Genomic DNA, 144,179 nt, shown 5'->3' with positions numbered 1-144,179 from the left:
TCCAAGAATAATTCCCAGAACGCCCAAGTATTAAACGACTTTTCTACCCACCTTTTCTCTAAACCCCGCTCTAACAAGCTTAACGCTGCAAAATTCTGGAGTGACATCTCTACACTACAAATGAACCAAACCCAAGACACATATTTAACTAGTCCAATCACTAATCTAGATGTCTCATCCGCTATAGCAGGACTAAAGGCTGGAAAGGCCCCGGGCCCGGATGGTCTTATCACCGATTATTACAAATGATACTAAATGATAAATTGATACCCACCCTCACAGCAGTTTATAGTAATATATTATCCAAAAACACCTCCTCTCCTCAATTCAATCTAGCTACACTCCGAGTTTTGCCCAAACCGGGCAGGGATCTGTCATTGCCAGGGTCCTATAGGCCGATATCTTTACTGCATATCGATTATAAAATCTTAACCAAAATTATGGCAGATAAACTGAAAACAATTCGTCCCCTTAATTGATCCTTATCGACCAGACTGGTTTTGTAATGGGCAGAAATTCTGTTGTCAATATATGACGAGTGTTGGCGGTGGTTGGGGGCTTCCAATGTGCTATGTCGAATGTTCCAAAGGCCATACTCTCATTAGACGCCGAAAAGGCTTTCGACATGGTGCATTGGGACCACCTATATGACACCCTGTGTCGCTTCTCCTTTCCCGAAAATTGTAACATTGGACTGTTACAAACATTGTACAATGGCTCCGCATCTCGCATTATATGTGATGTAACACTTTCAGATCTTTTTCCTATTTCTAGAGGTACGAGGCAGGGATGCCCATTGTCTCCACTTCTGTTCGCCCTGGCTCTGGAGCCACTGGCAATTACTCTGAGAAGTTCCCCATACTTTACTGGCATCATGTTAAGACAAGTTGATATACGTATATCTCTGTCTGCTGATGACATGCTGCTGTTATTGTCCCACCTGCACCATGCCATTCCCTTAGCTCTCAAGGACATCCAACTCTTTGGCAGCTTTTCGGGATATAAGGGGAATATTGATAAATCTGAAATGCTGGTTTTGAAGGGAAATCCCCCAACGTTTGACGCAACGGGAGGTTATAACACCATTAAAGTACAACCTCATCAAATTAAATACCTAGGTGTCCACATCCCTACCGATGTAAACAATCTATACAAAATTAATTACCACCAAATTATAAGTAAAATTACTAAAACACTGGAGGGCTGGAAAGACTTACCCTTATCTATGCTTGGGAGAATAGAGGCATTGAAAACGGTTGTTTTTCCTAGACTGATGTACTCACTTCAAATGTTACCCATTAAATTGAAATCCAAAGATATAACTATCATAACACAGGCCTGCTGTAGATTTATCTGGCAAGGGGAAAAAAAATGTCACTTTCCAAGCTAAAACTCCCAAGGTCCGAGGGGGGGCTGGGGCTTTCTGACGTGGCCAATTACTCTAGATCTCTCTTATCCCGTTACGCCATGGGCTGGCTATTAGAAGATAACACGTACTCTTTATATGAGGTGGACAAGGCGCTATTTTTCCCCTATTCCCCTGGAGCACTATTCCATTCCCCTAAAAAATCCATACCCCCTCATATTTACCATAATTGCTTATTCAGAGATACATATGAAGCATGGACTCACATCACAATGAAGCTAGGAATAGATCATGCAAGCACAGAATGGATTCCCATAAGTGGAAATCTATTATTTCCAGCAGGAGTGAATAACAAAATATTCAACCGAATGAAAGCAAAAGGCCTAAATATGATTACACAGGTGTTTGATCCGGGGGCAAGCCATTTACATTCCAAGTACTCAAAGATAAATATGGCCTTACTGGAAACTGTCTTTTCCCCATAATACAACAGCAACACTATCCACCATCCATCCATCCAAGCTACATCCATAGTATTGGTTCCCCCCAATCCCCAATGCATCAATGGTTGGACAGATTCAGAAAAATCAAGAAAAAGAAAAGAAAACCAATTTTTGTAGACGCACTCGTCCCTCCACAGACAAAGTATAGTTAAAATACAATGCTTTATTGACGTAATTTATTTAAAATATCTCCTTGAGTTTCATTTGTCATATATGTATGATTACTAGATAATAGTCGTTAAAACCCTATACTTCAATTTAATTTTGGAGAAAGTGCCCTTATAGTAGGGCTAATGAAGCGAAATATAATTTAAAAACAATTATATAATAGTTAGAAGAAAAAAAAGAATAAGTGCAGAAATAATCAAGATTAAAACCAATCCCTCTATGCGTGTTGTTACTAGTCTAGTGCCCCTATTCACGGTTTGTAGCACTCGGGTGTGATGTATTGCTGTTAAATTAGTTATTGGTTAGGTTATACTGTGTTGGAAGGTGTGGTCTACCTCCAATCGACAGAAAAATAGGTACTCTTTACTTAGAACGGCGCCCACGATTTTGATCGTGGGCATCGTTAGTAAAAAATCTCGGGCATCTCGGGCATTGAATGCACTAAAAAATCGGGTGCGATCAACCGACGAGATGGCCGCGATTTCCCATAGGGAACAATGTTAAATGTCTTAATTGACCCAATTTTCCTGTTCAATGCCTCAATTGACCCGATTTTTCCATAGGAAACAATGTTAAATGGGCCACAGAGGCCAAATAGGCACCCTGAAGTGTATAATGGCCACCCGAATTGTTAACGCCACCCCACGATCAACGTCAACCCGAAGCGTGGCGAGCGCAGCGAGCCCGCGAGGGGCGGCGGTACGTGTCCTACGACCTTTTCATACCCCCACTATCCACGTCGGCGTGGAGTTGAGAATAGAAAGTGTGGCGAGCGCAGCGAGCCACCGAGCCCGAAGCGTGGCGAGCGCAGCGAGCCCCGCGAGGGTACGCGGACAGCTGTGAAGCCCGCGAGGGGACGCGGATACCTGTGAAGGTATCCGCGTCCCCTCGCGGGGCTCGCTGCGCTCGCCACGCTTCGGGCTCGGTGGCTCGCTGCGCTCGCCACACTTTCTATTCTCAACTCCACGCCGACGTGGATAGTGGGGGTATGAAAAGGGCGTAGGACGCGTACCGTCGCCCCTCGCGGGCTCGCTGCGCTCGCCACGCTGCGCTCGCCACGCTTCGGGTTGACGTTGATCGTGGGGTGGCGTTAACAATTCGGGTGGCCATTATTCACTTCAGGGTGCCTATTTGGCCTCTGTGGCCCATTTAACATGGTTTCCTATGGAAAAATTGGGTCAATTGAGGCATTGAACAGGAAAATCGGGTCAATTGAGACATTTAACATTGTTCCCTATGGGAAATCTCGGGCATCTCGTCGGTCGCATCGCACCCGATTTTTTAGTGCATTCAATGCCCAAGATGGCCATGATGGGCGCCCTTCTAAGTAAAGAGTACCGAAAAATATTTTCCAATTGCTGTATTCCCTACTGAATCCTGCTTGCACACATGTACTGCAATATTAATATTGTCTTGTTAAATAGATGTTAATTATATCAAAATTATTATTGTAAGGGTAAGTACGGTGCTTAAAAGCAGGTTGTTGTTGCTGGTGTCTGTGATCACCAAAAGAAACAAATGTTGCAGTTTATTTATACAAATGTATCAAAGTGCCTTCTGCAGTTATGCCTGATACACACCAGAACCATCCTGATTGTTAGCAGATCTGAGATGGTCGCACGATCTGTTGGAGCACACGATCTGCTAACAATCTGCTAACGATCTGCATCCGATCCGATCTGAGTCTGTAACCAGTTGAATGGAACTTTTAGGCCCCATACACACCAGAAAGATTAATGCAAGATTAGGGTACAATTCGTCGTTCGTAACGACGGTTGTGCATGAATCTTATCACTATCGTTTGTTTTTTACTCACGATTGTGGTCGTTAACGATTGGATGCGCGCTCCCGTCAGCTCGTATGTCGCATTGGCGGTTTTGCCTCCTGCAGCAGAATCAGCCGATCCGCCCGCAGATTGTGTGTTGATCATATGCACATCGTTAGCACATTGAGTGTGCTTCCGTCGTCGCGACCATCCATCCGATCCGTGTTTTCGCGCGAGTTCCTGGACACTCCTACCGCAGCCATATTGCCCCGTGGATGCAGCAGCGAGGGAGCACACTTCTACTGCGCGCACCTGACAGCAGGTAAGCAGGCCACCGCTGACCTCAACACCCCACCTGGGTCCCCGCTGCCCATACCAGGCCACCTCTGACCTCAACACCCCACCTGGGTCCCCGCTGCCCATACCAGGCCACCGCTGACCTCAACACCCCACCTGGGTCCCCGCTGCCCATACCAGGCCACCGCTGACCTCAACACCCCACCTGGGTCCCCGCTGCCCATACCAGGCCACCGCTGACCTCAACACCCCATCTGGGTCCCCGCTGCCCATACCAGGCCACCGCTGACCTCAACACCCCACCTGGGTCCCCGCTGCCCATACCAGGCCACCGCTGACCTCAACACCCCACCTGGGTCCCCGCTGCCCATACCAGGCCACCGCTGACCTCAACACCCCACCTGGGTCCCCGCTGCCCATACCAGGCCACCGCTGACCTCAACACCCCACCTGGGTCCCCGCTGCCCATACCAGGCCACCTCTGACCTCAACACCCCACCTGGGTCCCCGCTGCCCATACCAGGCCACCGCTGACCTCAACACCCCACCTGGGTCCCCGCTGCCCATACCAGGCCACCTCTGACCTCAACACCCCACCTGGGTCCCCGCTGCCCACCAATAAAGGTGCCCAGATGTATTATGCCAGCCCAGCCGCCAATCTTCCCCTGCGGCCTACCTACCAAATATTATGCCACCACCACTAAATGTAATGTAAAGATGATAAATGTATAGAAATATGATTTATTAAAATTTCTTAAATGTATAAAAACAAAACATTTATTTGTATTAATTATATACAGTTTAATGAAACATATAATTTTAACTACTATTTATATTAACCAAACTATTGACATTTGAAAAATATGTACATAGACTATTGTCAACTTTTTTTTTTTTTGGCAGGAATGTCCCAGGCACTGGTCAAAGAACAGGAGTTTGTGGAGGCATTCATAGAGAAATACCGCGAACTTGAATGCCTCTGGAAGACAAAGTCGAAAGACTATAGTAATAAAATCAAAAGAGCTCAAGCGCTGCAAGATCTCCTTGAATTTAGCAAGAGCTACAACCCAGAGGCTGATACGGAATGGGTCCGTAAAAAGATCCAGAATTTGCGGACTGTGTTTCTTAAAGAACATAAAAAAATACAGTCTTCCAAAAGGTCCGGTGCTGGTGCAGGAGAGGTTTATGAGACGTCGCTGTGGTACTACCACTTGCTGACCTTCACACTCAGCCAGGAGGTGCCAAGGCGAGGGCTCTGCATGATGGTGGAAGGCGAGGCGGATGACGTGACAGCGGCCATGGATGAAAGTTTCCAGCCGTTATCAGTAAGTACTGGTCCAATGTGTATATCACCCCTTTGCCCCATTTCTTTCTTTCAATCATTTTTTTGTTCCTTTATCCAAAAAGATTTTAAATGTGGTCTTCCTGCCAGGGGACAGCACCAACACCATTGAAATATGCCTTATATTGGTCCCTGACCTGTTTGGCTCGTGCTGTCCCCCGGTACTGCTGGGCCGGCATCTCCAGGGACACAATTGGGGCAACCTCCCTGGGATCATCTGGGTCCTCCGGCGGTGCTGGTCCTGCCGGGCGATGTGCCCTTTCTTTGCGGCAAAGTAAATTGTGCAGGACGCAGCACGCCATGACGGCCCAGTCAATTTTATCCAGCCGGAGGTTGATGGCTGTGTGGAAAATGCGGAATCTGCTGGCCATTATCCCGAATGCACTTTCCACAAGCCGGCGTGCCCTGGAGAGCCTGTAGTTGAACACCCGTTTGTCGTGGTCCAGTACACGCTTGGCATAGGGCTTCATGATGTGTTCATGAAGCCCAAATGCCTCGTCCGCAACAAATACAAAGTTCAGCCCATGCTTGGTTTGTTGAGCTGTGGGCAAGTGCATGGTGTTGGAGGCGAGCCTGTGGTAGAACTTGGTGTCCTTCAAAGTTCCACCATCTGAGGCCCGACCATTCCTGCCGACATCCACAAAGAGGAACTCGTAGTTCGCATTGACCACAGCCATCAGCACAATACTGAAGTACCCCTTGTAGTTGAAGTAGTACGAACCGCTGTGGGGTGGCTGATTGATCCGGACGTGTTTCCCATCGATGGCTCCTCCACAATTAGGAAAGTTCCACGCCTCATCAAATTCAGCAGCGATGTTTTGCCACTCCTGAACGGTGTTGGGGAACTGAAAAAAAGAGAAGGTGATGTTAACTAATTGTTGTTGTTTTCTTTTCCACAGACAACAAGTACAGAGATAGAGGTGGTCCACACCTCAACCCCTAATCCAACCCCAGAGCCACAAGACTTATCGGGAACAATCTATGGAGTTCCGGAAACCCCCACCCCGCCTCAACTAATTGGCAAAAAGAAAAAACGCAGAACCAAGGCAGTTCCTGAACAAGAAACCGATGATATTCTGGTTCGAGCCGAAGAGGTGCTGCGTAGGCCATCTGATCAGTTTGACACCTTTGGAAAGTACATGGCTGATGGCTTACGGAAGCTACATCCGGACCAACAGATGGCGTTCGAACGCGTCACAAGCGAACTCCTGTTTATGGGCCGACAGGGCCGCCTGTCAATCAAAACCACACTGATGGGGCTTCTTCCATTGCACCAGACGCTGCAACAGATGCCTGCCGTACCCTCACCAGCCATTGCATCATTGCCTTTAAATACCCCGCCCATTAGACAATCCTGTACCCAACCTCAGACCCCACCCCGGTACAGTCACATGTATACAACATTGTTGGGAGACAGCACGAACCTGGATGATACACCGGTTTTGCAAGATTTATGACCGCATCCCATACAATTATTTCGCAGTTGGCATGGAGTAGTATGTAACACGGTGCTTGTGGCGGAGATAATGGCCATGCTGACTTGTTGCATACTTGTAGAACAATGGGGCCGGGACCATTGTATATGCAGTATGCAGCAGGTAATCATGAGTCCCTTTCTTTATCTGCGCTACAAGCGCCGTCTCTCTACTGCTCCATACTGCAAGGCAATGAGGCACTGGTTTGGTTTTAAGTTAAAATAATTTTAGTAGTTATGGCACTTTGCCTATGTTTTATATGCTATGTGTGTTCTTTCTATAGGTCCATGCTTGGAGCAGTATGGCACATGGTGCATGTTGTGCAGACAATGAAAGGACCTTCATGCTACAGTGGCGCAGAGTGCAGAGCAATGGGGCCGGGACCACTACTTCTGCACTATGCGCCATGGATGCATGAGGGTGCTTTTGTTGTCCGCGCTACATGCGTCGTCTGCCATACTGTCCCTTGCCGCACGGCAATGAAGCATTTGAAATGCCTTGTTATTTTTAGGGCAATTTGCCTATGTTTTATATGCTATGTGTGTTCTTTCTATAGGTCCATGCTTGGAGCAGTATGGCACATGGTGCATGTTGTGCAGACAATGGCCCTTATTCTGATTGACGCGTACTTTACCGCATACTTTCGGATCGCGTCTTTACGGCGTCTGCGCATGCGTGGAGAACGCAACGCGCATGTGCCACGCCTTGACTCCGTACCTGTTCGGCCAAATCCCGTCCAAAACTGTTCCCCGCAATCAGTCGGGAAATATGGGCGTATTATGGGCGTCATGCGGAATGACACATGGGCGTAGTTTCAAAGTGGGCAAAACGGGGCGGAAACATGGGCGGACACGGGGGAGTACACTTATGTTGGGGGGCGTACATTCGGATACCACTCCGAATGCACGCGATCAAAAAGGGCAGAAATGTGCGGTGTCCACAAGTGTACTATTGCTTTGCGGACACCACTCGTTCATGCGGTAGGCGAACGGACCGCCTAATGACTACAAGCATTAACACCTGAACCCAATAGAATCTACTCCTTTACTCATTACTCACTAATAGGACGCTTGTCAGTGCTTTAATAGAAACCATTGCACTTCAATTGCTGTAAGGGTTAATGTGTGCAATGCATGTGTTAGGCATGCTTGTAAGGATATATTGGCATCTAATTGATTCCAATTCCAAATAAGAAGTTTTTTATGAGGATAGGTAATTGAATAAGTGGGTCATGTGATGTATTGCAGAATATACATCATAGTGGGTTGTTTGGCGTAAATACTCCGCTTACGGGCGGTAGCACCGCTTGGCTCCCGTTCGGATGCGGTATTCCCGAGCATACTCTGTACTACTCTGTAATACCGTGCAGAATCGGAGTGTTTCTCCCGCACACGCATGGTTTGTATGTCGTCCGTAAACACGCCCTGTTCTTAAAGAGTGAGTCCGTCCGAATGCGGAGGACACGTGGGCGTTTCTACGGACGATGGCCGCACGCGGCAAAACACCGTGGCGTGCGGACCGCTCCGTAAGAATGCGGGAATATCCGCACCGATCAGAATAAGGGCCAATGAAAGGACCTTCATGCTACAGTGGCGCAGAGTGCAGAGCAATGGGGCCGGGACCACTACTTCTGCACTATGCGCCATGGATGCATGAGGGTGCTTTTGTTGTCCGCGCTACATGCGTCGTCTGCCATACTGTCCCTTGCCGCACGGCAATGAAGCATTTGAAATGCCTTGTTATTTTTAGGGCAATTTGCCTATGTTTTATATGCTATGTGTGTTCTTTCTATAGGTCCATGCTTGGAGCAGTATGGCACATGGTGCATGTTGTGCAGACAATGAAAGGACCTTCATGCTACAGTGGCGCAGAGTGCAGAGCAATGGGGCCGGGACCACTACTTCTGCACTATGCGCCATGGATGCATGAGGGTGCTTTTGTTGTCCGCGCTACATGCGTCGTCTGCCATACTGCCCCCTTGCTGCATTCCAGTCAATTAATATAATGTTCTTGCAATATTTCAATAAACAACATTACTATATAAGCATTTAGGATAACAATATTTAAATCAACACAAAGCACTTTTAAAAATTGTGTGTACTCAATGTGCTGTATGACACATGGTACTTGTGGTACAGACAAAGGACATGGCCACGTGGCACATAGTGCATATCAATGGTGCCAGGACTATTGCATCTGCACTATGCATCACGTGAGGTGGAGGGGACATGCATTATCTGCACAAGCACCATGTGTCATACTGAGATCTACCTCATGTCCGAACAAAGACAATACATTTGCTTTATATTTTTGATATTTGCATAACTTTTTTGGCAATTTTTATATTTATACTGTAAAAAAAAAAAAAAAATTATCAGTATTTGTGAAACTCACAGTTACATTATTTAAATAAAAAAGGTTATCTTTTCACTACAAGTGTGTGGTATATTTTTCCTTACCTTGCAATACTGATGCTGCAGGACCTTCACGATGGCTTTACAGGTCTCCGGGATGATGAGTCCCAACGCTTGCGGGGAGATGATGGATCCAAACTTGAGGTCCGCCAGCGATCGTCCTGTAGCCAGGAAACAGAGGCTCACCACCAGCCGGTCCTCAGCAGGGATAGCCATCCGGTACTTGGTATCCTGCTTCTGGATGTGGGGGGTGACCAGACGCAGCAGCTCCTGGAAGGTCTCATCGTCCATGCGAAGGAAATTGCGATAATCCTGGGGATTATTCTCGCGAATCTCCATCAGCAGGGGCATATGAGACCGCGCTTGTCGTCCCAGGAGCCACTGCTTGGTCCAGCAGGATCGAGCCTTCCTACGCTGGGCCCTCATCCTCCTCACCCTGAGCACAATGTAGGAAAGCAGGAAATCTTGCTGGAACGAATCCATAATTCAAAAAAGCAAAATGGGGGAAAAAAACACACTTTGTTCAGCAATGCAAAAACAAAGCAGCCAAAAATAGCAATGTGCAGCGTTCTGCAGGAATGCAAAAACAAAGCAGGCAAAAATAGCAATGTGCAGCGTTCAGCAGGTATACACCAAGCCTCACTAGTCACAAAGCAGAAATGAGGTCCTGCAAAATGGCTCCTAGTCTTGTTACCCTCCTCTGCTAGCCCAGCCCATAATTCTTTGTGTTCTTTTGTCCCCCCCTTGTCTCCCCTCTGGTAGCCCGGCCCTTTATTTACATTCCAAAAACGACCGTGACCAGTGCACTCACGATGCACTCACGATCCGCACATCCGACTGTCGTACGACCATCATGTGCGATGTCGTATCGTGAGTACATCGTTAGTAAATCGCATGGAACATAGAACACGATCGTTAGCACATCGTTAAAAGGCCACGGGAGAGCGCCGCAGGAAAGTGCACACAAAATCGTTAGCCGATCGTTAGACGATCCTGATCTTTCTGGTGTGTATGGGGCCTTACAGATCCTATCTGCAGCAGGTAGGATCTGCAAAACAACCAAGTGACAGCGGGGACGCGCATTGGATTGGAATCGGATCGGAATCGGATCTAAACATGCAAAAACATGCCCAATCTACATACAATCTACATCCAATCGGTCGTAATTGGATCCACATTGATAGGATTGAGCCCCAATCATTCTGGTGTGTACCCTACATAACTGCTGTAACAGATACTCGGGCAGATCAAATGTCATTGCTGTCATATAGTGAGTAGCCAGTGGCCTCACAGTTTTATTCTTTGAAATCATCATCACAGAATAAACTGTGAGACCAAAGGCTACTCACTATATGACAGCAATGACATTTGATCTGCCCGAGTATCTGGAGTTGTAAGCTGTTACAGCAGCTATGGTGGGATGTACTAAGGGGAAAATGCGGTAAAACCACTGTTTTACAGCATTTTCCTATGTACTAACAACCTGCCACCACGTTTCCACATAGTAGGGTATCGCCAGGGTTATTGTTGCTGCCCGCCGCCTCCGCCGCAAACCTGCTGACCCCCCTCTCCCCCTCCCTCTGGCTTACCTTAGTCCAGGTCCTCCTGGAACCGGAAGGCAAACCCTTCCTCCCCCTAGTAACGCAGACGGACGTAGCTTCGGCTGCAGGGGTGAGGAGGAGGCGCCGGGGACAGCCTGCTTAGCTGTCCCCGGCGTGAGGGGAGCAGGAGGCAGCAGGGAGCTGACGTAGACCCCCCACACACCACAGTACAGGTATCGCAGGGGGGGGGGGGGGGCTCCGTCACCGCACTGCGATGCCAGCCGCATGTGTTAGTACATATGTGCTGGCATCGCGGCGAAGGGCGGCAATGTATATTAATACATCCCGCCCTAACTGCAGAAGGCACTTTGATACATTTGTATAAATAAACTGCAACATTTGTTTCTTTTGGTGATCACAGACACCAGCAACAACAGCCTGCTTTTAAGCACCGTACTTACCCTTACAATAATAATTTTGATATAATTAACATCTATTTGACAAACCAATATTAATATTGCAGTACATGTGTGCAAGCAGGATTCAGTAGGGAATACAGCAATTGGAAAATATTTTTCTGTCGATTGGAGGTAGACCACACCTTCCAACACAGTATAACCTAATCAATAACTAATTTAACAGCAAAACATCACACCCGAGTGCTACAAACCGTGAATAGGGGCACTGGACTAGCAACAACATGCATAGAGGGATTGGTTTTAATCTTGATTATTTCAACACTTAATCTTTTTTTCTAACCATTCTATAACTGTTTTTACATTATATTTCGCTCCATTAGCCCTACTATAAGGGCACTTTCTACAAAATAAAATAAAAAGTAAAATAAAGAGTAAAAGTATAGGGTTTGAACACCTATTATCTAGTAATCATATATGACAAATGAAACTCAAGGAGATATTTTAAATAAATTAAAATAATTACGTTAATAAAGCATTATATTTTAAATATACTTTGTCTGTGGAGGGACGAGTGCATCTACAAAAGTTGGTTTTCTTTTCTTTTTTTTATATGACTGTGTATCTCTAAAACCATTGGACGGCACCAATACTAATCACAATAAATCTTATTAACTAAGAAATCTTAATAACTAAAAAAAACTATCATTTCCCTCCAGATTATATTCCAAAATAATTATCTTGGTGCTGGAATCCTTTAACAGATTCAGAAAAAACAGATTCAAATCTGTCATGGTATACAGTGAGCTACAAACCAAAACCTCTGACATTGAACTAGACAAAATTGGTTATCAGACATACCTTTATTAGACAAGACAATAATCCGTACTTGTTTCCTAGCAGGGCGCCACCGATTTTAATTGTATGAAATCGGGTCGGAAAAATCGGGTCCAACGCATCGCATGCGACCAAATCGCATGCGATGTGACCAAATCGACCCGATTTTTAATTGTACAGCCACCCTCAAGGCTGATTACAATGTTAAATGCCCCCACAGACCCGATTTTTAATTGTATACCCACCCTGATGGGAAATTACTATGGGGTCAAATGCCACCCCATTGTTAACGCCATGCCACGATCAACACCAACCTGAAGCATGGCGTGCGCAGCGCGCCCGCGAGGGACGGAGGTACGCGTCCTCCAACCTTTTCATACCCCCACTATCCACATCAGCGTGGAGTTGATTGTATATAGTGTGGAGAATGCAGCCAGCCACCGAGCCTGAAGCGCGGCGAGCGCAGCGAGCCCCGCTAGGGGACGCGCATTACTTCACACGTATTACGCGTCCCCTCGCTTGGGGCTCGGTGGCTCGCTGCGCTCACCACACTATATAAGATCATCTCAACTGCTACATTATGATGGCATGCGATGTGACCAATTTTTTAATTGTACGGGAAACGTCTTTAAAGCATGAAAATCGGGTCGGTCGGGTCCCATCGCATACTGTACCTTAAGTTATGGTATGCGATGGGACCCGACGGGCGCCCTGCTAGGAAACAAGTACCCAATAATCTTTAAATACTACACAGAAACTATTAAAATTATCCAATCATCTATCCTACAAGAAATACATATAAAAACAATTTACAGAGCGTATATGTCCCAGAAGCTGCGCAGTTACTATGACCCGAATGAAACGGGGCAATGCTTAAAATGTGGTTTTCACTCTGCGACATTCTGGAACTAGATGGCTTACTGCTGAAATATATGTATTTTGATAGATACAACTCCATCATCACCTCTCATACGATCACCCCAGATTCTCCCATAGATGGGACCCTTTCATACGATCAAAATCAGAGATAGTGCAATGCCAGATATATAACATACTAGACGTCAGACCACCCATGATAGCGAATACCTAATCTCAGACCAGACTTGTTGAATTGATGGTGTACTAGTGTAGGAATCACCCATATGCAACTGACATGACCAAGCATTTTTTGGACTTGATAAACGGAAGTAACCCATGTACCCCCCCCCCCTTCTTCCCTCCCTCACCTAATCCCATTAGTTAATACCCCCTCCCCCTTCCTTCCATGTTTTGTTGTTCTTAATATTAAACAGATTATGGGGGAAATTTACAAAAAAAAAAAATCGTGAACAAAATTTTTTTGTTTTTAGGTGTATACGTGTTTTTGGCATTTACTATGCCAAAAATACGTATTTTCGTATTCTTAATGATGGGACATTCATATTTGTATTTACAAATACGAATGAATACACAATCGAAAGAATACGCCAGGAATCACCATTCAAAAGAATGGTGGTTCCTGATTTACGAAGCTGCCGTATTGATAATACGGCCGCTAATTAGTGTGAAACGGCCACGAATATACGGCAGAAAAATACACTTTATTTTCCTTTCATATTTGGCAGAAGCCTGCACGGATCTGACTGATCCGTGCAGGCTTCAGTGTTAAAAAATAGAGAAATAAATAAATAAAAACAGCTGTAACCAGCACCAGGCTAAAAGAGCCGGGCCGGTAATAAAAAATCAGGAAACCCGACAAATAGGGGTTCCCCGATTTTTTCAAACCAGCCCCAGGCTCCAGGTCCAGGGCTGGTTCCCAAAATACGAGGGGACAAAAGGAGTAGGGGTTCCCAGTATTTTAAGAACCAGCCTCAGGCCAAACCAGCCAGCAGGGTAATGTCACAGCCGGGGGACACTTATTATATAAGGTCCTGCGGCCAAAACATCACCTACTGACCCCCTCCAGGACTTACCTGACCAGGCTGAAGCCTGGTGCTGTCCTCGGTGACCCTGTGCGGTGGTCCCCGGCTGATTGAAGTGTCAAAAAATAGAATAAAAACTATTGTGTTTTACTGTGGAACTATGATTCTCAGCAAGCCTCCCCCGCAAGATGGGACTTGGAGAACCACAAGTCCCAGCCTGCGAGGCATTAAAGGGCCCGCTGGCACTTGTAGTTCCACAGTTAAAAAAATAGTCAAATAAACACACACTGACACACAATAAAAATAAAACTTTAATACATCCAAAGCCCATACATACTGATACTTACCTATCTTGAGCCCGTAGGTAGGTCCCTGGGTCTTGGTCCGGTGTCCTGTCCTGGTCCGGATCCATGTCGACATTCGGCTCCATGTCGATGTCCAGGTCCATGTTGGCGGCGTCTGTCGGCGTCTGGTCCGGGTCCGAAGAAATCCATGGGGGACCTGTGGAAGGAAATCCAACTCACCCAGGTCCTCCTGTGAAGATCTGTCATCTTGATCCACCATAGTCCTGGTCTTCTGGCATCTTCTGGCACCTGCTGGCGATTCCTGCAGCTCCCCGCATCGGACTGATGAGAGGCGCAGAGATGTTTCATCTTCCGTGCCTCTCCAATGAATGATTCTATTGGCCGCTAGGCGGCCAATCAGGAGCCGACTTTCTCGGCTCTATAGAAAAAACTCTATCAGTCACTGCCACTGACGCGTCTCATGCGCTACTGACCCGGGGGCGGGTGGTACCACTGCTTACCCACCTTCGCTGCCGTGCCGTCGCAGGTGATGACGTCAACCAAGAGCGACCAGCGGGCGGCCACAGACATCTTCAAACTGGTCAAAGCCACGGCCGGCCGCGACCATATTTTCTGTGGGCAGCACAGCCAGGCGGCGGCCCAGGGGGGGAAGAGGCAGCCCGGCCAGCTGGTAATAGCAGCCAAATCTGGTCCGGCCCACCAGGAAATGACTCAGTTTCACGGCGGCCCAATCCGCCCCTGATGCTGACAGTCTATTTCAATAGATAGGATTTTTCCTTATCAACTTATTTGAATATACTTATTTCCATTAGTAACACCACGATCACAAGAGTGTTTATAACGTTTTTTAATTTTTCTCTGTCTATATACAATACCGGAGCGGAATGGGACAAAAGCGATTAAAACTGTGAAGCATTGTAATGCCCTAATATAACATTATTAATGTTCATCGGCATAAGTCAAACTTAACAGTGTGAAAAACTGATACTAATTGTTTCAAAAGTCACAGATTTGTGTATATAGAATCAAGCTTCTGCAAAGGATATTTTTTCTTCTTTTTTTGCAGAATTCTTTCATCAGAATCAGAATCAGCTTTATTGGCCAGGTATACTTACGTATACTAGGAATTTGGTTTGGATTGCTGTGCAACAGCCAGGGTGGGAACACGTAAAAAACACAGTACAGATAAACATAACATAACACGTACAGATATGCACTAGATGTATTCTGATGGGGGACACGGACATGGGGAACATATATTACTGATCTGTACAGCACCCAGGCAGCCATTCAGCTATGGAACCCGACAGGGGTGGTACAGATATGGAACCCGACAGGGGTGGTACAGATATGAAACATGACAGGGGTGACACAGGGTACATATTTGGCTAGCGGCACAGATCCTTGGCAGCCTTCAGTGGTGCCATCTTTATGTTGCTGCTCACAGGGCAGCAGTGGAGGGGCTCAGCAGGCCAGCGTGGGTGGTGGTGGAAAGGGGGGCCGGGGATGAAAGCTCCGGTGGATGGTAGCTTGCATGCGTGCGACTATCCCCGGCCCCACCGGAAGTATTATGTATGTATGTGTCACAGCTACCCGAGGGTAGCTGTTATATCTTAATAAGGAAACTATTAAAAGCTAAGTTTTAAAGTGACCAACCATATCATAAATCTGGGGTAGCCAACTCCAGTCCTCGAGAGCTACCAACAGTTAATGTTTTCCAGATCTCCTCACAGAATCGCAAGTGAAGTAATTAGCGCCACATGTGGATATTTTAAAATGTATTTGTGAGTAATGAGTGCACCTGTGCAGCAGCTAAGTTCACTGGAAAATGTGAACTGTTGGTAGCTCTCGAGGACAGGAGTTGGCTACCACTGTCATAAATCATTAATAACACTTCTTAAACAAAAGTGTGCCCCAAAAAAGGAAATCTCTGTGTAAGTGGAGGTCTGCTCTCTGCCACCCCAAACTTATGCTTTGAGTACTTCATTATTTGATTTATGGGGGCACCCCCTGCACCCATTACACTCAATGATAAGACTAAAATTACTAATATTTCTGGTCCTTCAAATATTCTGTCAATCTGCAAGTGTCTCGTGTGAGATTCACTCCTCTTTGTATACAGTCACCTTAAGAACTCTTCTCCATCCCCCCCTCACAGTACATCAGACGGTGATAGCTAACAAACATGGAATAAATTAGGCCTTCATTTTTTTTCCTCGACTGTCACCTGCATGGCACAATACCCCCCCCCCCCCCCTTCCCCCTGTCCTGGCATCCTAGACTGCAGCCTAATTAGGCTATTGGTTAACCAGGCCCTGTGTGTGTGTCTGTCATTGTGGTAGGGACTATGGTTGTAAGCCTAATGGGGCAGAGAATTATATGATTAATTGATATATGTTCTGTAAGGTGCTGCTGTAGGCATATAACTTATAAATTATGACATGCATATAATAAAGAACCAACCAATAACAAATCCTTCCCCTGAGTCCTTTTGTTACTACATTCTATGCACACTGAAAATGAATTGTAATTATGTAATGAATTACTCATTACACTAATTTCGGTAGCGGTATTGAAGTACTTTACATTTACAGAACATATTTACTCATTCACATCAGTTAACGCCCTATTGAAGTTTACAATATACAGGGATCCAATAAGTTAGTAGACAATTCACATGCCAGTATCATCTTGTGGGAGCAAACTGCAGCACCCAGTAGAAACCCACAATACAATGCCAGACATGCAAGATTGGACATTGCATTACTCATCATGTGTGTGTAGTTTCCTCCCAGTACAGTAAATAGAAGTGTGGCAGGTATATACTACCCTACCGTATAAAGAAAATTGCTAGGACAGGTGGTTCTTGTGTTCCCAGCTGTAACCGTAATGGGCCAGCGGTGGATGTTTGAGAACTGGAACCTAGGAGGTTTAATGTAACGTAGATGCATACACTGGAGAGAAGGAGTTTGACTGAGAGCGGATGAAAACAGAGGGCACATCTAGTACAGAGGAGGTTGGCAGATACCCAGAACAGAGACAAGGAATCTAACCCGCTGTATGTCTTCCCTATATCCACCGCAAGGGTATATGGTTTTCTCTGTGACCGATGGGCAGGTCGCTGCCCTCTCTCTGGGTCTCCTTGTACCTAACTGTGCATCGATGGTATGTATGTACCGGCCTAGGAACCGATGGACTGAGAGTACTGGTCTGGAAATCAATGGTCTTGAGGTAACGGCTTATGCCGATGGTCTTGAAGTATCGGCCCTGGGAACCAATGTTTTTGAGATAACGGTCTGGAAACTGAGGTCTGGATGTATCGGCCTGGTAACTGATAGTCTTGGAATATCGGCCTGGGAACCGATGGTCTGGATGTATCAGCCTGGAAACCGATGGTCTTGGAATATGGGCATGGAAACAGATAGTCTTGGTGTAGCCTGTGCTGCAGAATCCTGAGCTGGGTAACAGTTAACCCTGATGGAATACTGGAAGCTGGAATCACAGTAGCAGAGTATCAGGCAGCAGGTGGAGAAGGCTGGTCAGCAGGTGGAGCAGTGAGGCAAAGGTATACACAGTAGACAGGTAACAGGAACTGAAGCCTGAAGTCTCGAATGCAGTTTCTGGGAAGACTATCTGTCAAATATTTCAAGGCACTGGAGACTTGTGGGAGCTCTCCTTATATACCCAAAAGTGACTGGTGATTGGCTGTCTTGGCACATGTGTGACAGTGCCCCTGTTCGGTGTGGTGCAAGATGGCGTACCTTAATCTGGAGCTGGTGACGGCGGCGGCTTCTGGATTCTTTGCGGCTTCTGCTGGAGAACCTGTGGCAGGGAACGGCACAACCCAAGGGACCCACAAAAGACAACGCTACTTTGGTTAGCAGCGACAAATATTTATTAAAGGAAAACAACTGCACTAGTCGCTGTGATATACTCGTACACATATGCAAACATCAATAAGAAAGATAAAAAAAACACAAAGACAATGACATCAAACAGAGCAATATTAAAGACAATAATATGACATCACTAGAATACTATACCGCACATATAACACAATACTGCACATATAACACTATACTGCACATACAACACTATACTGAACTATAGTCCCTGGTGCAAGGAAAACAGTCAATGAAGAAACGGTCCCACGCAGGAAGATCCTCACAAGTACAAGGGTAGGCCCTACCTTAGTGTGCACACTACTATATAAAGGCCAGAAAATATTAATGGTCCCCTATAGCGGGGTACGGGCGAGTCCCCGTTACCTAGGGCAACTCCCTGCTAGACATACAACACAGGCTGTAGATATAGGCTTGGCAGTGGTGGCAAATCTGGCATGCAGCCAGAGGGGCGTTGCAGGTGTCTCTGGGCTGGTAATGTCGCAGGGTGATCAGCACCCCAATAACAGTTGTCCCCTATGCAGTGGAGAGCCACTTCAATAGCTGGGTAAAGTGGGCCAATGTGGGGTGCAGGCCAGCCTGGGGGTAGGGGAGCTCCTGTACCTTAACTCTCAGCTGCAGATGCCAGCTCCTGCTGGTCATGACTCTTCAGGGTCTCTCACTCCTCTCTGGGTCTCTCACTCCTCTCTGGGTCTCTCACTCTGCCTTGCACCTATCAGCAGCACCTGATCTCCTCTTCAGTGCAGGACAGGGGAACAGCTTCTCCATTCACTGCACACACGCTGCTGGGCTTTCTCCTCTCTCTGCCTGAGCCTCTCCCTGCTCCAAGCATGTCTTCTCACTCTCTCTCTCTGTGCACAATCTCTGCCTTCTCTCCACTGCAGCAAGTTTTTTCTGTCCCGTTCTGCTGGCTGACCCCTGACCTCTCAGCTTCCTGTCTTCACACACTCCAGGGCAGCCAATCAGGGGAATGTCAGGTTCTCTGCACGTGGATGTGAGCTGGGTCTGTTAACCCCTCACATCCCTGCAGTGTCTATGAAGCTGCAGTCTTTCCTAATAGCAGCATTGGCTGCCATTAAGCCTTTTTGAGGGCACAGGGGCACTCAGAGTGGATTGCCACATACCTCCCTGCTGGAAATTTGCCTGTCCGCAGGCAACTTAACCTGGGTCAGTAGATTCCTGCCAAAAACCTCTCAATGTCCATGACAAGACATTTAACGGTGACAAAGAAAACAGGTGAGTACACATACATTCACCACAAATACAAATTACTGCCTCCCTATCACCTGATATCCAATGTGGGCACCCTGAGTCAACCATCCCTCCGCCACAGGACTCCATCCCTCTGCGGGCCAGCTTCTCCACTGCTGTCAACGGATGGCGCCCACTCTCACGACTTGCACTCAGCTTTAGGCATGTCTCGCCTCTCGATCTTGCCTCTTCGATCGCAGAATCGCCTGCTGTATCTGGAAGGCAAATTCTTCCCCGGAGATGGTCGTGTACTCGCCGTCCGTTACAGGCTTCCCATTGATGAAACAGGTCTCAGCCTTTTCAACTCTCTCTGCTGGTTCTATCTTGGCCTTGGGTTCAGGCAACGGTATAGCTGGTTCCACTTCTGATGGCTCCACGGTCTCTGTCACGGCCATATGGACCACAATTTTGGGGTTTCTCTCCGGTTCAGCCATTCTGACATTTCTTGGCCCTAGGTTCGCCGCTCGGTAACCGGCATCATCCATCCTGGGCACATACTCCCGCGTCGGCTCTGGAAGTTGAGGCCTGGTCGCTTCTTGCCAGTTCTGATTGACTGCCTCACTCCGCACGACCGGTTTCTTGCTTGACCTCGTGATGTCAGGTTCTGGTGGGCGGGTCATCTGTCCTGGTCGAGGAGGGTTGCTGTTCACTCTTTCTTTTTCTAGCTTGACCTCTCTCAGTTCAGCTGTACTTCCGGTGTATTGGCGGTATGGTGGAGGCTCTTTACGGTGCGGGTAGTGCCACTGTTGTTCTGGGGCATGTCTGTTGCGTAGCACCGGCGTTCCATTCGGCCCCGTCACTTTTGCAGCCTTGGTGCCTTTTTTTCCGCTTGTTAATTCGAATTCTACAGCCTCACCGTTGCTCAGGCTCCGGAAGCTATTTTGGGGATCGGCATGCTGAATGGCGGTATAGTGCACATACACGCTACGGCCTGTATCTGCGCGTTTAATGAAGCCATACCCGCGTGGTACATCAAACCACAGGACACGACCTGCAATTCTTCTTGGGCTGGCTCGTGGTCTACCCCTCGACGATATCACACCGGATGCTCTTGCCGTGTTCTGAAACACTGCCGGTGGACCTCCTGTCCTGTGTCTTCTCACGGTCTGTGGGCATACATTGGTTCGGTCAGTGGGTAGTTGTCCTGACCTCCATGGGGGATTCCGCTTCTGTCTGCGCCTTCCGCCACATTCACGTCGCTGTCTTTCCTTTTCATCCTCCGCCCATTCCTGACGCATCTCACGGATCATCCTGGTCATTTCGGTCATCGCTCCGATGATGGCCCCAATCGCGTTCTGATTGGCTTGGGCTGGTGGAGTGGCGGTTCTTCGCATCTCCTGCGGTTCTGTGTACTGCGATCGCCACATCTTGCCGTTCACAGGGGTCTTGTGCAATCCTGTTCGTGACGCCAAGTGTGACAGTGCCCCTGTTCGGTGTGGTGCAAGATGGCGTACCTTAATCTGGAGCTGGTGACGGCGGCGGCTTCTGGATTCTTTGCGGCTTCTGCTGGAGAACCTGTGGCAGGGAACGGCACAACCCAAGGGACCCACAAAAGACAACGCTACTTTGGTTAGCAGCGACAAATATTTATTAAAGGAAAACAACTGCACTAGTCGCTGTGATATACTCGTACACATATGCAAACATCAATAAGAAAGATAAAAAAAACACAAAGACAATGACATCAAACAGAGCAATATTAAAGACAATAATATGACATCACTAGAATACTATACCGCACATATAACACAATACTGCACATATAACACTATACTGCACATACAACACTATACTGAACTATAGTCCCTGGTGCAAGGAAAACAGTCAATGAAGAAACGGTCCCACGCAGGAAGATCCTCACAAGTACAAGGGTAGGCCCTACCTTAGTGTGCACACTACTATATAAAGGCCAGAAAATATTAATGGTCCCCTATAGCGGGGTACGGGCGAGTCCCCGTTACCTAGGGCAACTCCCTGCTAGACATACAACACAGGCTGTAGATATAGGCTTGGCAGTGGTGGCAAATCTGGCATGCAGCCAGAGGGGCGTTGCAGGTGTCTCTGGGCTGGTAATGTCGCAGGGTGATCAGCACCCCAATAACAGTTGTCCCCTATGCAGTGGAGAGCCACTTCAATAGCTGGGTAAAGTGGGCCAATGTGGGGTGCAGGCCAGCCTGGGGGTAGGGGAGCTCCTGTACCTTAACTCTCAGCTGCAGATGCCAGCTCCTGCTGGTCATGACTCTTCAGGGTCTCTCACTCCTCTCTGGGTCTCTCACTCCTCTCTGGGTCTCTCACTCTGCCTTGCACCTATCAGCAGCACCTGATCTCCTCTTCAGTGCAGGACAGGGGAACAGCTTCTCCATTCACTGCACACACGCTGCTGGGCTTTCTCCTCTCTCTGCCTGAGCCTCTCCCTGCTCCAAGCATGTCTTCTCACTCTCTCTCTCTGTGCACAATCTCTGCCTTCTCTCCACTGCAGCAAGTTTTTTCTGTCCCGTTCTGCTGGCTGACCCCTGACCTCTCAGCTTCCTGTCTTCACACACTCCAGGGCAGCCAATCAGGGGAATGTCAGGTTCTCTGCACGTGGATGTGAGCTGGGTCTGTTAACCCCTCACATCCCTGCAGTGTCTATGAAGCTGCAGTCTTTCCTAATAGCAGCATTGGCTGCCATTAAGCCTTTTTGAGGGCACAGGGGCACTCAGAGTGGATTGCCACACATGACCAGACCAGGGACCAGGATTGGATCAAGAGATCTGACCTGAATTATGAGACTGCTATTGAAGCTGTGATTGGAGAATCAGCAATCAACTGATCCCTGATGTCATGGCTGTGCCCATACAGCATGGGAGAAATGTAGAACACTGTGGAGCAAATGGGGCAGAACATTCCATGATTAGTGATCTAATAATGCTAACATTTGCAGGCCACTTTGTCCTGCGCATGCTGTATTTAATGTTAGTGTTTCTTTTTACACCGGTTTGTAGATAGTTATTTAGACTCCGCATTACAATGAGTATCTCAGTCAGGGCCATGTAGCATATCTGCAGTCCTGTAATTGATTTCTTTATGCACTTACATTGGGTATGGGTTATAGGGGCGAAAGAACATATTAGGTCATTAGGTCGACCAATATAGGTTGACAGTCACTAGGTTGACCCATGAATAGGTCGACATGCATTAGGTAAACATGGTCATAAGGTCGACACAAGCATCAGATCGACATGAAAAGGGTTGACATGAGTTTTGCATTTTTTTGGTGTCTATGTTGACTTAAGTTGGCATGGACTCTCCCCATGCTTCGGGTGCAATGCCTTCAGGCGCACTTTGCTCTCCATGCTTCGGGCACGAGTAGTAAAGTATAAAAAACCTCTTTTTAAAAAACGAAAACATGAAAAACTCATGTCAACCTTTTCCAAGTTGACCTAATACTTGTGTCGACCTAATGACCATGTCGACCGAAAGCATGTGGACCTATTTCATGTGTCGCCCTAGTCCCCTTACATCTATTAGTTAGCTCAGATCCTGGTAGCCATGTGCTGTTCTGTTCTTTCTCCTGGTCCATCCCTTCCCTTTCCTGCACAATGCCCCATACTAATGCGTACAAGGGAGCAAGGGCATCCTTAAATAGATTACAGTTTATGAGTGTTAATGACCTTTCCTCTGCATATTGGAGCTCAGGAGATTCTCTTATTGTTCTCTAGAACACTGGATGAGCCAATCTGCTGGGTGCAGTTTCCTGCAGAAATGGGAGGATCCTGCAATCATAATAATAATAAAACATAGGGCTTGTTAAAAGGAGAGCCCAGGAATCTTGAGCCAAGCGGCATTAAGTAACTGTACATACAGTAGCACACCCTCCCAAGGTCGTTGTTTACACATTCTTTTTGGGGGGAATTTTCCTACTTGCTTACCTATTGCATGGATTCTGATCTACATTCAGGATCTATTTCACATACACAGAAACTTCCTGTGAAGAACAAGTTCCTCTGCTGTGGTGTCTCCTAATCTTTGGTGCAGTTTGATCTCCCACGGTGTTAAGTTTGCTCACTAATGTCTTTCAGTCCAGTGATATTCAGTGAGTTGGGTGAGGAAGAGGAGGGTGAGGCAACTCCTGATTTAGATTCTGTGAAAGCACTGACAGCCAGACTGAAGCTGCAGACTCGGCGTCCATCCTATCAGGAGTGGACACAGAGAGTACAGGCACGACCATGGGCAAGAAATCAAGGAGCTACCCAAGATAGACTAACTTCTGATTGGGAGGAAGACACCCCAAAAAACAGTGTATGTGGATTCAGCTCCGTAGATGAAGCATTGGAATGGCTTAGGAAAGAGCTGGTAAGTTATCAAAGTGTGTGCGTGCGTGCATGTGTGTGTGTAATTGTCTATCGACTTTAATATAATAATATATGTAGTTCATGGTTTTCAGACTCAATACTCAAGGCACCCTAAAACTGTGTATACACTGGGCATTCTATCATTAACGATATGCACGATACAATATAGGTAATACCTCATCAATGTGTACGCTCAATATCATGAACGATGTGTGCACCCGCGAATCGTTATTGACTCCCCCTGTCTTCTGTACATGCAGCTCAATCTGACAGTATCATCAGTGACTGCGTGTACGAAGCAAAGGTCAGGTGATGTCACCGACCAATATCATGGACAATATCGGTCCGTGTGTGTGCACTATATCATTCTCCCATGGCACTATATCAGTGGCTGCAGGAATCGCTAAGCGTGTACCCAGCATAACAGTCCAGCTTTTAAGAACATCCATGCTTCTGCAAACATGGCACCATCAAATTGCCTGTGGTACTATTTGATTAAGCATGGATATCCTTAAATCCTGCACTGTTTGGGAACCCCGAGGGCCAAGTTTGGGAACATTTTATAAATATGTATGTGTTTTTAATTATCTCCATTGCCAACTATTTCCTTTATTTAGAATTCCTTGAGATATTTATTAAGTTAGCAACACACAACAAGAAGGAATAAAGCTTTGTATACCGTAGCAACTAAAGGCAATGTGACTGTTTTACCTCAGGTTTGATACGATTGTCATGACTGGTGTGGTCATCTCTCAAAATGTTGATAGCATCATTTCAACAAGAGAATGGGGCATCATGTTTAAAGTTATATTGCCAACATTGTTAACATACATTAACATTAGTTACATGTTGGCACTCTCCCATTGACATGATGCTGTCGACATTTTAACTGACAGCATTGGTGCCTTCAGTTTAACTACATCAGTGTTATTGCTGTTGTGCATTCAGCTTCCTTACAATAAGGCCTTACATATTTTTCTGGTTCTATACCAGAAGGGATTTTACTTATGCACAAGGCTTCATGTGTGCCTTATAGTCACAAGCATTACTATGTAATTCTCCTTTATATTCTGTAAACCAGTGGTTACCAAACTTTCTCAAACCAGTAAAACTGTGTTCAGTTATGCAGATGTTCTTCTATTAATTCACCTATGTTCTCGTTGGCAACCATCAGCACTAGTTTTGCTAATATATTGACCATAAATCATTCGATTTGGAACTGGACCACCAGCCAGTGGCACCCCTGAAAATGCACTGCAGCATTCAGGATTGCCACAGCTGTAACGTCATTTCGGTATATATCATTGCGGGACGTTAGTGATGTACTCTGTTGTCTGTACATGCAGCTCAAACCGAAGATATTACCAATGACAACTAAATGTAAGCACTGACATTTTGTGTAATCATGCAGCGTGTTTGCACTATATGGTTTGTCCATGAGTTCAAGGAAAACCATGAGCGACATGGTATAGTTTGCAGTGTCGTCTAATGTGTACCCAGCTTTACTGTGTAGATCCAGACATTCAGGGTGACGTTCTATGGGATGAGAGTTTTTCGCACGTCAGTTTTTCGCACATTATCGCACTTTTTTTAAATCGCATTTGCCTTGGATTCGCATATTTAATGAGGTGTGTGTTCCGGCAAGAAAAGTGCGATAGAGTGCGATAATGGGCGAATTTTCGGCATGAAAATGTGCGATTTTTAGGCATGAAAATGTGCGAATTTGAGCTTATGTGCGATTTTGGGTTTGTATAAAAAAAAAAAAATTGCGTGGGGTCCCCCCTCCTGAGCATAACCAGCCCCGGGCTCATTGAGCTGGACCTGGTTCCAAAAATACGGGGGACAAAAAGCGTAGGGGTCCCCCGTATTTCTGAAACCAGCCCCGGACGCTTGGACCGGTCCTGGTTCCAAAAATAGGAGGGACAAAAAATCTGGGGGTCCCCCGTATTTTGAAACCAGCACCGGGCTCCAACAGCCCGCAGTGTCATGCCACAGCCGGGGGACACTTTTTACATAAGGTCCCCCGGCCGTACCATGAGCACCGTGGCTGGTCAGCCTTGGACGGGGTACCTGGAGGAGTGGGGACCCCCCCAATAAAGGGGTCCCCCCCCAGGCTTCACCCATCCAGGGCTGAAGCCCGGGGCTGTCACCGGCGTCCCTGGCCAGTGGACGCCAGCCTTATAGGGTTAAATCTTTCAATCCTAACATTGCTTTATACAGGAGGACTACAAGTACCAGCAGACCTCCCCCGCAGGCTGTGACTTGGAGAACCACAAGTCCCAGCATGCAGGGCATTAATGGGCCCGCTGGGACTTGTAGTCCACCTGTAAAAAGAATGTTAAAAGAAAACACACACACAGAAAAGTAAAACTTTTGCGCCGGAACTTTAATGGGATGCGATTTTTGCCGTTTTTCGCATCCCATTAAATATGCGAAAACGGGATTTTGGCCGTTTTTTTTGCGCAAATTTCGCCAAAAAACACAAATCTCATCCCATAGAATGTCACCCCCTGTCTTAAGCCCCATACACACTAGATGATATGGGCTACAGTCGAAATAATTAACAATATCTGCTGTGGGTCCCAATTTTTTAGCTCCAAATGCCCTTAAATGCATCTACATGATACTAAAATAATGCAATAATGGTGTGAATACACCCTTGTTTTACATTATTTAAGTAAAATAATATTGATAAATAGGTGCCTGAGTTTGTATATGGAGCAGAACAGAACTTGTATTGGAAAAAAGTTGTGTCTGGTACATTGTAGAACTTTGTATATATTCAGAGACACGCATACAGGGGTTGCACCAAATTAATCGGCACAATTTCCTGGTGCATCCAAGTCATCTCTCATTGTGACTACGATGCATTTCCAGCCAAAAAGATGCTCCAATCTAGAGGAGTTTCACCCAACCTGGCGTGCCCAGGTGGTGTGCCAAGAGGACACACCTTTATTGACACATTTACATTCAGCAGAGTTACAAGAAATTCATAAACGTACATTACACAGAGCATTAAAATATACAGTAGTACCAGAGGAAATGGGGGAAAATGTTCTAAATGTCATATGTTACTTTTTTTTCATAATGTTTAGTAGTATCTGAAAATGCAACGGTTTGGAATATAGTTTTTGTTTAATAGAATTTTTGAGATTCAGTTTATATTAGATGCTGTAATGTTAATATGTTTGTATTAATGCTACAACTCATAAGCATTTCTCACTTGTACTGACTGTAATAGTGACAATAGCAATGAAAGTTTATTCTAAATAAATGGATTTAACGTTCTCCACCTCCTATTGATTATGTTACATCTGCACTCCTATATGTATTGTATTTATGAAGACAAGCTATGATTTCAGACTGGAATTAGGGACAGTAAGATATTTTAGGAAACAGGGACCTTATATTACTAAATATATCTTCTCAGGTACACGTATTAAGGTTTTTTAAAACTACTAATTGGTACGTATACAGTATACCATAAAATGTGAAATTTTTAGATCCAAGGTGTGACACTCCAATGGCCACGGTCTGCACATGCAAACCATAGATGGGTTTATACTTATGGTTTAAAACCATTGCTGGTCAATGGAGGAGCTGTCAATGACCATCATTACTACTTTGATTACACTGCAGAGCTCTGCGACTTGTCAGGATGCAGCACCTAATGGGAGAAGGGAGTGAGTGCTATGTGATTTGCATCCCTCCTTTTCTATAAAGCTCACATGTTTCTAAGGCTGTGCGTCCACTCAAGTGAGGTGAGAGAGTTGTACTGGGTTGCATAGAGTAAGAGGCAGGAATGGCTGACAGGAGATGCGACGGATTGGAGTACAGTCTAGGAGTAGCAGCAGCTTCCCTCAGTCATCAGCCAGGCCTTTGTAAACACCTCATTCTGCTGTGTTATCCCTGCCTCCCCTCTATGCCCCGATCTGTCTACAGAGCTAGTTTTAAATACTAAACCCTCACAGTGTAGGAAGAACTATATAGCTTTCACCTTTGCTACCTCCTACATGTACACCATCATTTCTCTTTATACTCTTTCGCATCCTACTTCTCCGCTTCTGTTCATCAACTATCACTCCCATTTTCAGGACTCCTCCCGTGCCGCCCCATATCTCTAAAAAAATTCTCCCTTCCTTTATCAGTCTGTATATCAACCTTAATTGCTTAAAAGTGGTTCTCAACCTCGGTCTTCAAGGACCCCCAACAGTGAACGTTTTCCAGGTCTTCACACAGAATCACAGGTGAAATAATTAGCTCCACCTGTGATCTTTTAAAATGTGTCAGTGAATAATGAGTGCACCTGTGCACCTGCCAGGAGACCTGGAAAACGTGCACTGTTGGGGTCCTTGAGGTTGTGAACCACTGGCTTAAAACATTTCACCCTACCCTATCTCTGCATGATCTATTCTTTCTCTCCAACACCCTTAAATACCTTGTATTTCCCCAGTACCTGACTTCCCTTTTCCTTATGGAATGTAAGCTTTCATGTGTTGGACCCGCCAACCTCTTATTCCATCCTCTCCCATAAGGTTCCTTAGATAGTCTCCAGATATATGCTGTAACTATGCTACACATGTAATTAATGATGTTATTTTGTTACTCTGTCTACACTGTTTTGGCAATTTGTTCTGTACAGCACCATACAAATTGGTGTCACCATATAAATAAATACTAATAAATAATAAAAGTATATTCATGATCATGTTCTGAAGTGTACCTTTGTTTTCAACAGAGGGAGATGCAGTCCTCTGACCACCTTCTAGCACGGAAGCTCATGCTGTTGCGATCACGGATATCCCAGCTGAAAATAGAGCAGACCTGTGAGAGACACAAGGAGATGCTAGATGATGCTACTTTTGACCTAGAGGACTGTGATGAAGACTCTGACCTGCTCTGTAACATTCCCCCACGAGCAGCCTTCTCTCTATCAACGCCACTCAAACACATTGGAGTCACTCGCATGAACATTAATTCACGACGATTCTCCCTCTGCTAAGGATCAACCAGACATAGGCCCTTATTCAGATTCGAGCGGTACGGCCCGCGTGCGGCCGTACCGCCGATGTTTTCCGTCTGCACATGCGCAGAGGTCACTCTGCGCATGTGCAGGGGAATTCGCCGTGTAAAAAATTTAGACGCCGCAAAGGGGGCGTATAGGGGTGTGAGGGGCTTAATAGCCTCATTACCCTATGTATACGCCCAGCGTTTCATGGGCGTTCCCATGCAAACGCGGGGCGTATGCATGGTAATGAGGCTATGACGCCAGTGATGGGGGCGGAAAGCTGACATCGCCGGATGTCAGCTGCCCGCCCCAATACAAGCTTTCACACGGACGATTGTCCGTGTGCTCTAAGCTTGCGTGAGCGGGGGGAGCGTGCGGCCCTGCCTTCGATGGTCATCGACCATCGAATGCAGGGGGCAGCTCCCAACATGGTGGAGGCGTACGCCCCGCCATTTTCATGCGGATCGGCAGCCGTCCGTGTACGGACGGCCGTGCCGATCCGTCTTGTAGGCGGGGATTCGTCTGGTGCGGTCGGAGCCGCATATGCGGCTCGACCGCACCAACCAGAATAAGGGCCATAATAACAGTCACTGCCTGTCAAATAAACTCACATTCACTACTTCATTTGAATGTATATTAACTAAACTACCAGCCAATATTCGGGGTAAAATATAGTGATTAACTCACATGCTGTGTCCAGTAGCTGTAGTCTGACTCTTTGCTGTGGCTGATATAAAGTATCATTTAAAATTATCTTTGAATTTAGTATCTAAAATTTAAAATAATAAAGGTGTGTTGTTATGTTTGCTGCAGATTTTTGTTATTATGGGGTCTAGTTAGCAATAATCACAGTATCAGCTTAGATATTTTCAGTCAATATCATCACAATCCATTCCTTATTCTCACTGCAGGGAGAGTGGTACAGTTAATATGCTGTCCTGGAGAAGTAGTTCCCTTGGGCAGACTTTTCAGTTTTTTGATAGGCTGTCCTATCTATATCTCAGCTGCTGGCTGGCACTCAATATTCTTTCAAGCAAATAAACACTAAACAAGTGTCAAGTTGTGTCTATAGATATAAAGTCTCTGCGTGGCCCAGCACTCCCTTTATGTAGGTAATAACAAGCAGGTGTCTGCATAAATTGGTAATGCAAGGTCCCCAAGGTGCAGCACTCCTCTGTCACGCTGAGGTAGTGGGAGTATTTTCGGAGTGCCACACAGGGCCACCGACAGTGGGGTGCTGTGGGTACAACTGTCCTGGGCCCGGCCACTCTGACAGAGGGTAGGTGACGTCACACCATGTTCGCCAGATGCTACCAGGTAGGGGAAGGGGGGTGGGATTTTGTCAGTCCCGGGCCCCACAAAATGTCTGGTGTCTGTGAGTCTCTGAAGCACTGCCATCTGCTGGCAGAGAGTGGAACTACAGCTCCATCTCACACATACACAAACACAGAAGGTAGCAGACTAGCTTTCGAAGCTTTCGCTTCTAGCGGGCTTACTAGTATATATATTATACACATACTCACACACATCAATTTTTTTTAAATGCAATGATAACTAACCATTGGATCAACAGAATTATAGAAACAAATATTTATTTGATTTGCAATTGACATTTGGGGTAGGACCCAATACAAGCATCGCAACATGATTGAATATTTACCATTTGATGTCAGCAACCATCGGAATGCCTCCATAAAATGTAACACCACTTCCATCGGTACAAAACCGACAATGATTGGGAAACATCACGATGCGATGTATCTCCCTAACAATGACTCGACACACACACACTGATATGACTCCTGCGCAGAAGGTTATATCTTACTTATATTCTTCAGAAATGTGAGCTGCAGTTTGGGATCCTGCAAGAGGTGTTGCTCGTCTGACAATGCATTGCAACCAGGTGTCAGGTGTTCGATTATGTATGGATTGCACCTGATAATTGGCTATTCGGTCTGCCTAATCCCAGCATTCATTGCTGCATTATCACTGTCTTTGGATCAGTGTTTCTGAAGGTCTTTAAATTTCTCTTGTGCCATAAACTTCAATGTTTCCTGCAATGTTTTAGTCTGGGCTGGCCAAAGCAGTCCTCGAGATCTAACAACAGTCCACATTTTCCAGACTATCATAGTTGGTGCACAGTTGTAATCATTACTAACTGTCACATTTTCAAATATGTGCTGCATTTATTCCGAACCATCACATTCTGCAGATCCAGAACTGCTAGTAGATCTCGAGGGCTGGTTTGGTCACCCCTGTTCTAGTTCAATGTTTCTCATCTTCAATTCCATTGAGCTCTTGTGTTCTGTATCTGCCACGCTAAGAAACTTCTGAAATTAACTAGGTTAAAATCCTTTGTTTGGTTATACAGTTATCCAGGACCAGCCCCATTCACACTAAGCAATATTTTGGTCCTTCTGAGCAATATTGTTTGTAATGCTGGATATTGAGTATTCTCCATATCAATAACAATGATTGTACATGCAGCTCAATTTGACCATATCATCGACTTCATGTACAGAGCGGGGACTAAATGTTAATGATATCGTTCAGTGATTATGCACTATATTATTTGGCCGGGGGTTAAGGGAAATCACTGACGATATCGCTCATGGAGTTAATCATCAGTGGCCACAATCAGGAGTATAGCTGTCATTAACAATATAGTCAGGAATTCTATACTGCAGTGCATGTTATGCAGGTCTCCCCACAGAGTCACAAGTGAAATAATTAGCTTCATCTGTGGATCTTTTAAAAATATGTTAATGAGTAATGAGTACACCTGTGCACCTGCCGTGTGACCCGGAAAATGCGAACTGTGTGGGGTCCTGAGAACAAGTTTGAGAATCCTTGTAACCACTTTGCAATCTAAGGGCCTGATTCACAATTGATCTATGATGTGGGAATTCACAATGCATTCTATTATTAGTCTTGGAGATTCATGCTCACACGCTGGATCTGACGACACGTTTCGGTCCACTGGACCTTTATCAAGACATCAAGACAAATTCCGTGAAAGATAACTGGGTGTTAAAGTTACAAAGAAACCGTTATATGCTTGCATACAACTAGACTCTGAGGGGTAGATTTGTTAAGCTCAGTGAAGTGATAAAGTGCCTGGTTTTTATCACTGGCCAATCAGCTCCTATCTGTCATTTTTCAAACCAAGCCTGCAACTTAACAGGTAGGAGCTGATTGGCCAGACACTTTATCACTTCACAAAGCTTAATAAATCTGCGCCTGAGTGAGTAAACGGTACACCTATTGGATGTTACATCCCTTTCTTAGTTGTGAATAAGGAGCGAATAGAAACCACTACATGTGTTAATCTGTTGTTGTCCCAGTAAGTGGGGTATGCCATCTCCATCTTAGTGTCATATGGTCTTTTCCTAATAAAGGGTTAAAGAGAAAAGAAACCGTTATAAGTGTTGTTTACATATTGCTTTCTGTAAGTTGGGTACGCCACCCACTTCTTCTATCTTCATTTGAAAGATACCTTTACATGTTTAAGGTTCCTCTTATTGAGGTGAGAAAAGTATGCTAACAGTGGCTCACCACCCTACTGGTATAAAGAAACCGTTATGTGTTTGGTGAAATCTTCATTCAGTGTGAGTGGGGTACGCTACTTTAGTTCTACGTGAAGTCCCATACCATCACTCGTTCTTCAGCCCCTTTTATAGAGGCGAATGGGAGACATATAGGACTACTTCAGAATTTTCATTGTCTTAATCAATAATCAGAACACCGTAAATAATAAATTTGTTGTTTTTTTACTTTATGTTAATCACTTTGTATATGTGCACATCATTCACATTATTTACACTTTCTGCGCCCTTTTTTTAATATCATGTAGGGATAGTTTTTGAAGAGGGCTTCTAGTTAATTTACAAAAAAGTCAAAGCGTAATATATATATAGTGTCAAAGTCGAGAGGACATTGGGACTTGAATTCTTTAAAATACATAATGAGAAATATAGAAGCTCATGAACCAGTCAGGATTATTAATTAGCTAGTAGTGTTAGGAGCTGGGAACTGCCCCTGTTACTTTCCCTTTTTATAAATGAAGGTTTAGTAAGCTTCTTGCATTACAATACAGTGGTACTTATTTTTGTATTCTTATGGTTAATTATGACTGTTTCTATCAAGAGTGTGTCACTGTTTTTGTGGCTATGCCCCTACTCAATGAGAAATTAGCACAAGACAGCGGAAGGAAGTTGTTGATCAAAGTTCTCTGTACATGTCAGAGAAAGATATACAGTATGTCAGGAGAAAAAGACATAGGTACAAATACTACAACCAGGTGCAAGTGTAAAAAGACTGATAAGCCAGTAACAGTGATACATAGCTCACTACCCTATTCCTTTATTCATGCATTTAATTTGGATTCAGTATTGAATCCCGGCGGTCGGGATCCCGGCGTTCAGAATCCCGACGCCGGAATCCCAACAGCTGAAATGCCGACAAGGGGGGGACGTGGATCGCCCCCCCCCCCCTTGTGGGCTCGCTGCGCTCGCCACGCAGCGGGCCCGGTGCCTCGCTACGCTCGGCACACTAATTTATTCTCCCTCCAGGGGTGTCGTGGACACCCACGGAGGGAGAAAGTGTCGGCATTTCGGCGGTCGGGATTCTGACCGCCGGGATTGTAACTGCATCCCTTTAATTTGCATATTAAAGTAAGTTGTCACATATAACAGTACTTCTGATAGGCATATATATAATTTGTGGAGGGTGTGTGGGGCACACAGGCTCCTGGGTCCAGGGGGATGGGGGGGGGGGGCACATTACACCCATACTTAAGTCTTTAGAGTCCTGTGGGTAGAGTGGGTACCATGTGCCTAATTTAAATCAGGACAAATTTGTTCTCAAAATGGTTGGTGCAGGTGGGGCAGATGTAACACGTGCAGATAGATTTAGATTTAGGTTATTTTGTTTCTATGCAGGGTAAATACTGGCTATTTTTACACTGCAATTTAGATGTAACCCACCCAATTCTAACTCTCTCTGCACATGTTACATCTGCCCCACCTGCAGTGCACATGGTTTTATCCATTTTGAGAAAAAAATGATCCTGCAATCAGGTCTGAATTAGGCTTCATGTCCCTGGAGACCTGCGGATGCACAGTAGAGTGGCACGATGCCAGAGAGGAGGGGGCGTACACAGAGTCTGCCATGAACCGTCTCCTCTCCATGGACCTTTGAACATCTCCATCTCCAAATGTTTTCCCACAGATGAAGGTTTTACCTTAGAAATCAGGCAGGTACTGGGACAATCCTCCATTCTAAGTAGGGGTGTCAGGGAAATCATGCAAGTTGGAAATCCTCAATTTGCTGATTCCATTAACAAACCCCTTCAAAAAATATTTGAACACTCGCTCCACAGGCATCCACACCTAGGGTGACCAACTCATCCCTTTAATCCGGGACACATATTAATTACACAAGTTCTATGGCTGGCTTTCACCTGGTTTTAAACTGCCACACCTCAAGACTCCATTTCACCTGGTTTTAAACTGCCACAGAACCTGTGTAATTAATATGTGTCCCGGATTAAAGGGATGAGTTGGTCACCCTATCCACACCACTCAGCCACAGGCAAATCTGGAGGTAGGAGGGAAGGGGGGTATGCATAAGCTTTTTACCTTGCTTCAGGAAGAGTGTCCCTCCTACTATGGGGCCAAAACTCTGGCATAAAGTGGTGCCATCTTCCCAAAGATGTCATTAGGAAGATGGTGCTACAGAGCAGGAGGATGTTTGTTATCACAAGGTAGGTATACTTATAGGGGGTGTTGAGGGGAGGGGTGTAAGACCCAGGTACAACAACTCCAGACTCAAATAATTAATACCCACGACCCCAACAGCAGTGTTATAAGTAATCATATACAAATTCGCAACAGCATATATAAATTAGGAATTAAAAAGAAAAAAGGGGGACATTTGCTGGGAATAAGACTTCACAATGCGGGCCATAGCAACATCCCATGTTAGGTCTCATTCCCATCTTAGTAAATTTCCCCCATAGTATCATAATCCCAATATTTAAGTAATTAAGAAATAAGTCTCACAGTCTTAATGCTACATACACATGTAGATGACAATTAAAGGGGCTAATTCTTGATGTGCTGATGTCAGCACATTTTAACGAGAGTATGTAGCAAGCCACATGACAGATTGAATTAACACTGTCAACAAAGGCATTGCTGATGTTGGAGGAACATCGGCGAAACATTGGTCAGACGGTGAAAAAAAGCATACACACTTTTGAACAATATTTGAATCATCAAATCTGATGAAAATGAAACTGCCCATAAAACCTGATCTTCAGATGCATCCTGTTTGCAATAAAAACATTACTGAAGTTGAGAACACACTTTTAAGATATTGCATGATCAGTTTGGGAGTCAAAAGAATGGCTTAACAATTATATATGGGTTTATCTAGCTTTAGGTACATGACTGTACAACACCATTCCATGGATGGATAGGCATGTGATACAAGGGCCCTTGTATCACATGCCTATCCATCCCATTGGCCCCCTACACGTGCGTCACGGCCGCATTACCATACGTACGCCCAGCGTTTTCATGGGAACTCCCATGAAACGCGGGGAGTATGCATATGGTAATGAGCCCAAATAGCCCTTCACGCCCCTCTCCACCCCCTGTTCGGAGTGTTCACATATCATGCGGGATTTGGCCGTACGCTCCGCTCGCACATGCACAGAGACGCCTCTGCACATGCGCAGACACAAAACATCGGCGGGCCGAACGCACGCGGATATATCCGCACCGATCAGAATAAGGGCCCATGTGTGGACTGTAGATGGTTAGTGGCACATAGACATGGTAAACCAGGGTGTGTATGTTTGTGTGTGTGTATGTATATATTATCCATGACTATACTGCGGATATGACTTCAGCTACAGAACAGTCGGCTTATGTTTGTGGTTATACCATGGGTGTTAGAAGCTATGCTTGGGCAGGAAGTCAGGTAACAATGAGAGAGAGAGACACACACACATGCAATAAGAAAAGAGCAAGAAAGAGAAGAAGAGAGAATGCAGTAGAGAGAAGCAAAAAGCAACAAGGGGTTGGAACCTGGGGCAAACATAATAAGAAGAAAGGTAAAACGATCCAGACAAATAACAGCTTGTGACAAACTCATCCTTATATAAAGAAGGGGGTAAACGCAGGAGGACGGCGACAAAAGAGGAGAAACAAACAGAATACACCTAAAAGGAATAATAGCTATAGGTTCAATGATGATCAGAAGATAACCAGAGAAACTAATATACAGCGTTCTACTCACAGGTAACAATCCTCTGGCAATTCACATACAGTAATCTAGGGCAGGGTGATAGTTGAGTGTACTTATGCCTAATTCCTGTGTATAATGTCCACAATTATTGTTGTTGTATCTCCGTTCACAATATTGTGCAAATAATTCTGTATATATATACATGTTTATTTTTCCTATTTCCCGCATGCGAACCTCCAACTTTTTCTTTTTAAGAATTCAACCTTTGTGCCTAAAGGCCCATACACACACTACGATGTCTTCTTAATGATGATGAACGCCCCCATTATAAATCACCTCCTGAACAACCCAGAACAACTTAGTTCAGGGTCGTTTAGGAGGTGAATCTTTTAACATCATCTACTGTTTATGCTGTGAATGACGGACGACTACCAACGATGCGCGTACCCGTGGGTCGTTAAAGACCATAGCCATCGTCAATGCATGCAGGTTAATTTGGCTATGGTCGTTAACATTGTTTGTTTTTTCAATAGAAAAGGTCCTGCATCGTTTGTGGTCGTTTGTCAGCCGTCGTGCACCAGCGATCACTGCAATGCTGAGGTCGTTCATTTTCACTTCAATGGTGAAAATGAAAGATGGTAGTTAACGATGTGTCGTTACTCACACATCGTTGTGTGTGTATGGGCCTTAACTTAAAATCCAAATGTGATCCCTCTGTACATTTATATGTGTTTTACTTTATATGACTTGTGGCGTTTTTATCTGTGTGTCCTAGGCTGTGCATTGTAGTCCTTGCTTTATGATCACTTGTAATAGAAGTGCCAAGGAATGTGGGCACATCTTATAAGTATAAAAAACATACATATTGTTCCCATAAGGTATAGTTACTGCATTACTAAGCACTTGGTATGACTTGCTGTATGAGATGGCGCAGGTCGGTGTGACAGCTTGCCCTGTTTGTATTTGTAACATGGCTGAGACAGGATGCTTTGTATACAGCTTACATATCTGTAACCTCAGTGACATGATCTATACACAGTTACTGTCTTTTTTATTATATTTGTATTATATTGATCATGCAATTAATTAAAGGTCCTCTTTGCAACTTAATTAATAAGGCCAATGTTATCAAATGGAACAATGGTAACAAATAATTTATTTGCACAGGTTTATCATTTATATATGGCAAGAATATACTTTAAAATGGTGCTGTTCAATGGGCAAATACTATATCGGTACACTGTAAAGCAGGTATCCAAGACAGGGGCAAACGCAGGATTTTCAGAAGGGGGTTTCCAGAGAGGGGCGGAGCAAAGCACAGAGATGGGTATATGCCGGGACAGTTAAAGTATTATAGATATTATATACCAAATGTATATAAATAATAATAATAATAATGATTATTATATATATATATATATATATATATATATATATATATATATATATATATATATATACACATAACAGCAGTATAGACCCCTGGGCACAGCAATGTATTGGGGCCCCTACCTATCCTCCAGCGGTAGGGGTGGGGGGTGCTATGAGTGGAAGCTTTGATGTCCCGCGGGTGGTAGGGGGTATTATATTAACCGCTCAGCAAGTAGGGCCTGGATCAGTAGTTTTCACTAATTACCCCTTTACTGCACAGATGGTGGGAGATGAGGTGGGAGAAGGGGGCATTGGGCTGAATAAAGGGGTCCTGATACATAACATCCAGGGTGGTAGAGGATGTTTACTACGCAGAGGTATAGTGGAGTGGGCTTATTATTCATAATTTTCTGGTGGGAGGACAGCTTGCTTGGCTGCAGATATCTCCAGTTCCTGGAACTAGATTTATTAGCTTTTAATGGAATAAAAAACTAGAGAATCCCTCCTACCAAATGGTATTGGGGACTAGGGGATCAGAGTTCAGGAGGAAGAGCAATCTGCCCATGAGAATATAAAACTACATACCAGGTGTGTGGAGCTGGAGCAGTAACCAGCTGCTGGAAGGCTGATATCTCTAGTTCTGGGAACAGTAGAGACAACTTATAGTGTCCATCAAAGGGGGAGAGTCCCAGCTTTTAGAATATATCCTCAGAAAAACTGAAAAACCTGAAATACTGTATCTCACTGGGAAGAGCAATTAACAGGCTTGGATGGGGGCCACTGCTTTGAAGTCACATATCTCCGGTTCCCCAAGGTTGATTTTTAACATTCTTGTACCCATGGAAAGAGGGGACCCTCAGCTTTCAATCTAGGGCCCTTAGATTCCTGGGGGGTTTCTGCGTACTCAGAACCCCCCCCCCCCTACGTGCACTACTGCAAGATGACCTTTCCACTACCTATAATGTGCTCTCCCAAATGTACGTTTTTTTTATTGCAGTATTTTGAAAGTATCACAAAGGGCGGTATTCAATCTGTGCCAATGTTTCCAACAGATGGAAATATCGTCTCTGGCCTATTTAATGCTGCTGTTTCCGAGAGTCAGTTTCAACTTTTTCTGATGGAATAGGCCGTTTACCGACAATCCTCAGACTTTCCGACACTTTCTGATATTCAATGTTCTAACTGTCGTGTTAGTGCCAGAAGCCGGGAAAAAGGTACCGAATTCTGACTATGGGGATGTTCCGACAGTCGGAATCCCGAATTGATTACCCCCCTAAGTAACTCAGCACAGCTAACTGAAAGAGGTCATTCTATGGGACATTTGGGAGCAGAACATTTTGTACTGGGTACAATGGGTCATGTTAAATCATCTACTTATTTCACAGGGTAATTTCATTTATCGTAGAGGATGATATTTGTGGACGTGGCCTTTGTTACAGCAAAATGAAAGTATATTTTATATAGAAAAACATGTTCTTGTTTATTGTTGTTGAGAGAAAATCAGAAAAATCAGAAATATGTACAGGTACTAAAAACAAAGAGATAAAAAATATTATATTTGTGGTGTTCAACGAAATAAAGAAGATAATGGGCCTGATTCAGACCTGATTGCTGAGTTGCGACTGTTGCGATTGCAGCCGTGAGAAGAGGGGGAAATTAATTCACAATCACTCACCATCTAATTAATTCCCCACCCCCTCCCATGTGCAGCCTCTGACGTCAGCGGCCCTCCCTCCCAACAGCCGGGGAAACGCCTACATTTTCCAGGGGAACTCCCAGAAAACGCTGGCGTTCCGCCCACAAATGCCTATTTCCTGTCAATCAACTTGCGACCGTCCGTCCGGCCAAGGTACAGACGGCTCAGGCATGTGCACTATGATCCGTGTACATGTGCATTCATTTGATAACTGCTTGGGCTGCAAATTCGCTGCAGAGCGAGTGGGTCTCAATAAAGCACTATGTTCTTGACTACTTATAAATATCGTACTTTTACTATGGAGATCTTTGTGTTTGCAGGTACAATGGGGTGTGGTTGCAGCTCTGACTATGATGAGGATTGGATGGAAAACTTTGATGTGTGTGAAAATTGTCATCTGCCAAGAGAAAAGACTCAGGTCAGCATAAGATTTTTTGAGAGATGATTATTCAGAGAAAGTGTGAAGCTGACCCTGTGTGAGACTCACACAACTCATTTCTCAGTCCACGGTGTGACTGCAAGACAGCAAAACAACGTATTATTTATATGAACTGATTCAGTTATATACAAAGATAGTTTATTTTTTATTTTCATTTTGTGTGTTTGAATTATTATTATTTATTTATATATATTAAAAGGTGTTTTGAAATTAAATGCATTATCTTCACGCATCACCAAAAACAGAATAATTACATTAGGATCTGCAATGTTTTCAGTGAGACTAGACAAAAGCATTTATCAGGGTGATCAATGGACCATTATTTTGAGTATGACACTACTTTCAGGTCCTGTGAATACAATTATAGTATTTACCGTTGATAAGATATTTAGATAAGCCTCACACTCTGGCAACAACAAATATTTCTGTCAGAGATGGGATTGAGGGTCATATAATAGATCTTGCAAATATTAAATTAAATGAATATGTGCAGTGTGCAATAAGATTCCAGATGCACAAAAAGTATTATATTTACAAAATCAACACTACACTTTTTCAAAGTATTTGCCAATGGAGTCTAATCAAAGTTGCCTGAATTCAAACATAAAGGTATGCCTTCTACATGCTGGATGCATGTCTCCACTTTACCATCTGGGGTGGAAAAAAAAGAAAGTGAGAGATTTGTTAAGAAATCTCCAGTTTTTTTAAAGTGCCAATCAATTACACTGTAAAACCAGCTTGATTTTGCAGTGTAAATGATTGCCGCTTTAAAAAATTCTTCAGATTCATTACCAAATCTCTCACTTTCTGTAGCTCTCATCCTATTACATCTCACCCATGGAGTCTCAAAACAGATCTAAATCATCTTGTGCTTGATTTGTGGCAACATAAGGAATTCACAGGGGGCCAGGTTTGAACTGTATGATGGATGACCATGCTCCTGGATGCATTCTCGGATGAGAAAAGCAACCTCTTTCCTGGACTGTCATGATGAAGAAAAGAACCATGGATGGCACCTAGAAATGGCTTCCAGCACTTACGGCAGGCATCGGTTAGCAGACCGGTCCCCAGTAACATGTGCTGCTGCACAAGTCATGGCCGCAGAAACAGCCACCATCTGTCTGGCCATGTTGTGCTCATGTTGGAACTTCCATGGTGGCACACGTTGAGCTGTGGTCAACTGGGCCAACTGTTGTTGGGTCTTGGGTTGAAACTGTAGATCCAAGATTCATCGCCACTGATGATCTCTCAGACTTTTGAGTCGCTGCCTGAATCTGGCCAGCATGTAATGGCACCAAGTCACACAAGCCTTCTTCTGCTCTTGAGTCAGCTCAGTCACCCAGAGTGCAGAAATATTGCTTAATCAATGGAATATGAAGGAGGTGGATCTCGATGAGATGCCTATCTCCTTCTCTAACTAGGATTTGGTCACCCTGGTGTCCACCTCAACTATAGGCCGCATGGCAGCAACATTGTCCTCAGTGATGGACACAGGTTAGCAGCAACACACTTTGTCTTCAAAGATTGTTTCCCTTGCCAAAATTCTGCAAACCACTCAAAGACAGTGGTTCGAGATGGTGTTTCCAGTTGCGTAACAAAAGGCCCGCAGACCCCACGTCTGCGCAGTGGTCCCGGGGAGGGAGCACAGCTGAGCAGCGGAGGGTAAGGCACAGGGGCATGGGCGGCAGGGGGATGGTGGTGGGGTTTGTTATATTTTACTGGGGGGGGGGTTGGTCGCTGCCAAAATTCGGCGAGGGGGGGGCGCAATTTTCATAGTTACGCCACTGGGTGTTTCCTCCCCAAAAGTAGCTTGCAGTTGTTAAAAACTCTCCTGGTGTCACAAACTTCTCTTGTAGTTATAGAAAATGATGGCACTCAAGTGACTTTGGTTGAGTTCCATAATGAACATGCGCAAACCCCGACCATGGGGTCTGAGGCCGAATTCGGACCACACAGAGTAATCCTAAATCGGCCCCTGACTTCTTTGGTGTGCACTGCTGCTTATATATGATTCTGTGTTTAGTATTGTCCTCAGAATGCCATGAACTTTCTTTGTATATCAATGTTCTATATATTTAGAATTTAGCATTGACAGTGACCTTTTGTTACTAATGTAGTAATTCTTCTAAGAATGAATGATAAAATGTATTGGGATTACAATGTGAGCATTTACAGCAGGAACCTATAAGCAGCCTGGAAGCTTTGTTACAAACCATCCCGGTTACCTCACAGGTATGTCCACTGAAATGTATAGTCACTATGGGGGCTCTTCTGGCTGATTCATTTGGTTGCAAATTTGCAACCGTGTGAATAAACTAAACCCCGCCTTGAGAATGGGGGCCTGGCCGCCACCCATTTGCAGCATGTGTTCGCATGCACTGGCTATGAAGGGATGATTTACATAAACATCCCTTCGCAGGCTGCGGGGGAACACCCATATCATTTGATGGTCACTGGCCATGGAATGATGTGGAACTTGCACGAATATCTAAGGTTGCCCACCCCCGGCACCCATGTCACTGCCCAATTACCATGGGAATGCTCAGCGTTTTCATGGGAACGTCCATGAAATGCTTGCCATTGCTATGGGCGAGTACCCCTGCCCCCCACCGGCCGCAAGGTTGCACCTAGCGAACAGTTTGTTTGCCATGGGCGCACGCATCCAGTGTCTGCACATGTGCAGAAATGCAAGCGCAGACACATAACATCGCCCCCTTGCAAACGTATACTGCCATCTGAAGGTAAACTGAATACGGTCCTATGTAGGAATCTGTACTGTGTCTCGGAGCGGTAACATTTGGGACACATATGCGCAGTGCAGTGCATCCACCTCTGAATAAGGCCCAAAGAGATGCTGAGTGCAACAGGACCAAGAAAGATGAGCATGAAGCTTTAGAAGTACAGGCACTAGCCAGGTGGAACCATGTGTGCTTTAACAGAGCCGGCCCTAGCCTAAATGACGCCCTAGGCAAGATTTTGGAGGGTGCCCCCTAGCACTGCCACTAGTTCCGCCTCTGACTATGCTCCCCTTTCCCAGCACCATCAACCCTCATCATAGCAGTCATCATTTTGGTGCTCCTACCCGAAATATTTTAAATAGAAACAGTGCACACATTCGGTGCGCAGCCCAAACAGGGGTGTGTTCTTGCTGGGAAGGGGCATGGCCACACAATAGTACCCCCAATTCAAATTATGCCACACAGTAGTGCAACTTTATTCACATTATATCATGCGATGGTGTCCCTTATTCACGTTACATCACAGAGTAGTACCACTTTACCTTATATACATTACTCCTCACATTATTCACAATATAGCCTTAGAAAAAAATGCTGAGAAAATATTGTATTTTAACCACCTCCATGGCCACACTGCAACTCAGCACAAAGTAGTGTGTGCTGGGCAGAGAAGAACTGCAGCTGCTGCTGTCACTTAAGGGGAGGGGGTCCGGGGCCCCCATTGGGCCCTTCCATCAGACTTTGGCCTTGGTAATTTGTACCCCCTACCCCTTTCTCTCTGCACCCCTGATAATACCACACAGTAATGCCCCTTACACATGACACACATTATTAATGTCCTTATAACCATAATGCCCCTTACACATTATGTAAACCTTTATTAATGCCCTTCATACACATAATGACACAATAATGCCCCTTCCACATATGTTGCACATTATTAATGCCCTTTTACACTTGACACACATAATGCCCATTACAGATATGTTGCACATTATTAATGTCCTTATACACGATACACATAATGCCTGTTACATATATGTCGCACATTATCAATGAACTTTGTACATGACACACATAATGCCCCTTACACATATGCTGAACACTATTGCACATAATGAATACAGCATATTGAATGCTATGTTACAGTGATTTCCATGAATACACTATTTCATATGCTTTCAGGAGACGTTGTCAGGAGAGGGCTGTCCGTCGAGCTCCATCTTGATTATCTGTCACCTCTGATGTTGGGAGGCACGGCATTTCCACTGGTTGCTATACTCAAGCATTCTGCAGCATTATTGGGTGCATGGGAAGAGACGGGCCCTAGTAAGACTGGGCAGGCCCTATAGCAGCTGCACTCCCTGCAGCCATGATAGCTATGCCTATGCATTGAAGAGTATGTACTATGACAAATATTCAACTTCTGTCAGTTGCAGGGCCGCTGAGAGAGGGGCGGGGGAGCAGGTACTAATTACTTGGGCCAAGGCTTTCTGGAGGGGCCCAGCGGGGGCCCTGGTCTGACCCCCTCCATCCTTCCTGGGCCGCATATAGGTACAGCATGTGGTGTGCTGACAGCAGGCTTAGCATGAGCGTCTCAATGACAGCGTGAGATCTCATGCTGATCCTGCTGTCAGCACAGCACATACTGTATTTGTGTGCTGCTGCTGGTGGGGTGGGGGGATAATAACACCCCCCCCCCCGCCCCCTTGACTTTAGAGGGTTTTTTCACTCTCCCCGTAATAATTTTGGGGGCATGGCCTAATAGCAGGAGGTGGCCACGCTTTCCGCGATTAGGTCACTCCCCCAGTTTCACCAGGGTCCAGCATACCTCTCGGCTGCCCTGGTCAGTTTATTAATTGCAGAAGAAAAATGTATTACTAAAGTTGGCCATACCGGTGCGATAAAATTCCTGTCATACCATCAGGAAATGTATCTGGCATCCTGACACCTTGCAGTTATCGTGGCCATGCACTGTGAGATCTTTCACAGTGTACACTACCCAACATTTGTGTTCCCCCCCTGAGGAGGAGACATTTCACTGTGAAGGAACAAAGGAAATATCTGTCATAGTGTATATGAAGCCTGATGTCACCAACTTCCAAACTATTACACATTACAATTATCTGGTCAATATCAGGCAGATCATTTTAGCGTGTATGCCCAGGGTATGTATGCTTAGTTCTATCATGCCTGCATAGTCACATGGAAAAGTTGACTTGAATCGTGCAAGTATGTATCTTTCCTTTGATCAAATGAGAATAATTAGTCAGACCTCTTCTGAAAACAAAAAGATTATATTCCATTGTATGACATTACCTATAACTGTACAAGATACAAAGATAAAAAAAGTAATGCATCAAGTAATGCAAATTCATTTCTGACTTCTGTGTTCTCGCAGATGATCTTACGGTATGATATACACGATCCACTGGTTTCAAATATGTCACAAGCCCCTCCCAGTTCTCCTCTGCATGGTAAGGAAAGAGACAACTGCAAACATAACCTTAACATTATTATGATTATTTTTTTTTTTCTAACAAGTTTATTTATAGTTTTGCAATTAGGAACAAATGCAGAAAAAGCAGGTGTGCAAATGATACGTAAAAAATTTGTCAAGTAAATGGAAAGATAAAAAGTGATCGAGTCAAGATAAGAAAGAGAGAAAACGAGAGAAAGAAGAAGAGGTGGATAAGGGGGAGAGATAAGAAGAGGTCGAGTCTGGGTCCGAATAAAAAAAAAAAACAACAACAAACCAAAAATTAAATAAATAAATCAGGCTGTAATGGTGTGTACACACGGTAGATGTGCCTTAAGATCCTATCCACGATCTGATCAGATAGGATCATGGATAGGATCTTAAGGCACATCCGATTTGCATCCTATCTTGACTGTATAGTGCAGATCTGCACTATATAGACAAGGCAGCCAAGACTTTCTGGCTTCCGATACGTGAACGCGCATCGGGATCGGTTCGGGATCGCAAGGGTTAAAACCCTTGCGATCTACATCCGATTCAGATCCGATGCCGATCCAATGTTGACGATATCGTCAACATCGGAAAGGAAATCGGACCGTGTGTACACAGCATAAGTGGCTACTCTGAATAGGAAGCAAAAGAAAGATGTTCTCTAGTTATAACAAAAGATGCAAAAAAATCAGACGGGAGGGCACCATAGGGGGTGGTGTCATTACACAGGAACCAAGCACACCAAACCTTTAAAAATGTATTGAAATATTATGAAAATAAGCCAATATTTTTTTCTCCATGGCTGCTACATGCCATATTTTATTTATAAGTTTCAAAGAAATTCATCAGGAATGCAATAACAAGTCATCAACAACAGGATTAGTTGATTAATTATTTCTGTACGCATGTGCAATAATACTGATTGGTGATCCTGGGAGGTGACTGGAACGTGCCTTGAAGTAACCAAAAACTGTGTCATGTGCATGTTATGGGAGTGTTACTGGAGCTTTAATGCATGTGGCGGCAAGCATTGGAGGCCATGGTCAGACCAAGAAACTACCGGAGTCAGAAGGTGAACCTGCTGCATGTCCTGCACGTCCTGGCAGCGGGTGGCATTGCATGCAATACATCACATTTCAAAGCACCACTCGGGAAGGTCCCAGGCGGCCAATGGCATAACTACCATAGGTGCAAGGGGTGCAGCTGCTATGGGCCCAGAGCTGAAGGGGACCCAGCTTTACTGTCTATTTAATAGGTTTTAAATACATTTATTACCATCAGTTGCTAAATAGGGGGCCCTTACAAACTTTTGCTATGGGGCCTATGAATATCTAGTTACGCCCCTGCAGGCGGCTCAAGGGGGATTGGATGGCGCTACATTTCTGTGAGAAGCAGTGTATGGCCGCTTTTACAAACACTTGAATAGTAATTTTGCTTGTTTAGAAGCATTTAAATAGCACACATTACCATATATCGTTACAATATGATGCATGATATATAGTCAAATAAGGGCAGCACTCCACAGCTCCGTTTAGATGCAGCAGCACCAGGTGCCTTCCCTGGTCAAGCACATGGGAATGCCAATATCTAGCTGGTGACTAGTAGAAAATGAAGACAGGAAACTGTTGTACTTCAAAGTTTCAAGAAGTTTATTCTTGTCATCAGGATACACCATACTTGCCTACCTGACCCTCTCCATGCGGGAGAAAATGCCCTGTTCCTGGACTTCCCCGGTAATGTATGATTGGCATCACCTGTGGGGAGCTAGGTAAAGGCGTTTCACCACAGGTGATGGCAATCATACATTACCAGGGAAGCACAGGAACAGAACATTTTCTTCCGCATGGAGAGGGTCAGGTAGGCAAGTATGGGATACACACAAGTGAACAAGTGCAAGCTTAAATAGCCTTATCACATGTGAAGTCAGAAGATTCTTCCCAGGCCAACACCTGACTGAAGATTACAATCAGTGTCATAGCACCTGTGTATATTTTATTCACATAAGAACTATATTCAAAACATACACATATTAAATACATAGTATACATACAAACATAGTAAAAAAGAGAGTGAAAAATATATATAATAACATCACACAAAGGAATATGTCCATGACAAGCGGTTCCATGATTATAGAAGTGGATACACAACAGTGTATTGCACCAAAGAATAACTCTCTAGTGACACCTACTGTTAGCAATGAGAAAATGCAGCCTGATATCTGCAATGGAAATACAAGCATATATGTTGTAGTATAAGAAAGCACATCATAAAGAAGCACAAATTAACCTCAAAGAGAAGATTATGTTTAGTATTGGATGTATTATAGAAAAACAATAAGAACAAATGTTTCATTGAGTCCCAATGGTGCAAGAGTTTGAAGGGTTTGGACTCCAATTGGAGTAATTTTTTAGACCTATCCCCACTGGCAGGGACATGATCAATGATGTGATAGTGCAAGAATGCCACAGAGTATTTGGGGTCAAAGAAGTGTCTGGCCACAGGTTGATCACTGTGACTCATGGCCGCCATCGCACCCTTGATCGCACTTCTATATGCCGCCATGCGTTCTTGAAAACGCCTATCAGTTTTTCACACATAATATTTACTGCAGGGTCATTAAATAGATAACACATTTGGAAGTGCACATCAATAAGTGCTTAATTTGGATGTCCTTTCCTGTTCTAGGATGTTTGAAAGAACTCCCACTAATCACGTGGTTGCATGTCGTACAGTTTGGACATTTAAAACATCCTGGCTTACGAGGCACAATCCCACCAAGTGGCCCCTTAGGTTCTGTTAAATCAGATTTGACCAAAATGTCTATAAGATTTTTACCGACATATAATCTGTATGCCCTGACATAATATTATTATAATTAATATTATTATGATCATTATAATCATATGCTGTCTGCAGTAAAAATATTGTACTTTTTTTGGTCACTTAAAAAAACATAACCTATAACTGATTACCTGTGGCATATGTTGCAGACATATTCATGGTTCACAGTATTTTGTCTGCCACATATAATGGACATTCTTTATTATTCCACAGATAAACAAGTAGTGACCTTGTATAGTTATGAACCAGTACATGACGGAGATCTTGGTTTTGAGGCTGGAGAGACACTATATATACTAGAATCGTAAGTATGAATGTTTAGCAGTATTATACCAACTGGGCAGATATAGGGCCTTATTCTGGTTGGTGCGGCCGGGCCGTACGCGTACGTTCCGGGGTTTTTTATGATCTGCGCATGCGTACATTCGCTAATGCGCAGGCGCGAACACTCCACAACGCTTACGGACGGGTCTCTACGTGCGAAAAAACCTGTACGCGAGTGTACGGGCATTGGGGGCGGCATAGGGGCGTGATGAGGGGAGCGGCCGAAATAATGAGGGAAAATGGGCGTAAACATGGGCGTACACGGGGGTGTGCACCAAAAATGAACGGTGCTACTACCGCACGATCGACTAAAGCACCGTTCATTTCGGACACAAAACAGGCGGCCGCCAACCGCCATCTCAGACCACCCCTACAGATACCGCATGCCAGCGTGCGCCTGGGTTTGCTAATTTACGCTGATTACTACCAAACACATACACCTGAATGTAATAACCAATGCTGCAGTCTATTAAGTCCAAACCATGATTTCACTACCTGCAAGCCACACACAGCACTCAAACACATTGGAAGCTTATCTTTCTATACTTCTCTACATTTAAAGGTTTGTTTAATTTAAGGTAAGAATCTTTTTAAGACCTGCTTATATATGCTAAGGTAGGTATTTGTTAAACAGTTATACACATTCACTACGTGCTTTCATAGACTTTACACAGTAGCACACTCAATCTACACAAGTCGACATGTGTCAACGTGTTCACTCTAATACAAACATAGGTTTTGTATTTATGATACAATAACATAAACCACATCTAACACCTACAAAGGATGTTTCAGCAATGTTTTAAGCCCATGGCCACTATTTTGCACATTAATTAATTCAATCAATTAATTAATTTTCATAATTATAGTTCAAAGGCAAGATTTGCAGGTCCATATATGTGAAGGGTATGCCAGCGTACACGGACGTACGCTCACTCTCACGAGCGGTGACATAAGCTGAGTTTTCTATTGAAAACAATAGGGACCCGTCCGTGCAAGCTGGCGTACGCTCAGATAGCCGCAAGAAGTCGGTGGGAAGACGGACGAGAGACGTCCGTAAACGGTGGCGTACGCGCAATTGTACGCCAGTTGTCGGAGTGTAAGGGCTGGCCCGTCCGTGTACGTTGGCGTACGCTCAATTGTACGCCACTCCCCTTTGACGTTGTTTCTGGCCGTACGTATGCGGCTGAGTTGTGGGTGGACTTAACCCCAACGGCCGCGTACGGATAGCGTACGTTAATAGCGAACGTACGCACGTTTGGCCGCTACGATCAGAATAACCCCCATAGTGCATAAAGTTCTAAGGATTGGGCCAACCAAAACACATTTGTCAATATTTACTAGACCACATAGCAAGTACAGCATTCAAGGTCTTACCCCTTTCCAGGGCCGGCAACAGAAATCTTGGGGCCCTGTACATTGATATTTATGGGGCCCCCCACCTAATCCCAAATCCACACAATGCTCTTCTGCATGAGCTTCATTTAACCTTTCGCTGCTCCAGATCCTGCTTTCAGGTGCGGACTTCTCTCATTCTCAGTCCTGCTGGTTTGGCTCCTGGCTGCTTCCTGCTGCCTCCTGGCTACTGATGGCCTGTCACTTTCACAAAAGAATGCTGAGCACTACGTGCAGGCAGGGCAGGTCTTTCGCAGAGTGCAGAACAGACGACCCGCGCAGTAAATGTACAGGAGCCAGTGACTGAGGCCACAGCACCAGCGGCGGGTAAGGCTGGGACGCAAGGGTCACTGACAGGGCAGCTAGTACAGGCAGTGCCTATGCCGGGGCATGGAAGCTCTGGGGCCCGTCAGATTTCTGGGGCCCGTCACACTTGTCCCCCTTGACCCCCCCCCCTGTCGCCTGCCCTGCCCCTTTCACGCCGCACCTGTTAAACGGTATATTGCGTTTTTTTTTTTTTTTTTTAAATGTTTAAGACTGCAGTGGGAAAGCACCAGAGTTCATTTACCGGTTAAAGATAAACGGTATTTCAAAATGTTTAGAAAGCAGAGTCCTACCGAGTATTTAGTAAAAACAACAGATTAAATACCTGTGATAGGCAGGTCCCCTGCATTCTGCCTTGAAACGCGTTCAGGGGATTAAACGGGTTGACTGATGTGAATGGTATTTAAACGGTATTTAAAACGGTAATCTACCGCAATGTGAAGGCTCAGACCCGTTTTAAATACCGTTTCAAAATACCGGTTTTTAAAACGTTTAGGCAGTGTGAAAATGGTATCTGTTGTTCGCCTGCTAATTTTCAGAATGCCATTCTGCTCTGTATTTATAAAATCACTGTTCTTGGAAATATTGTATGGGGCAGATTCAATTAGCAGCAGATTGAGTTGTGTGGCCCATTTATAGGGGAATGTGCCAGCTATTTAATTAGAGACCTCTGATCAACCGGTGCGTAGCAGCTAATGCATCTGATTGTACCTTCATAAGATACATGTGGAAGGTGGAAATATGCATTACTTGTTGAAGTGCAAGTACTCGCTCATTGAATCAGGACCTATAGGTACCATCAGCTTTGTGCTGGCATTCTTGAGACTATCACATGGCGGGGTGGTGATTGTGGATTCTGTTATCTCCATTGCCTCAAGTGGTAATAGGGGCATATTTACTATTAAATATTTGCAGCCTATTTCCCGAAAACACTCACTTTCAGGGGTTAGCCGCAAATATTAAGTGTGGTATTCAATTATATGACACCAGATCTCCTGTCTAAAATGCTGGCAGATCATAGGGCGATATTCAGTTGATCGATTTTTTGTAGCATTTTGCACTCATTATGATCAGGTTTAGCCATGCATTCACACATTTCAGCTCACCACCTTTGGGGATAGTGAGGTGAAATGCTGATGAATAACAACTGAATACTGCAGTAAGCATCCCCAGAATGTAAGACCGAGGGACTGCAGCAGGAATCTCCAATACCTGCTGCGATCTCTTCATTGTCGTCACCAGCCACATCCCCCAGAGGTTTCTATGGGGAATGTGATGCTGCTAGATGAATATCAGGTAGCATCGTATCAGGTCCTGGGGCTGCCACGATTTTAGGATGGCGGCAGCCTATGGGCTACAAATCACACTGCTGGCAGGGCAGTGTGGTCAGCAGGGGGTCAGCAGGGGGTCAGCGCTAACCTCATGTGCACAGACACCCCAGAACTGTCCCTGCATGTGCAGAAAGATACATACCATCAATAGGATTGCATATTACAGTGCTATCCTGTGCCATAATATTCTGCCCAGATCACATTGTATATTGTTAAATGGGCCTCATAGAGAGGGTAGAAGGTGCACAGCTCAGCCATGTGGAAATAAATGGAGCAATGCACAGTGAAAGTGTAGAGACATTGCTGGTGCAAATAAGTATGGAGTCAGCTCCCATAGCACACCCTTCACCCAAATGTTACACGTATGGGCAGAGACATTTGAGCAAATTAGTTTTTTTTCCACAACCTACAGGGCTGTATGTACTAAGCGTCGCTTCCGCAATGCAGTTCCTCCCACCCAGTGGTGCAAGTAGGAACATTTTTTTTAGTGGTACTGTTGGCGTGCACCAAAAAGTCGGCATGGCCACATGGAATAAGAGGCATGGCCATGTGAAATAGCCACAGTGGGGAGAGTGGGTGCACGGGGAGAAGAGTGAGGCCACAGTGGGGAGAGTGGGGGCACAATGGGGCTAAAGAGGGGAGAGTGGGACCACAGAGGGGAGAGTGGGGCCCCAGAGGGGAGAGTGCGGGACACAGGGAGCAGAGTGTGATTACTTTCTGCAAACGTGAGGCCATCCTTTACTAATTCAGCATTTCCATGTATGAAATTCCAATGTGCTGTCACAGTCTGTGTCTTTGGAGTGGATACATTTATCACCTTACCAAACATGTAGATGACATATGTTTGGAGTCTCTTACCATCATTGAGCTGATGCTGGGGCCCCTCAGACTGTTGTGATTCCTCTCCCGGGTCCGGCCCTCTCTGGGCGCTGGGTGGCTTCCCTTCACTGGTAGCAGAAAAGACCGACACGGCCATGATGCCGCTGTACTATCAATGCCCAGAGGGGACTGGGGGAGCTGGGGCTATGGTAGCCGAAAAGGTGCACACTAATTAGCGCTGCTCGCTCGCCACATCTATGTGGGAGGCGCAGCGGTGGAGAGTGAACTGGGGCCGGACGCAGAGGAAAGGCACAGCCAGGAACATCGCTGCTTCCCCACCTCGTCACCGCCCATTACCATGGTAGCAGGCCGTTGGTTGGCTGAGAGACAGTTCTCAGCCAACCAGCGGCCTGTTGTGCCATGGTTACTAATCTTAATGTTTTCAATGCAGCTGTGGGATGGGTGGGACGATCGGTACAGCGTACCGGCGCCAATCTATTAACGGTACTCCGTACTTACCCGTACCACCATACTTTCACCTCTGCTCCCACCACTTACTGTATCCATACTTACAATGTGATTAGTATCACAAAGAACTGCTCTCCCTATGGGCTAAATGCACCAAGCTTCGAAAAGTGATAAAGTAGAAAGAGATAAACAACCAGCCAATCAGCCCCTAAGTACCATTTTACATGCTGTGTTTGAAAAATAACAGGTAGGAGCAGGTTATTTATCACTCTCCACTTTTTGATACTTAGTACATCTGGTCATAAAAGAGCTGTCCTTTGCGCTGTCGGGCCTTAAGGGATTCTGCCCTGGGAGTCCCTTTGCACATGCATATAGTGGCATGTGGGCAATACCAGCAAAAACGGACGTTACCCAATGCATTTAATCCCCAGAATGCATTGCATTCTGGAGCTTAGTACATATGGGGTAAGTTCAAAACTGCAGTTTTCAACGTTTTTACCACACTTGGGGGTCCATTTATCAAATCATATTTGCGGCTAAATCCCCGAAAACACCAGTTTTCGGGGTTTAGCCGCAAATATTAAGTATCCCCTAAATGTATCAAAGGGGGACCGCAGCAGGGATCTCTGATCCCTGCTGCGATCCCCCCTGCACCACCGCCGGCCGCATCCCCCATAGGTTTCTATGGGGGATGCGAAGCTGCCCGATGTATTAACATCTTGCAGCCCGGCTTCGCATCCCTGGGCTATTGCCATTCTGATATGGCGATAGCCCATTGCAGCCTATGGCTGCGGGTTCGCACGGCCGAGCAGGGCAGTGCGGTCACAGGGGTCGGCGGGGGTCAGCGCATAACCGCACATGCGCAGACATCCCGGCTTCTGGGTCAGGGCTTCGCAGGAACGGGCTCCTTTCGGAGCCCTGTCCCTGCGCCCTTCTAATAATACATCCAGGTGGTATCACATGATACCGCGATGCCCGGCGATGTCACCACGCCGGCATCGCTGTGGGTTGATAAATGCGCCCCTTACCCTTTAGCACATCCTGCCCATATATGCATGTCTGTTTTTAAACCGACTGTTACTGCATAAAGATAACCATTGTATAGTAATTATCCTTCAGTGTCTTCTCTCTTTGCTTGTAGAACTGGCGAGTGGTGGAAAGCTAAATCACTGCGCACAGGAGAAGTAGGACTTGTGCCATTTAACTTTGTGGCAGCTGTAAATGGACTAGTAAAAGAACCGTGAGTATTTGCTTAGAGACAAATAGCAAAAACATGTAGTGTGCCTATGACACACTGCAACCTATATGGCAGACTGCATGGGCCATGTGGTTCTTATCTGCCATCAAATTCTATGGGGTACATTTACTAAGATGGGAGTTCTATTGAAGTTGGATGATACCCATAGCAACCAATCAGATTCTACTGCTGATTGGTTGCTATGGCATACAGTACCTCCCAACTTTTTCATGTTGAGAAGAGGGACACGTGCGCGGCATGGCCTATGCGTGGCCTATGTAAATTAGGGTGTGGCGTATGCAAATGATGGACACGCCCACGTTTTCATCCACTGCGCCACTGAATAGATGCTGTACGCACAGCATCTATTCAAAATGTGACATCCCTCGAAAAACGGGATACCTGGGAGGTATGCTATGGGCAACATGCCATCTTCAATAGAACTTCTCTTTAATTTTTTCCCTATGTTTCTATGTATCCATAGCACCCAGAAGACATTAGGGTGCACTAGGCAGCTGTGTGGCTACTTATAGATAATGAATTATCTTCACTCCAAGTGCAGTGTCAGTAGTGATCATCAATATTTACTCAAAAGTACAAATAACCACCGGTATGGGGTCAGTATAAGAATTTGGCGTGTGTGACGTAACCTGGATTGTATTAATAACCAGGCAGAGCATACAATCTACAGTAAGTTAGCAAAAGGTTAATGCAATAGATACACATTGCAAGAATACAGGTGCAAAAGGTTCAGCCAGGAATGTGTGGGGTTAGTGCAGGTGGTGTGCAGTAGGGTAAAGCACACACATGTACACATATACAGCCAGTTGTTGCAAGGGAGCATATGCTATAGCTTGCTTTGGCGATGGCAATGGCAATCGGTGTGCTCCCTGTCGATGGTTACCATTGATGGCGTAACTTTAAGGGACCATTGATTATAATGGTGGGCCATTGATGGTTTCACTAACCTTCACTGGTTAGTGATGGTTTCACTAACCTTCACTGATCCTGCTCTTTCCCTTACTGGTGGGGGTGGGGTTTTGCAGAAAGTGGGGTGGAGCTCCTTGTTCTGACAAGAATTATGACAAAAAAACAAACAAACATTGTGTGGCTCTGTACCTTTGATGGTGGAGAATAATTTAGATCTCCACCATCACAAGCCATCTACCATTGAGGGTTTACAACCATTGATGGTCGATGGACAACCCTAGCTAGTGGTCAAGATACAGTAATACCCTGTACTTGGAAGGGTTTCTCTTGTAATGTGCACTGTCTCCGATCAGTGACATACTCAGGGGCACATCCTATCAAGTTAGGTTGGAGAAGAAAGACATGCTGAGAAGATGCACATGACTGATCCATATAATGCTTCAGGGTGTCAAGGTCTTAGACTCCGGATGGTGAATACCAGACCGGGAATTGGCTTGACCTGACTCGGAGCGGGTCTAAGCGTACCAGTGGTTTTTGCCAGTGACCCCTCCAAGCGCGATTTGGGCTTCGCTGCACACGATACACCGGTTATGATCCCCTGGTCAGGTTTCCCACATGGTGCTGGTAAACACTGGGAGTAAGGCAGGGTAAGTTCTGGAATGCTCATGGTCAGACTAGCCAGGTCATACACTGGGAGTTCACAGGAAGCAGTACTCAGGGAGCAGGCAGGAGAATGGTCACAGAACAAGCCAAGGTCATACACAGGATGTCATGGATGCAGTACCATACCTCCCAACATGACCCTCTCCAGGAGGGACACTGGTCTGTTTCTGGGCTTTTCCTTAATTTATGATTGCCATTACCTGTGTTAAAGCACCTTTCTTATCAATTAACCTGTGTGAAACAGGTGATGGCAATCCTGCATTAAGAGGGAAGTGCAGGAGCAGAGCATTGTGTCCCTCCTGGAGAGGGTCATGTTGGGAGGTATGCAGTACACAGGGAGCAGGCACAAGAAGGGTCAAGATGAAGCCGGGTCACTAACAGGAAAACACTAGCAGCAGTACAGGATTAAGCAGGAGAGTTGTCACGGGAAAGCCAAGGTCAATTACTGGAAGTCTGGAGAATAAAGTACAAGGGACGCTGGAGCAGGTTATATACTCTGTCAGGGAATACCTGCCAGGAAGTGCATTTTATAAGGAGCTAATGAGCTCATCTGTCAGACACTGGGCTATTACCTCACAGGTTTGCTAATCAAGGAGACTGTGCAAGTTCTCACCCAGGTGCTGTAATCAGCCTGCAGTATTCAAACTAAAGCTGCCCATACACGGAGCCGTTCGCCGGCATCCGTTCTGTACTATGCGATGCGCGCTCCCGCGCATCACATAGTACGGTACAAAAAGTATGTGCTGCACATACTTTTTGTACTAGGTACACATCGTATCTGATCGCAGTGCATGCACACTGCATGCACTAGGAATGCGATCCGATCCGATGTGTGCTGTTTAAGCACACAACGGATTCGATTAACGGACCGTGTATGGGGGGCTTAACACAGAGCTAGTTAGCAGCATGGAGCAGAGGAATGCAGAGTAGAACCAGCATGAATTCACAAGTCAGGTAAACACTGAAAATACTTTAATGTTGCGACACAGGGAAATTGGAAAATAGGAATCCTGAGAACTCCGCAGCTAGATATATTTGGTGAATTGTCAGGCTCAAAATACGGCCGATCCCATTCGTACAGGCGCTTGCCCAACACGGCCGAGCTTAGTAGATTTTCTCCACTGTATTTGGTGGACATGAAGCTGGAGACAAAAGCTAATTTAAGAGTCCGGTGGCAGCAATTCAGCCATTTAGGAAAAAAAAAAAAAATACATTGTTAACAACAGATGAAGGTGGAGATTTTCCAAACTAAAAATGTGGTAAAAACCCCGTTATCGGGGTTTTGCCGCATTTTGGGATGCTCTAAACATCCCCCGAAGGGTTACCGTGATGGGGACATCGCCACCATGACGGGGGCATCGTTATCGTGACCCACCGCCTCCCACACCGACCCACCGCCCTCTCCTGTGTCCGGGCAGCCCGGACCTGTGACCTTCTCCTCTCTGCACTGTGATGCTCTTCCGAGTGCAGGGAGGAGGAGAACCCAGCACAGCAGCACAGTACAGCCAGTGTAAACTGTAAGCCGGCCGGGTAAGGGAGGGAGCCGCCGGACCTACTGACTCTCACCGCAAAGGACAGCACTTAACGCAAGAGCTGTCTTTTGCCATAGTTATCGCATATGTTAGAGCATATGTGATAATTATGTTGGCGATGGGCAGCGAAGGGCGGTGGAGCTGGGCTGTGGATGTTAGAACATCCCGCCCAAAATAGTATTTTGAGTTAACTTCCTTCTTACACGATATAGCAATTGTATCCATTTTCCATAACCACAAACCACAACATGCAACAATATTGTGTTCCAATACATTCTATCCAGTTGGTTCTTCAGTGATCTGGGTCGGAAAGATGCAGAGCGTCAGCTTCTAGCTCCAGGAAACCAGCAAGGATCTTTCCTAATACGAGAAAGCGAGACCAATAAAGGTATTGTATTTATTATGTCTACATAAGTGTTGTTGCTTTTACTTCCCACTCATTTACTTCTTTCTCTGAACCTTGCCTACATTTGTATTCTATGCTTTGTTTTTGCGTACTGTAGACCTCACTTAATGAGAGTTCCACCCTGTTACCATTCCAGGCTCCTACTCGTTATCTGTGCGTGATCTGGATGGGAATCAGGGAGAAGTGGTGAAACATTATAAGATTCGCAATATGGACAATGGAGGATATTATATTTCACCCAGGATCATATTCAACAACCTTCAGGAACTTGTGCAACATTATTCTGGTGAGCATGGCTGTTATAGCCTCTCTTGTAGGAGGAAACAGAACTAGAACATACAATGGGGAAATTTACTAAAATATTTCACCTGGGATGTTGCTATGGGAAACCAATTACATACTATCTATTATCTTCTAGAAGGTGCTAAATGAATAAAAATATTGATTCTGATTGGTTGGCCGTAGCAACATCCCATGTGAAATAAAACTCCCGTCTTAGTAAATTTCCCCCAATGGCTCTCATGTTGTCCCTGAAACATGCTCCATAGACATACACTCCACTGGCTTAAAGTCTGGCATTACTTATTGACCAAGAAGGTTAGTCGAGGACAGGATTTGTGCTAAGTACTGTATATGTAATGCTGCCTGTGTCATCCATACATAGCAGTGGGATGCAATGTACTTCAGGTACAGTACATTGGCTGTCAGCAGGGCTCATAACCACAGTGCTCAAATATGTTCTTCTGCCATTTTATTTTTACAGTATTTACTATACATGTTTACAGCAAAGGAATACAGTGGCTAACATTGGGCCTATGGGCACTATTGTTATGGAGAGGGTATATTCACACAACATGAGCATCCTCTATGTCAGGGATGGCCAAACCTGTCCTCAAGATCTACCAACGGTGCATATTTTCCAGGCAACCTGTGGATCTATAGTAGGAATGAATGCAGCAGGTTTGAAAATGTGACCATTAGTAATGACTACAGCTAGGTGATCTGGAAAACATGGACTGTTGGTAGATCTCGAGGACCGGTTTGGCCACCCCTGCTCTATGTGCTTGGTTTTCCTCCTATAATTTAAAAACATACTGATAGGTCAGTTGGCTGACAATAAAAAGGACCAAGTGATGTAGTTAGTAGACTGTAAGGGGTATATATATCGAAAAGGACCACACTATGCGCACAATGATACTTGAGGGAGCTGCTACCCTGATAGGGTCCCCTGTTAGATGGGACCCGGTACAGAAATGGGAAAGAAAGGGGGGTTTCAGGGTGCGCTTAACCTTTCCTGATTGAACAGAATCTTTCAAGTAAGTAAAACAATTTAATATAAAACTGCCCTAAGGGCATAGCAGTGTACAATAAAGGTTTGGTACAATTACAGTGAATCACAATAAAAATGATATCTTTTTATACAAATGATGTACAATCACAACAAGTGTTTCAATACGCCCATAAACCCTGATTATGGCTTATGGGCGTATTGAAACACTTGTTGTGATTGTACATCATTTGTATAAAAAGATATCATTTTTATTGTGATTCACTGTAATTGTACCAAACCTTTATTGTACACTGCTATGCCCTTAGGGCAGTTTTATATTAAATTGTTTTACTTACTTGAAAGATTCTGTTCAATCAGGAAAGGTTAAGCGCACCCTGAAACCCCCCTTTCTTTCCCATATATATATATACACTAAAATCAGAGTTTCAGTTGTGGAGATGTTGCCCATAGCAACCAATCAGATTCCAGCTATTATCGTGTACAAAGTGCTAGATAAATAATAAGTAGAATGTGATTGATTGCTATGGGAAACATCTCCACTTCTACAAACCTGCATTTAAGTAAATAAACCACTAAGACTCGATTGTGCAGGAAGTCAAGGAACTGAGTGGAATGAGTACAATTACTCTGTACATCACTATGGAAGATGGTGGTTCTATGTATACCATAAAAAAGTAATGCAGAAGCACCTGAGCAACAGGGGGGTTATAGGGTGTAGCTTGTGCAGTAACGTAACCATCCCAATTGCACTGTAGGCCATGTAGCAGCTATTGGGTCTGTTTATCATCGGGTACAGCAGGATCGTAGAGGAAAGCCATACAGGTGGCCAGCAGTCGGGATGCTGGTGGTCAGAAGACTGACAGCAGCATCCCAACTGGCAGAATCCCAACAGGGGCTCGGTAAGTATACTTTTCTACCTCCATAACCCTCTCTTCCAAATGCCTATCATTATGCCTCTCACCCCCATAGCCTAACCCGAACCCTCTCCTCTTAGTGCCTAACCCCCAATCCCCCCTGACCTTAACCTCCCCCGGCCTAGTGCCTAAACCTAACCGTCCTACGATAACTGTCCCCAGCGTACCTATGATCAGGATGCTGAATGTAAGGATTTGGGCTGTTGTGTGTCCACCAGATGGGATTCTGGTGCCAGGATTTTGACTGCCAGAATCCGGACCCCCGGCATGTTAAACAGAGGACTGATTATCATATGGAAATATTGTGGAGTAATTGCACTGCACAGAATGAGAGCAATAAATTGTGCACAAAGTTTAGTGTTAACATAGCAAGGTCCCATCAGTAACTATATTGCCCGCACATGCTCCAGCCCAATGATGGTGTACCCTCCTTAAAATGTTATAAACCATGAGCTCTTATTTCTAGCTATGCACCTTCTTGTCTGTGTATCACAATCTGTAACCATTTATCACACATGTCCATGTGGCAGGATATATATATATATATATATAGTAATTGTATGCTACACATACCAATGTAAAAACATATTCTCTGTATAGAGCTGTATAATACATAAGTGCTATAAAATAACTATTAATAATAACAATTATGCAGCCATAAAAGAACAGATATGTTCATGAACAAGCCTCATAGCAATCTAGTCATCGGTTCATAGATCAACTGTCTTATGCTGTTCTACTATCAAATATAAAGTCATATGTTGTATTCCATGTAGTGTCTTTGGATGGGTTATGTACAAAGCTAAAGGAGCCATGCCAGACTCACCGACCAAAAAAACCCTGGTGGTCTGATGAATGGGAAATCCCACGCAACAAGCTGCAGCTAGTGAAGAAGCTTGGTGCTGGACAGTTTGGAGAGGTGTGGATGGGTGAGTAAATCGGTTTTGAATTGACTTCTATTGAAAATGAATGAATAATTCTTATTCACCTAGAATGTACTACTCCATCATGTTTCTGAGTATTAAGTAATCCCTGAACTTTTACTCTGTGATTTAAAGTTATCTTTCATTTAATACAGAGTCAACAGTCTAAAAAGAAGGAGCAGACCTTTTCTTACCTATAATATAAGCATTTACTCACCATGGGTGACTCTATATAACACTGACAATTGGGTTCGGGTTAGACAGACTGGCCAAAGTCAGCGTCCATCTCGGGATCTGCTCCTGCATCTTCGCATGCAGCGCTCAGATTGTAGATGTGGGCGGGTGGTGCAGAAAAAAGTATTAGAAAAGAGGGCAACCAGCTCAAAATACATTTTCATATATACAGTTTCCACATTTAGGCTCAATAATAAAATACAGAATCAAGAGTCAAGACTTTGTCATTTCTTTGCATTAGTATATCATTAAACAATATTAGCAATATCTATGGTATTTATACAGATGACACACACCGCAAATGCTTTCATGTTTTTCATCCTTATGCAATAAACTTTGTCTTCCTGAGCAGGATACTACAATGGGCACACCAAGGTTGCCATAAAAAACCTTAAACAGGGAACTATGTCCACAAGGGCGTTCCTTGAAGAAGCCAACCTAATGAAGCAGTTGCAGCATGCACGGCTGGTCCGCTTACATGCAGTAGTAACCCAGGAACCTATATATATTGTAACAGAATACATGGAAAATGGTGAGTCGGGGAAAGTGAAAGTGGAATCATGACTGGATATTATAACAAACATGTTGTCCTATGGAATAAAATAACGAAACTAGCCCAGTCCTGCTGTCAATGTCATTTACACTCTGTTTACATTCCTATAATTCTCTTACCGTCAAGAATTACATAATGTACAGTATACTTTATAGTACAGTGCAGTCATCACCTACAGTTCCTGGAGCTGGGAACTACTGTTAATGATAATTCAATTCAATTCCACATTTCTTTATACAAAAGAGCCACATATGGCAGTCAAAGATATACAGCGTACATTTCAACTAGGCGAACAGAACTTCAGATGCATTGCTGGGCGGTTGAGTAGAAATTAGCGTTCTAGGTACTTGTTTCCTAGCACGGCCACAATCGCGGGCATCGTGTGCCTTAACTTTAAGGCACACGATGCCCGCGATTTCCCTTGAAAAAACCACAACTGTGGTGCATCGCGTCGGTCGTGTGCCTTAAGAAGGCACACGACGCGACCGACGCGATGCCCACGATTTCCCCATAGGCTTCAATGTTAAACTATTTTAACATTGAAGCCTATGCGCGCACGACGCGATGCCCCCGATTTCTCCATAGGCTTCAATGTTAAAATATTTAACATTGAAGCCTATGCGATGGACCCGATTTGTCCATAGGCTTCAATGTTAAAATATTTGAACATTGAATTTAACATAGGAAAAAATGGGAAAAGGCCCAATATGGGCCATTTCTCATTGGGTATGGCCCCGTCACGATTGACGCGAACCCGAAGCGTGGCGAGCGCAGCGAGCCCGCGAGGGGCGGTGGTGCACGTCCTCCGACCTTTTCATTCCCCTACCTTCACAGGTATCCGCGTCCCCTCGCGGGCTTCACAGCTGTCCGCGTCCCCTCGCGGAGCTCGCTGCGCTCGCCACGCTTCGGGCTCGGTGGCTCGCTGCGCTCGCCACACTAATCTATTCTCAACTCCACGCCGACGTGGATAGTAGGGGAATGAAAAGGTCGGAGGACGCGCACCGCCGCCCCTCGCGGGCTCGCTGCGCTCGCCACGCTTCGGGTTCGCGCCAATCGTGGGAGTGGCGGCCACAATGGGGGGACATTATTTTTTACACACTTGACGGGGCCATACCCAATGAGAAATGGCCGATATTGGCCCTATACCCATTTTTTAATATGTTAAATGGACTCAGTTTCAATGTTAAAATAATTTAACATTGAAGCCTATGGACACGATGTAACCGATTTCTCCATAGGCATCAATGTTAAATTATTTTAACATTGAAGCCTATGGAGAAATCGGGTACATCGCGTCGGTCGCGTCGTGTGCGTTTTGGTATGCACCCGACGCGACCGACACGATTTTTTCCGACACGACCACCACGATAGAAATCGTAGTGGCCGTGCTAGGAAACAAGTACCGCGTTCTCTGTTCTCATCTATTTTCTGAGAAAGGTAATTAATGATGGGCATACATGCAACGATTATCAACCAGATAATTGTAGTGACTATGCAGGCAACCAATTCTAAAATATCACTCAGTTGGATATGCTGGCTCGTCAGGCATATCCTTCTAATTCAATATTTTCAATGTGTCATGTCAGCCGTATTGCGCAGTGCATGCTCTGAAAGTCTTGAGGGCAGAGTGCTGATATTATGTCATATACACTGTAATAGATCTCACAATGTATATCCACGATAACTATATAATATATATATATATATATATACATAGTATAGTTTGTATTAGACCAAGTTGCACTCGCTCAAACAATCTGCAGACAGAGTGCAAGGCTCAGAACAGTTCCACCAGTACAAACACAAATAAAGCCAGCAGCATTCTTTTTAAAGCAATAAACTCATTTATATGGCATCATAAACGTGCAAAACCGACAAAAAAATGCTAAAAAGTGTAATCATTTAGCAGCAGCATGAGAAGACAAGAGGGGATATTTCAATAGACATCTGAATACTTGGCAGAATAATATTGCATCCCTCCTATCTCCTCAGCTACAAGCAGTCACCTAAGATAATAATATATGTGATGCTTTTAAACACTATTGCTGATGATTAAATGTAGTAAGAAATGTTTCAGGAATTTGTTCCTTTATTCTGCAGGGTGCCTGGTAGATTATTTGAAAACACCAGAAGGCCTCAGACTTACTATCTATAAACTTATAGACATGTCGGCTCAGGTAAGGGAGAACCAGCAAAGTCATGATGCAGCTTTCACAGCGCCTGTTATGTAGCACAGCCATTGGCTGATATAGCTAAATTGTAAAGCGCAATGGTATTTGCTGTGCTATATCAGAAACTGTTACATAATAAAGTTATATCGGCACATCGTGCTGTGTGTGCGGGTGATTGACAGTGCCACTGGGTGAGTGCATGTAAATGGAGATCACAGTTGAGAACCTCTGTATTCAGGTTCATAAAATAAAGGGCAAAGGAGCCAAGAAAGGAACATGACATCATATTAAGTTAAGGCTTTATACAGACTCAAAATGTAACAATACATGTATTATGTTTCTTTTATATAATTAATATCTATAGGTGGCAGAAGGAATGGCGTACTTGGAACGTAAAAATTACATCCACCGGGACTTGCGAGCTGCCAACATCCTGGTCTCGGAAACAATATGCTGCAAAATAGCAGATTTTGGTCTGGCACGTGTGATAGAGAACAATGAGTACACAGCACGAGAAGGTACCTGACTGCATAGTTCAAGAGACAAAGGTCAAATGCCACAGCATGTCAATTATGCTGCGGCTAAGGTGAGGGTGCACAAAGTCAGACCAACGAACATAGGATTTGCAAACAAATCAGAATCAGGCCCAGTGTTCTGTGGTAAGCAGCATTACAGGGGGCACTACAAGTGTATTAGACTTAAGACCCATACACTCTGGGGACTTTGAGTTGAAAGCAGCTCCGTTTACTCTTTCGAGTGGCTTTCAGGTCGAAAGCCGCCCAGTGTGTACAGAGCAGCGATGAGCTGAGCACTGATGTGCGATCCGGCATCATCGATGGCCCACCACTCATCTGCTGCGGCTCATCTGATTACCAGCAGATCAGTGACAGAGTGGATGGTAGTTCTGCTATGGAAAGTCATCCACCCCTGGGAAAATTGCTAATATGGAGGTGCGAGCACTTTTTAAGTGAATTCAGTCCACCGTAAAGTGCGCCCGGTGCCATGATGATTTGCGAGTGCGAATCATCTGCACCTAATAGGATTGACCCCTAAGACTTCAAGAATTCCCTAATAACTCACCACATCAGACAAGTTCATTCAATTATTGTAGCAAACCACTTAACCTTTATAGCTTTATCCAATTACCTCACGTCTATACTGTATTTGTTTATCCAATTACCACCACTCCACACAATATGCAGGAAACCTACGTGTTCTCTTTCTACACTCAACCAGCCAACATTGCTGTGTAACCTGCTGATACAACAGTGGCATGCGGTGAGGTCAGGGACTGGCCAGGCTGCCGCTGCAAATCAGAAGGCTGAGCTTCCGCACCAGCAGGGGTCTCAGAACATTTTTTTGGCTGGTGAGTTTTCCCCTTGCCCACCCAATTCTGACGGCCCTGAGAACTGGCACCACCACCGCTGCTTTCCCTCTACAGCTATAAAAACAAAAATCAGGCGCAGACCAAAAGTCAAGTTAATAATCTGAAGGTTGTAGGATAAGGTGGCAACTGGTATGCTGCTCCCAGCAAAGACTAACAGCAAAAAATACACAAATTATTGAGAGCGCATATGAACCAGTAAAAATTACACATTTATTAAAAACAACAATAGCATTAGACACTTGAATAATATACGGTATATTAAAATGGGCAATATTCCCTTGTGATATGTAGAGAACAAAGTCCTCGGACTAACTAAATCTCCAATGAAGTTCCATTGATTAGGGAATAAACTTTATGTTCCAGATAGAGTTATCTCACCACTCGCGGCAATAGCACATGAATGCCCTTGTAGTTCCACACCGAATCCGGAGCTTACCGGGTCAGAGGTTCAGCGGCTGGGTTGGATGGGCTCCAAAGGGGGGGGGGGGTCTGCAACTTGCGGTCCTCGGACACTGCAATCGATGTTGTGGTTGCTGTGTCGGGAGGGGATAGTGGCCGCCTGCAGCTTGGATGCCCTCAGCGTCACAGATGTTAACTTCAGGTCAGAAGGTTCGGCTGCCGGGTTGGATAGGCTCCAAGGGGGGATGTGCAATCTGCGGTCCTCGGACACTGCGATAGATGTTGAAGTCGCTGTGTCAGGAGGAGATGGTTACCGCCTGCAGCTTGGAAGCCCTCAGCGCCGTAGATCTGACGGGTGCTGGGTGTCACAGCCCGCCGTTCGAGTCCTCCGTTTGTAAAGGATTAAGTAGCAATATGGTTTGATCTTGCAGGTGTGGTAAGGTGAGAAAAGGAATCTGGGTTGCCCAAAATGACGAGTGCTCAGCTCCTTGACGCGTTTCTCCGTCAAATAAATCGGACGGTTTCCTCAGAAGGTCTGTGAGCTGGTGTCTTCCGTGGGTTTAAAAAGCAACCTTATCCAATGAAAATGTGATGTTCGTGCATTGCACCTGTGGCTCCATTACACCTATCTATCTTGGTATAGACTAATGATATATTTGAGCTGAAATGTGAAAGTGTGAATAGAATTGCTATTGAAAAAGTAATAGATATAAACAGATCAATTCCACCTGTATACGTAATTAAATGCTAATGGAGCCACAGGTGCAATGCACTAACATCACATTTTCATTGGATAAGGTTGCTTTTTAAACCCACGGAAGACACCAGCTCACAGACCTTCTGAGGAAACCGTCCGATTTATTTGACGGAGAAACGCGTCAAGGAGCTGAGCACTCGTCATTTTGGGCAACCCAGATTCCTTTTCTCACCTTACCACACCTGCAAGATCAAACCATATTGCTACTTAATCCTTTACAAACGGAGGACTCGAACGGCGGGCTGTGACACCCAGCACCCGTCAGATCTACGGCGCTGAGGGCTTCCAAGCTGCAGGCGGTAACCATCTCCTCCTGACACAGCGACTTCAACATCTATCGCAGTGTCCGAGGACCGCAGATTGCACATCCCCCCTTGAAGCCTATCCAACCCGGCAGCCGAACCTTCTGACCTGAAGTTAACATCTGTGACGCTGAGGGCATCCAAGCTGCAGGCGGCCACTATCCCCTCCCGACACAGCAAGCACAACATCGATTGCAGTGTCCGAGGACCGCAAGTTGCAGACCCCCCCCCCCCCCTTTGGAGCCCATCCAACCCAGCCGCTGAACCTCTGACCCGGTAAGCTGCGGATTCGGTGTGGAACTACAAGGGCATTCATGTGCTATTGCCGCGAGTGGTGAGATAACTCTATCTGGAACATAAAGTTTATTCCCTAATCAATGGAACTTCATTGGAGATTTAGTTAGTCCGAGGACTTTGTTCTCTACATATCACAAGGGAATATTGCCCATTTTAATATACCGTATATTATTTAAGTGTCTAATGCTATTATTGTTTTTAATAAATGTGTAATTTTTACTGGTTCATATGCGCTCTCAATAATTTGTGTATTTCCCTCTACAGCACTGACAGTGGCAGCTGGACGCAGTCACTGTCAGTGATAAATCTGCTTCCCGTGCCCAGTGCCCAATCACATCAGCTTCAGTGACAGGGCATGCTTTCATATTGGCTGAGAGCACATCCCTGTCACTGATGCATCTGTAAAGGTGCCGCTTACGCTATTTTTTAAAAACATTTTACAGTCATCTGCTTGTCCCCGGCCCCTGCTTCCAGATATTTGTAATAGGAAGCAGGAGGCACCACTTTCGTTGCCTCCAAAATCAACACTATGCAAAATGGTAATGATTAGATTAATATAAAGAAAAAGCTATAGTATAATTATCTTCTTTGTATTATTTTATTCATTAATGATGTCTGCATGCCCCTGTGACACAGCCCAACTAAGCATCATTTACCCTTTTTTTCTGCTATTTGTGGCATTTGGGGATGTATTTAATCCCCAGTGCTACGTCTGATGGGGGAAATAGCGGCTGGCGCCTATTCAAGGCTGTCTTTCCTGACAGCATTGTAGAGGCATCTCGTCAGAATGGACTTGACTTTAAAAGCAGTCGGGTAGACAAGTATGCTTTTATTACTTTAACAATTCCTCCTTAATTGCAGGTGCCAAGTTTCCCATAAAATGGACAGCTCCTGAAGCAATAAATTATGGAACATTTACCATTAAGTCAGATGTATGGTCATTTGGTGTCCTCCTGACTGAGATCATCACATATGGGAGAATTCCATACCCAGGTGAGTTGTAATAAAGATTCAAGATCCTCCTGGGTTGTGATTAAATGTGAGAATAGAAAACAACCTTGGGGGAGATTATCAAAGTTTGGAGAGAGACATACTATTTAAAGATTTAGACTAATAGGGTGAGATGTAATAGATGTAAATGTTTCCCAAAAATTGCACATGTTATAAAAATCTCACGTTTCGTTGTAATAATCGCATGCTTTGTCATCTCAAAAAAAATTGCACATTACAAATTGCATCCAGATGTTTTCTCATAGAAAACATCAAAATTGCAAATCTAATAGGGTGTGATTTATGGCTGTAGGCGTCTCCATGGAAATGCTTAGAGCCAATCAGAGCTGAGCTAAGTCCCCATGACAGAGGTCTCCATCGCACCGTTGTGGGATCGTGGTACAATAAGTATGTGTGCATGTGTGTATATTAAAGTTTTACTTTTCTCTGTGTGTGTGTCTTTTTTTTGTACCTTGTTTTTCACAGTAGAACTACAAAAACTAGCTGGCCCTTTAATGCCCCACATGCTGGAACTTGTGATTCACCAAGTCCCAGCATGTGGGGGAGGCCTTGTGGAACTTGTAGTTCTACTGTGAAAAACTAATTTTTTTTACGCAACAAAAATCAGCCCGCCACCCGCAGCCTAGGGGTGGTGGGGACAGCTCGGACTTCAGCCCTGGACGGGTGAACCCTGTCCAGGGATAACCAGTCATGGTAGTCATGGTTTGGCCAGGGGACCTTGTAATAAAAAGTGTCCCCCGGCTGTGGCATGACACCACTGGCTGTTGAAGCCCTGTGCTGGTTGGAAAATATTTGAACCCCCAGTCTTTTTGTCCCCTGTATTTTTGGAACCAGGACCGGCCAAGAGCCTGGTGCTGGTTTCTTAAATATGGGGGACCCCCCCCCCCCCACTGTATTTTGGGAACCAGGACCGGCTCAATGAGGGCTGGTTATGGAGGGGGGACTCCATGCTGTTTTTTTTTACACAAATCCACACACTCACATTGCTAAAAGGAATTGCACACATTCACGTTACTAAAAATCTGCACTTGTCTAAAGAAAAGCACATTTCCATTACTAAAAATCATCAGAAATCGCAAGCAAATGTTGACTTTACTATGAAATAAACCTTATTCTTTCAGTTTTTTTTTTTTTTTTTTAATTGAGTTTTATTTATTCCAACGTTGCATGTAATACAATAAATTGCAAAATATTTATAATTACACAGACAATTACATTTCATTTAATAACATACATACTAATCCCACCCCCAACCACCCCCTCCCACCCCACCCCCCTTACCACAAGCACACCTACACTTGGCCTATACTTCTTACCGACGCCGTACTACACTCCTTACTTGTTACTACTCTTATAATCCACATTGATTATTAGCGACTCCCTCCAACATTCTTGTGGCTCCTCAATCTATCTTATAGTTCCCCCTACTACATCCATCTCGGACATGTTATAATTCCGGGTTTTACATAGTTTATCTTAACTTATCTCATGGCTATGGATAACCTTTTATTTTAGTTTCTCCCCGTAAACTCTAGGCATTGAAAAAACGGCAACCTAACTACTAGAAGAGCGACAATATGTGCCACATGTTACAACCTTTACCCAATGTGAACTCATTTTTTTTTTTTTTTTTTAAATTCATACATTATTTATATTTTTAACACTTCTAAATACCCCTTTTCGTGATTATCCTTGATACTATTTCCTTACTAAACAAATCTACATATTCAATTTTTTTTTTCCCCTTGATTTATCCCATATTAATCTGACCCCTAATTCATGTCCTTATTTTAGTGGCTCATCATACCGTGCAGTACCCTGTGAATTAATATCCCTCCGTTCCCTTCAGAGAACTCAGTTAAAATACAAAAATTCCTTAAGTGCTTTTTCTTAATTTTCTCTATTTACTTATTCGTAATCCCATGTGAACTCCCCTATTCTGCCTATATTTAGGCTATTGTGTCCCAAATTATTTGTGCCGTTCTCCTATCGTTCGCTCTCCTCCTTTCTCATTGACCGTCTTTCCTAGCTTCTACCCTATAAAACCTTGATTGTTTCCATAGACCCCAAGCCTTGCAAAATTTTATGCCAGCTCCCCTTGTAGCATATACATATCGCTCATGTTCACATGTGCTATTAACCATGCTCAACCAGTCCATGATTTTTGGGCCTGTGGAGGCCATCCATTGCCTTGCTATTATTAATTTAGCAATGGCAGACAAATTCGTCACCAATTGCTTCCATTCACATGCCGAGTTTCTCTCCTCCCATACTCCCAAAACCAGATTTAACTCTGTAAGGGACCCTCGAGGGACTCCCACCTTTTCCATTTTATCAATTATCTCATCCCAGAATACTTTAATTACCCTACACTCCCACATGAGATGCCAAAAGGTCCCCGACTCGGTCCTGCATTTTGGGCAACTATCAGATTGGGCTCCGGCGATTTTTTTCAATTTAACCGGGGTTATATAACTCCTATGGAGGATATTAAATTGTGCCTGTTGAGTTCGAATTGCTGCGGTAGCCCTACCTGGAAATGACAGCGCCTCCCTCCAATCATTCTCAACCAGCCGAGGAATATCTATAGACCATTTTTTTTTTAGGACTATCAATTCTTCATTTTGAATATATGTGTTCAGATACCTGTACACCTTAGACAATCTCTTCCCACTGCTCAGTTGTTTAATGAATTTTTTGCCTGGCGATTCAACAATGTTCTCCAGTGTCCCACTTCCTTCCTGCATCAAAGCACTTCTGACTTGGAGGAATCTGAAGAACATGTGTCCCGGTAGGTCATACTCCGTCTGTAGATCACTAAACGATCTGATATTTCCTTCTTTACAAAATTGTCTTATTGTGACCACCCCATATTTTTCCCAGGCCTGTCCTCCCTGCTGCTCTTTTATTTCTCTCATAGAATTCAGGGAGAATATTGAGGTATCGGGATCTATCCCCGTGTAGTTGGTCACCTTACATACCCATTGCCATATTTTTACTGCTTGAGTTATAATTGAAGGCTGATTCCCCCGAAGGTCTTTCGATAGCAAACGCTGAAGTGGGGCTAGTTCTGCCCCCCCACTTTGCGCTAAATTAACCAACTCTACCGTGGCTTCCCCTTCCCGGACCCAGGAGCATAGATGGACAAGCTGGGCAGCAATATAATAGACCTTAAAATTTGGGACCGCCAACCCCCCCCTATCCCTATCTCTACACATTGTGTCCATCTTGATCCTTACTCTCTTATTCCGCCAAATAAAAGAGGATATAATGCTGTTGATATTCTTAAAATAATCGTCCTTTATATATACCGGTGAGTGTTGAAATACATATAAGAGCCTGGGCAATACTGACATTTTTATAAGATTTACCCTTCCAATTTGTGATAGAGGAAGTTTTATCCAACACTATGAAATAAACCTTACACATGTATTTATTTATCACGTCTGTTCTTTTTACCTCCATATATCATTATTAAGTATTATTTTACCTAATACTGTCCAAACACCTCATCAAGTTGCACTAACCCAGACAGAGCACAGCACCACCAATCAGAATTATTTTTATACTAAGGGTTGCTCACCCAATAGGAGCCGGGGTTAGTCGCCACACGCCTCTCCGTGTGCAGAATTACCCCAGCAATTAAATTCTAATTTTGTCTAAAGATTTGGTGTGATTTTTTAGACATATAAAAAATCTCACACTATTACATCTTGCCCAAAGTATTGTTATAGCTCTTCCTGCTTTGCATCTTATCCAGGTGAAGTCAGGAAGCAATAATTTTGAGATACATTAAAATCTTGGCCACAAAAATGGGGGAGAGAAACTCTGGTGTTCGGCAAACCTTGCCAGACCCACAGCACAATGGCCCTTATTCTGATTGACGCGGACTTTACCGCATACTTTCGGATCGCGTCTTTACGGCGTCTGCGCATGCGTGGAGAACGCAACGCGCATGTGCCACGCCTTGACTCGGTACCAGTTCGGCCAGATCCCGTCCAGAACTGTTCACCGCTATCATTCGGGAAATAGGGGCGTATTATGGGCGTCATGCGGAATGACACATGGGCGTAGTTTCAAAGTGGGCAAAACGGGGCGGAAACATGGGCGGACACGGGGGAGTACACTTATGTTGGGGGGCGTACATTCGGAAACCACTCCGAATGCACGCGATCAAAAAGGGCAGAAATGTGCGGTGTCCACAAGTGTACTATTGCTTTGCGGACACCACTCGTTCATGCGGTAGGCGAACGTACGCCTAATGACTACAACCATTAACACCTGAACCCAATAGAATCTACTCCTTTACTCATTACTCACTAATAGGCCGCTTGTCAGTGCTTTAATTGAAACCATTGCTGCTTCAAGGAAACCTTACTAGTCCCCCACATATGCTGTACTTGTCAGACACTTTCAAACTGCTAACAATGGACATGACAGAATATTAATACTAGCAATACACATGTGTATTTGACATGTACTCATGAAACCACACATTTTGGGTAAAGTAAACACATTTATTTATATTCATGTCACAGTCAATGCCAGTGTGATGCAATGACCATAAAATAATACATACAAACAATAAACAACATGGCAGGAATGCAGCAAAATAAATAATAATACAAAACAAATATAATTGCACACAGATGGACTCCAGCACCTCCTATGTGCCACTGCACATGCAGCCAGTGGGAAATGAGGAGGCTGCTGGCCCTTCTACAGCAGGGCAAGCTGCACCTGACCATTCAACAGCAGGGCACCCTACACCTGGCCCTTCTGCAGCAGGCCAACCTGCAGCTGGCTCATATGCACCATCAGCAGAATCATTTGGAACACAACCGGGGACTTCACAAGATAGTACCATGGCCATCACTTCAAGTACAGCTGACAGTAATGGCAGGCAAAAGAGGGCAACAGGGGAACCACAAAGGACATATGAAGCAAGGGCTCAGCTGGTTACCCTCAGCACGTGATTGGACACAAGAAGCTGACACACACAGCACAATGGAAGATTTGGGAACACATAACGGCGGAGATTAATGCAGCCACAAGTTCATTTCCGACCACGTTTGGCCTTGGTAGGCTCCTTGGCCTGTGCAGCAGCTCTTCGGGGACGGCCAGATGCTGGGGCAGGTGGAGCAGATGATGTGGAGGGGTTGGCTGGTCTACCCCTCCTGCCAGCAGGGAGTGTTGCCGGTGGTAATGCACCAGAAACGGATGCCATTAGGACCCTGTTGCTGGTAACCAGCTCCACCATAAGCTCATTATGGTGGAGGAGGAGATCATTTTGGCGGGTGGCTTGCTCGGCCAGCACCTGAGCACTTGCAGCCATGGCCTGCATGCTCGCAGCCATGGACTGCTGGGTGCTGACCAAGCTCGCCAGGATCTCCTCGGTCCTACGCACCCGTTCTGATGCCAAGTCTCCCTGCTGGTTGATGTCCCCAAGCACCTCGGCCAAGGCGGCCAAATCGGCTTGGCCCGATGCCTGCTGCTGCACAGGCCTACCTCTGGGGCCAGGTGGCACGGACTCCTCCACCTCCTGAACAGAGTCGTCACCAAGCGGTGGGGTGTCTGTGGGAAAAGATAAACACAATTAGGAGACATTCTACGATAATTACTTGCACAAGTTTATGGCATGACCAATATTTACCTTCCAGAAAAGACGCAAACACTTCAGCTGGGGCCTCGCTATCCATCGTGCTCACCCCCCTGATCTCCTCAACTGATATACAGCTCTCGGCCATCACCTCCAGGGGGGTGAGCTCTAGCCCTGATGGCATGGGGCCGGCCCCAGATGTCTGGCTGTGTTCCCACCGCTTGGTCATCTTCCTCTTCAGGTTGGTTTTGAAGTCCTGCCACCTGCAATGTAAGTTGACATATTAATACATGTCACTCCCAATGTTAGCTGTTGCAGCCATTGCTCTGTGCTACATATTACAACATGTGATTAATGTCCCATATATAATATTACATGCAACTATGATATCCACCGTTACAATACACATTCACAATCACCCTACTCTAACTCTCAACGAAATAACATGGCAATAATGTATGTGTATCGTAACAACCTCACGGCCCATTTGCTAAATGCATCTAAGCATCAATTCAATCATTACTTGGCTATTACTGGCCACATGTATCACAAAACAACTTGCCTCTTCTTCACATGGTCCGTCTCACGAACTTGTGGCGCTACTTCATTAATCTCTGCCGTTATCTGTTCCCAAATCTTCCATCTGCGTGTGTGTGTCAGCTTCTCGGATGGACACTCTATCCAATCACGTGCTCGGGGAACCAGGATGGCCAGCTCCTGTGCTTCATATGCCTTATTTTTTTTGGGTGGTTCCGCTGTTGCACTGGCTCGCCCCTTGCCACGTCCCTGGCCACGCCCCCTGGCACCAGTCGCTGCACTTGAAGTGCTGGCCATGGTACTACCTTGTGAAGTCCCCTGTTGTGTTCCAAACAATTCTGCTGATGGTGGATATGAGCCAGCTGCAGGTTGGCCTGCTGCAGAAGGGCCAGGTGTAGGTTGCCCTGCTGTAGAATGGTCAGGTGCAGGTTCCCCTGCTGTAGAAGGGGCAGCAGCCTCCTCATTAACCACTGGCCGCATGTGCAGTGGCACATAGGTGGTGCTGGAGTCCATCTGGTCAAATAGTTGCTGCAGCACTGGGTCCACCTCTGGTTGGGATCCAGACATGTTAGCAACAACATTGTCACCTTCTAATACACCTTTATATACTGTTTGTGTAATCTGTTTGGCGGACATCAGCGGCAGCTGCGTTCCGTGCGTGAGCGTACGTCGCTGTTTTTTCGCGCCGCATACGGTGGCGGAAATTCCATTGTGTAAAACCTGGCGAAAGTTCTACATGAAATACTGGTCACCAATGCTAACATTGCATAGAATCTTCTGATACACCTGTGACTATTGCACAATACACATGCTATTTGCTAGCATGACATGACATATCATTCATGACTACTGTGGTATTGTGGCGTTTTAGTGCAAGCTAAAAGTAGCCCAATCCCTTAGAGAATCCAGCCCACAAGTCATGCAATACTCATCTCTACTGTTATAGACCACACATGTGAGAGCCCTATAAATAGTGACTTCCTGCTAGAATCATTTGTCTCCAGATCTGGACTTGTCAGGGTGTAAAGTAAGCTCTTCCATGCTCCTTGTAGATATGATATCCATTAACAATGTAAGTGTATGAATGTATGCACCATTGCCTCACTGACTACAGATTGTTGGGCCAGCAAAGTGGTGTATCATTATTGCAACATGTCACATGTTCACTATTTCACTCACAGGTCTTCAACCTGTGTGGGTTCATCTATTGCAGGACAACATGTCCCAGCAATAGATGAAATGTGTCATAGTACATGATGTCGGCAAAAAATGCTGACACCTTTATCTGTGTGTTTTGGACGGTGTGTATTGAGTTCATATTATTGTGTCATCATTAGAGAGTCAAATGGATCTGCGGGATTTCACGGGGCGGCCATCTATTGTACGTATTGAAGGCTACAAATCTATTTGTAGTGGGATATGGCCATTATGTGCATAGGTGCATCAGTATTTATGTTCATTTCTTTATAGGTTGCTGAAGCTATTATGCGCTACATGGAGAGGAGGCTAAGGGCACTTGCGGCTCTCCCCACTCGTCGGCCAAGGAGGCCAGGACGTGCTAGAATCTATCGCACACGGGTGACTCTGTTTGCTATGCCCGATGATGAGGTACTTACTAGGTACCGGTTACCGCCACATGTAATTCTGGATCTGCTCACCTTAATTCAGAGCGATCTGGAACCTCTACACGGGATCACGACAGCAATTCCGCCTCACACACAGCTGCTGGCGGTGTTGCATTTCTGCGCCTCAGGATCATTCCAACAAGTAGTGGCAGTACTTGCTGGAATATCTCAGCCGGCCTTCTGCCGAATCCTGAGGCGTGTGACGTCGGCCATGTTCAGGCGCAAGGGGCACTTCATGGCCATGACATTTGCCACCGAGACCCTGCGCAGAAGCCAGCAGGCCTTCCATCAAATTGCTGGCTTCCCTAATGTGATAGGGGCTGTGGATGGCACCCATGTACCATTTGTGCCTCCATCTCGAAGTGAGAAGATATATAGGAACCGCAAATTGTTCCACTCACTGAACGTGATGGTGGTATGTGGCCCATCCATGGAGATTCTCGCCTTCAACTCGAAGTTTCCCGGAAGTGCCCATGACTCTCATGTCATCCGACAAACCGGGATATGGCAAAGACTCCAAGAGCTGGAAGGCCGTGATGCGTGGGTTCTGGGTGACTCCGGTTACCCATGTACGCCCTGGCTACTTACGCCGTACAGCTACCCAGCACCGGGCCCACAGGAGGCATTCAATCGGGCGCATGTTGCCACCAGGCAAGTGGTGGAGCGCTCAATTGGCCTTTTAAAAGGTCGATTTAGAGTGCTCCACCGCACTGGTGGTGACTTACAATATGCGCCTGAAATGGTGTCGAGGATCGTGGGCCTGTGTATATTTTTCCACAACATTGCTGTGCGGCGTGAGATACCCTTTGATGAGTGGGAGGTACCATCTGAGCCGCAAGATCCGCCCATGCGCCCATCCCGCGCCCCTGAATGCCGGAGGGGATACCAGATGCGGGACTCTGTGGCGCAAAGATACTTCAGGTACATGTTATCGAGTTGACAGAACACACCAATTATTGTAAAAATCACCCCTTCAAATAAGTACAGTGTGTTAGTTGTCAGTGTTACAACACGAAAATTAGCCAGCCTGCCCTCCTAATGGCAAAGAAATAGGAGATATTTATCATATGTGCTTAGTTTTGGGGGAAGTTAAATATAGGTGCTAATTATTATACCTTGTTCAAGGGATCTTATGTGTTTGTTATATCTTCATTATTGTAGTTGATACTATCCCTGATGACTGGTGAGTACATTGCTTTATTCTGTAATGTGTTTGGGATTTTTTCATGTGTTGATGTCTGATTTGTTTGCAGATATATATATATATATATATATATGCTATTAGAATTTATTCACATGTTTCAACATTTCAAGGAGCAGGCAGCCAGGCAGGCAGGCAGGCAGCCAGGCAGGCAGGCAGGCAGGCAGGCAGGCAGGGCTGGTGTATAATGCTGGTCTCAGGATACCTGCAAGTGTGTGTATGTGTCTTTTACACATAAATGTACGCATACACATAGATGCATAGAGTAAATAATGCTAAGTACAGCTAGGCATTGCTAAGCTATAGCACGCATTGCTTGGCGGAGCGAGGCGTCATTGGATTTGCTAAGTGCATACACACTGTGTTTTATATATATCAGATTTGTTCATTGCCATACATCAACACTACTGTTTTGAAGGCATGCGAATTTGTCACCATTTGTGTTGGCGCAGACACGCTGTTCATGTAAAGATGAACAATAAAGTTATTAACACAAATAACTGTGATCAACCAATGCCACCACCTGATTGGTTGATAGATGCCATTGTCAACATGGCGGAGACACGAAGGGCAGAACCCTTCACACATGCGGAGCTGAGGGTTCTTGTCTCCGTCATGGAGACAAGGCTGGGCCGTGCGGGGCCGTTTATCACAAACCGCCATAAGCGGAGGGCCTATGCTGCGGCAGGGCGCCGAACTTACGCCCGCACTCGGGTGCGGAGGTCCCTCGGGCAGCTTGAGAGGCGGTGGTCGGACCTCCGCAGGCGCCAGCCCCAGCTGCTCCAGCAACTCAGGAGCGAAATTGCTGATTGTGAGTATTTTAGCTATGAAATTTCGCACTTACAACATAGCATATATAAACAATAAAATGTGTCTCATGATAACTGGGTGTCCATGGGTTTAAAAGTCCATAGACTGTTATGTGTGCTTCTTCCTGGTTAACATGCAGTCATGTGGCTTTTATATGTAATGCCATAGCATTGAGGATTCTGATGCATACAATGTGCCAGATCTAATATGTGTTACACATTGATAAATGCCTGGGTTGTAATGTGTGAACAAATTACTAACAATCACATAATAATTTACATGTCACAATTTGGAATCCATGAACAGTAAGGAGCTACTTTCCTGCATCGTTTGCCATCATTATCACCCTTCCATGTATGTCTTGTTATGGATTAATACATGTGCCCCAATGACCCGACATTGACCATGATTTTTTTTTCTACCACACAGCACGAGCCCAAGCCCGACAGGCCCGTGAAGAGGCGGAGGCAGCCCTGGGCCAGGAGGAGGCCCAAGACCCGGAGGAGGAGGTGGCGGCAAGGGTGGAGGAGGAGGAAGTGGAGGAGGAGGAGATGGTGGTGGAGGAGGAGGAGGTGCGTGAGGAGGTGGTGGAGGAGGATGTGGAAGCGGAGTTGGTTGCGGAGGAGGAGGTGTTGGTGGCGGAGGAGGAGGTGGAGGAGGTGGTGGTGGTGGTGGAGGAGGAGGAGGTGGAGGAGGAGGAGGTGGAGGAGGAGTTGGAGGAGGAGGTGGAGGAGGAGTTGGAGGAGGAGGTTATTGTGGCAGAGGAGCTGGCGGAGGAGGGGGCTGAGGAGGCCACGGTTGCCCCGGAGGAGTCTGATGACGAGGGGGAGGAGGCGTGCCAGGCCCCGGAGTACCATCAGATCGGTATGTTAACATAATGCATCATTAATGAAGTAGTTGTACTGGTATTTGTTATGTAGCACTGGTGATAACAAATTTTTGGCCCATACTATTCATATAGACCCCAAAGTGGGTAGCTACAGATACAGGTACGGGTTAGATGGGGTGTCCAAGGCATCCCTTTCATCCAGGACACCTCTGAATTACACAGGTTTGTGGGATGGGTTGGAGCTCCATTTTGACTGCCACATAACCGTAGTAGTTAAACAGGATCCTGGAGTAAAGGGATGAGTGGATCATTTGTGGATGAAATTCACCTGCTGCAAGTGTTGATTATGACCCATCAAATAGTGGAATCTATATTGTTGGTGAATGTTATTTCTAAACTATAGGATGTATGCTATAAATGGAGTATGGGCCGGCCTACCTTGGAATGGAGTCAGAAGTTGCCAGTGTCCCAGGAGCCTCCTCTACCTAAACACCCCCTGTAGTTCAGATTGTTTTTTTGCCCTCACAGAATTGTAGGTTGGTTTAGACAGAATTATGATTTTGAGGATGTGTACTGTGCATTCCTGACATTTGCATAACTCCCATGCCACGAACCATCACTGAACTTAGACTGAGCAGATTGTGACAAGTTCTTATTGACGGAGGCCATGACATGCTTGTCATTGGTTAGTCATGGGTGGGTTGTGACTGAGAAGAAACAATATGACTGTTATGTCTTCTGCAGAGTAAAGGGTAGAGGCCAAAAAAGACAGTATGTAGTAAATAAGTTAGCATGTATGTATATATGTATGTGTCATATCTATTTATCTATGTGTGTCTCTATCTCTCTACATAGATAGATATATATATATATATACACACATGTCACCTAGCATTTGTGCAATTTATGTCGCAGTATGTGAAATGTATGCATGAATAACATGACTAATTTTTGCCCCTTTGACATGCCCACAGATGACACCACACCGGCAGATGAGGGGGTGCGTGGGGCCGTCCTGCGAGCGGAGCAACATTTAAGGCTCCTTCTAGCAGACCTGCAGGACATCCGCGATCTGCTGCTTTGATTTATTATATTTTATATTTTATTTTTTATGTTAATGTTGATTTAAAATAAATTCTTTATGCAAGTTCACAGTTGTTGGTTTTATTTGCACTTGAAACAGTATATGTGTAGATTGTTTATAATCTTTTACACAGGGTGTAATACAAACCATTGCACTTACATTGCTGTAAGGGTTAATGTGTGCAATGGATGTGTTAGGCATGCTTGTAAGGATATATTGGCATCTAATTGATTCCAATTCCAAATAAGCTGTTTTTTATGAGGATAGGTAATTGAATAAGTGGGTCATGTGATGTATTGCAGAATTGACATAATAGTGGGTTGTTTGGCGTAAATACTCCGCTTACGGGCGGTAGCACCGCTTGGCTCCCGTTCGGATGCGGGATTTCCGAGCATACTCTGTAATACTCAGTAATACCGTGCAGAATCGGAGTGTTTCTCCCGCACACGCATGGTTTGTATGTCGTCCGTAAACACGCCCTGTTCTTAAAGAGTGAGTCCGTCCGAATGCGGAGGACACGTGGGCGTTTCTACGGACGATGGCCGCACGCGGCAAAACACCGTGGCGTGCGGACCGCACCGTAAGAATGCGGGAATATCCGCACCGATCAGAATAAGGGCCAATTTGTGAGGGATGTCAGCTGACTGTGTATACATGCAATAGCAGTTGGAATATGGCGAATTTTCATTACACAAATATGATGCACAATTACGCAATAGTAGCAGAGTAATATGGTAATTTTTTGTGCTGTTTGGTGAGGAGGAGGGATGGGCCTGCAGACTATATGGGGTATTCAATCTCCCGCTGCTAATCCCGACGGGACCCTATTCAATGCTGTCTTCACTGACAGCATTGAATAGGGATTTCGGCAGAACATGCCCGAATTTACAAGCAGTTGGGCACGTTCTGCCTAGAACGGCTGGAAATTGTCAAACTCCCAGCCGCAGCTTGACGATTTCCAGCCGCATCTCGCGGCCACACACCCTTTTTGGCACTCAGCAGACGGAACATTGAATCCCGTCCGCTGAGCTGATGTTGAGCCAGCCAAGAACCAGTGAACCAGTGACGCCAGATTGAATACCCCCTAACACTCGATCTTCAATGTCCTGACATCCCAAGCTCTACTCGGCCTACACCACCCTTTTTCAGTGTTAAAATCACAGGTTTGAATTTGTCTATGTATATATATGCATTGATGGTTTCTGGACCTGCACAGAATCAACTTGCATATCTTTGCTTCTCAGATTTAGCATCAACCCCGTATAAGTAATAATGTGGCAACAGGGAGTCTAGTGACATATTTTAAGCACCACATCAAAAGGAGTGACTACATTTGGTAATCTTTACTTTCTTACTACAGCTATGTCTAATCCTGAAGTGATAGATCTTCTTGAGCGTGGGTACCGCATGCCAAGACCTGAGAGTTGCCCAATGGAACTTTATGAATTGATGCTTCGCTGTTGGAAGGAACGTCCTGAGGAGAGGCCAACATTTGATTTCCTTCGCTCCTATCTTGAAGACTTTTTCACAGCTGCAGAGGCCCAGTATCAGGCCCAGCCTTAATCTAGCATCATGTTACAAGTACGAACAAGCATTGTTTAAAGGGACTATAAAACACAGCTGTAAAAGACCAGTAGCAGGCCCTTATAAGATTAGTGTGTAAACATGGGGTATTGGGGAATGGGACAGTATACCTATGCACTGATACCCACCAAAAAAATTGATTTGGAAAATCAGGTTTTAATGTATATTGGTATCCACAATATATAATTTGTGTGCCTCGGCACAAGGTTAATGTGTGGAGGTGCTCCCCTGAGAGTAAAAATGAAGTCACAAGGAGAAGAGAAAGTACTCTCTTGGTTTGGGGGCACGCTTTTTTATAAAACTTAACGTTTATTTATTAGTTGTTTAAAATAATTTAAAAATAGGTATGGACATTACGTTTAAACATACATGACATATAAAACACATACACACAATTCCTTATTGTTGTAAACTCCCGTCTATGACAAGCAGTATCTTCTGCAAATTTGAGGATACTTTGTTAAGTATTTATGTGACAAACTGCTTATCTAGCGGTAGTGATATCCTTTAAGTGTTATAAGGAATTTTATTTTAGAGGACACCTATATTAGGTGAGTGGATAGCGAATTTCTTTTACTGTGTTTTGTCAATATAAAAAATATTTTTTTGACAAGCAATTATTAGTAAGGGAGAGTACCCCTGGTATAAAAGAAAATGATGAGGGAAAAAAGGCTTATATCAGCATACATACATTATCTTATTCTCTATAAGTCAGTTTAGTCGTGTGGTAATTTCACAAAATCTGCTGCTCTATATCACTTCAGAGATATAGAATATACATAGTAGTAATAGATTAGCAAAGACTGAAAAAAAGAAAGAATTTAGTTAGGTAGAGGTGTGTCAGTTTATCCCCGCAAGATGGTTTTTGCGCGGGAACTGCTGCTGATTGTCGTAATGGATTGGTTCACCCAATCCCCACAATTGAGCGAGTTTACTCCGTGCTTCAGTTGCAGATCTGGATAAGAAAAAGTGGGTTACTTCTATCCACGTTAGGGAAAGGACCCCCCTGATTGGCCAATGCCCTTGCAGGGAATAGTCCCTTCGATCGTGGGTGGGTATAACCAGAAAGTGGTGATAGAATAGTAGTTAGATTGGTGACACTTATGGATTACCCCACACGCTGCTTTCTCCCATGTGCTCTTGGCATTGATGGGCGATGAGCGGTGTGTCTCGTCTTTTAGTGCCACCAGAAAATGGAAGATAGCGATTTTAGACAATTGAAAACTGCGAGAAAAATCTCTGTATCTAACACCAGACCTCTTGTAACTATAATAGCAAATGTTGGATAGTATAGTATTGTAGCAGTCCTGTGCTAATATTTTTAGATAATCAGCAGGAACAAGTTAAATATCTATGCATAGAGATCTCTTGTAACTTGAAATAACAGATGTTAAGCAGTGTAGCTATATAATGGTCTGATGCAAATGTTTTAATTAAACAGCAGGAGCAATCTCTCTATCAGACACCCCAAGATATTTTTCTGTGGTCTCCCACATTCAATGTCTATACATAGAAATTTCTTATAGTAATAGTCACAAATGCTAGCTACTGTGATTATGTCAGCAGCAGTATATTGGTTCCCCTAAAAGGGGGATCTTACCACTACCCGAGTGGACCAACCGGTACTATCACAGGATCCTTCCCGGGTAAAAGATGCTGAAGCTGAAATTCCCTCAGGGGTCTCAAAAAGGTCAGGAGGGACTGGTATCTCTTCACTGATCTGTAAGTAAGTCAATGGACAAACGGCCGTTTCGCGGTAATCCCGCTTCCTCAGTGTCCCTAAGAAATTTCTATGTATAGACATTGAATGTGGGAGACCACAGAAAAATATCTTGGGGTGTCTGATAGAGAGATTGCTCCTGCTGTTTAATTAAAACATTTGCATCAGACCATTATATAGCTACACTGCTTAACATCTGTTATTTCAAGTTACAAGAGATCTCTATGCATAGATATTTAACTTGTTCCTGCTGATTATCTAAAAATATTAGCACAGGACTGCTACAATACTATACTATCCAATATTTGCTATTATAGTTACAAGAGGTCTGGTGTTAGATACAGAGATTTTTCTCGCAGTTTTCAATTGTCTAAAATCGCTATCTTCCATTTTCTGGTGGCACTAAAAGACGAGACACACCGCTCATCGCCCATCAATGCCAAGAGCACATGGGAGAAAGCAGCGTGTGGGGTAATCCATAAGTGTCACCAATCTAACTACTATTCTATCACCACTTTCTGGTTATACCCACCCACGATCGAAGGGACTATTCCCTGCAAGGGCATTGGCCAATCAGGGGGGTCCTTTCCCTAACGTGGATAGAAGTAACCCACTTTTTCTTATCCAGATCTGCAACTGAAGCACGGAGTAAACTCGCTCAATTGTGGGGATTGGGTGAACCAATCCATTACGACAATCAGCAGCAGTTCCCGCGCAAAAACCATCTTGCGGGGATAAACTGACACACCTCTACCTAACTAAATTCTTTCTTTTTTTCAGTCTTTGCTAATCTATTACTACTATGTATATTCTATATCTCTGAAGTGATATAGTGCAGCAGATTTTGTGAAATTACCACACGACTAAACTGACTTATAGAGAATAAGATAATGTATGTATGCTGATATAAGCCTTTTTTCCCTCATCATTTTCTTTTATACCAGGGGTACTCTCCCTTACTAATAATTGCTTGTCAAAAAAATATTTTTTATATTGACAAAACACAGTAAAAGAAATTCGCTATCCACTCACCTAATATAGGTGTCCTCTAAAATAAAATTCCTTATAACACTTAAAGGATATCACTACCGCTAGATAAGCAGTTTGTCACATAAATACTTAACAAAGTATCCTCAAATTTGCAGAAGATACTGCTTGTCATAGACGGGAGTTTACAACAATAAGGAATTGTGTGTATGTGTTTTATATGTCATGTATGTTTAAACGTAATGTCCGTACCTATTATTAAATTATTTTAAACAACTAATAAATAAACGTTAAGTTTTATAAAAAAGCGTGCCCCCAAACCAAGAGAGTACTTTCTCTTCTCCTTGTGACCTTATAAGATTAGGTAAATAGAGTTTTTTTCCAGTACTGGTTATTAAAAAACCACTGTGATGCAGTGCATGACTTTACCAATTACACCTACTACCTGTGGGTAAAATAAGACATTACCATAAATATATCATAAAAAATGTCAGTAAAAACAAAAATCATGGGCCAAATCTAGTAGGGTAAGAGAATCAAAAAGTGAGAGATTTTGGGTGAGTTTTTAAAGCGGCAATCAATTACAATGCAAAATCAACCTGTTTTTTTTTTAGTGTAAATGATTGCTGTTTTAAAAAAAACCTCTACCAAAATCTCTCACTTCCGGATTCTCTCACCCTATTACATTTGTCTCTATATAATCAATGGGTAGAGGGGCACTGATTAGATCATTTCCTAATGAAATGGTTTGCCGGAAGGAGATAACTAAGATTGAAAAGGATATTATCGTAGGTTGCTCGATTGAAGGTTTAATTATATGAATCATTAGGTATGTTAGGAAGTTCCCTTTGTCCTTTATGTTTGGAAGAAGAATGGTAATTGCAGGATTGCACCTTGCATTGGAAGACTCCTGAAACTGCTAACCAGGGAGCATTGCACATGAGTACTATAAGGCCACTAATGGCCATTACATTTGGATATTATTCACAAGCAGCTGTTCATAAACCTTTTAACTGTGGAACAATGGTGGCGAGTGTTATGGAGGGACAAATAGGCTCTTCAGATCAGATGGATATATTTGGCGATTTCCAGGAAAATGTCTGATGACAAAATGTACAGTACCTACATTATGATGTGTGGCTGTTTCAGTTGGTTTGGCATGGGTACACTAGTTGTGTATGGTCCCATAAACTCTGATAAGTATGAAGATGTTACTGAAATCTCTGTGCTCCTTATGGACAAATGTATCAGGATGACAAAGCCCCATGTGATGTTTCCATGATGTAGAGGGACTGGTATTGAGAAAATTTGGTAACCTGGATGGACAGGCCAGCCCAGAGCACAGTTCTTAACTTCATTGAGAACCTTTGGAATGAATTGGAGCAATGGCTACCTTCTATGCCTACTCGACCTTCTCCAGTTGGTTACTGTAGTTAAGGCAAATTTGGTAAATCATACCCACAGCTGTTATCCAGGAAATTGTGGACAGTTTGCCAAGAAGGGTGTCTGCAGTACTCCCTGCAGGTGCTGGACCTACAAAGTACTGACGTCAATCAAATCTTTTTACTAGTCAGTATCCAATCATTTTTGTCTGCATAGTGAAGAAGAGATTCCGATATAAGCACGCTTCCTAAACATATTTTATACTATTACACTGTTGATAAAATCTAAGAGAGCACTGCGACTTACATAAATCCAAGTATTGTATAATTATTCATTATTGTAAGGGAAAAATAAAAACATAAATAGGGACAAACTTTTAGTGTGTTTTCTCTCGTTGTTCTGCATCTTTTCGTATAAGTGTATATAAAAGCTGGATATGTACAGCATTTTATCACTATTAATGTACAGCAACTTGATGTTATTTAGTCACTTGTTATTTAGGGGTTATTCTGTTTGGTACGGTGAAACGTACATACAGTCCGTCACACTGTACGTTTTCCGTACGCTCGCGGTGAGCGTAAGTCCGCCCACAGAACAGACGCATACGGACATTCACAGACACCAACAATGGGGAGTGGCGTACACTTGAGCATACGCCACCGTGTACGGACAGATCTCCCTCTTAGCCACCGATACCTGGCATACATCAGAGCGTACGCCAAAGATCTTGTCCGTTTTCCCACCGACACCTTCCGTATATCTGAGCGTACGCCACATTGCAAGTAGAAATTGAGTCCAAAAACATCATTGTTGCTCTTAGACGGGGTTTATGTGTATTTTTCATAATAAAAAACTGGTATGTTTGTGTTACAGTGAAAAAGTTGACACATGTCGACTTCTGTGAATTGAGTGTCCTGCTTTTTAAAGTATACAAAAACACTTTCTGATTGGGTGTAGATAGTTATAAAATAACTACCTTGACATATATAAGCAGGTAGAATGAATATTAGCTAAAATTAAATCAACCTTTACATGTTGAGAACTGTAGAAAGATAAGGTTCCAATGTGTTTGAGGGCTGTGTGTGGCTTGCAGGTAGTGAAATAATGGTTTTTACTTAATAGCCTGCAGCATTGCTTATTACATTCAGGTGTATGTGTTTGAGTAGTAATCAGCGTTAATTAGCAGACCCAGGCGTCCGCTCTCATGCGGTATCTCTAGGGGTGGTCTGGAGCTATCTTTGGCGTCCGCCTGTTTTTGGTCCAAAATGTACGGTGCGTTCGCCGATCGAGGCGGTTGTGGCACCGTGCATTTTGTGTGCACACCCCCGTGTACTCCCATGTTTATGCCCAGTTTACCTGATTATTCCGGCCGCTCCCATAAAAACTCCCAAAAGCCGTCCACAATGACGTGCTCTTGCGGACAGGTTTTTCGCATGGAGAGACCCGTCCGTGAGCGGTGTGAGGTCGTCGCACATGCGCATTGCGAAAGCTACGCAGATGGAAAAAAAAAATGATCCGCCGGTATACGGTCCCACCGTACCAAACAGAATAAACCACTTAGTTACATGGTACTTAAGGCTGAAAAAAGACGTGCGTCCATCGAGTTCAACCTTTCGGTAGAGTTCATGATCTATTTCAGTGGTTCCCAAACTGTGTGCCGTGGCTCCCTGGGGTGCCTCGGGACACTTGCAGGGGTGCCACGGGTTGGTGGACCAGGACCAATTCTAATTATTTATGGTCAATTATTTATGGACAAAACCAGTGCTGGTGGCTGCCAATCATAAAATATGTGTATAATCAGAAGCAAATCCTGCCCTTTACCACATAACTCACCCTAAGAAGCACATATAAACACAAGCTACTTAATTTTATATATTATTTGGGGGGCCTAGGGGTGCCGCGGAAAAATTCTGATACTCTAGGGTGCCGCGATCCGAAAAAGATTGGGAACCTCTGATCTATTTCCTACATCTCTGTAAACTGTGTAATCTGAATTAATTATAGACAGATTATGATTGTTGTTTGTCCAACCTTATTTTAAATGTAGTTCCACAATTTAACTGCCCCTCACCGTAAAAAACATTTTTTTCTTCTAATGCAGTAGCGCACGCAGGGGGGGGTTTCTGAGTACCCAGAAACCCCCCAGGAGTCTAAGGGCCCTACCCTAAAAGCTGAGGGTCCCCTCTTTCCATGGGTGCAAGAATTTTACAAATCGGCCCTTGGGAACCAGAGATATCTGACTTCAAAGCAGTGGTCCCCATCCAAGCCTGTTAAATGCTCTTCCCAGTCAGATATTTCAGGTTCTGTCTGACTTAGAGTTTTCTTGAGAGTATATTCCAAAAGCTGGGACTCTCCCCCTTTGATTGACACTACTAGATTGTCTCTACTGTTCCCAGAACCAGAGAGATCAGCCTTCCAGCAGCTGGTTACTGCTCCAGCTCCACACACCTGGTATGTAGTTTTATATTCTCGTTGTCACATTGCTCTGCCTCCTGAAATCTGATTCCCTTGTCCCCAGTACCATTTGGTAGGTGGGATCCTCTAGTTTTTAATTCCATTAAAATCTAAAAAATCTATTTCTGGAAACTGGAGATATCTGCAGTCAAGCAAGCTGTCCTCCCACCAGAAAATTATGAATAATAAGCCAACTCCACTATACACCCCTCCTCTGCGTACTAAACATCCTCTACCACCCTGGATGTTATGTATCAGGGCCCCTTCATTCAGCCCAATGCCCCCTTATCCCACCATCTGTGCAGTAAAGGTGTAATTAGTGGAAATTACTGATCCAGGCTCTACATGCTGAGCGGTTGATATAATACCCCCTACCACCCGCAGGACATCAAAGCTTCCCCCACCCCTACCGCTGGAGGATCAGTAGGGGCCCCAATACATTGTTATGCCCAGGGGTCTACACTGCTGTTGATGCCCCTGTATGTATATATATGTACAGTATGTATATATATATACACGCAGACGGCGGCACTCACCCAAAATGAATTCTCATAGGCAGTGGTCTTAACAACGTTTCGAACCTTTATTTACGGTTCTTCATCAGGATGAAGAACCGTAAATAAAGGTTCGAAACGTTGTTAAGACCACTGCCTATGAGAATTCATTTTGGGTGAGTGCCGCCGTCTGCGTGTATGGATTGACCCTGGAGGTTATGGAGGGCACCCCAATGTAAGCAAGGTCAGTCAAGGATGTGCTGCTCATCTCTGGACGATATATATATATATATATATATATTATTATTATTATTTATATACATTTGGTCTATCTATAATACTTTAACTGAACCGGCATATATTGGGTCACCTAAGTGTCCATCTTCGTGCTTTGCTCCGCCCCTCTGGAAACCCCCTTCTGAAAATCCTGCGTTTGCCACTGTAATGGTACAAAATCTGTCTAAACGCATGCCCATGTGTCCTAGATTCCACCCTCAAAGCGAAAAGGGTGTCTGACACTTTGTTATATTGGCCCCTGATATATTTGAACATGTTAAGCATGTTTCGGTACTTGTGAGTTATCCGGGCTGCCGATTTTTTCATCGCGCCCGAAATCGTGGGCATCGCGTCGGTCGTGGCCGATATAAGGAGCCGCGACGCGATGCCCGCGATTTCCCATAGACAGTAATGTTAAAAGACACGATGGACACGATTTCCGACACGATTTCCCATAGACAGTAATGTTAAAAGACGCGATGGACCCGATTTCCCATAGACAACAATGTTAAAATAAAATGACAATGGAAAATTGGCCAATATGGGCATTTCACATTGGATATGTTTTAAAAAAAAATGTTTCATGGCCCCCCACCACCGTTAACGCCACCCCGCTATTGACGCCAACCCGAAGCGTGGCGAGCGCAGCGAGCCCGCGAGGGGCGGCGGTACGCGTCCTCCGACCTTTTCATACCCCTACTATCCACTAGGACGTGGAGTGAGAATAGAATAGTGTGGCGAGCGCAGCGAGCCACCGAGCCCGAAGCGTGGCGAGCGCAGCGAGCCCCGTGAGGGGACGCGGACACCTGTGAAGCCCGCAAGGGCATGCGGATACCTGTGAAGGTATCCGCGTCCCCTCGCGGGGCTCGCTGCGCTCGCCACGCTTCGGGCTCGGTGGCTCGCTGCGCTCGCCACACTATTCTATTCTCACTCCACGCCCTAGTGGATAGTAGGGGTATGAAAAGGTCGGAGGACGCGTACCGCCGCCCCTCGCGGGCTCGCTGCGCTCGCCACGCTTCGGGTTGGCGTCAATAGCGGGGTGGCGTTAACGGTGGTGGGGGGCCATGAAACATTTTTTTTTAAAACATATACAATGTGAAATGCCCATATTGGCCAATTTTCCATTGTCATTTTATTTTAACATTGTTGTCTATGGGAAATCGGGTCCATCGCGTCTTTTAACATTACTGTCTATGGGAAATCGTGTCGGAAATCGTGTCCATCGTGTCTTTTAACATTACTGTCTATGGGAAATCGCGGGCATCGCGTCGCGGCTCCTTATAACGGCCACGACCGACGCGATGCCCCCGATTTCGGTTAAATCGCGGGCATCGCGTCGGTCGGGTGTCCTTAAGTTAAGGACAAAATCGGCAGCCCGGATAACTCACAAGTACCCATGTTTCCCATTAAATGTCTCTTTTCTTGCATAAACAATCATAATTTGTCTAATCTTTCATCATAGCTTAATTTCTACAACCCTTTTATTAGCTTTGCTCTTCTTTCGACTTTTTCCATTTCTATGATGTCCTTTTTATAGTGTGGAGTCCAGAATTGTACTCCGTATTCTAGGTGCGGTCTAACCAATGCTTTGTAAAGAGGCATAATTACATTTGAGTCCCTAGTCTGATTATGTAATAAATTGATCCTTAAGTAAATTTAGGAAACTACTGCTTTTAAAAGGCATACTGGTTTGCCATTTGTCCAGTCGATGTCTGGAAATTTAAAGTCCCCCATAATTAATCCCTACCCCTGATTTGCTCATTTTTTTATTTGGTCTAAAAGTAGTGCCTCCTCTAGCATCTCCCAGAACGCTTCAGTATCTCCCCGTATGCAGGCTCCATTGGAATAATGTTGATAAAGAGAGTTCAACCATTGGGAAACATCTTCTAGACATAAATAACATCAATACTTGAGCCTGTAGGAACAAATATAGCGTATTGATGCCCTCTAGTGGCATAAAGTGATTTAACGTTGCTGAATTTCACAGAGAGTTATGTTTAACTTTTATGTTCATTTAGTGATAAGTTAAAGTAGTATATCTTACAATAAAGAGTAATACATTAATGTAATTTTCTAAAAATATCTATTTTGGGACTTTTAAGCTTATATAAGAAGCAGTCCAGTTTCTAAACCTGAAGAAAATTCAAAAAGTTCCAGCTAACCCTTTAACATTGTATTGGATTGTAGTAGGGATCCCAATCCCGGGGCATTTTTTCAATCCCTGCCTCGGCCACCCCTCATATTTACTTACAGATGCGTGGTGCGGACGGGAGCCGGGTGGGCGAGCCGGGGCGATGGAGCCAGGGTGGGCGGACGAGCTGGGTTGATGGAGCCCGGGCTGGTCGCTGGTGTGTGTGCTGGTCCGCTGGTGGGTGAGCGGGCTGGTCCACTGGTGGGCAGGTGAGCGGGCTGGTCCGCTGGTCAGCCTGGTCCGCTGCTGGGCGGTCTGGTCTGTTGGTGGGTGGGTGTTCGGGCCGGGCACAGGACAGTGACCTCTGACATTGTCACACAGAGTTGCGCTGCCCGGGACGGGAGAAGCCGGGCAGCTGCTGAGCACCCGCTCAGACTCTGCCTGGCATTACACTGCGCATGCGCAGTCTAAGGCCAGTATTCAATGCCTCTGATTCGCCATATTTTCTGGGGAATCAGGCAATTCCCCGGGTTTACAGGGAATTTTCTCACAGGAAAAACAATTTCGCCCTATTCAATGGACACAATTCTCTGCAAATGAAGAGCGAATGTCTGGCGATTCTCTGTTTGTGATTCTTCGCGATTCGCCAGTGGCTTTCAATGGGGTTTTTAGTGGAATTCGCTGGGAGTGTATTCAATGCTGAAATGGAGAACTGATTTCTCCATTGATTTTCGCCATGATTCCCCATTTTGCATTCGTCATCTTTTTATGGAGAACTGTTATGTGTACTTGTAAAATACACTTGTAAAAAAATAAAAATAAAGTTTACACCAGATGTTTTACCGGGTGAAATCTTTGCTTATATTTTAAAACACTTGTTAGCAGCTGATCTGCAGATAAGGGGGCAGCAGAAGTCACATCCATTTTTTCCAGGAACTCTAAAAACATTGCAGGGACCGATGCTAGTATTGTATTGTTCAAGGCCACTGCCAACACTACAAGTACTTTGTATGTCACACTACAAAATTTACGTGTAAGATCCATTTCCAGACTTGCTTGGTACAGCAAATGTGCTTTTAAAATGGTAGACTCACGGAGTTGGGTTACCCCCTATGGCAAGGGATGTTGTGCAGCCTACCTCCAGGGCACACACTGGTCTAGTAGCCGGGACCGCACGGTGACATTGGCAGGCAGCCAATTAACCAGACCAGCAGTAGGTCTGATTAATAAATGTAGCCAAGTGACCTTGAGGTTCTAGGCAGGAGGTCCTGAAATGCGCACCAATTACACAGCAGAACAACAGCTACTGGGCACCGACCACATACTATATGCAGGGGGGGGGGCGCTGCTGGTCATATGCTGTTACATATGCTGTGCTGCTGATTCCCCGCTGATCTCAAATAAGGGTTGCAGGGACCCCCTGCCCGCAGCGCAGGGTCATGTCAGGTAGCGCTGGCGGGCAGGAGGTCCCTGCAGTGTATGTGAGATCAGTGGCGGGGTCCCTGCAGTGGATGGGAACTAGTAGTTCTCATCCACTGCAGGGACCCCGCCGCTGATCTCACATACACCGCAGGGACCTCCTGCCAGACCCTGCTGGATGCCACCCACCAGCGGACAGGGGGTCCCTGCAGCCCTTATGTCAGATCAACGGCGCCCCCCGCCCGTTCAGTGTTTTGCGGACCTCTGCGGAGGGGAAAGGGGGGGGGCACCTGGAGGAAGCTGCCGCTCAGCAGCCCGGGCACCTCTCAGCCGGGATCCGACACCCAACACGCAGCCCGCTCTGCTCCCCGACCCCAACAGGTGGGACACTGACCTGACAGAAGGGAGAGACCGCTCCAGCAGCAATAGCAGACCTCCGGCATCAGCAGTCCCAGCGTGGTGATAGCAGATGTCAGCACACTGGGACTGCTGGAGCCAGAGGTCTGCTATTGCTGCTGCTGTTGGACCCGTCCCTGTCCTGAAGCTGTGCGGGGGCACCTGGCGGCATCAGTGGGCTCCCCCCGCCGTGACTCCGCTCCACCCCCTGCAGTGGCAGTATAGCCGCAGAAGCAGGGGAGAGAGCGGGAGTGCTATTCGCCGTAGGGGGTAATTTTCGCCATCAGGGGTGGAGAGCCCCTGATGCGTTGAATAGGGTGGACGGGTGGCTGCCCGGCGAATCGCCCTACAGGCGAATTGCGGCGAAAGTGCAGCGATTCCTACACAGGATTCGCTGCCGCCCGCGAGAATCCCCATTGAATACCTGCCTATCAGGTCCTCCTAGACAACTAGTCCTATTGTACCACTTTGCAGATGCTGACTGCATGTTGATGCGGTTCTCCCGGCTCTCCACACAAGCTCCACGCTGCTTCTCTCCCTGCTTGGGGCCTAGTTTTTAAAACTGCCATCCTGTCTGTCACTGCAGTGCCACTGCTAGATGTGTGTTTGTGCTGCCCACTTGTATCGATTTCCTGATCTTTTATTGATTGTCTTTAATTTGCTTCAATACAAACCACCCCTGGGCTTATATGACAGACTTAGCAGCACCCCTGGGCTTGTACGCCAGATATAGCAGCACCCCTGATCCATTACAGCAGACAGAACAACGCTTTTTTTTTGGGGGGGGGGGGGGGGGAGCCTGTCGCTGAAATGTCCTGTTTATGTTGACCAATGTCATCTTGCACCCCGTGGCAGGTGGTACCTGGGCAGTGTGGGGTCCCGGCAGCGTGAAGTAGCCAGTCCACAGTGTCCATGAAGCACTGATAGGCTGTGATTGGCTGAGAGAGAGCAATCTCAGCCAATCAGCAGCTGGCCTGTCTTTTGAATTTTTTTTAATTTTGCTGCTGCTGTCCACAGTGTCCATTCACTCAGTGCTTCCCAGACACTGCGGACTGCCTGCTCCACCACGGCAATCAAAGCCCCCGGGTACTATATCACCTCCCACTGTATCCGCCCTCCGGCTCCCGCAGGTTACAGCGCCAGGACCCTGCGCCCAGGGCTGCCAAGAGATATCCTGGGCCCTGGTACAACAGCGTCACGGGGCCCCCATGGAGTGGCGAGCTACAGAAAAGAGGTGTGGCCATTAAAGGATATAGGGGTGTGTACCACACCATATACCCTTTATGCAACACATTAGTAGACTCCTTATACTTGCCCCTTACACATTATGCTACACAGAATAAGCCAAAATTCACATGGAATGTCTTAAAATTCACATTATGCCACATGGAATGACACAAAATTCAAATTACTCCACATGGATTGTGCCAAAATTCACATTATGCCACACAGATTGAGGCAAAATTCAGGGACAGTGAGAGGAATGGTGGGGATGCAGGGAGAGAGTTGGCGGGGACAAAGGTGCATAGAGCGGGATGCAGGGACAGAGACGGTGGTGATAAAGGGCCAGACGGTGGGGACAGAGATGGTGGGGACGCAGGGACAGAGACAAAGGGCCTTATTCTAGTTCACTCTTTCTGACAAAATCCTTCTTAGATGGACAAAACCATGTGCACTGCAGGGGGTGCAGATGTAAAATGTGCAGAGAGAATTAGATTTGGGTGAGTTATTTTGTTTCTGTGCAGGGTAAATACTGGCTGCTTTATTTTTACACTGCAATATAGATCTCACTTTGAAGTAAAACCACACCCAAATCTAATTCTCTCTGCACCTGTTACATCTGCCCCACCTGCAGTGCACATGGTTTTGTCCATCTAAGAAGGAATTTGTCAGAAAGAGTGAACTAGAATAACCCCCAAAGTACAGTAGGTCTAGAAGATCATTTCTATGTAAGGGATGGCAACAGAAATCTTGGGGCCGGTACACCAATATCACTGAGATTGAAAAATGCTCAATCCTGGGATTCCCGGGATTGGCCTCCGTAAAAGAAAATTGCACCCTGTGCCCCCACACTGACTTACTTTTTCTGAGCTGAGGAGGGGGGCAGGCAGCCGCTGTGCAGAGGCACGTGTCGGGTAGACATGTGCGACGTGGGAGGCCCGGCGGCGAACAGGTTCCGGCATAGGGTATGATGTGGGAGGACGTGGAAGGCCCGGCGGCGAGCAGGTTCCGGCTTCAGGTATGATGTGGGAGGATGTGGCAGGATGTGGGAGGCCCGGCGGCAAGCAGGTTCCGGCGTCGGGTATGATGAGGGAGGCCCAGCGGCAAGCAGGTTCTGGCATTGGTGGTCAGCGCTGCGGCCTGCGCAGTGTGACCTATGACCAAATCACGCAGCGCAGGCCGTACGCCGGGTCGGGAACAGCCGGGCAGTGTCTGAGCGAGTGTTTAGATGCTGCCCGGCATTAGACTGCGCGTGCGTGCCAGCACAGCTAACCCCATGCCCGCTCTCCTAGTCTAGTGGTCTTCAACCTTAATTGAGCGAGAGCTACTCGCAACAAAAAAAGACAAAAAAAACCTCCCGGAGAGCTACTAAAATTTGAACAATGCCCCTGATACTATGCCGCACACCGTAATGCCCCTGCGCAATATGCTGCACACTGTAATGCCCGATAAATTATGCCACACACCGCCATTTCTCTGAAACATGATGCAGCACACCACAATGCCTATGATACTATGCTGCACACTGTAATGCCCCTGACACATTATGCCACACATTGCAATACCCCTCACACCTAATGCATACCTCCCAACTTTGGCAGTGGTGAAAGGAATATATGTGCGTTTTGTCGCTGTGAGGGCATGGCCAGTGCTGTGTGAACTGCTGGCCATGCCCTCAGCCTCCCTGATTAGATGCATGCAGTGTCTAATTATCGCAGGACCGTCCCAAAAAAATGGGATGTCACACAAAAATCGATACACACTGACTATGCCACACCACGTTGCCCCCCACAGTAAGGCTTCTAATAAAATATAATTTACCTGCTTGTTGCCAAGGGGGTTAATGTCCATTGCCAAGGTGGTTAATGTCTGTTGCCAAGGGGGGTTAATGTCCATTACCAAGGGGTTAATATGCATTTCCAGGGGTTATTGCTTGTTGTCAAGGGGAGTTAATGTCTGTTGCCAGGGGTTCTTGCTCGTTGCCAAGGGGGGTTAATGTCCGTTGCCAGGGGTTCTTGCTCGTTGCCAAGGGGGGTTAATGTCCGTTGCCAGGGGTTTTTGCTAGTTGCCAAGGGGTTATGCATTGCCATGGGTTATTGGATGTTGCCAAGGGGTTTATATATTTTTTGCTAGGGGTTAATGCTCGTTGCCAAGGGGGGTTAATTTCCGTTGCCAGTGGTTCTTGCTCATTGCCAAGGGGGGTTAATTTCCGTTGCCAGGGGTTCTTGCTCATTGCCAAGGGGGGTTAATTTCCGTTGCCAGTGGTTCTTGCTCATTGCCAAGGGGGGTTAATTTCCGTTGCCAGGGGTTCTTGCTCATTGCCAAGGTGGGGGTTAATGTCCATTGCCAGGAGTTCTTGGTCATTGCCAAGGGGTTAATATGTGTTTCCAGGGGTTATTGGATGTTGCCAAGGGGTTTTTATATTTTTTTGCCAGGGGTTAATACTCGTTGCCAAGGGGGGGTTAATTTCCATTGCCAGGGGTTCTAGCTCGTTGCCAAGGGGTTAATATGTGTCTGTGTCCGGCCCCAGCCCCTCAGCTGCTGCTGCCCCTACTTTACCCTGCCTTCCCCTGCGCACAGAGAGACAGACGCTAGAAGTCACTTTTCACTTCCAGCGTCTCTGACAGGGAGCACAGCTCTGCAGCGTTACCAGGAAGTGCAGAGCTGTGCTTCCTGTCAGACGCTAGAGGTGAACTATGACTTCTAGCGTCTGTCTCTCCGTGTGCAGGGGAAGGAGAGACAGGGGAAGGCAGGGGCAGCCGTAGCTGACAGGCAGGTGGCCGGACACATGGGCGGGCGGAAAGGTCCTAGTTCTCCCGACGCACCCGCAGCCCCAATAAATATATATTTTTTAAAGTGTGTGTCCGGCCCCGGGCCCCCCTGGCAGGCCCGGGCCCAGGTAAATTGTATCCGCCCCCCCTGCCTCTCGGCTGCCCTGCATGCACCTCTATGGATCCTGCTCCCACCTACCGTCCAGCTACCTTGGTGCAACCTTTTGGCCTAAAAACAACATTGGGGTTTATTCTAGTTCATTCTTTCTGACAAAATCCTTCTTAGATGGACAAAACCATGTGCACTGCAGGGGGGCAGATGTAACATGTGCAGAGAGAATTAGATTTGGGTGAGTTATTTTGTTTCTGTGCAGGGAAAATACTGACTGCTTGATTTTACACTTCAATATAGATCACACTTTGAAGAAAAACCCCACCCAAATCTAATTCTCTCTGCACAAGTTACATCTGCCCCACCTGCAGTGCACATGGTTTTGTCCATCTAAGAAGGATTTTGTCAGAAAGAATGAACTAGAATAACCCCCATTGTGAGGTGTTCAGGATAGCCTGGTAATCAGTGGAAAGTAATGTTATTGAGGTTAATAATAGCGTAGGAGCAGAAAAAAAACCCAAATTGTGCGATTTTAGTGGGTTTTATAACTTTTATGTTATTTTTTTATCCAGTTCCAAAACAGGAAACACAAAACACGGGAAGGGTGGTGTTTTGGTACAGATCCAGATCCAAAACACGTCTGAAGATACAGACCCAAAAAATGAAAAGTGCCTAGTGCAGGGGTGCATCAGAATCAGCTTTATTTTGCCAGGTATACTTGCGTATACTAGGAATTAGTAATGGATTGCTATGCGACACCCAGGATAGGAACAAGTAAAACAGTGACAGTACTGATATATATCACATGTACAGATATGAGTATCCTGATGGGGGACACGGACATGGGGAACATATATTTGCTGAGTGGCACAGCAGCACCCAGGCAGCCATTCAGTGGCGCCACCAAGTCATTGCAAAAGCCAGCTAGGTAAACAGTACAGATGTGAAACATTACAGGGGAGACACAGGGTACATATTTTAGGCTGGGTGGCACAGATCCTAGGCAGCCATCAGCGACGCCATCTTGACTTCGACACTCACTGGGCCAGAGTGGAAGGGCTCAAATAGGCCAGAATGGATGGGTCCAGAGGCTGTCTTCTGTGGGGCCAGCGTGTCAGGGGCCCTGCCTGAAGCTGGGGCTGAGAGAGTTAGTGAGGCGAGGGGGGGGGGGGGGGGGAGAGTCAGTTGGGCCTGCAGCCATAGTTGGGCCCTCTGTGGGCTGAGGTCCATTTTTGCTGCCCCCGTTGCTGGAGCTGTTACCTTCTCCCTTGGGGTCCTCCAGCGGGAGCAGGAACATTGATGGGGAGAGGGTGGGGGGGGGGGGGCTCCAGCAGTCCACGGCCAGAGGCTACAGGCCAGAGATCCTGCCAGCACAGCAGGGTGTCCTGCCGGCCAGACGTACCTGGTGTACTTTATTTCCTGGGGGTGTTCCCCGGACTGATGGTGGTGCCAGGGGGGGGGGCCCACAGCACCGCCTTATGGTGCCAGACCAATGGTGCTGCCTGGGAGGCCACAGCGCCGCCCGCCTCTGGTCAGGTGTCGCCTCATCCTGTGCCAGGGGACATGGCGCTCGCCGGGGATGGTGGAGCTCCATGAATGGTTTCCACTCGGCTCCTGATTGGCCGCTAGGCGGCCAATAGTGCCATTCAGTGCTTCTCTCAGTACGCGATGGTGCCGAGTGATCGATTTTTTATTTTGCTAACTACCTGGACTACTGCGGACAGAAGAGGATCTTATCCACACCATGGAAATGAAAATATCAGGATGTATGTGGTGCGTGTGTGGGAGTGTAATAAAGTTCTACATTTCTTGCGCGTATGTGTGATTATTTGGCTATTGGTTCTGCTGTGGAACTACAAGTCTCAGCATGGCCAGAAATTCCCCGCATGCTGGGACTTGTGGTTCTCCCAGTATGCGGGGAGGCTTGCTGGGACTCATAGTTCCACAGCTGATCCCAATGGTTTAATCTATTTTCACACCAAGATCAGCCCGGTACCCACAGCCCATGGGTACTGGGGACAGCACCAGGGTTCAACCTGGGCAGGTAAGATTTTTAAAATTATTTATTTTTCTATTTATTTATTTTTTTACAATGAAGCCTGCACGGATCTAACTGATATGTGCAGGCTTCCAATACGAATTTGTATTTTAAAATCTGAATTTGTATTTAAAAAAAAAAAAATGTATTTAAAAATACGAATTTGTATTTAAAATACAAATTCCTATCGGAAAAATTACGAACGGATTCAACATAGGAAAATATGAATCAGTCAAATACGACCGATTAGTATGCACTCGTATTAAGAATACGAATAAGATTTTTCGTATTCTTAGTAAATTTCCCTCCGTATCCATAGTAGATACAACAGTCTTGTACGGTGCGGGCACTTATGTTCATAGAATGCACTATAAGCATACCCACAGTAAGCAAGAAAGGTCCCTCCACCATGAGTCATGCTATATTCAAACTCAAATTGAGTGAACTGCAGCTACAGGTAGCTCCATAGTGGAAATACAATCTGAGAAAGTGGCCAGATCATCTTCCTCATCCAAATGAGGAGGCCCAGGTTGATGTTAGCTTGGTAAACTACACCATTTCAATTCTTTTCTTCATGCTGGGCTCTGAAAAATTAAAATAAATTCCATGCATTTATATATAATGGCCATTCAGTCAAAGGTGATGGATAACCATCGATAGCTAAAACTATTGATGGTTATCCATCACATAGTTTCTGACTATCAATGGCTGGGTGCAGAATCGCCATCGATGGCATCCATCGATGGCGACTTCACCGATGGCCATCCCTACTTGATTAGTCTTTTCATTTATGAGTACCCCTTCTTTCGATTAGAAATATCCACAGTACTTTCGAGTGGAGTGGAAGTGAGCGGTATGCATGTCCTTATATTAAGGAGTAGTGGAGTAGTGTGTGTGGTCAGGAATCGGGTTCTTCTGCGTTTGGCTACTGGCTGTTTACTCTCTACTGGGCTCCCACCAACGCCTGTAGGATTAATGCCGCTGCTTCCTCCATCCATGTCAGTGCGAGGCAGATGATCGCTGATGTCTGAGGGCAGTGCAGGTAGCTCCCAGTGGATTGCTGGTCGGGCAAAAGAACGAGGAGACACTGATGATACTGCAAACAGAACCGGAAGTGATGCATCATGGTCCCTCTCCACGGCAACGGGAGATTTCATCCCCCATCGGAGACTTCTTCCGCCATTACCAATATTATTTTCAAGTACCCCCAAACGGTCTGTGGTGTAACTCAGGTTGGGAACCACTGCTCTAATTCATAACCTGGATGTCCACCCTGGACATGCAGATGATTGTCCCAAGATTAAACAATATAGAAATTGTAAAAGTCTTTAGAAAAATAACTGGTACCTTCCTAATGTATTAATCTCCAAATATATTAAGGGATACAGTTAAGAACGAGTAATAACCCTTTAGCATATGTCAGGGGCGCTGGAACGTTTTTAGGTTGGGGGGGGGGCAAGATATAATCTCATTTTGGCGCCCCCTAAATTGCTATATGTTACCCCCGGGCACTATACACACTGGCAGCGGCATATACACGTGGGCATTATACACAGGGCAGCGGCATATATGCGTGGGCATTATACACAAGGCAGCGGCATTTACGCATGGGCATTATACACAGGGCAGCGGCATATACACGTGGGCATTATACACCGGGCAGCGGCATATACATGTGGCCAGAGACACCAGGACTGACATTAATCCAGGGGTTGTCATTTACTCGTAAAAAGTGGAAAAAGTGGCAGTGTCACCCCCAAACAGATTTATGTGATTATGTCTGATTATGATAATCAGACATAATTACATAAACCTGTTTGGGTGTGAATCCAGGGGTAAATGACAACCCCTGGATGTGTCAGTTACTGGGGAAGGAAGGGTGAGAGGAGCAGCATTTACCTTTAAGTTTTAGTTGTGGCAGCACAGCGTGATGGCTGCTGCTGCGGCTGTTGTAGGATGCTCCCGCCCATGCACTGATCCACGCGACCAGTCTCCCTCCCTACGGCCCGCATCACGCCCGCCAATCACTGTGGACGCATCATATCCACAGCCACTGTGATTGGCGGGCGCTGGTTCTCAACATCTCCCCGCAGCAGTCATCCATGTGGGCGGATGGCTGCGAATAGGAATCGGATTCTTGCTGAGGCCCTAAAGCAGCTGTGCGGGCGGTTGCGATTAATCAGTAATATAGGCGGACGGGCGGGAGGCTGGATCAAGCTTAATCAGCCCACCTCCCGCCCGCCTATATTACTGATCAATCAGCCGCCCGCCCGCACAGCTGCTTTAGCGCCTCAGTAATTTTTGGGGGGGCAGCTGTCACAGCCCCCCCCGTTCCGGTGCCACTGGTGTATGTGACAGTTACACACAGCAGAACGTGTATGAAGTCCCACACAGTCTCCCATAACAGCAATGGAACCCTAGCAGAACTCATAGGTCACTTGGGCAGATCACTAGTGATCAGGCTGACAAGTGTCTGCAAATGAAGCACATGGAAGTGGGCAGATGCCAGGGTCAGTATGTGGCATTACCCGGAGGACAGAACTCTCAGCTACTTGCAGATCATATGGTCATTAATAAAGACATGAGCTGAGACTCTGCACAATGTACCTATATACTGTATACAGCTGCATGCACCTACCAGCCTTGCAGGGATCCTTGTAGACAGCCTCATCTGCAGGATCTTCCATTAAGTACTCAAAGCCAAAGTGATAATCCTGCTGCCCCAGAGCCGGGCGTATGGCCCCCAGCAAAGTCAGTAGTGCCCAGAGACTCCTCACATGGGACCAGCCGCTCATTGCTGGGGAGAGGAGGCAGCAGCGCTACTAATGACTGGTCTTTGCAGTGGGAGGGAAGCTGCTGCAGGTGGTGCACACTGTTCCGTGGTCGTTAAGGTGCCAGGGTCTGCCGGCTATAAATGTGGTGTAAGGGGAGGGGGGGATTGGGGCGGAGGGGGCGCGGTCCCGGAGGCGGTGATAGCTGGGGGTCTCGGTGGTGCTCTGGGAGTCGAGATGCCGGTCTCTGTGTGTCTCAGCCCACCGCCCGCCCGCCTATATTACTGATTAATCAGCCGCCCGCAAGCACAGCTGCTTTAGCGCCTTTATTAATTTTGGGGGGGGGGGGGGCAAGCTGCCCCCTCGCCCCCCCCGTTCCGGCGCCACTGGCATATGTGTCTAAAGATAAAACGGTCATGAAAAAAGTTCAAAATCTAGCAAACAGTGGCAATACAGTCCCCACTACGGCCCATGGGGATCCAGCTAAGCCAGGGGTTCCCAATCTTTTTTGAATCGCGGCACCCCAGAATATCAGAATTTTTTCACGGCACCCCTAGGCCAAAGAAAATAAAATTTAGATTAGGTTTATATGCAAATCTTAGGGTCAGTTATGTGGTGAAGGGCAGGATTTGCTTCTGTTTGTACACATTTTACAATTGGCAGGCACCAGCAATGGTTTTGCTCATTAATAACTAACCATTAATTATTTGAGTTGGTCCTGGACCACCAACCAAGGGCACCCCTGTATGTGTCCCGAGGCACCCCAGGGAGCCACGGCACACAGTTTGGGAACCACTGAGCTAAGCTGTAGAATGATCAGAATCACTATGCTCATGTACAGATGGCCATGAATATTTGTCAGTAATATCTTGCAGGAATCATTAGGGAAAGAGTATACACAACTGGATCGTTATCAGTCATGTACCTGACAGTAAATGCTGCAGGCAGGGGCGCTGGAACGTTTTTAGGTTGGGGGGGGCAAGATATAATCTCATTTTGGCGCCCCCTAAATTGCTATATGTTACCCCCCTCCACCCACATACTACACTACCGCTGATACCCTACACTACACCCGTCCCCGCACACACATCACTACTGATGCTACCCTGCACCCCACTACCGACACACTATACTACTGCCACCACCCAATACCTCCTACCCTAACCCCCGTGTCAGCACACACACACTAGTGCTGCAGGCTTCTCCCCTACCCATGCCTGTTCGCTCCTCCAGTGCACACAGTCACGTGTGCACCATGCTCAGCAGAGCATAGTAATACCTGTTGGCCGGCTTCTGCTATGAGGGAGGGAGGGGGGGGGGGGGCAGTAAAGGAGAGGGGTTGAGGGCAGTAAAGATTGTGTGCTGTCAGGAAGGGCCCTGACACAGATCATCGTGCCGGCACCTCTAGCGGTCACACAGTGTGACAGGCGCAGGGTGCGGCAACTGTCAGTCCGCACAGCAGCGGAGCTGCAAAGTGGACAGCAGGCTCTCCACAAGCCACCAACGGGTCTGCGGGCGGCGGGACCATAGTTAGGTCACTGCCGGGAGTGTCACCTGTCCATTGCCAATGCCCAGGGGTGCGCAGTTCCGGGAAGCACTGAAAGCCCTGCGCTCCCCTATCAGATGCTAGAGGTGTAGGAGCACCTCTAGCTTCTGTCCCCTTCTGTCTTCTATCTTCTGTCTGTGGCCATCTTTGGAGGGGCGCAGGGTCTCTGTATGCGGACAGAGACTCTGAGCCCCTGAGGCGCCGCTCCCCACCGCAAAGGCTGCGAGTTTTAGGGGGAAAAAAATATGTAAATGAAAGGAGACAGTGGCCTCCCAGGTGAGCGGCCTCCCGGGATTCTTACCGGTAATTTCAGTGGCCAATCCGCCACTGGTGAGGGCAGAGACGGCCTGCCGCCTTTCCCCTGACTCTGAGTGCGCGGTGCCGGCGCGTGACGTCATGACGCACGGCCCGGCCCGCAATGCACTCATGGGAACGGGAGGGGGAGAGCCGGCGGACCAAGCAGCACACGCCGGAGCGGGGCCCGGGAGCTCCAGGAATGATTTCACGGCGCCCACGCAGCCCCTGTTTAGCGCCTCAGTAATTTGGGGGGGGGGGGGGCAAGCTGCCCCCTCGCCCCCCCCCCGTTCCGGCGCCACTGGCTGCAGGTAAATAGTATTTCTTAGATGGACAAAACCATGTGCACTGCAGGTGAGGCAGGTGTAAAACCCCACCCAAATCAAATTATCTCTGCACAAGTAACACCTGCCTCACCTGCAGTGCACATGGTTTTGTCCATCTAAGAAATATTTTGTCAGAAAGAGTGAACTAGAATAAGGGCCTCAGTTCCTGCTGGAGCCTACTGAAAAATAGCCCTGGATACAACTCAATTTACAAGAATCCTCTCAGATATAGCAATACACACCCACGCTTCTAGGTGGTACCACGTTCACAATCTCTTTTCACAATCTCTCCATATATGGAACTACACGCCCTTTGGGTGGAGCATGACATGCCGCCTCAATGGGGTGCAGTGCAAAATTCTACTGCTAACTATAATCTCCCTGAAATTAGTTTTCAAAAGTAGGCAAGTATGGACTACATAGATCTAGCTAAAAATCTGTGACATTATAAATGTAGCACTAGCACTAAAAGCAATTAACTTGCAACGTCGTGCTCTAGATTGGTAGTTACAGTGTTGTAACTTGAATGGAATTATATGGTTCTTCCTCCAGGACAGGTCTCCTTCCAGGTGCCGCCTACCCGACAAGAACTTGCGAAGGGCGGGAGTTCTATCTCGCGATAGCGCCGCTGATTTCTACTACAGTCTGAGGGAGATTGTTGGCGGATGTAAGAGAACAACGCGCACTGGCCTGTTCCCACTGACTCCGCCCAGTCGCTCTCGTCCTTGCTGGTAATTGGACGCTGAGCTGTCCATCTAACATCCCACGTACGGTACTGCTCCGGCATTGGCTAAACCGCTCTCGCACGTAGGGTGGACGCTGGGTCGCACAGTCGCAGGAGTGAATCCGGAGCCCAGGAAGGAAAATGGCGTACACCCAGGGAACAAAGAAGAAAGTGTGCTACTACTATGATGGTAAGAGGGAGCATCGGGGGATTTACCAGTTGTGGGGAGGATAAGTCGGAAGATAATGTTAAGGCAAGCTGTCGGGTGAACCCGAAAGTGAGGGGGCAAGTAGCTATATGGGCGGAGGCAAACCGGGCATCACCGGTAACTTCCCCCTTGAAATCTAGATAGCATATATGCGTGGGGCTGTAATAGTGGCTCTGCGGCCATGCATCGTGTTTGCGACAATAGAGTTTGTCCTGGTGGCTGTATAGTAATACAGTGGGCCTGCTGCCTACCCGCCCCTTATACACCAGTCCATGCCTTACTAATCGTCCATCGCTGCTGCGTGCCCATGCATACCCTCCAACATGACCCATTGCATTCGGTACTATGCTCTGCTCCTGGCCTTCTCTCTTAATGTATGAGTGCCATCACCTGTGTGGAACTAGGTCAGTGGTTCCCAACCTGGGGTACTAGTACCCCTGGGGGTACTCTGCAGACCAGTTGGGGGTACTTGAAAATAATATTGGTAATGGCGGAAGATGAAAAAGTATTTTGATGACAGAAGAAGACCCACTGCTATGGAGAAGAACCATGTTGTGTCACTTATGGTTCTGTCTTCAGCATCATCAGCGTCTCATTGTGCTTTTGAGCTACCCATGCTGCCCTCAGACATCAGTGATCATCTGCCCTGCACTGACATGGGTGGAAGAAGCCACGGCATTAATCCTATAGGTGTTAGTGGGAACCCTGGAGACAATACACAACCAGCGGCCAGACACGGAAGGGCTCGATTCCTGTTCGCTACTCCTTAATATAAGGACACGCATACCGCTCACTTCCACTCCACTCATAAGTACTGTCTATATTTTAAATTGAGAGGAGGGGGTACTCATCAATGAAAAGCCTAATCAAGGGGTACGGGAGAGAAAAAAGGTTGGGAACCACTGAACTAGGTAATTGACGAGAAGGGTGTTTCAACTCAGGTGATGGCACTCATACATTAACCCCTTGAGTGGTGGGTTTTGCTGGGGCAGGACAAACCTACCAGGGCAGGTTTGTCCTGCCCCAGCAAAACCCACCACAGGAAGTTGGAAGCCCCCTCCCTCACCTCTGCTGTGGCGTTAGTGTGCTGGAGCTTCCCTCCTGCCACTGTCCCTGCTCCCTTACCCGCCTGTCGCATTCAGCAGTGACGTCGGCGGCAGGCTGAGGGATGTTCGCGGTCGCTCGGGAGGACTCGGGTAACTGAGCGCTCCCAAGCCTGCCGCCGACGTCACTGTAAAATGAGTGACGGCTGGCTGGCTGGTCAGGGGAGCCGCGGCTTACCGATTGCCGGCGCAAAGGTGATGGGAGGGGGACTGCAAGGTTGATGGGGGTGGGCTCTAGAGGTGCTGCGCCAGTGGAGCACAGCTCCTTTTTTGTGGTACTCCCATGATAGGACTGCAGGCTAATGCACTTACTTACCATGGGGTATATTCAATTGATGTTGAAACTGCTGTCTTGCCGAAAAGACGTCGGTTTTTTGCATGAATAGATTGGAAGGGTTTCCGATCTATTCAATCCTAGTTGTTGTTTTTTTTTCGACTGGTCGAAAGTTCCTACCTGCTGAAAAACAGGTGGATTGACAGAATAGCCGCTAATCCACCTGCTTTTGGTGCAAACACAGCCAAAACCAAAAGGTTTTGGCCATGTTTCCAGCAATCCCAATCCGACATGAAAACATGCCAGGGAGGACAGCACTGGGTGAGCAGCAGCTTGCACTGCACTGTCCTCCTGTCTTCCACCTCCCATACCCTCTGGTCGCTGCCTGTACCAGGACCTGCCACACTCACCTGTACCAACTTCAGCCCTGTCTAGCTTCCTGCTGCCTACCGTTGCTGCACTCACCCAGTCCCCGCGCCGAGCGGGCATCTCAATCAGTGGCCAAATCCGACATCCGGATTTGGCTGCTGATTGAATAATGGATGCCAGATCCATTCCTGCAAAAAGAATGTCTGAATTGAATCCGGCATCAATTGCGTATACCCCGATGGGAAGAAATACGTGCACCCAGGGGGCCTTCATTGCAGGGACTTATGATCCCGAAGCCACATCATGTAAAGCAGTGTTTTTGGGTGGGATTCAATACTTTTCTGTTGCTTCTGTCTTCAGTAACTTCAGCTGTTTATGCTGCTGGGTGCAGATACTGTAAACACACATTATTTCTGCTGGCAGCAGCACGCTCCTGATGTGGTGAGAATAAATCATTGAGAAGTTGGGATTTTGAGCCCCAAACTTTATGCATCTAAACCTGGTGCAAGTAATGGATGCCAGCAGCACTCCTGCCATCTGCCAAAAAAAATGAATATGGCTGAAGAGGGATATTTAATTGTCTTGGATGGCACTTTAATTGATGCCTGAAAGAGCCATTTAATTGTTGCTCCAATCGGGCACCCATGCTACTGCTAGGCGCAGTACCTCAATTCTATATCCCCTCTATGGGGGTTGTGGACCCCTACAAGGGAGAATAGCCTGTCAGTCGGGATTCTGAAGTCTGTGTAATGACTGTTGGAATCCTGACTGTCGGGAGGCCATCAGGCACATGCTACTGCCACCCTAATTTCTGCTTGCTGCCTTAGCTAGTGAGAGATGTGTGGAAAGGCTGTAGCCTTTGAGCTATATGTGCCTAAACCCAGTTTTCTTGGGTGTGGCAAGTGCAATAATTGGCGCCCAACACAATTGGGTACACGTTAATTATCGCAAACAGTTGAATTCCTCCCAGTGTCTCACAGAGCAATTCAATTGTTTGTCCATTCAGGAACCCATTCGTAGTGATGCGTATTAACCAGTCTAAAGAAATGGTTAGAGTGCCCAAACAGACTTTGCACAAATACCTTCTCACACTGATCACACAACTCTACCCCTTTTTTTTTCTCAACAATAGTTACAAGAAGGCTAGCACCATATCCTGAATCATTCAGGTGTAAAGGGACACTGGGTTTTTCTTACAAAATGCAAAAAAGCAAGCTCATTGCATTGCTCAAAGCTGCTTTTTAAACATCCAATCAAAGCTGCTCTTAGATTCCACACCCTTGATGGCAGGCAGACCAGGGGAAGCAGTGTGAATGGGGCAGACACGGGAATTTCCTGGGTCTAAGGTGCAGTATGAATGGGGTCTGTAGAGCTGAGATGCTCCGTGCCCCACCAAAAACCCGGGATTTTGCAGGGGCTGCAATGAGAATGTAGTATTAGTGCTGAGTCAAAAAACAAAATTCACACTTAAAAAGCTGCAAGAAGAAATGTCCATTTGGACAGGCATCTAAACAGAGCAACAGTTGAATTTCCCACATTTTGTACCCCCTAGTGGTAACAGCAGTGGTTATACCATGGTTATACCATTAATCGCTGTCCACCAATATTGTCCTGGACAATAGTATGTCTGGGCTGTATTGAAATTCTTCTTTCTTTTTCTTTTATTGCCGGCAGCCACCAAAGGTTAACTATTCAGTTGTAGCTCCATTCGGGTGCTGCTGGCATCGGCATTTCAACCCAGGATCGCATTGTAAAAAGTGATCTGATCGGCAGGATATATTAACCCCCGCGCGCAGGGACAGGGGTGGCAAGATGAAATGCGCAGTTACCTGTTTTGAGTACTTTTTGTGCGCACCGCATTGAATCGACCCCTATGACTTGGATAACTGCTACACCAATTCTCTTGCCAATATTTCACCAGGGCTGTTGCCTGCCTCAGCAGCGTTTGTCCAACCTTCAAACTTTTAAACCGATTTCTCATAACATGCCACTTCACTGTAGCCTATAACCTCCCTTCCCTCATACTGCATATCACTCTCCCGTATGTTATCCTAGCTCCAGTACCATGCCTGTCACTATTGTATCTCCTGTCAGCCTTGTCTGTACGTGTTTCCTTTTATGATTTGTAGCTGGTGCGGTAGCTTTAATGGCACCTTGTGAATAAACAATAAGTATGAAAGTATGCTGGAAGCTACACACTGGGAACCCATCAACAGGTACAATGTTGGTAGTCTTGAGGAACCCATTGCATTAATGAATTGCCTGCACTGAGTAAGAAAGTGGAAGGCGCATGGTCTCCAGCAGCAAAAGAGTAAAGCCCCATACACACTACACGAGATAATAAGCTATATCTAAGAGACTTTTCTGAGCAAAATGTTTTATTCTATCATCTAGTGTGTACAATACAGTTACCGATGCACAGTCCCTCCTGTTGTAAAGGATCTCATTACCAGAAGCATCCTGCTGCTCCCCCGTTTTAATGGAACCTTGTCTTCAAACCTGCTCACATTGCTGTATTTTTGTGTCCTATTCATTTTCTTTTCTTTTTAACAGGTGATGTTGGCAATTATTACTATGGGCAAGGACATCCCATGAAGCCACATAGAATCCGTATGACTCACAATCTACTTCTTAACTATGGCCTGTACCGCAAGATGGAAATCTATGTAGGTTATGCAAGTAACTGACAAGTGGGTGTATGGGTTGTACACTGCAAAGACTAGTTCAAGCATAAAACAGAACTTGTACAATTGAATTTTACATTAATGACTCCTTCATAAATAAAACAATTTCAAGTATGTATCACACACATCACCAACAATTAATGTAGGCCCACTTTGTAAGTCATCTTGAGCACTTTTGTTGGCCATCATGTTAAATTGCACCCATGGGGGGTGATTGCTCTGTTTTGCATCCTTTAATGGAAGCCACTGGTGGAAAACTATCCAATTTGAATGTTGCTCCATTTAGAAGCCTTTCACATCGGACCTAGGTTATTGCCCGATTGCTGGCATGTCGAATCTGGTCGAAGTGCAGTGTGAAATCACCAAATCTTATAACCTGGGTCGACCAACCCAGACATTTGACCTGGGTTATAAGAAGGGTTAAATCCTTGTTTACCTGTTTATAATGGGCGAACCGGGTATGAAAGGAGTATTCAAGTCACTTTTTCATGATCTGGTATTCATGCCTTGTGGCCAACCAGTCAAAAAGCCAAAAAATATGTTGAGGGACTTCGAAGAGCCAACATCATGAATGTACCAAAAAGTGGGGCATGGTTCTCTAGGCCACGTCCCTGGTATAAAATTGAAAAAGCCAGATTTGCATAATAAACTTCTGTTTCCCTTACAGTCCTACCTTATTTGTTATTTTAGCAGTTATATGTTAGTGACACTGACAATGCTATACAGACAGCCACTGACACACTTATACGAAGACGCAGACATCTGAAAGTGAAACGCAGGCTTTAATACGTAGATGCTGATACAGACAGGCGTTAACACACTCACACTAATGCTGAGACACTGGAAGACATGGACAAATGGATGCTGATACGGACAGTCATTGAACTGCTAACACCGACAGTAGGGCACGGACACAAAGACAGACACCGACCCTACTTACATACCCTTATGTACACTTGCCTTACTTCTGTACGGTAACCCCAGGAGTGTGCAGTGTAGTGCTCCAGTGGCAGCAGGGACGAGATCTGGGCAATCTGCAAGTGGGCATCCTGGCAGCCTAAATGTTTTATTGTTTACTTTTGCAGGCAAGTATAACAGTTAAGATGCTGTAGCTACTTTTTTTTGATGTGCCCATCTGAACCTGGGGGCTCTGAACTTTAGGCTTCCAGGTTCAGATGAACTGCACTAGAGCATAATCAGGTCTGTTTTTCTTATTTGTTTTCTGAGGAGGACAATTGTTTAAGAAAGATATTTCCTGTGTGTTTGATATTTCCTGTGTCCAGCATTATAAGAAGGTAGACCTTATTAATGCAGTTGGTTAAATCTTTTGTTTTGTCTTTGGAAGTTAGTGGAAAGTGTCTTTGGAAGTTAGTGGAAAGCAAATGTTGTTGTGTTTTGGTTTTTATTTTCTTGAGCGCTCAGGGATCCCCTCTTTTTTTTTTTAAAGTTTATTTTAGGGGGTGTGATCTGAATTACTGCCTGCTGATTAGACCTGTGCACCACAACAATTGAGTAGCTTTGTTGGGCGCCATCTGCTGGCACACTAACCATTTAATTCCCAGATTATGTTTAATGTCAGTGGCATGCCCATTGTTCATGCTTGACCCTGCCCTTTTCTGTATATTTCACTGAAAAATGGTTTTCCATTTTGTATTACTATTCAGATCGATGTAATTAGGACTTAAGTATAACATAAACTTGATCATCTTTTTATTGTCATCTGAGTGTACTTTGTATTTTATTCCTATTTTTATGTTTACATCGACTTAAACTTAAACACATTAGTCAGTGCCTCTCCCCTAGTGAAAATGTAATTTGCATACATTAAAAAATCATTGTTTAGCACTAGTAAGAAACATAAAATTTGGTGGCAAATGAGAATCCCATGACCCCAGAGAGCCACATCTGAATAATTAGGGTTATGATTAACCTGCATCTAATCTCTACTACACGGTTTTATGTGAAGTACTTGTTACTGAATATCTTATTTTCTGTCTTATCAGAGACCTCACAAAGCTAATGCAGAAGAGATGACTAAATATCACAGTGATGATTACATCAAATTTCTACGCTCCATCCGGCCAGACAACATGTCAGAATACAGCAAGCAGATGCAGAGGTGTAAGTGTCTATGCTCTAGGACTTTTCCAGCACTGGCTTGAAGTGTAAATTCCAAACAGGCGGTGTACAGTAGTGTGTGTGTGTGTGTGTGTGTGTGTATGTATGTGTATATATATATATATATATATATATATATATATATATATATATATATATATATATATATATTTCTGCAACACCTCTGTTCTGGTGCCATTCCATAGAGACCACATCTACTCTGGCTCTTAAAGATCCTGCTGGACACTTTCTTCTGAATTACACATTTTGTCTGCCACTGAAAAATGTAATTTCTTTATCTCCTTACAGTTAATGTTGGAGAAGACTGTCCTGTATTTGATGGGCTCTTTGAGTTTTGCCAGTTGTCAACTGGAGGATCTGTAGGTGAGTATGCTAATGTTGGTTAATTAATGATCTAATCCTGTAAAAAAAAAAAAAACTTCCCTTTTTTACTTTGTCTTGGGAGGGGCAAAAAACAACAACTTTCTTTTATATTTTCTTGGCAGCAAGCTCCGTAAAGCTGAACAAGCAACAAACGGACATCGCTGTAAACTGGGCAGGTGGACTTCATCACGCCAAGAAATCTGAGGCTTCTGGGTTTTGTTACGTCAATGATATCGTGCTTGCCATTCTGGAACTCCTAAAGTATGTTTGCAGCAGAATGCCTCGATTTCTGAAAGTCACCTGTGTAAAATAAATTAACATTTCTTTTTGCTTTCATTCAGGTATCACCAGCGAGTACTATATATTGATATTGACATTCACCATGGTGATGGTGTGGAGGAGGCCTTCTATACTACCGACAGAGTAATGACTGTTTCTTTTCACAAGTATGGAGAATATTTTCCAGGCACTGGGGACTTGAGGGTGAGTTAAAGAAAACCCAATGTACTGGATTTGTAACTGTAGTACATGTAGTTGCTGAGCAGCCAGTTGGCAGTTATCGGAGGCTAAGAGCCTGATGGATGTTTGACGGACAGTGCATGCACAGGACATTCTGCAGATGTGCTTAAAAATGTCCTGAAAGATCGCACTCATCGACCCCAGGATTTGACATGCTGCAGTCTTTTGAGGGCAAGGATGGCGCACCCTGCGTTTCCAAAAAACTAGGACAGGTCTACCCCTTCTTTTCTTTTTTTTTTTTTAACAGTTCGTGAGGCCAGTGTCTGATTTACTGGGCCAGTGAGCAGGAGGTAGCCATTTGCTGGTGCTATTATAGTGTTCCCTCTTGGAATTTTTGGGGGAGGGCGCAGCGCAATGGGGGCGGACCGGGCCGCCGACGTCACTAAAGGGGGTGCGCCCGGGCCGCCTCCGTTGTGCAAGGGGGCGGACCTGGCCCCGCCGAAGTCCCTAGTTGCCGGGAAAGCCTAGCGCTGCCGAGATTGCGGTGCCTGGAGCTTCCCCTGGCACACCAGCAAGACAGGCAGCAGGCTCTTTTAGCGGGGCGCTGCTGGAGGGGCAGGGCGCATTTTGCCCTTTAAAAATGGGGCAGGGCGCAGCACCCCGCTAAACCAGCCTAGCGGGAACACTATATTAACGTCATGATCCTTCTGCTCCACAGGACGTTTCTGTCCTCCCTGAGCTCACCTCAGTACACCTGCATTACTGTTTGATAGGTTTATTTGCTCAAACACCCAACCTGCCACTGTCCCCAGAGCAGATCCTTAGGCATAGGATCTGATATGCTGGCAGGAGGTGTTCTCACATTTTATTTATTTTATTCTTGTCCTTCTGATGCCTCCTGCAACATTACTATATTTGTGTGCAGCAGCTGTGTCCAGAGATGCAGATGATGTGCAAAACCCTTGGTCTCTGAATTAGGTACTTAGCCTAGCATTCTAACCTATAGGTCAGGGGTATAATGAAAAGCTGGCTTTGAGGGTGTAGAAAAGAAATGCAGCAGTTTGGATTGTAACTCTAATCTTTTCTTCCCCTCGGGTTTTGTTTTTTCGTTCCTATATAATATTAGGACATCGGAGCTGGAAAGGGTAAATATTATGCAGTGAACTACCCTCTGCGTGATGGTATTGATGATGAGTCCTACGAAGCCATTTTTAAACCAGTAAGTACTCTTTATATTACATGTAGATGTGGATTATTCTTGTACATTCTGTCCCCTCCTGTGCTTAACAATAGAACACTGCATTTTCTAGGTTATGACAAAGGTTATGGAGATGTACCAGCCAAGTGCAGTGGTTCTGCAGTGTGGAGCAGACTCCCTCTCTGGGGACAGACTTGGATGCTTCAATCTGACAATTAAAGGTGAATTGCTTTTTGTACTTTTTATACAAGTCAGAAAGATGTACAAATTATGTGGGGGGGGGGGGGTTTCATTTATGAATCCATTTTTCTTGAGTAACCTAACTGCTGCTTGTTGATGCAAGTCTTGTAGTATATAAATAGGTACTTGTTTCTTAGCACGGCGCCCATTGCATTGCATACCATAAGGCATACGATGGGATGTTACGCGATGGCAGCCGATGTTATCCAATTTAAAATTGTATACCATCGAATTGTATGCAATTGAAAATTGTATAAGCACCCTAATGGGTGTTATCAATGTTAAATGTGGCCCCTATAATATAAATAATTGTATAAGCACCGTAATGGGTGCTTACAATGTAAAAAGCACCCCCGCAACGCCAACCTGAAGCATGGCGAGGGGCGGCGGTACACGTCCTACGACCTTTTCATACCCCCACTATCCACGTCGGTGTGGAGTTGACATTATATAGTGCCCAAAGTGTGGCGAGCGCAGCGGAATACATGTTAAGTAATACGCGGCCCCTCGCGGGGCTCGCCACACTATATAAGATCAACTCCACGCCGAGGTGGATAGTGGGGGTATGAAAAGGTCAGAGGATGCGGCCCCTCGTGGCCTCGCTGCGCTCGCCACGCTTTGGGTTGGCTTTGATAGTGGGGGTGCATTTAACATTGTAAGCACCCATTAGGGTGCTTATACAATTAAAAATCGTATAGGGTACTTATACAATTTAAAATCGCATGCCGGCATATGGCATACGATACGACTGAATATCGTGGGCGCCGTGCTAGGAAACAAGTACCTATAAATAATATGTAGGTAAACCTTATTGGTATAACTTGGGTTGGGGAACGGGGAGCTAGGAATGTGTTGCGTTACTCTTTACTTAGCTGCTTGAAAATATGCAGTTATCAGTTATATTGAACTTTGTCATTCCTTTCCAATGGCCTTATCTACAGGGTGTATTTTGTGGATTAAGAAAAGTCTACTGCTTTAGACAGATATGTAAATGGTAAACCTGGCTAATAAGTGTGTAATTGTTTTAGGACATGCCAAGTGTGTGGAGTTTATAAAGACTTTCAACCTTCCATTGTTGATGCTGGGTGGTGGTGGCTACACTATCAGAAATGTGGCTCGCTGTTGGACATATGAAACGGCTGTGGCACTGGACACCGAGATCCCCAACGGTTAGTTATATCTTCTCTCCTTTTGGAGGTGAGGTGTTTATTAAAAAGCGCATCATCACAGAAATGTACTTATCTTTAGAAGTATAATAGTGAATGTGGTTGACTGTTGGATTTTGTCATTTACAGTATTTTTTTTTTGTTTTTTTTCTTGTATGAGAAGCCTGGTGGGACATTTTTGAAGCCTTCCTGTAGGTTTTGAGCTTGTAACTCCTGTGAAAAATCCAATCTCCTCAAAATTGATTATATTATCACTTCAGAGGGCATCCATTATTAAGTGTTTTCAGTAGGAGCTTCACTCCTATTCAGGCTTCAGCTAACACATATATTATTTGATATTATCAGTTGCCTGAAAGTACAGTATTGAGGCAAACAAAATTCTTATTATTCTAGTTTAATTTGCTAGTAGTTATTCCATTGCAACAAAACGTAAACTGTTGGCTCAGCCTGCCACATCTCTAAAAGCCACAGTTTTCTGATATTCTGCAAAATTCTAAAAATGTTTCTCCAGAATACCTGCAGACAAAAATCCCTAATGAAAATAAACTTCTATTCTAGTTTGGCATTTTTGCCTTTTTTTTTTTTTTTTTTTTAAATAACTTTTGTTGCCCTTAATAGGTATCTTATCAAGATGAAGTCGCCGAGTTCTGTATTTAGGGGGTGTGATTTTGCAACAGCACCTAGGCGTTTCTCTGAAATTATTTTCACTACAGGTTCTTTTCTGCGTTTTACAAAAAGATCAGTCTTTAGGACCTAGTGGTGTGGACTTTTAATGCCCTGAACACTTTGATGAAGGAATTCTGTCTTGAAATATATATATATATATATATATATATATATATATATATATATATATATATATATATATATATATATATATATATATATATATATATATATATATATATATATATATATATATTCTCGTGTAATAGCACAGCACCCATTATGTAGTTAGCGTAGCGGCGCTGTCAGAATCAGTGTAGTGTTCGTGCGCCCAGCATAGTCAGCATCCCGTTTCTGATTCGGCATAGTGTTCCCTCGGCCAGCGTATAGGCGTGTGCTTTAAGTTGCTTTTTTCTTTAACTAAAATCCTGTTACCAGTTGTTACGACACATGTCGTCATTACTGTCTCAGATGTATGATATGGCAGGTGTGAATGTGTTCCTAAAACACCCCCACTATCCATGCCAGCCCAAAGTGTGGTGAGCCCCACGAGGGGACGAGCGACGTGTTCTCCCAACCTGTTCATACCCCCACTATCCACGTCAGAGTTGATTTTATAAAGTGTGGCGAGGAGATGAGGAATACATGTAAAGTAATCTGCTGCGCTGATTTCTTTACCCATGCCATCTGCTGCAAATGCGTTGAGTAGGAGAGCTGGAGCGGCACTCAAGGATTTGGTGAATAAAGAAAAGGTTCTTTATTTTTATAGCATTCTACGTTTCGGTTTGATCCCAAACCATCATCAGGAATGATACGATATATCCAGACATACCTATTCAATGCATCCATTTTCTGCCAGCTCTTCCGCCGATGCAGATTTGACTTTGTTTAAAGTCACATATGCATCCATGGAAAACTGCCATATTTTCCACTAAAACATTGATCTGCCAATCCATGGGTTTAACACTGCACTTGGATTGACTCGGTTGAATGTAAATTTGTCCAAAAATAGTCAGTGGCTTTAACCACCACCACCATTGAGATCTGATGTATACCTGTGCTGTGAAGATTTAAGAGGAGAATCACGTATGAACATGAAGACTTTGGTTAGTCTAGTGCTGGTGGAGCGGTACCTTGAATTTGAGTGTGCCTTAAGGTCCATACACACTGGGCGACTATGCCCAGCGTGAATGGACAGTGATGATCACATTCATCGCTTTGTGGAAAGCCAATCGGTGCATACACACTGAGCGGCTTTCCCCCTGCCCGGGGAGGATGGCTTTGCATAGCGCAGTGCTATGCAAAGCAGCTCAACTGCTAAAATAACTGGCAGATGAGCATATTTCCCGGTGATGATGAGGGAGCGCACAGCAGTGCTCATCGCTGGGCCATACACACTGGGTTTTGCTAGTAAGGATGGTATTCAATTTGCCCCGAAAAAAAAACATTGTGTGTGGAACACCTGAAGTTTAACAATTTTTCCTGCTGTTTCCCAACTAATCTCTCCTTCTCCCTCTTTGGACCCCCGGAGAAGAAGGGGGAAGGGACCTGTGTTTTTGGGGATCTTGCTTTGCCTGCTAGAGGAAGGTGAAATAAATTTCCTAAAAAGCCTTGCCATGCACCAGCTTGTCAGGGCTAACATAATAGCCCACAGTGGGACAATTTCCCCAATCTTTGATTGGCGTAAATGAAAACCAGCCTAAATGTGAGGTACAAGGAAAGGGTAGTAACACACACAAAAAAATCCCCCTCAAATATGACGTTTCTGGAAGCATTAAGTTCCTGTACCAATACTTATGACATTTGGAAACTTCTGAAGATTTCTATTCAATGCAGCAGTTTCTGACCGCATTGAAGGCATGCAGAATAGTGTACTATGATTTTTCGCCTTTTCAATGCTGCCGTTTATAATGGCATTGAAATCTAACCTGAATTGTTGGAAATGGCCGCTAATTGTCAGATTTGCAGCTGTTATGATACTTGACAAACATTGAATACTGACTGTTGGAACTGGTTGAAAATGAATCTGGATTTTGGATTGAATACCTCTCTATATATTGTTTTTATTTCATGCACTTTAAAATCTTCCACAAATCATTGGTAACTGCTTATATTTTTGATCTATTGTGTAAAGCTGCTGTTGCTTCTGTAGCAGTGAGCACATCAGTATTGGTTAGATTGAGACACTTCTTTTAAAAACCATGCTAGCTTATTAGCTGTAAATCTGTCTAGTAAATTGTTTTTTTGTTTTTGTGCAGTGGACTCTCACCAGTGGCCATGCAATATGCAGCTATCTGCCAAATCGCTGTAAACAAGGGTTTTTTAATGGACTGCTGTTAATATCTATTTGCACTAGGCTATTGACACACACTGCATTTATTGTGTAGAGGTGGCAATACACTACTCTAATTTCTTGCAGCAGTTTATGGCCACCCCGGACTTTCCCGGGCAGCAGGATCACATACGACTACGTTCTATGCCGCTGGGTGGGGGTCAGTTGGAAGTTTTATATGTGCAGCACGTCCAAGCTCTGGATTCGATCAGATTCTCACGGGGCCGATTCAAGTGAAATCTGCCCAAACCGCATAAGTGTATGGGGGCCTTAACAAAGCTGTGGAACGTTCACATTTTATGAAATTGCATTTAGTGTTCGATCCGCTCTGCCAGAGAGTAGTGAGCAAATCAGTAAAAATGGGATTAGGTGTTCGTATAGCAACAGTGAGTCTCTTTTGTACATAAATTGTACTTTCCTTAACGCCTTCACTGCTTAGTCTATTTTGTTGCTGTTTGTGCTGGTCACATTCCTCATAAATATCAGTGTTTTTGGTATGTTCACAAGACTGGGTAGATCAGTTTAGCTACATAGTGAAATATGCAGATCAGTTTAGCTACATAGTGAAATATGCAATCTGGCATCTATCATTATGGTTTTCTTCAACATTGCATGAACGTTAACTAGATGCAAATGTGTGATGGGTTTCTTGTGGTGGTGTACCCTTTTCCTCTCTGGCAGGGACATGCATGTCAGCCATAGGCTCAACCCCCAGCCTCATCATCCTGGGTCTGTAATGGGCCATACACCTGCAGTGTTTACAGCCCTATTTCTAAGCAATCTGTCTAGATCGCTTTGAAAACAAAGCTCGGATCGATCCGTGTGTATGGCCCCTGGCCACAGCGATGTACCATCCTGCGCTTTTGCTATTGCCTGACCTAGATCTTGATTGCATGGAGTCAAGATCTAGTCCGATCGACCAGTGTTCTCTCAAGAGAACACTGGTCTGCACACACAGCTGGTGCATTGCATGTGCGCCAGTGATGTGAGCCGAGCGATCTGTGCTTTAGCACATTGCTGTGTATGAGCCTTAAGCCTCATCCTCTGTCCCACACATTGCTGTGTATGAGCCTTAAGCCTCATCCTCTGTTCCACACATTGCTGTGTATGAGCCTTAAGCCTCATCCTCTGTCCCACACATCTCCTTGTGTTTCACCAGCCATATGTGTATAGTTCCATTTCTGTGCCACCTCATTTCCAGACCCCCAAACCCCACCCGATATGTCTTCCCTACCCATCCCACTTTTACATCCTGCAGTATTCTGAGATGGGTTCTCCATCTTTGACTGTCCAGTGGTGCAACGCCATGGCGTCATGCGTGCTGCATGGGCACCAAAAAATTTTGTGGCACCGGCCGGTGACCATCAAAACTTCCTATCTTTCTGCTTTTGCCCTTAGTGAAGTTGACTTTTAAAGATTCTGGGTAATGCCTTTTTATTTATAAGGATTTATTATTGTATCTTTTATTGAAGTTGTACAAGAAGTGCTGCAAGTAGGCAACATTTCACTTTGCTCAAAAACATAAATTATAGTAAATACTGGTAATGTGTCTTTAATAGGCTGTAACCTTTTCACACTTTACCTTATAGAACTTCCATACAATGATTACTTTGAATACTTTGGTCCTGACTTCAAACTCCACATTAGTCCTTCCAACATGACAAACCAGAACACAAATGAATACCTAGAGAAGATCAAGTGAGTAATGTTTGCAAAAGCCTATGAAGTATTTTGAGAGCAGGCAGACTTAAATGACCTGGTTTGTGGTTTTGTTTCAGGCAGCGGCTATTTGAGAATTTGCGTATGCTACCACATGCACCTGGAGTCCAAATGCAGGACCACCCTGATCACTCTGTTCATGATGATAGTGGGGATGAAGATGAGGATGATCCAGATAAACGCATTTCCAGTAAGTAGTGTGACAATCTGTAAACCTCCTATACAGGTATAAACCACAATCACCACATACTGTATTGTCCTTGCAGTTCGGTCTTCTGATAAGAGGATTGCTTGTGATGAGGAATTCTCTGACTCTGAGGACGAAGGTGAAGGGGGGCGCAGGAATCTTTCCAGTTTCAAAAAAGCAAAACGTGTTAAAACAGACGAAGAGAAAGATGGAGAAGAGAAGAAAGGTGAAGGAAGTCATTTTCTATCCTGCCAGATGGTTTAATTCAAAGTGAATGTGCCAAACTAAAATAACTGTTCCTTGTCCAAGGTTTTGAATACTTAGCTGGGTACACAATTATAAAAATAAATAACCATGAATACTCTCACCATAAGCTTGGCAACCTGTTTAATTTAAGGGTATGGCACATGAGACGACATGGTCTACTTCACTGCATTTTCCATATCCAAGTAGAACCAATACAACACATTGTGTGTACCTAGGTAAAAAGTTGTGACACTTGTTTGGCAAGTGATCTGGTGTTCACTGTAGGATTTTCTTGGGTGGGGTGCTAATCGGTTGAAAGTGAACTGGTAGGTGGGCATCAGTGTCCTTTGGTACATAACATCTGATCTACAGAGGTATTGATGTATCTCATTAAGAGGGCATGTCTCCCCACCACCCGAAGGTGTACCTGATTACCCTGTCACACAGATGGGGCTTGGGTTTGCCTTGTGGTAACAAGCAAACCCAGCACCCCTTTTCTCTCAACAGATAGAGGAGGCAACTCAAAAAAAAAAGTTAATGGTCAGTGCAACAGCTGGAGACTGTGTAAGCTCAACATTCAGGGGGGGATATTCTAACATCCGCACCCTAGCGCCGCCCATCGCGTTCATAATTATCGCATATGCAATAATTATGGCAAAGGACAGCTCTTGCGTTAAGAGCTGTCCTTTGCGGTGAGTCAGCGGGTCCCCCCTCCCTCCCTTTCCCGGTTGCTACTGTGGAAAGGCTGGCTCTCCCGGACACAGGTAAGGGGGGGAGGCGGTGTGGGGGATCGCGTTAGAATGGGGCATCGCCAGATTTTTATGGCGATGCCCCCCGCTGCGGTAACCCAGCGGGGGATGCTTGGTGCATCCCAAAATGCAGTAAAAACTCTGATAACAGGGTTTTTACCACATTTTTAGCTTAGAGAATCTCCCGCTCAGTGTGGCAATGAGTGGACAGTGGGACGCTATATTATAGGTAGGGAGGGTACGTTTTGCCTTTTTCAAAACAGGCAGGGTGCAGTGCCCTGCTAAAGGAGGTTAGCGGGAGCACTGAGGACCTTAATTGACCTAGACTGGTTTTGGTTCTCTGAACATTTATAATAAATACAAGTACTATTTGTCAGCCTCTCAATCCTACAAATCTAGCTAGAGTCCACCATAAATGCCACATTACCACAGCACTTTTGCCACTGCTCCACTGATGGCTACGAAGTGTTTATTTCATAAACTGACATGACACTAATTTTGATTAGCTTCTGTTATTTAACCTGTGCTTAATTATCCAAAAATGGCAGAATATTCCCCCAGAAACACCAGTTACCAGGTGTGCTCTTCTCAAAATATCTACAATGTTACCAAAGCAGGTATCTTCTGCGGACCCTTGTATTGGTCCCTTGTAAAGGTTTCTTTGGGGGCTGCTGTTTGTGACTTTACAATCTTTCATTGCTTGCTGTGCTGATAAGACATTATAGTTATCTTGTCTACAGCCTGATCGTAAATGTCCCATAGTTTTGAAGACCCACTTATCTGGCGATGCATGCTATACTTGATGATGGCCCCTTTTTTATGTTTTTATTTACTTTGTCTTGTGGATCTAAAGCAAATCAACCCCCTCTTCTTCCAGAGACTGTATTAAGTGTTCAGTCTAGGGTGACCTCCAGACAAGGTACGGTTTTTGGTGGTGTGGCCTTGTGACATGTCCTTTGTCACTCTTAGGGGCACTTGTAGATGTTGGGCTGTCCCCAAGCCCTCAAATCGGTGTGAATAGATGCCCTGCACATGGTTTCCTTTTTTTTTTTTTTTTTTTTTCTGAAACTCCTATTTTCTACTTTTTAGCCTGACAATTCTTTATTTTGCAGACCTCAAAGAGGAGGAGAAGCTAAAAGATGAGAAGACTGAGGCTAAACGGTAAGAATCACATATTATATTTTTCGCAATGGTATTCGTGATGAAGCAAATTGTTATACGATATAAAATAGTATTAACGGTGTTCATTATATTTTCTTATGTCCAAATTTAATACTGTCCAATTGCAACTTCCCACAGGGTAAAAGAGGAGACCAAAACAGCCTGATCCTCTGACTGGTACGGGAAGTCATCCCAAGACCAAGTGTTCCTCGTGGTTATTTTATATATGCTTTTGTATAGTGACCCTTATATAAAATATCAAGACCTTTTATGGGCTAAATTATTTCTATCCCGCTGATTGCGAAGGGAAGGTCAATCCAGAAGAAAGTACTCTCCTCTTCCTGCTTGTTTATATCCTTTGTTTTTAGGCATTAAATCCTGTGTCCCCTACATGGGGTGGTGACGTGGTTTATCTCAATCTCCCCTGTCTCCATACAAGATGCCCGTTCAGCTATTTCCCCTTCTTTAAATGAAGGAACACTGGCACAGTATATTTAGACGACTACAATGAACTGTCCTGGTCCTGCTAATGGATGAGACTATCCCCATAATTTCTAATGGATGATACTGTAATGAGACTGCTCTTTTCATGCCTTAAGGGTGTCATGCACATCCTGCTCCAGATCCCTGTAGTAAGAGGGTGGAAAATGTATTCTCATCCAGTTGGGGCTAACCATATCTTTTATGAGACAGGAATGTTCAGGTTCCCATCTACCCCACGCTCTTCAGGGATTCCCTGTTTGGGTTATGCTGCTAAATCCCCCCCCCATTTTATGTTATGAAGCAGATGTTTAGAAGAGACGGGGAACCCTGGGCAGCCATTACCTCAGGGGAGTGCTATCTTAGTTTCTACGTTTAATCTTACTGTGGCAGTTGAGGGGAGGAGATACATAGGGTTTATGTCATTCTTCATTTTTTTTTTTTTTGCGACTGGGTTTTTGGGGGGAATTTTTTATGGTTAAATTGTGAAGAAACTTTGTAATAAAACATTCTACCACAGACAATTTTTTGTTTGTAGTTTTATCTACAGTTCAAATATTGTATACTTTTTTTTTTTTATTATTGATTATAAAAAAAATACATCGTTAGCATATTGTCTTATATTTGAGTTACTAGTCTTAAGGCTCGTCTGATGAATGGGCAAACGTTTATGCTTATGCAATTCTCCAAAGTTTTGTAAAGTCAGAAATGTTTTTCATTTAATGGACCTTTTTATAGGCCATTAACCCATTTGGTATGGCCAGAAATTTCTCGCTGCAGGAGCGGACTCAAGAAATTTCTTTGCATGCTACTGTAAAGAGATGCTATGCCATTAATGCCTGCAGCGGTGAACCTGGTAGGTTTGTCCTGCCCCAGGAAAACCCAGCAATAAAGGGGTTAAGGGTCCACTTAAGGGAGTGTATATTGTGCTGTGTTCAGTGCTGCTGAAAAAGGGGAGGGTACTTTTTGTCTGGGTCTCCCCATGCTGGGTTTACAGCGGCCCTGGGTTTGAAAGTCGCAAGCTTTCCAGCGACATGAAAACTGAATAGCACTTTATGACAGTACCCTTAAGGGCTCGTCTGATTAATCCCATTTTCTAACTTAGATCGTCCTTTAAGAGGATAAGGTAGTGTGCAAAGTTTGAAGACTATTAGTTAAAGTGTTAAGAGTTATCGTGGAACATCCATACACACGCGCACACACATCATTCAATTATACTTATGTAGATACCATTTATTAAAAATATTCCATCATCTGCCATAATTGTACATGGGTGTATCCTTGGTGCTTTTTACAAGCATTGAAGTTTCTTTTTCAAGCTCGAATGTAGTGTAAAGTGAAAATGCATGAAAAGGTTTCCCACAGCGTATTGTTTGGAATAACTATATTTACTTAGAGCGCACAGATTAGAATGGCCATGTCTGCAGTGTTGTAGGTATAATGGGACTGTACATGTAAAGGCTTAATTACATCTTGCAGTTAACACACATTCCTGAGAAAATGCACCTTTTAAAAAAATATATATATATTTTTAATTTGTTAAATGACTTATGGAATTATAGTTTTGGCTGTTATTTTAAGTGGGTGCTGTATTACGACGAACATGTCTAGGTTGACTTGCCCAAAGTAGACTCATTGAAGGGACATTAGTTTTTCACTGCTTGGTGTCATTGCTGACACCTGAGCACATAGCCCCCTAATTAGTGTACTGCATTGCTCACCTAACTTTGGGCACTTGGTACACTTTACTGTTACCAGACCTTGTGGATGGTAATAAATGAAGAAAAAAGAAAAAAATCTCTTGACTGCCGCCCTCCGATTTGGACACCATTGTAAGGGGTGTGGATGGTATTGTCGAACCTACTTAGGTCGACAGACAGCAAGGTCGACAGGTGTCTAGGTTGACATGGGTTTAGGTCGACAAATGCGTTAGCTCGACCTGTTTTTTTTAACCCGAATGTCGACACAGTCGACATGGGCACAGTTGTAAGTCAAACGCAGCCCCTTGCCTCGCTCGCTATGCTTCGGGCACGGAGCCTCGCTGCGTTCAGCACACTTTTATTCTCCCACCAAGCCCTAGTGGATGGTAGGTTGTATTTCGTGCTCTGTTGGCACATGTCGGCTCAAAAAACAGTGAAAACCCCATGTCGACCTGTCAAGCTTGTCCCATGTTGACCTAGACACCTGTTGACCTAATGGTGTCTACCTAACTTGGGTCGACAATACAACCGTATCCCATTGTAAGCATCCTTTCATATGCTTGGAATCGTTTTGCATTTGCTTACTAAAAGGGGGCCATATTTATGTCACATTCTCAGGAGTATATGGTACATAGTAAGCACATACTTATGCAATTTTCACATTCTATTAATAAATACAAATATTCATAGCCTCCCGGAAGATGGTAAAACGTGAGGCTGGAATGTTAAATACTTTGAAGACACTACATAGCCACTTTGTAAAATTGATTAAACATTAACCATAATCACATTGATTTGGTGAAGATACATAGGCAACATTGTAACAAGATAATCAATCAAGGAATGGGACATACTTGGCAACAAGTGAACACTTCTTGGAGCTAATGTGTTGGAAGCAGGAAAAATGGGCATGTCCAATTGGGCAAATTCTGCCCATTTTCTAAGCGATCTGACTTAGTTTGACTAGATTGCGTAGAAAATAACCCTACAGCGTTCCGTGTGTAGGGGCCATAGCGGTGCGCAATGCATTTCACTATGGCCAGGCAATTAACATCATGCATGCAGGATCAATCTAGTCAGATGGCCAGCCAGGGTGAGAACACTGGCCCCGACAGGTTGCTCAGCATGCTTTGCAGCGCTTTGTGTTGAGTGATCGAGCATCGCTCAGCACAGTCGCCTAGTGTGTAGGCCCCATAAAAATCTGAGCTATGAGCCATCAAATTGTCTCTAAAATGGCAGATTTTGGGATTGTTTCTGGGATGCAGGGGTTAGCACCAATCAAAAGTGCTCTAGGGCAGAACAAGTGGTGAACTGGTGCCAGGACCATGATTGCGTGTGATGGGGTTGCTATGGGTCCTAGGGTCCACCACTATTGGGCTGAGATGAGTTTTTCACGCTATTTTGTTTGTCGACATGGACACTGTGTTCCACGTCCCATTGTATGGCTCTTTGCTCGACACTTGCGTTCTGCCTCTGTGTCCACTTGGATAGAAAAGGGGGGGGGGGACGGACAGACACTTTTCACTTTTTTCCAAAAAAAACTCTTGTCAACCTATTGCATGTATTGAACTTTTGATATTGCAGATCGGCAGTATGTCAACCTTTTTTGTCGACCTCTGGCCTGTCCACCAATAATGGTCAAAATATTTATGGTCTACCTTCCAACCGTATCCCTCTGCTACTATACATCAGAAGAGCTACTATATCACACATGGCTGAAGATGTTGGCTATGATGGAGATGTGTCAACACACAGTGCATCATAGTGTGCTGCATTTGGGGCTGTGCCGCTGCAGACTGGACATTCCCCTGCTTACTCCTGTCAACCACCGAAAGTCCCTGCAATGTGAATGTTAGAATTGGACTATGGAGCAATGAAAGAAAGTGGCCTGGTTTGAACTAGAAATGTGCAGGTTCTGATTTCAAAGCTGGATCTGATTGGCTTTCCCAAATCACATGACCGTTGATGGCCAATCACTGCTTTGAAATCAGTAAATCAGAGCCTGCACATCTCTAGTTTGAACATGAAATCATGTGGGTAGTGCGTGTGTCATTTACCTGGGGAAGAAATGGCTGTGAAAAGGAGGATGTGTAATGCTCTAGCACTAGGGTAGCAAACCCTAGTCCTCGAGAGCTACCAACAGTGCATGTTTTGCAGGTCTCCTCACAGAATCACAAGTGAGCTAAATAGCCCCATCTGTGGATCTTTTAAAATTTGTCAGTGATTAATGAGTGCAGCAGCTAGGTTGTCTGGAAAATGTGAACTGTTGGTAGCTCTTGTAGGCTAGGGTTGGCTACCACTGCACTAGAACATCTCACCCTGCCTGAGGAAAAATCAGAACTACAGACGTGTTAAATATTCCACTATGAAAAACTAGTCTAAAATGTTTTCCTTCCCAGTTACATTGACTCCCAAAGATATTTTGGTAGTATATCAGCATCCTGGAGTTTGGGATACCGACACACAATGCCTGCTCTGGAATACAGTCGTCATCCTAAACATAAATATGCTACTGCTGGTTAGACCCCAGGGGAGGAGGAGGAGGAGGGGGGGGGGGGGGGGGGTGTAGTTATAGGCAGTACAGTTGAGTTGTGGCAAATCGGGTTAGATACTAAAAAGTTAGGATTACGCTGTAGGGGTTAATAATACAGTACTTACCACCTGGTTAATTCTGTGAGTCTTCTGAGTGGTTGACTTGCACATCTACATATATCTTAATAGAACACGCTTTTGATAGGAAGTTTGTCATACCTGGGTTTGCTCCCAGATTATAGTAGATCACATTCAGGAGTAGAGGGTACTAAATGATTGTGAATATAGACTTGGAACAACTAAGACTACTATACAGAATGCTACATTTTACAATTAGTGCAGTATATTCCGTTGCGCTTTACAGAGGAGACAGTGGGGCAGATGTATTACCATGGGTCTTCAAACTGTGGCCCTCCAGATGTTGGGAAACTACAAATCCCAGCATGCCTTGCCACAGTTTTAACACTCCCTTATTGCAAAATGGTGACAAGGCATGCTGGGATTTGTAGTTTCACAACATCTGGAGGGCTGCAGTTTGAAGACCCATGTAAGCCTTAACAAGAGAGAAATTCAAGTGTGATAAGGAGAGATAAACATCCAGCCAATCAGCTCCTTACTGCCATGTTACAGGCTGTGTTTGAAAAAAAGTCAGTAAGGAGGCGATTGGTTGGACGTTTAGCTCTCCTTATAACAGTTGAATTTCTCTCTTGTTAATGCTTAATACATCTGCCCCATTGATACAAACAATGTTAACATCTAGGCTGGTAAAAGGAGAGTTTAGCATGAACCATAAGGCTTTATGAACAAAGTGCAGTCTTCATATTTTAAGTTACTACCAACAAGAAACAATTTTTTACTTAATAAAAAAAAAAATTATATATATATATACACACACACACACATACATACACATATATACACATACATACACACTTTCACAAATTGGTGCCATCTTGGGTCTTTGTTTCTGCATGTGGGCTATAAAGTGTAGGATGTAAATATCCCAAATTTAAATCAGCTGATGGGCAGCAAAAGGTGCATATTACTGAGGTCTCATTTTGGGTGCACTTATTGCCTCTAGTTTAATTCTCCCCCCCCCCCCCCCCCAAAAAAAAATTAATAAAAAGATTTCTACTTTCACACTGAGGTGTGAGCAGAACCCTGACAAAATTAGTACCACAATGTGAATTGCAGGCTTACCACCCATAAGTCAGAATGTGGTGTACCAATATTATATTGCATTCATTAGGTGCAGTAAACTGCAGCTTGGCTCAAGTCAGGAGACAGAAGTCAATTAAATGTCTCCAGGCACTCATTCATTATCATCACATACATACTAATTGCACATGCACCAACATATACAATTAGTAACGCAGAGGATAGCTCTTCCAATAAGTAGTGATTTGCAATGCACTACCATCCAAGACCAGAAAGTCCCCTCTGCGCATGTGCAGTGTAGCACAGGTGGCATTACCCTGCACAATGAAGCAGAAACCTGTGGGCTTTAATGCCTATGGAAATGCAGTCAAAATGGGGAGTGTTTACCACATTCCTGCTTCAGTGCATATCACCCAATGTACTTAGAGCTTTTACAACAAAAAACAATACATGTAGACACTTTGGTGTAAAGGGGATTAACATTTATTTTTTAAAATCACAATGAAACAACTTTAGTTAGAAAAGACCACAGAAGACAAAAGAAAAAAAAAAATAGTATTTACAGAAATACAAACATTCTCTCAATTAATTCACACCTACACCATAGTAACTGTAGTAGTGGTAACACGGTGTAATAAATTGCTCACATCCTGAGAAGGGAAAGTTTAATTGCACACAGACAAATGTCTCTGAACAGCTGGTTTCAGGGTCACTGCTTCTTATCAGAAGTAGAGTCCAATAATATGAGAGCAGAAGCTCATGTGCAGCCCCCCTCCCCCCAGTGTCCACAACTTTTATCTCCAGCTAGTGATGATGATGACCGGGTGGTCTCCAAGCTCTGATTGTCAGTGAAATAAGTCCCGGCAGAGGGGGGCAGGGTACAGTTCACAGCTTATTGACCTGTACTAAACATAACTAGTACATGAGTTTCCGCTTACACACGTAATTAGGGCAGTGATTACTTTCATGGAAGGGGGATTGGCAGCTTTTGGCACATTAGATCTGTCCACACCCTGCGTATGGTGGCGTGTACCAGGGCAGTGGTGAATGACGAGTAGAAAGGGCTCAATGCACTTAGAAGTCCTTGTGGCGGAGGCGGCCCCGGCTACTCCTCCTTCTGGGGCTCGGCGGGGGATTCCGTACTGGGAGTTGGCTCGGAGATTTGGGGACTCGGCTCGGGAGGGCTCTCCGCCGCCGGCTCAGGTTGGACAGCCGCTTCCTCGGCAGGGGGAGCCGCCTCCACCGGGGGGGTTTCGGTAGGGTCGGAGGGCTCGGTCGCCGGGTCTTCGGCTTTGGTCTCGGCAGGCTCGGGGGCAGCCTGCTCCTCCTTCGGGGCAGCAGCCTCCTCCCCGGCGGGCGCCTCCTCCGCAGCCTCAGCCTCCTTCTTGTTGTTCTTGCGGAAAGGCAGCTTAAATTGCTTCTTAAAGGAGAAGCGCTTCTTCTTCGCCTGCTTTCCCGGGGGCTCCTCCGGCTTCGCGTCCCCGTTGGTAGGCGGGGACTGCTCTATAGCCTCCCCAGGCCCCGCCTCCTCGGCGACGGGTTCGGCAGAGCCATTGGCAGCGGCTGTATCTCCATTCGTCTTCTGGAGAGTATCCCCGTTGGTTTTCACATGACCGTTTTCCTGATGGGGCGAGAGAGGAGTATTAGGCTGATACTAATTGCCACACCCGCAATCGGCGGATGCTAACTACCTGCAGTCCCCTTTACACACAGCGAGGGGGAAGCCAGAGTCCCCGGAATCTACCCTGAGCTCATCTTCCCGAAAGTCCAGACTAAGCCCAGACCTCTCCCAGTCTCTGCATAGGAAATCCCCCCCCCCCCCCCCGAGTCTCACAGGTGGGACGGGCTGAGATACAGGCGACCGCACCCCTTATGCCTGCGGCTCATAGGAGCACCCCGGGGTAGAAACCCCCGTGTGCGGCTCCCACGCCGGCATCTGTGCAGCGGGAACCAAGAAGAGAACACGGACCGCAGCGCAGTCATAAGCCCATAGGGCGATAGCGCCAGCCGCACAGCCCCCTCTAGGTTAAAAGCATAAGAAGCCCCCACCCCGCCACCACCTGTAACACTGAACCCGCAGCAACAGCGCAGCTCGTCACCCATCCCCGCATCTCACCTGCTCCTCCGCCTTGCTAGCAGCGGTCTCCGTGCTCTGGCTCTTGGACTCAACGCCGCCCATGTCTCCTCCGAAGGCTGCCTGGTGCTGTACAGCTGGAATGTGTGTGAGTGATGGAGATACTGATAGCGCAGTTCAATACAGCGGCGCTGGCAGAGTCACGTCCTACCCGCCTCTTGTCTGGCTGGCCCAGCCCTCCCTCCTTATATATAGCGGTGCTGGGAAACGGGACGGCCAATCACAGGGGCGTACAGACCAATCGTCGAGCAGGAACAGCCAATGGGAGATGCGGGGGGGGTGGGGGATTTTGATGGCTCGGTGTTGCCCTGGTTCGGTCCTCTCTCCGGGCAGCGGGTGATGTAGTATAGATGATCCCTGGGATTCATTTCCCATAAGCGGCTCCTTCCTCTTATGCAGAACATAGAAGCCGGGCCCACTATACAAACGGGAGGGAGGAGGGGGGATGAATACGGGCAGTAACAGCTGGACCTTGTAGTACATTTTAGAGGGAATGATCAGGGAGTGGGAGAGGTGCCGTACCTGTAACTGGCCGCTTATATGTGCCCCGGTCTGTGAAGGTGGCAAAATAGGTGACATGAGAAATACGTGGATCGATATCATTGTACATGCACAAAACGATGTTGAAAGCTGAGACTGAACAAAAAGTAGAGAATGATGCGCTTTCTCCCGCATTGATCTATAGTAAATCCGCCATAAATACACATACAGTATCAGTCTCATGCACAACATGGTGAATGGAAGTAAATAAAGCAGTAACTATATTCAGAGCTAGAACATAACTTGTGTCTCAGAGAAGATCAGTGGTTCCCAATTAGCATTCCTGAGGCTGACACAAGGAGATATGGGGTGCAGCATTCCTGAATTGTGGACACTTCCTGTCTGCTAACTCCGTGGGATAGATTTTCTGAGTTGCAGCCTATTCAGTCTCCCAGGCTTCATATGCATGACAATCTCAATCTATCTCATGCTAATAAAGTGATACTATTTACATTGCTGAGATAAAAATAATTTCAATGGCTTGGTGTTTATGTCTTTGCTCCACAAAGACATCGTTGCTACAAATGTTTTAATAACAATGAGTGCACTGCATGGAGTTTTAATCATCATAGCACGTCTAAAGAAAACAGTAACCAGTTTTATTTTACTTTCTATAACATCATTCTGCAAAGTGATACATAGGACTTCATGGTACTTGTGTACAATCACGGCTCCCATCGCATGCCATCGCATGCCATATGTAGTGGCATGCGATGGCATGCGATGCGATTTTACCGTGTTTTTATGCATTTTTGTTAAAAATCGCATGCGATCACATCGCATAAAATCGCATGCGATCTGATGCGATGCCATTTTTCACTGAAATTATGGACATGAGTTGAAATCATGTAAAATGCACCCCAAATGTCATTTTTCACACTACCACCCCCATTATCAACACCAACCTGAAGCGTGGCAAGCGCAGCGAGCCCGCGAGGGGTGGCGGTACGCGTCCTATGACCTTTTCATACCCCCACTATCCATGTCGGCGTGAAGTTGAGAATAGAAAGTGTGGCGAGCACAGCGAGCCACCGAGCCCGAAGCGTGGCGAGCGCAGCGGATACCTTCACAGGTATCCGTGTCCCCTCGCGGGCTTCACAGGTATCCGCGTCCCCTCGCGGGGCGCGCTGCGCTCGCCACGCTTCGGGCTCGGTGGCTCGCTGCGCTCGCCACACTTTCTATTCTCAACTCCACGCCGACGTGGATAGTGGGGGTATGAAAAGGTCGTAGGACGCGTACCGCCGCCCCTCGCGGGCTCACTGCGCTCGCCACGCTTCGGGTTGGCGTTGATCGTGGGGGTGGTACAGTGTGAAAAATGACATTTGGGGTGCATTTTACATGATTTCAACTCATGTCCATAATTTCAGTGAAAAATTACATCGCATCGCATCAGATCTCATGCGATCGCATGCGATGCGATGCGATTTTTCCGTATACGATGCCCATCGTGGGAGCCGTGATTGTACACAAGTACCGACTTCATTTAAGAACGAAACCAGAACCCCATTTAGTACTTCCTGGGTGAAGACATCTGTTCTGTATTTATCAAACAGTGATAAGCATTATGTAGCACTGTTTCTACAGCTTGTGGGCCAGATGCACAAAGCTTCAAAAGTGATAAAATGGAGATTGATAAACCACCAGCCAATCAGCTCCTGTTTGACATTTTTCAAACACAGTTTGTGACATGTCAGGTAGGAGCTGATTTTTCTGGAGGTTTATCACTCTCCATTTTATCACTTTTAAAGCTTAGTGCATCTGGACCCCAGTCATCTACTGATAATGTTAGGGGTACAGATTCTATTGATAGCAATGGAGACCCAGCAAAAGCCATTCCTGCTTCATTGAAAACCTTACCACTTCAGCAAAAACCTTTCCTGCCTCACCATCGATGAGTTGCCATTAATGGTAACAAACTATGTTATGGAAGATCATCAATGGTTTTACCCCTGTTCTTTCAATGATTGGCCTGAGGCTCAGTCACAGCTGGGAGCGGGGCTTTGTGGGTGTCAGGGGGCAAAGGTAGGATACATGTCCTTACACTCGTAGTAAAATAGCAATACACATCCGATGCTTGTATACCATCAATGGCAGCAAACCAGTTGGTTTTCCCTCATCAATGTCAAAAGTATTTGACATCAGGCACAGCTCATCCACACTTTTGGAAACACGATGGTCAATAGACGCCTCTACTCCAATGGTTAGGAGGTAACACTGAGCAATAGTGTTTTTAATGTAATTGTGGAACCCCCACAAGGATTACCAGCTCTAGACATGCAGCAGAAATAGTAGCATTGGGCATTGATTCTACTGTTAAGATGCCAGTTGCTCTTCCATGTTTCGTGAACATGGAATATGGCAATTAACTGTAACAGATGAGCTCCACACACTCCTGCTCTGAGGAATGTCAGCCCTACCTATCACCTCTATGGGGACACAGTGCCTTTGAGGGTGCATTGCCAATGGAGGAGAGAAACCACCTAGGGCTTACCAGAGCCTTGTGAATATTGGGTTTTCAGTGGTATGTGAGGACATCTATTGTTGGGTGGTTAACTTCATATGTTAAGTTTATAGGTCCCATACACTGGTCCGATTGTCTGAGGCACAAGTCAGACCAGTTTTCCCTTGAATTTCCCTGGCACCTCCCCGGAAGCCCTTCATCCGACTGGACACTTGCCATTTTTTACATGTGATATATCACATGCAATTTATTGCATATAAAAGGACTCTGGGAGAGTTCAAGGGAAAAGGGATGCGACACATTGCTGGTGTTACATATGATTTATTGTATGTGCAGCAAGTCTGACCTCCTACTCTGATTGATTCAGATGTCGATTCGAATTGACTGTGGGGAAGTTGGATAACACATGTAAACATATGTGTAATGTTTTATGTAATATATGTGTTGGCTGCCATTGGGAGTCTTGGCAGGGGCTAAGTAGAAGTGAAGCCAAATACTGCATTGCAGGTGCAGCAGCAGTTGTGAAACGCACAGCACTGCTGATACCTGGGGTCAATCAGCCAACACATATATAACATTACATACAGTACAACATTATATGCATGTTTATGTGCGAAGATCAAGGAAATCTGCACTAATGTATGTGCATTGTAGCATTGTGTCAAGGGCCCTGATTCTGATTTGATCAGTCCCCCGCATGTTTGCACAGGGGACCGATGTTTCTGCCCTGCGTATGCGCATTCTCAATAGGATTTGGTACTTGATTTGCATTTTTTTTTTTGATAAATCACATGAAATTTATCACACTCTTGTAGAGCTGCAGGGGGAGTTCAAGGGAAATCACATGCGATACACTGCATGTGCTAAAATGCACCCGGGAGGTGCCGCTGATGGGTCCTATTCTGATTCTGTTCCCGTGTGCATTGATCTATCCAATGCACACGGGAACGTGATCCAATAAGATGTCAAACACCTGTGATTTGGCCAGTTTTCATCCGATGTCTCGGGCCAATCCATCTTAATTGGAAGAAAACAGGCCAAATCACACTAGTGTGTGCAGAGCCAGATTAAGGTCTAAATGGGCCTGGAGCTGAATGATCAAGGGCCTATTATGCGCAATAATAGGGGTTGTGGCCAGCACCTACTAATGTAGAGGGCGTGACCAGTGTTCTGGTTGGGTGGTCTGCTCATGGGTGTGTCTGTATTTGTGTAAATACTTTCAACTAATTATATATGCCTGGAAAAGGCAGGGGGCTGGCATAGGAAAAATGCAGGGAGATATATTGGCGGGTGCCCTCCAAAGGTGCACCCGCAGGATGCCGATGTCCTAAGATACTTGTGGGGTGAGGCGGCATTCCAGTCATAAAAAAAATACTGAAAGCCGAAACTTGGTAGACAACATTTCAGCACCTTTTACCACCTAAATCTTTTACCACCTAAATCTACCGCACATAGGCGTGCGCAGCACATTTTATTAGGGGGTGCATCGTCAAAGGGGTGTGCCTAGCACCACATCTTGGGCATGTATAACACTGCCCATTGGGTGTGTCTAACAGCACCAATCAGGCATGTCTACCATCATCTATTGGTACTCGCTACATTATAAAACGTCTCTCAGTATAATAATACATGCAAATAAAGTAAAAAACATATATGGATGATATGTAGTGATATGACAATGGTCTGGTACAAGTAGCAATGCAAAAAAACACATAATTGATTGATGAGCGCTTATTTCAATGGAATACAGTTCTAAAAAGCAAAAGTCTTTGGTAAAAGGTATTGCTGGTAGGGAGGTGTTCATAAGGGTGGGCACAGCATTAGGGGGTGCCTGTGCACCCTTAAGACTCAATGTGCGCACACCTATGCTACCGCACCATATACCCCTTATACAAATCATGCAGTAACTCCATTATACTGTACTTGCTTCTTACACATTGTGCCACATGGAATGAGCCAAAATTCACACCGACTGAGCCAAAATTCACACTATGCCACATGGATTGAGCCAAAATACACATTATTATACCAAACAGATTCAGCAATAAGGCACAATATGCTTTATAAATAGGGGCATTGTACGCCGAAGGCGCGCATTAAAAATTTACACCATAATGCCCATTACATGTTAAGCCACACACCATATTCTCCATTACGTATTATGCCAAACACCATAATGCCTATGAAAAATGATGCTACATAAGTGTTGCTTACCAACATGTTCATTGCCAGGGGTTCCATGCTTATTGCCAGGGGTTCCATGCTCATTGCCATGTGGGATTACATGCTCATTGCCATGGGGGAATACATGCTTGCGGTAACTGGGGGATAGCTGCCACCGGGCAGAAATGACAGTCATTGACAGCCGGGCAGAGAGCAGGGGGCTGCCCGGCTGTATTCAGAGCACTGCATGCCCCGGCTATTTGAAATAATACCCCTTTCACACCAGAAAATGCAGGGATTTACCCGGGAATATGGCCCCAAGATCATGCAGGGACATTCCCGGACTGGCCCATTTTACACCAGCCTAGTCCCTGCATTTTCTGGTGTGAGGGGGAGAGAAAACAACCCCCGCCCCCCTTTAAACAACCAGCTATATCTTCGGAACCAACTGACCCATTTACATGTAGGCTTCAAATGATTTTGGTCCCGTGAAACTGGGCCATTTGGTTCCAGAGAAATCTGTCAAACAACATGAACAGCCATGAAATTACATTTCAGAAATGAAAAAAAATTGGTTTACCCGCAATATCTCTAGAACCAATGAACCTATATGGACCAGGTATCAGATTGAAGGCCCAGCGATTTGGGTTCGACTGAGATCAACCTCGAGCTTCTGTGATGCCGGAGAGGGAACTGGCAGCCTTTGGAACAGGGTGGAGGTCGGAATTAGCGGGTCCCATGTTATCCTATGGGGAAAAAGTTCCAGGTTTGCCTGTCGGTATCTCTGGTTCTCGGGGGGCTACCGACACGGGGCTGGGCTCATTGGAAAGCTCTGGCCCTCAGCTACAAAATGGGCCTATTTGAAGAATGGGCCTGGAGCTGTAGCTCCATCAGGCCCATTGTTAATCTGGCCCTGAGTGTGTGGGGGCTTTTACTCCCACCTCAGAATCAGAGAATAAGGCCCACAGTGTTTCTGTGTCCAAACTACTTGAGTGATGTCAAAGTGTGTTCTTTCTTTTGCTTTATAGGAAGGATTATTTGATTGATAGATTGATAGATAGATAGATTCCCTCTCTGAAAATATTAATAGACGGTATGCAAACAGCTATTTGTGAGGTACTGCATTTCCCTCCATACACTGCCTGTGGTTTGTGTGTTAGGGTTACCACCTCATCCCTTTAACTCCGGACACATATCAATTACACAGGTTCTGTGGCTGGCTGACTTGAGTCCATTTCAACTGTTTTTTTTAAACAGCCATCAAGACTCCATTTCAACTGTTTTTTTTTTAATCAGCCACAGAACCTGTGTAATTAATGTGTCCAGAATTAAAGGGATAAGGTGGGAACCCTAGTGTGTGTGTGTGTGTGTGTGTGTGTGTGTGTGTGTGTGTCACTCAATGCATGTGAAGACAGACCTGGGTCCAAAACTTGGAAGCCCTTCTATTGTAAAGAACAGTTCTTATCAGTAGAGCTGTCCTTAGTGATTTTCTTCATTTATACAGATTTAATAAACACTGTTATGCTTGCATTCAAAATGCAATGTGTTATGCATCCCATCTTGAGCATTCTACATTCAATGTCTACCAGTGCTTAAAACTGTGCAACTGTGTTCTTAAGGATTTATATACTAAAGGCATCACTGATCTCTATGGCAACAGCCATTCACTCTGCATTCGGCAGGCAAAAGAAACATTTTGTTTTCTGATGTATATGAGCATGCTTTGGCAGCTCTATGATCTCTACATCATTTCAATGAAAACATAGGGACCCTGAATAAATGTGTGTGTTAGTGTTCTATATACACCACAGAGCAAAGAACCCATCGCTCAGCCTATATATTGTTACAGTACATATGTCCTCTTCTAGGCCAGTCACTCTGCACTGCAGGATACATGTCTGTCTCCATGGTAACTAAAGCAGTGCTCTAACACAGATGCCCTGTCCTCTCTTTATCACCCAGTGCAACGTTTAACGAAACCACCCTAATGACAATTTAGTGTTTAAATTAGAATCAAATCAAATATATTATCAAAACAGTGTCTGTATTTGTTGATTTCAAAGAATCTGGTGGGCACAAACAGATAACTAACTGTGCTAAAAATAAATGAATGGAAACAGATTGCACAGTAACACATTATAAACCTTGGGTAAGGACTGGACAAATGTATTTAGTAATATGACTTGTTAATATGTGTATTGTAATATGTGTGTCTATGCACAACTAACTGTGTTGGTGTGCCTTTGTGTAATGTATTTGACAGCATTTTTGTGTTAGGGCCTGATTCATAAATGCACACATTTGCAGGGTACTTGCAGAAATATGCTAATGACTTAGCTGCCATCTTGTGCTTGCTTAAGGCAGGGCCTAGTGACTGACAGCCCAGCCCACAAAGGTCAAGCATCGTCTCCTCTCTGGGCTTCGCCTGGAGTGGAAACTTCACAAATATGTCCTCTGTGTGCGTGCAATCGCTAATTATTGCTATATTTGTGCAGTATGGCTTTGTGCATGCACAGTGGCAACCAATCGCTCCAATGCATCCAACAGCGACATTCAGGGCCCGCTCTATGGTAATACCCCATTCATACCACACAAATAACCCCGGTCCAAGCGGGTTATGCGGTGTGAAACGGCTAACAGGAAAAATCCGGTTCCAGCAACCATGCATTCCGACCCGGGTTAAAAGAAGGGTTTCACCTGGGCCAGACCCAGGTTGCTGGGCAGTGTAAAAGGGTAACCTGGGTCGAGCAACCCGGGTCTCGTTTACACTATAGGGAGGAAGCAGCGTCAGCTCCAAGTACTGCCTCCTCCCCTACCCCCCCAATGACACTCTGCACTGCCCCCGGCAATAAGGCAGGTGGATGAGGGGAGCTTCAGCTCGCAAATGCGAGTCGCCCCACGGGACAGACCAAATGCCAAGTGCAACCCGGAATTTGCGATGTACAAGGGGTATAAGCTGAAGATTTGCTTGGGGTGCTGAAAAACATTGCACCAGCCCAATAGACATTGCATTCTCCTCACAATCAGGTCCTTAGTCACAAACTTATTACCTCAAACTGTATGCCAAAGGGAGATGTAAATAAATGCTGTGGGGCTGTGCTAATTCGAAGCTGTGCAAACATTATTACACAACAGTACAATGTATTTATTTATTAACAGTTTCTTATATAGCGCATACATATTACGCAGCGCTTTACAGAGAATATTTGAACATTCACATCAGTCCCTGCCCCAGTGGAGCTTACAATTTCTGTATAGCGCTGCGGAATATGTGTGAGCTATATAAGAAACTGTTAATAAATAAATAAATGATGGACGGAACAATCACTGCATTTAATTTGTATATCAAAGGTTGCTAACGATGGACTTCCCATTGGCTGTGTAGCAGAGCTGATGAACATCCACTGCTTATAACCGCAGGAGTGCACAAATCACCCATACAAAATCGGCCTGATTTTGGTTGACTCGGTAAGCTGTAAAGATTACTGAGTCCCAGAGTGCCCGTCCTGGTAAAAAACTGCTGAGATATCATCTCACAAATACCACTGGGCGTTCCCATGTCCCATCGCCGCCACTGTGATGTAGGGCTGTTGCATGAACGACAGAGTGGAGTGAAGCAATTGGATAAAATTAAACCTTTTTTAATGAAAGATACTGCGGTACAAAGATATGGATGATGGCACAATGAAATAACTGTAGATATTGGTTGAATGACAAATTAGACAATAATGATACTTTATTGAAGAAGCTTGAAGATGATGACGAATAAAGAAGTTATTGGAGGATTTGATGATTGACGAATAATAATAAGATGAATAAAATAAGATGAAGTCAATGGAAGGATCTTGCTGAATGAGGTCGTGGCTGCTAGGATACCAGGGATGCTGGCCACGGATATTGACCGTCAGGAATTAAAGGAGGAAGATGACACCTTTGGAGTGTTTAACCTTGTCCTTATCCTTAGAGACGGCAAAGAAGGTTCCGTGGTAGAATATGGTGAAGACAGTGGACTACCAGCAGGAATGGATAACGATGAGACTTCACCCAGAGGTTAGAGGAGTCAGCCTGCAGCGGAGACTGCAGGAATTGTCAGGGGTGCACGGAGATGCTATCTGGTGGACAACATTGTACTGACTGCCGGTCTGGCCCAGCTAGTCAGTATTTAAGTGCTGATCGAGATGGTGATTGGCCGCAGGACTGACATCACGGCTGGAGCTGCGAAGTATATGCTCTGGGAACCAACAAGATGGCCACCGTCCATGGTGGCGACACAAACCAACCGGGGAGGAATAATACGCGGAGGCGCTGCAGCCGAAGGTTCCCAGCCTGAGGCCTAGAAGGATGCGGACGCCGTCATGGGTGATCGCGCCTTACGCTACCCGGAGCCAGAACGCCAGGACACTGTACACCCGAACTGACACCCAGCAAAGGGACATGGAGCCCCGTGGGTGACCATATCGCCAGGGCACTGCAGGTCTAAAACAGCACAGGGAGCAAAGGGTAGCTGCAATGGTGGTGGTGACAGCACCCCCTCCTTTACGAGTGGCCCCAGGACACTCTTTGGGTTTAGCTGGAAATTTTTTATTAAAGTCCCGAATCATTCTGGGGGCGTGTACTTCAAAAGCATTGGTCCAAGATCTTTCTTCAGGCCCATAGCCCTTCCAATCGATCAAATACTGTAGCCGCTTGTACCTAATGCGAGAGTCCAAAATTCGGACCACCTCATATTCAATGCCCCTATGCGTGAAAACTTTGGGAGATTTGGGAAGTGCAGCATGAAACTTGTTCAGAACTAATGGTTTAAGTAAGGAAATGTGAAATGAATTTGGAATTCTTAAGTAATGAGGTAATTTTAATTAACTGGATTGATGATCTGTATTATCGGAAAGGGACTGATAAAACGAGGGGCAAACTTCATCGATGGTACACGAAGACGAATATTGCGAGTGGACAGCCATACCTCAATGTGGGAATAGATGTTCTTCTTCTATCAGCAAATTTTTTGTATTTCTGTGAAGCTTTCAATAGTGAACTCCTGACTTTCTTCCAATGCTGATGAAGTTGGCGAAGAGTCAAAGCTACCGCTGGGACACATGTCGAAGGTAGTTGTTGGAAGTCAGGGACCCTATGATGGAAGCCATAATTAATAAAAAATGATGTAGAAGAGGAAGATGAATGGTATTGTTTATTGAGACCGAACTCGGCCCATGGTAACACCTCGGCCCAATCATCCTGAGAGGATGAGACGTGCAAACGTAAGAAAGTCTCTACATTTTGATTAACTCCATTTGGCCGTTAGATTGAGGATGGTAGGCTGTGCTGAAGTTGAGTTGGATCTTGAGAACTTGACATAGAGCTCACCAGAATTTTGCGACGAACTGTACCCCACGATCTGAAACTATTTCTTTAGGGAGTCCGTGGGTTCTGAAGATCTCTTTGATGAAAAGATTTGCTAATTTAGGAGCTGATGGTAACCCACGGAGTGGTATGAAGTGAGCCATTTTAGAGAATCGATCTATGACCACCCAAATGGTGGTATGACCATCTGATGATCAGAGGTCGGTGATGAAGTCCATCGATATGGACCCTGGATCCAAGGACCCTGAGGAATGGAGAGTGGCATCAATGGACCAACTGGAGCTGAATGGGAAGACTTGTGTTGTGCGCCAAAGAGGACAGGAAGCAATATACTCTTTGACATCTTTTTTCAAGGCAGGCCACCAGTACCTTCGGGACAGAAATTCATAGGTCTTCTGGATCCCCGGATGACCGGAGAATTTGGAATCATGAGCCCGACGTAATATTTCTTTACTGGAACCTGGTTTGACAAAAGTTTTACCTGGGGGAATTATCGCCTGTACAGTTGTTGCAGAAAAAGCAAAAGGATTAATAATAGGACTTCCCTCATAAGACTTGGATTCCTTTTCAGTGTCCCATGATCTGGGAGACTGAATGTAGAAAAGAATAACGCCCATCTGGCTTGTCGAGGATTTAGACACTGAGCATTCTTTAAATATAGCAAGTTCTTATGAACAGTGATGATGTTTATGATGTGAGCTGCCCCCTCAAGCAGATATCGCCACTCTTCTAAAGCCATCTTAATTGCTAGCAGTTCTTGATCCCCAATAGCATAGATTTGTTCAGCTGGAGAAAACTTTTTGGAAAAGAAGCCACATGGATGTGAATGTCCGTCAGAACTTGTCTGGGAGAGAACAGCCCCTACGCCAATAGCAGAGGCGTCGACCTCCAGAGTGAAGTGAACGTCTGGTTGGGCCAGGACTGGCGCTGAGATGAACTTTTCCTTGAGAAAAGAAAAGGCTTTGAAGGCATCTGGGAGCCAGTTGGAAGGTTTGGCACCCTTACGAGTGAGGGCAGTTATGGGAGCCACAATAGTAGAGAAGCCTTTGATGAACTTTCTATAATAGTTTGCGAATCCAAGGAATCTTTGAACCCCTCGGAGGGTGTGAGGAAGAGGCCATGTCTGGATTGCTTCAACTTTAGCTGGATCCATCTCCAGACCGGAGCCTGATACAATATACCCCAATAAGGGTATGGATGAGACCTCAAAAATACATTTTTCTAGTTTACAGAAAAGAAGATTTTTCCTGAGGCGAGAGAGTACTTCTTTGACAATTTCTCGATGTTTCTGAAGACTGTTGGCATAAATCAGGATATTGTCGAGGTATACTACGACATGTTTGTAGAGGAGATCACGAAAGAGTTCATTCATATAGGACTGAAATACCGCTGGCGCATTGCTCAGGCCGAATGGCATGACGAGATATTCGTAATGTCCGTCTCTGGTATTAAAAGCGGTCTTCCACTCGTCTCCTTCACGAATGCGAATGAGGTTGTAAACTCCCCGGAGGACTAATTTGGAAAAGATGGTAGCACCCTTTGATCCTGTCAAACAGTTCTGTAATGAGAGGCAACGGGTAACGATTTTTGATGGTGATTTCATTTAACCCTCGATAATCGATACAGGGTCGTAATCCTCCATCCTTTTTCTTGACGAAAAAGAAGCCGGCTCCAGCAGGAGAGGAAGAGGGGCGGATAAACCCTTTGGCTAAGTTCTCTTGTATATATTCAGACATACCCTGTGTTTCCGGTAAGGACAAAGGGTAGTTGCGACCCCGAGGTGGACTTTTCCCAGGCATTAGGTCAATTGAGCAGTCCCAAGGACGATGGGGAGGTAACTTGTCAGTAGCTTTTTTACAGAAATCATCGGAGAAATCTTTATATGGAGTAGGTAACCCTTCAGGAACTTGAAGAGAGAGTTGACGTGTAGGTGCCACAGATTTGAGACATGACTTAGTACAGGTGGCACCCCAGGCTTGGATCTGGGACGTTACTAAATTAATACTAGGATTATGGGCACGTAACCAGGGAAGACCCAATACGATTGGGTAGGAGGACTTAGGAATGACGAAGAATTGGATTTTCTCAGAATGCAAAAGTCCGATTTGTAAAGTCAATGGTTGAGTTTGAAGAGTAACTGTCTCTCCCAGAATACGGCTACCATCTACAGCGGTGAGGTAAACCGGGTGATGGAGAGGTATGGTAGGTAGATGCCAACGCTTGACAACATCGGTGGTGATGAAACTTTCTGCCGCTCCTGAATCCAGGAGAGCCGGCAATTGTCTGAACTGATGTTTGACTTGCAAAGACACTTGAAGAATACAGTCTTTATTGTTTGAAGAGGTAACAACAACCCCTAACCTGCCCTCTCTCTTACAGGTTAGGTTCTGGTGTTTCCCGGTTTCTTGGGACAAGAATCAATGGCGTGATGTGGATCGGCACAGTAGAGACAGAGAAGTTCAGTACGACGATGCTTGTGTTCGTCAGGAGTCAACTTGAAATGTGTAATTCCACAGCTGCTGGAGTGCCGTTCGTTGTCTACCCCTACACCAGTATAATGGGTAGATCTTTTATAAGAAGTACCTTAAAATGCCACGTGGAACACCAATAACATTTGTAAGCACACTCCTATGCTCTGCATTCTACCAATTAAATTACAAAATAGGCCATCATAGAGTTTCCTTGATTACTCTGTGGCTGACCATAATATTATCTGTGGAGTACTACAGATAAGATTATGGTTAGTTACAGCACCATGGAGTGCTATAACTTTGTTATATTAGTGCTTCATGGTCTAAAATGTAACTAAATTCTTGTTGTAATGTTTCACTATATAGTTACATATGTTACATAAGATTTATACATATGGTTAATGTATTATTGTTATTATGTCTGTATAGTTGTGTATTTTTATTTTTTGCTGTTTGTATATGGGAATACGGTTGGTTGGTTGGTTGACCAAAAGTTGGTTGACAGTCATTAGGTCGATACCACTGTGTTGACATACTGAAATGTTGACATGGGACAAGGTTGACAGGTCCTTAGGTCGACACAAGCATTAGGTCGACATGTGCAAGGTCGACAATCAAAAAAGTCGACATGGGGTTTTTCACTGTTTTTTGAGCCAACATGTGCCAACAGGCGGTAGTAGTAGTAGTAGTAGTAGTAGTAGTAGTAGTAGTAGTCGTTTGTTTATTTATAAGGCGCCACAAAGTGTCCGCAGCACCGTACATAGCAAACAAAAAACAAATTACAAGGTAACGTACAGGGTGTGTTGATAAAATACAGCATAAATAGGGTATAGCTGGTAGAACTAAGATCAGCATCGGTTCTGAATTAGGTGTCGAAATTGTCGAGGAGACTGAAGATGAAGTAGAGGAAGGGAAGAACAGGGCAGGAGCGCTGGTGAGGTAAAGAGGTAGGGTGAGTACGTGAGGAAGGAGGGCCCTACTCATAAGAGTTAACAGACTAAAAGGAGGTGAGTGGACGAACGGAAAACAATAGGACAAGTGGGAACGGATGGAGGGGTAGGGTAGGCAGGATAGGAGGAGCAAACGAGGTTAGAAGGAAAAAACCCATGTCGACCTTTTGACTGTCGAACTTGCCCATGTCGACATAATGGGGGAAATTTACTAAAGGAAATTTGTAAAAAAATAGGTGTATTTGTATCCAGAAATACACTTATTTTTGACATTTACTGTCCCGAAAATATGGCAATTCGTATTCATATTGATGTGCTATCAATACGAATACGAATTGCCGTATTTTTGGGATAGTAAGTGTCAAAAATAAGTGAATTTCTGGATACAAATACACCTATTTTTTTACAAATTTCCTTTAGTAAATTTCCCCCAATGCGTCAACCTAAAGACCTGTCAACCTTGTCCCATGTTGACCTTTTAGTATGTCAACCTAGTGGTGTTGACCTAATGACTGTCGACCAACTTTTGGTCGACCATATGATCTACACCCTGTATATGTGGTATAGGTATATCAACTTTGTCCTGTGCTGATTAAAGCCGGGTGTGTCGGGGGTGTTTGGGAGAGTTGCCATGGCAACCTTTTTAGTGGACTCCGCGTGTGTACTCGGTTTGCGCAGCAGGTCTGCCGGCATCATGACCACACATGAGTGTACAGAGATTTCCTAGGTAACTGCAGGCGCCCGCAGATAAGGTCATCTGTTGGCGGCAGTGCGCCTGTTCCTGACACCTGGGCGGACCGATGCTGATCGACTGGAGGAGCGGCATCCTGTCCTCTTTTTAAGGTGAGCACTTGAAATGGTCTTGCCAAAATGTTGCGGTGAATAAAGCTTTTGAATGTATGCTACAGTGCCGAGCTGACTATTTTTTTGCTGATTTTCTGCCCACCGGGATTCAGGGATATGCAACTCTCTCTCTCTCTCTATATCTATATACTAGGTGATTCATCGCGCCCTGTGGGCGCTCTTCACACCGTCGTAAGGGGCTACGCACACCCCACACCCCCCCGCAGCAGCGGGTCTGTACGCACCCCCCTAGCTGGAGCAGCGGGTATTGCTGCAACTCCCCAGAGCAGCGGGTATGCCCGCACCCCTCTCTGCTGGATCAGCGGTGTCGGCAGACCCTCCGCTGCTTAAGGGGGGCAGTCCCGCCGGTCCGGGTGGGGGCGGGCATACCCACTGCTCCAGCGAGGGGGGGTTGTGGGCATATCCGCTGCTCCAGCGAGAAGGGGAAGTGCGGGCAGGCCCACCCATGCAGTGGGGGGCGGGTTGTGG

The 144,179-nt window shown here is 45.3% G+C and overlaps 5 protein-coding genes across 6 annotated transcripts; 4 read left to right on the top strand and 1 right to left on the bottom strand.

Moving 5' to 3' along the window:
- Nucleotides 1-4,904: 4,904 nt before the first annotated feature.
- Nucleotides 4,905-6,898, top strand: LOC146058493 (uncharacterized). Its single transcript, XM_083170783.1, has 2 exons — nt 4,905-5,424; nt 6,341-6,898. Exons 1-2 carry the CDS (start codon nt 4,963-4,965, stop codon nt 6,896-6,898), a joined length of 1,020 nt encoding a protein of 339 aa, XP_083026909.1. The 5' UTR covers nt 4,905-4,962.
- Nucleotides 6,899-23,275: 16,377 nt separating this feature from the next.
- Nucleotides 23,276-29,631, top strand: FAM167B (family with sequence similarity 167 member B). The gene is made up of 2 exons (XM_083171157.1): nt 23,276-23,818; nt 28,556-29,631. Exons 1-2 carry the CDS (start codon nt 23,534-23,536, stop codon nt 28,817-28,819), a joined length of 549 nt encoding a protein of 182 aa, XP_083027283.1. The 5' UTR covers nt 23,276-23,533; the 3' UTR covers nt 28,820-29,631.
- Nucleotides 29,632-35,838: 6,207 nt separating this feature from the next.
- Nucleotides 35,839-85,026, top strand: LCK (LCK proto-oncogene, Src family tyrosine kinase). Of its 2 annotated transcripts, none has more exons than XM_083173870.1 (14): nt 35,839-35,945; nt 39,467-39,564; nt 44,725-44,800; nt 47,851-47,941; nt 53,440-53,538; nt 56,945-57,048; nt 57,203-57,352; nt 60,048-60,200; nt 60,781-60,960; nt 63,082-63,158; nt 63,517-63,670; nt 67,156-67,287; nt 80,351-80,633; nt 83,633-85,026. In XM_083173870.1, exons 2-13 carry the CDS (start codon nt 39,472-39,474, stop codon nt 80,551-80,553), a joined length of 1,512 nt encoding a protein of 503 aa, XP_083029996.1. In that variant the 5' UTR covers nt 35,839-35,945; nt 39,467-39,471; the 3' UTR covers nt 80,554-80,633; nt 83,633-85,026. The 2 variants fall into 2 exon arrangements, with proteins under 2 accessions (XP_083029996.1, XP_083029994.1); XM_083173868.1 differs by having other exon boundaries at nt 35,839-36,132.
- Nucleotides 85,027-103,625: 18,599 nt separating this feature from the next.
- HDAC1 (histone deacetylase 1) lies at nt 103,626-121,904 on the top strand. Its single transcript, XM_083173866.1, has 14 exons — nt 103,626-103,827; nt 108,145-108,257; nt 110,279-110,396; nt 110,703-110,777; nt 110,900-111,038; nt 111,119-111,260; nt 112,363-112,455; nt 112,547-112,655; nt 113,703-113,843; nt 118,428-118,536; nt 118,617-118,747; nt 118,824-118,970; nt 120,852-120,900; nt 121,039-121,904. The coding sequence occupies exons 1-14, from the start codon at nt 103,779-103,781 to the stop codon at nt 121,064-121,066; spliced, it is 1,443 nt and encodes a 480-aa protein (XP_083029992.1). The 5' UTR covers nt 103,626-103,778; the 3' UTR covers nt 121,067-121,904.
- A 5,333-nt stretch (nt 121,905-127,237) lies between these two features.
- On the bottom strand, nt 127,238-129,077 carry MARCKSL1 (MARCKS like 1). The gene is made up of 2 exons (XM_083173867.1): nt 128,887-129,077; nt 127,238-128,391 (listed from the first exon to the last, which is right to left on the bottom strand). The coding sequence occupies exons 1-2, from the start codon at nt 128,947-128,949 to the stop codon at nt 127,876-127,878; spliced, it is 579 nt and encodes a 192-aa protein (XP_083029993.1). The 5' UTR covers nt 128,950-129,077; the 3' UTR covers nt 127,238-127,875.
- Nucleotides 129,078-144,179: the final 15,102 nt, after the last annotated feature.

The sequence above is a fragment of the Crinia signifera genome, chromosome 2 (genome assembly GCF_055691185.1).
Source record: "Crinia signifera chromosome 2, ASM5569118v1, whole genome shotgun sequence".
In the NCBI taxonomy this organism is placed as follows: Eukaryota; Metazoa; Chordata; class Amphibia; order Anura; family Myobatrachidae; genus Crinia; species Crinia signifera.
This window is presented reverse-complemented; position numbering and strand designations above follow the sequence as displayed.

Bases quoted from the DNA above. Each gene is read 5' to 3' on its own strand.
- FAM167B (XM_083171157.1), top strand. From the start codon at position 23,534: ATGTCTTTCAGTCCAGTGATATTCAGTGAGTTGGGTGAGGAAGAGGAG. The intron at 23,819-28,555 runs GTAAGTTATCAA...TGTTTTCAACAG, and splicing joins AATGGCTTAGGAAAGAGCTG to AGGGAGATGCAGTCCTCTGA.
- HDAC1 (XM_083173866.1), top strand. From the start codon at position 103,779: ATGGCGTACACCCAGGGAACAAAGAAGAAAGTGTGCTACTACTATGAT. The intron at 110,778-110,899 runs GTGAGTATGCTA...TTTTCTTGGCAG, and splicing joins GTCAACTGGAGGATCTGTAG to CAAGCTCCGTAAAGCTGAAC. The intron at 112,656-113,702 runs GTGAATTGCTTT...TAATTGTTTTAG, and splicing joins CTTCAATCTGACAATTAAAG to GACATGCCAAGTGTGTGGAG.
- MARCKSL1 (XM_083173867.1), bottom strand. From the start codon at position 128,949: ATGGGCGGCGTTGAGTCCAAGAGCCAGAGCACGGAGACCGCTGCTAGC. The intron at 128,392-128,886 runs GTGAGATGCGGG...TCGCCCCATCAG, and splicing joins CTAGCAAGGCGGAGGAGCAG to GAAAACGGTCATGTGAAAAC.
- LOC146058493 (XM_083170783.1), top strand. From the start codon at position 4,963: ATGTACATAGACTATTGTCAACTTTTTTTTTTTTTGGCAGGAATGTCC. The intron at 5,425-6,340 runs GTAAGTACTGGT...TCTTTTCCACAG, and splicing joins AAAGTTTCCAGCCGTTATCA to ACAACAAGTACAGAGATAGA.
- LCK (XM_083173870.1), top strand. From the start codon at position 39,472: ATGGGGTGTGGTTGCAGCTCTGACTATGATGAGGATTGGATGGAAAAC. The intron at 60,201-60,780 runs GTGAGTAAATCG...CTTCCTGAGCAG, and splicing joins GTTTGGAGAGGTGTGGATGG to GATACTACAATGGGCACACC. The intron at 60,961-63,081 runs GTGAGTCGGGGA...TTTATTCTGCAG, and splicing joins AACAGAATACATGGAAAATG to GGTGCCTGGTAGATTATTTG.